This window comes from Leptodactylus fuscus, chromosome 1 (assembly GCF_031893055.1).
Source record: "Leptodactylus fuscus isolate aLepFus1 chromosome 1, aLepFus1.hap2, whole genome shotgun sequence".
Classification (NCBI taxonomy): Eukaryota; Metazoa; Chordata; class Amphibia; order Anura; family Leptodactylidae; genus Leptodactylus; species Leptodactylus fuscus.
Window position 1 is genome coordinate 59,085,596 of NC_134265.1, and position 144,179 is coordinate 59,229,774.

At 40.2% G+C, this 144,179-nt stretch overlaps 1 protein-coding gene across 1 annotated transcript; it reads left to right on the plus strand.

The window, feature by feature from the left end:
• The first annotated feature begins 19,410 nt into the window (after positions 1 to 19,410).
• On the plus strand, positions 19,411 to 95,561 carry LOC142200580 (versican core protein-like). Its single transcript, XM_075271032.1, has 15 exons — positions 19,411 to 19,630; positions 25,415 to 25,490; positions 43,995 to 44,372; positions 44,668 to 44,842; positions 46,197 to 46,324; positions 50,287 to 50,574; positions 56,038 to 58,308; positions 65,649 to 72,560; positions 73,075 to 73,191; positions 73,957 to 74,070; positions 80,402 to 80,560; positions 80,655 to 80,737; positions 90,633 to 90,777; positions 93,412 to 93,594; positions 94,970 to 95,561. Exons 2-15 carry the CDS (start codon positions 25,421 to 25,423, stop codon positions 95,083 to 95,085), a joined length of 11,139 nt encoding a protein of 3,712 aa, XP_075127133.1. The 5' UTR covers positions 19,411 to 19,630; positions 25,415 to 25,420; the 3' UTR covers positions 95,086 to 95,561.
• Positions 95,562 to 144,179: the final 48,618 nt, after the last annotated feature.

A 144,179-nucleotide genomic window follows, 5' to 3' on the forward strand; every position in this document is an offset into this window, starting at 1 on the left:
GATTTTGCTATTGAATTTGCTATTATAGGTGAGGTAACCTATTTATGTGTTTAGTAAGAGCCTAGCCGGGCAGGTATTTATTTTTGTATTGTTTTCCTTTTGTTTCTCCACTACCGTTTTGTTTTGAGTGAAAATAAAACTCTACTTTGGTTTTGGACTAAGGGCTAGTTCACAGGTGGTGACTCTCACCTCCATCTCCACCTTTGCAACTGGTACATATGTTCTAGGACAGCGGTTCTCAACCTGTGGGTCGCGACCCCAGCGGGGGTCGAACGATCAAAACACAGGGGTCGCCTAAAGCCATCGGAAAAGACATATTTCTGATGGCTTTAGCAGCTGAGAAGCCGCGCTACTGTCCGCAGCAGGGTAGATCCTAGTGGGCTGAAGGAACTGTGATGATGTCATGACGGTCAGCACAACCTTCAGATTGTGAAGAACCATAATAGGGAACCCATGGAGAGAGATTTGGGCCTCTCCTGATAGGGAACCTGTCACAGAGTTTAATTGAGGCCATGGACAGCATTAAGATAGAACTACTTGGGACACTCAACCATAAGGATCTCTGGGTAGTTTAGTGTCCCAAAAGTCCATGACAGGTTCCCTATAATCTCTAGATTTTTTTTTCAATTGCATTTAAAGAAATCCCGAGTCTCTTTCGGTTAAATTCCACAATGTCAGGCCTTATATGACGGTGGTATTCTACCCTAGAGGCTTATCCTCGATACAGACCTGTGAACACAGACCTACCATTTAGATATGGATATAGATATAAAACATTATAAACAGGTTATACGGGGCATGGTAACTGATGTTCAGCCATAGCTAGAAACCTAGGGCCCTGTATATCACATCTGTAAAACAAAGTGAGGATCTGCTCATAGTTTCATTTTTCGAAAATTGTTAGCTTTCACTTCCTCTCCTACGCTGGAGATTCAAGCCTATGTTCAGATGGGTTGTATTTAGGGACTGTTTCTGGCAACAAAGAAAAACAACATACATATTCTTGAGTCATGTTGGTCTAAATGTGACATCACAATGTGACATTTCACCATTGTGTGACATCAGCAAGTGGACATTGGATACAATATTGAATTCCTTAGACACGGGGCTTAGTAAATACACACATTTGTGTACAGCACTGCAGGAGGGGTTTGGATATTTCGGCACAACATCACACACGTGTATCTGGATCTACATTTTACGTCTCACTGAGGCCATGTCTTCTGCAGTTACGTTATGTGGACACAATCCATGTACAGTTACTGTCGCTTTCGTATTACAGTATATTGTCTTGTTACTGTTTACTAAGCCTTGCTGTAACTCCTTTGTGTTGCTAAGTGTAAGTGCGGCTTACAATGACCCATCCCTCAATATCCCCTATTAATAACTTTTGCAGCATCAACACTTGTTTGTAACCATAGTTACACAAAAATAATCTGCTATATACTACACTGTCTTCATTCTGTACTACATGACGTAATCTTCTGCTACGCTTCAATCTGAAATTCATTGTCATGGCTGGAAGGATATTTGACACTTCTTATGGTTAAAAGGGAAAGAATTGCAACAGATCAATCAAATGGATGCCAGATAGATATCATTATACAGCCATGCGTCATTGTACAGATTTTTGTTAATGCATATGTTCCTTTTTTTTTTTTTTTTAATGTAGATTGCGAGCCCCATATAGGGAAAACATGCAAACTCCTTGCAGATGTTGTCCTCGGCAGGATTCAAACCCAGGGCTCCACCGCTGCAAAGCTGCAGTGATGTTGCCCCAATGCATATGATATTTTTGTAATACACTTTTCATTCATGCTTTACTTGTGTACTTCAACCGTGTACCATAGATGATACATGTATCCTATAAAGAGGACTTAAAAGAGTTTTAATTAGAGATGAGCGAGTATTATTCGATCGAGTAGGTATTCGATCGAATACTACGGTATTTGAAATACTTGTACTCGATCGAATACTACTCGCTATTCGAATGGAAAAATTTGATGCAGAACCAGTGTTGATTGGCTGAATGCTATACAGTCGGCCAATCAACGCTGGTTCTTCTCCTACCTTTAGAAGCCTTCTCCGTGCAGCGTCCCCGCGGCGTCTTCAGGCTCTGAATTCACTCTGACAGGCATCGGGCCTGGGCAGAGCCGACTGCGCATGCCCGCGCTACAAGAAAATGGCCGCTTTGATTGTAAGCGGCCATTTTCTTGTAGTGCAGGCATGTGCAGTCAGCTCTGCCCAGGTCCGATGCCTGGCATAGTGAATTCAGAGCCGGAAGATGCCGCGGGGACGCTGCACGGAGAAGACTTCTCAGAGGATCCAGCCCGACCCTCACTCGTGGACTTGGTAAGTTCTATTTGATCGAATGTTGCCTACCCCTGAAACGAGCATTTTCCCCCCATAGACTATAATAGGGTTTGATATTCGATTTGAGTAGTTGAATATTGAGGGGCTACTCAAAACAAATATCGAATATCGAACATTTTACTGTTCGCTCATCTCTAGTTTTAATATGTGATCTATGATTAGGATTAGATAGACTTCCATAGGACAACACTGCAGTACCTAAAGCCACCGATACTATTTGTGCTGCAAGAGAATATGGAGCAGCTGATCTGAAGGGATCCTAGTAGATCAAATTTTGATGACTGATCTTAAGAATAGGCCATCATTATTAGAAAGTGCATAAAAGTACAGAGGTAGCGAAGTTTAATTTGACACAACACTTTTATGGGGGAGATGAATAAACTATCTAAATAGAAAAACTGTCTTTGCTGTCCATAGCAGCCAATCACAGGGCAGTTTAGATTTCATATTGTACATTTGAAAAATTAAAGCTGCGATGTGATTGGTTGGTATTGACAACAATGTCAGTTTTCCTTTTAGACAATAGGCATAACTTGATTCTGCTGGGCCCTAGTGCCATATTTGTAATGGGGCTCCTACTTACTATGTGCAGTCTAAAATATGGGTGTCTTGTTGATGCAGAGAGACCTTTGGGCCCCCTGTGGCTCCAGCTTTTGGTAGTATTTGCTTTCTCTGCACCCCTCTAGCTGCCACCTATTTTAGACTCTTTTCATGAATCTGTCCCACTAACTACACTATGGCACAAATATGTCACTTGACACTTTATTGGTTTTGCTACATCATACGTTGGGATATTACAACATTACACCCTGGTGTAAAAAGTGTTTTAAATTCCCTCTAACACAGTATGGCAGAGTGGAACATGGTAGGTGGAGGCTTGTGCATTGGGGCTTTGCCTCTGCTGGTATCCCCATTACAATACTACCTGCTGATTTGGCTGCTTAGGGACACTTATAGGGGCACTTGGCCAAGAGGAATCCAGTAGTTCAACCACCTTGTTCCTTCTTAAAATTTTTGGTGCTTGTACTGAGAATTATAATCCCTATGAGTAGCCAAAGCACAGGGCTCATATAGCCAAAGCATAGGAATATATGCATAAATTTAGGAGTTTTGTGACTTTAATGGCACACTGTCTGGAAACACCGAACTGCCAATATGCTGTTAAGCAAGCAGAGTTTAGGGTTCCAAACCTATGTATCATACCACATTTGTCATCAACATTGTTAGGAATCCTAATTTGAAGATGCCTAGATCCCACTGAGATGAGTCCGCCGCTGGACTTTGGCGCATGCACATTGTGAGTGGTTAGGCTTAGGTCAGTACACCTAGCTTCACTGCATGCAATGAGCATTCAGCAGGGTCCTACAGCAGGATAACATGGGAAAACGCTCAGCATCTTCAAGTTTGGATTACTTAGGATACTGGTATGATCTAGAAGTTTGATATAGAACCCAGGTAGGGTTAAGGCATGCTGGCAGTTTAGTGGTCCCAAATAGCCTGACCGGTTCCCTTAATAATAAATCTTCTGCTATTTCATCTCCATATTAAGTACTATGTGTCTTACCGGACAGCAAGGGTACAATAATAAAGAATATTAGTACTCTTTGTATAGTAATATTTTGGAACATTTCTATCAGTAGTGATCATTGGAGGTCCTGTAGTGATGACTTCATCGTCCTACTGTTCTCAAACATGCTAGAAAATGTTCTAGGGATTAGGTGATTCATTTGTGGTCTTATAAAGTCTCCTGTGATTGTGAGGTCCCGATGAGGTCACAAATAGTGATATGTCTACATGACCATACTGTAAGGCTTAGTAATATATCCCTGAATTATATGGCTGAATTTAGTTTATCTAGTCCTTAAAATGTTAACATGTAGAGTTTTACAACATCTATTCAATATATACTTGTACTAGCCTCTGCCTGCGGGTTGTTGGAGTGGATGATCTGCCTATATTCAGCAAATCGCTGCCATTGATGGTTTGGCCGCTCCGCATTTTGGCAGCTTTTAAGCTGTCCTGCTGCTAAACTTGTTCCTCGCACCATGCCTGTGATTGTTCTGGCATCTCAGCAGCTCGCTGGGATGCCATATAATGAGCGAGTTGTTGGTGTTGATGAACCACCTGCTCTGGCGTTTAAACAGCTTTCCAGCTGGCCTGTCGCTGAACACGTTCCTCGTGCTGTGCCTGTGATTGTTCCAGCTTCTCAGCAGCTCGTGGGGAAACATATAATGAGAGTGTTGTTGGCGTCGATGATCCACATGCCCCGGCGTTTCAGCAACTCTCCAGCTGGCCTGCCACTGAACTCATTCCTCGCGCTGTGCCCGTGATTGTTGTGACATCTCAGCAGCTCGCTGGGAAGCCATATAATGAGAGTTATTTGCACTTGAGAAAGGGCTGTCTATAGCCCAAAACACATTGTGTTGTTTTACTAATAAAAGAGTGAATTTACCCGGTTGTGTTCTCAGTCCATCCTACTATCTTGCCTATCCTATCATGCACATCACAAAACTGTCACAGTAGATGTGAAACAAAAATGACAAGATGCATTGAGGTATCCATCCTCTAATATCAGCATTCTCTTTCCAAGAATATTCCTACAGTCAGGATTATTTCAGGCAAAGGGACAGCCTTAATGACGACACAATGACGTTGGGCAATGACTTATGGCTCGTCCACCACTTTTTTGCGTACATTTAGATCTCATCACTCTTTACGAATACTTAAGTTGCTTTTATTTGTTATGGACATAGTAAGTGCTATTACTTCCATCCTGCAGTGGACAAAATTCTGGTAGAAAGACATTTTTTTTTAGAACTCCCCAATGTTTTCAACTCAATTTGTATCCAAATATTACTTTGCGTAGCTATCGAAACTTTACTAGCGTACAAGATACTTCCATTTTCTCTGATTTATGTACTAGATTTTCCCAGAAATTAAAGGATAGCATGCAGAAGTAGTATAAAATGCATAAATCTATCCTATTACTTGCACCAGGCATGGGACTATGTTACTGTATGTATATGATAATATATAAATACATGCCATAAAAAGAAGCAGGTGTCTTTACTATTACTTTTTTTCAGCCTGGAATTAATAAGTGTAGAATTGTATTGCATATATGTGTTGTTCACTTAAGATGACCACACGCCTTCACCAGCTATTGGCTGAATTCTCATTTATTCTTTAAACCCCAGCACACACATTCATGCTTGGACTGGATGACCAAATATAGGTTCTGAATGGGAAAGGGTAGGATGTCCAGCACCCCAAAGAAATGTTGGCACACCATTTCATGTACTATAGATGCTTGGCTGGTCCAGAGGGTTCATCTGACATCCTCTATTATGTATAATAATGCCTTATAATAGAATACAACACAGCTGCAAGACATACGATGTGTTACTTGGTGACGTGGAAACATTTATAAATTGAAGAAAAAAGGCAAAAGAAAATTCTACAAAGTCCAGCTTCATGAAGAAGGGTCTGTGATTCAGGGCTGCTTATGAAAAGATACTGTATGTTGCCAATATCTCTGGACTTCTCTGTACTGTAAAAAAATGAAAGCTTGACCTTAAACTAGACCGTATCCACGGAAATTATGACATGTCTTAGTCATTTTGGAGGAAAAACCCTTCCTATCATCATGATTCTGGCTTTGTTTTCTGCAGTTTTATAGCAAATAAAATGAGTCAAAGAAGAAGGTCTAACAGACTAAGAATAGAGTCAATTTGCACAATCATAAACCGGTATTATACTCATCTGGAAACGAAAGTTATTGTAAACTACGGCTACCATGGGGAATATCTGCACTAAAATCATTGCGCCACGCTAACAGAACAGCACCCCTGTGCAATCAATAGTATGATGTCTGGCATTGTTCAGTTTAATCTACTTATTTTAAGTTTTTGCTGGAAAATTTCAACATGTGATGCCTATTGGGGCCCCTGATTAGTAATTCTGGGGACAACGTAGACCCATAGACTGAACAAAATGGTCTCTTTTGATATGATGATATTCTTTGTCCACTGCAGAAACCAAAGGTTAGTAAATTTGCCATAGCTCTCTGTGCTGTGGGGAGATTGGTCAAGTCAAATATTAACAGCAGGGCACCCCCTCTCAATGTTACGTAGATAGATGTTCTAGAGCAGGGGTAGGGAACCTTCGGCACTCCAGATGCTGTGAAACTACAACTTCCAACATGCTCCATTCACTTTCATGGGAGTTTCAAGAACAGCAGAGTAAGTATGCATGCTGGGAGTTGTAGTTTAGCAACAGCTTGAGAGCCATACATTCCCTACCTGTGTTCTAGAGGGTCAGTCCCCGCTTAAGACACCCCTTCAATAACCAAAGCCAAGAGACACTAAAAAGCAGAAAGAGGAATTATATACTCATGTAATGAATCTCACCTGTGTCATTGTATTATATTATTGTTGCTATTCCTCCATATGTGATGTATTAAGGCAACATTGGCCTCCCCTTTCTATGTTTGTTCCCTTTACTGCTTGCTATTTTTGTCATGTCATTTTATTGATATTATTAATAAATTTATACCATTTTATAATTGGTGTATCTGTCTTTTGACAACGTGCTTTCATGTGTTTAAAGGGGCAGTGGAGCTTTATAATATATGGCTGGTTTGACTTTGTGATAGATTTTGGTGTAGACATTATTGTCTATGCTATATATATATATATATTTGCTTTCCTTAAAGTGACCCAGTTTGAAACCCAGATTATAAAGGAAGTGCCTGCAATGCAATACAATGTACTGTCATGAGAGGTTCTTGTGTATTGATAGTTCATTCTGAATGTCTGAAAACTGATGTTATTTGCAGAAACACATATGCAGATATATAGGGGAGACTTACTAGGATTCTGGAGTACTGTGCGCCACAAAGCTGTTTAAGGCTGAGGTCCCACATAGTGGCAACTAGAGATGAGCGAACAGTAAAATGTTCGATATTAGATATTCGTTTCGAGTAGCCCCGCAATATTTGACTACTCGAATCGAATATCGAACCCCATTATAGTTTATAGGGGAAAAATGCTCGTTTCAGGGGTAGACAACATTCGATCAAATAGAACTTACCAAGTCCACGAGTGAGGGTCAGGCTGGATTCTCTGAGAAGTCTTCTCCGTGCAGCGTCCCCCCGGCGTCTTCTGGCTCTGAATTCACTTTGCCAGGCACCGGGCTTGGGCAGAGCCGACTGCGCATGTCCGCAATACAAGAAAATGGCTGCATACAGTCAAAGCTGCCATTTTCTTGTAGCGCGGGCATGCGCAGTCGGCTCTGCCCAGGCCTGATGCCTGGCAGAGTGAATTCAGAGCCGGAAAACGCCGCGGGACGCAACAAGGAGAAGACTTCTAAAGGTAGGAGAAGAACCAGCGTTGATTGGCCGACTGTATAGCATTCCTGCAGCACTTTATTTATTTAGACAGATTCATGACTTGCACAGAAAGGGGCATGGTTTATGGGAAAGTTGGCATGATCTAAGTTGAAACAAATTTTGACAAATTTTTAAACATATAAGTCTAAAGATATGCCACATTTATAAATCAGCATTAGACACATATCTCTGGTGCAGTTTAAGACTCTATTCATTCAATCGAGCTGAGACTCAGCCATGTATTTAACAGATTTTTTCAGGAACCCATACACCTCCGTAAGTGAATCAGGTCAGTAAAAACAGTCCCATGCTCTCTTTTTAAGCTTGCCCTATTTTTTCACACATCACGGGCACCACATAGCTGATGAACTCGGTTGTCTAAATGGACTTTTAAATTGTCTAAAACTTAGGGGGTGTTCACACTACCATTGATGACCGTCAGCAGTGTCCTTAGCTATTGTCTGTTACAAGATTTTAGCAACGGACACTAGCTGAACTGTCAGTAGTCCATTCAAATTTCCATTCATTTCAATGGGATTTTATCTTGTGTCCGTTAGTGTCCATTTGTCTCCTTTACACCCAAGATCATTATTTTCCAGTGGACGAAAAAACGTACATACAGGACTTTTCTATCTGTTAGAAACAAAGGATGGCAAGTGTCTGTTTAACATTGAAGTCTATGGGCAATGGACTTATAACAGACAGTAACTGATAGCCATCAGTTACTGTCCATTTGTATCTGTTATGATGTTTTTTTGTTTTTTTAAAAACGTACACGTAGTGTGAACCCTACCTTAGCCAGTAGCATTAGTAAATCTGCTCCATAATGTTTATATATCTGGATAGAAATGCACTGTACATATTATATGGTCATCATCCTCAAAAAAGCGAAATTCATAATTAAAATATGTTGCCTCTGTATAAATCATATATTGCAAGGAACTGTTATTATTAGTCAAGTAAAATGTATCATTCTTATCATATTTAACACTTTGTTTTCGTATATTTTTACAATAGTCACAGGCAATTAAAAGTGTCATTGTATAATATGATAGGACAACCCTGTACAACCCTTACCATTAAGTCATCGTTTACATGTACTGTATATAGCTCATGAATTAGAGAGTGGACAGTAAATCACTCCCACTCGTCTTCTTTAGCTGTCTTGATATAAGGCTTCCCTTCATAATGAAGAGGCACCCGCTTCACCATGATGTTTTTGGTAAGAAAATGACTTCATATGTCAGCATCATCTCTCCTTGAATGGTATTGGTGAGATCAGAGGCATAATTTGAAGCTCCTGTGCCCCAATGCAAAATTTTTCATACCATGTGCTATCTATAATACTTTTGTCTTTTTTTGTAGAAAGGCCTGTGGGCCCCCCTGAGGCTCCAGGGCCCAGTAGGTATTACGACCTCTACACACCATATAGCTACATCCCTGAGAGATCTAGACCAGACCTGAGAAAGCATTAGGGTGTTGGGATGTTAAAATCAATGAATGGATACATAAAATGGGTGTAAAAGGCATGACGGGATGAGTATAATTATGTGAAGCACTGGGGGAAGGAAGGAAGGAAGGAAGGAAGGAAGGAAGGAAGGAAGGAAGGAAGGAAGGAAGGAAGGAAGGAAGGAAGGAAGGAAGGAAGGAAGGAAGGAATTACAGTATAAATGAATGCATGATTAGATATATTAAAGCTTGAGAGAATGAGCATATGAATATATGAATGAATGGCGTATAAGGAGTCTGAGTTAATGGATATATCAGAGTATGAGTGTGAATTGGTGTATAAGAGCTTGAATGGATATATATGAGTTTATAGGTATATAATAGTATGAATGAATGATTATACATTATTGAGTGCATGAATGAATGGATGTACAGTACAAAAGTATGGATGAATGGGCATTAAAGAGTAGAAGTTAATTGGTAAACAAAAGTACAAATAAATTGATTTACAATATGAATGAATGCATATTTAAAAGCATAAATGAATAGATGATGTATAGGAATATGAATGAATAAGAATTTACAAGTGTGAAGGAAAGGTGTAAAAGTATGAATTAATGAGTATATTAAAGCATGAATGAACAGATGTAAGAGTAAATGACTGGTATATAAGAGAATGAATGAATGAATGAATGAATGAATACATGGGTAGATGAGTATATGAATGAATGGGTGTATGAGTATGAATGGATAGGTGCATAAGAGTATTGGTGTGTGATCCCATAGAAACTTCCAAATGTGGCAGTTCCTCTGGTAATAATAATAATAATAATAAAAATAATAATTCTATACATTATATATATTGTACTAATATACAGGAGTATCCTACAAGATAATAACACATTTTATGGTGTAGTCTCTATGTTATCTACTAATCCATGATGAAACATGTGCGCTGTCACCCTCCTCCTCAGACACTGATAGCTGTATACACAGAGCTGCTTCTTGGGTGTCCGGCCATGGTGACTGCCTTGCAGTGGGTGTCTGTAGAGGTCTCTTCTGAGGCAGGATTACACTGTAAAGTGATTTATGTCGCTTTGTAGGAGTGATGTGGTGATACTTTACATTTTATTGTTCCTGACAAATACCACAACTGAGGAAAAATAATGTCTCCTTCTATGATCACAAGGTGGACAGGAATGTTCTTGTAAAAGTACAGTAGAGTTAAAGACCGGAGCCCATTTACCAGTGATAGTGTTACTTACTGTCATTGATCTATGGTCCTATAGTAACGCCTGGGCTGCAAATAGGACTGGGGTCACACATGCAGATTTAGAGTGGATTGATATCTTTGTTCTTTTTTTTCATATGTTCAGAACAAGTAGATGCCACAGAAATAATGTATACATTCATATCACAGAACCAGGATAATATACACAGTGATGTCACAGTGTGGGTGTAATTTGTATAGTGATGTCACGGTACAGGGATAATACACACAGTGATGTCACAGTACAGGGATAATACACACAGTGATGTCACAGTACAGGGATAATACACACAGTGATGTCACAATGCAGGGATAATACACGCAGTGATGTCACAGTACAGGGATAATACACATACCGATGTCACAATGCAGGGATAATACACACATTGATGTCACAGTACAAGGATAATGCACACAGTGATGTCACATTACAGGGATAATACACATACCGATGTCACAGTACAGGGATAATACACATACTGATGTCACAGTACAGGGATAATACACATACTGATGTCACAGTGCAGGGATAATACACACAGTGATGTCACAGTACAGGGATAATACACACAGTGATGTCACAGTACAGGGATAATACACACAGTGATGTCACAGTACAGAGATAATACACATACTGATGTCACAGTACAGGGATAATACACATACTGATGTCACAATGCAGGGATAATACACACAGTGATGTCACAGTACAGGGATAATACACATACTGATGTCACAATGCAGGGATAATACACATTTGGTGGAATCCATTAAGGTGCAAGGAGAACCCCCCCCCCCCCCCCCCCCCCCGACTCCTTTTTCACAGCAGTTGCTAGAGAAGATAAGGATTGGGTAGATAAACTTTAACTGTATGATCTTTTAGTTGTCAGGGAAGTAAGATGAATCCAAAATACCAAAAATACTGTTCACAACATACTAGTCAGACTGAGCGTGCATGTTTATGGAGGAGATGGGCAAGATAGCCAAATGAGAATTTAGTTGGAATCCATGTAGAGCTTTTATCTTGTCTTTTTTTAATGTCTCTTTATGAGGCAGCCCCTTTAAGGTTATTACATTGTGTGGCCAAATGTTTGCTGCATTTCTTTTTTTGAGCCAAAGCCAAGATTGTCTACAAAGGGAATGAGAAGTATAAAGGAAATACTTATACTTCTCCCTTCCTCTAAACTCACTCTTGGCTTTGGCCCAAAAATGTGCAGCAAAATCTGCTACAAAAATGCAGCTTTTCTGCAACATGTGGTCTCAGCCTAAATGGGCTTTCAGGTGGTCTAGCCTTGGGAATTGAGGGCAGAATGAATAGTTTTTTGTTTATTAGGGCACATTGGCTCATCTGTATGTACTGCTGTGTCCAGTATAGCTGTTCAGAGCTATTCACGTAGTACTGTGGTTTGGTGGGAACCATGAAAAATTCCTTTAAGCCTAGATTCACATACAAGACCACCATAGGCTTCAAGAATTTTTTTATAGCATCTTTAAGTGTTTTGTTTAGCTCAAAAATTCTGTACCAGCTGTTACTTTAAAGTTTAAAGTGAAAATTAAAATCCATTACACTCGAGACATTGTTTTATGGTGTTTTTGGTGTTTGTGGTTGTTTTTCCCAACACTAACCAGACTTTGTCTATAATGTTTTTTAGTGTTTTTTTCCATAATATTCTCATCAGACAAAAAATCCTACCAAATGGTACAATATTAAAGATTCAATGGCGTCCTCCTTACCTGTGGGCATTATGGTGCCCATACACATACAAACAAAATTGTCCAAATTCTGGCTAAATTTCTGTGGAAGTATTCTGATTTTCATCATCTGTCAGGATTAGGGTTGAGCCGATCTTGACTTTTCAGGATCGATATTAAAATCCGATTTACAATCATTTTTCATTCGAACCCGATCTCGATCCCAATTCCGATCCCAATGCAAGTCAATGGGATTTTTTTTTATTAATTGGAGATCGGATTTTATGGGGATGGGGGATTATCTGATGCAACAAGTGTCTTACATTATTCTCTTTATTGAGAATACATGCCAGCTAAAATGAACCAAGCATATATATGTATAGCAGGGTCAAGAGGAATATATAGCTGTTAGCCAAATAAGCATTTTATTATAGAGCACCATGAATGTATGAAGCATTTATGATATATACAGTGAATTTGTCGCAGATTGTAATGATGGGACCCTTTATAAGTACTGGGCTTGCCTCGTGTGCTAGTATAAAAAGGTTCATAGATCTGAATGTCCCAGTGATGGATAGAATGGGGGTTCTTGAGTGCCCCAAGTGCATGGAGCTGTGGTTCCCATACTATGCCACTGTTCCATTGACATCTATGGGATTTCTGGAACTGCAATCTGTCAATCCCATACTATAGAACAGTGGCTGAGCACCACTCAAATCAAAATCAAATTAAATATTTAAATTAAATCAAACAGGCTTTATTGGCACGTCCGATTAGATATTTGGCATTTGCCAAAGCTAGTATAGTGTGTGTGTGTGGGGGGGGAGCTGGAGTCGAGGGGGAAAGTATGGGGGGATGGGGTGGGTGATTTGGGGTATAACAGTCCGTGGAGTCTCATCTTCCTCTTAGTTGGTGGCCTCTATATGGGGAGGTGGGGTGGGTGGGTGGTTTGGGGTATAACAGTCCGTGGGGTCTCATCTTCCTCTTGTTTGGTGACAGCTGGACACATATTGGGCAGCGATCGTCACAGTGGCCTCTTCTTCTCCCAGTAGGATGTAGAGTTTCTTCTTCTCGTCTGCAGATGTGAAGTCTGGGATGTGGGCAGAGTCTTGGGAAGTAGACAGCCCTCACAGCTGAGTATTTGGTACAGTGTAGCAGGAAGTGGGTCTCATCTTCAAGGGCCCCTTGGTCACAGTGCTGGCACAGTCTGTTCTCCCGTGGCTTGTACATCTGCCTGTATCGCCCCGTCTCTATCTCTAGGTTGTGGGCGCTCAGTCTGTACCGGCTCAGGGTCTGTCTGTGTTTGGGGTGGCGTATTCTCTCCAGGTAGGTGACCACTCCATTACCATGGGGCACTTGGCACCCTTTATTCTTGTGATCATGGAGGGTCCTAGTCATTAAACCCCCAGCGATTAGATACATATTCCCTGCTGTTGAGAGGGGGGTAAGTGTTATTAGTGGGAACCCCCTTTAATGTACCTAATTCAATAACTATAAACCTCCACCTTTGTCCATTATAATTGACTCAAATTAATTATAATTTATTGCCTATACAAACCCCAGTCTGCTATGGTTAGTGCGCCTCGCAGGTACTATCCCTAATATATTTGTTATACATCAGGATTATTTGGAAAATTCTAATAAATTTACCAAATAAGCTATACAATTTAGATTCATTGTATCAAGTCAATTAAAAACTTTACCATATCAGACTAAATTATAAAAAAAAAAAAAAAATTAAATAAAATAATACGCCTACGTATTAACACAGATCAACTGCTTTCTGCAGAACACGCCATACTAATAGCGCCATCATAATACCTGGCTAAAAAGCTCAAATACTTTTCCCTTTTACTTAATGAATTTCCTACTTGTGATGCTGACAAGTTTTCACAGATCGCGGTGTATGAGGCGCTAACCTTTCCCTTCTGCCTGTGTCATTGTACTTAGCTGCGCCAGTTAATAGGAAGTAATTAGTGCTCACCAGATACAATAGGATTTGATTGATGTGACTGGATGACTTGATGCAAAACGGGAGACAGGGGAGACAAAACCCTGAGCTCAGGGTGTGTTGGGATTTGTGGAGAAGGGAGATTAACAGACAACAAAGGATATGAAGGGAAAGAGAGGGAAATGTTGAGGAGTCTGCATTTCTAGGCATTAACCCTTTAAGGGGTTCATCAGTGACCTTGTCATTAATTAGCCATGTGACATATATGGGAAGGCTTGTGAGACACCAGACAGGGACACTATCTCGCCTCTGTAATACATTACATTGGTCTTTCTTCTCTCCGGCTACTTCTAATTCATGTGGTTCCCTCCGCAGCAGGGAAGTGTACAGTTAATTGCTATGTACAGTGAGAGCCAAGTGGCCTCTCTGGTGTTTTACAATGGAGACAGAGCCTTCTGTTTTAAGATCTCTACTGCTTCCTTGTGTTCAGATGCAGGATACTGCTAATAAAGTACTGCATCCCTGGCTCTATACAGAGGACAAGCTGGAGGGAGCAGAGTCATGGAGAACCACTGTGCAGAGCACTGTCCACACCGACAGGAGACTATATATTAAGACAAAACTTCCAGGTTATAATGTTCTCAATGTATTTTATTGGTTATTGCTATATTTTGGCTTAATATGTCAATGCTTATAAGTTTTAAAGGGGTTCTCTAGTTTATATACCCTATTAGGCAAGTCTAAGTTAATAAGGGGAATCTAATGCTTGGCATCCGCATCTCATGGCCAGAGATAAGAGTGTTTTTAAGGAGTGTCTCTTTCCCTGGAGGAACATTCCTGTCCTTGTCTGCATGGACAGTGTATTAATTTGAATGGACATTGTGTAATACCTACTTTAACCTGCGGTGATGCTGCAGGGAAACTGAACACTTACCGCTAAGTGTCCTCCTCTTACTGTACAAAGTAGAGAACACAATAGAGTCATATTTGGTGGTTGCCATATCGCAAGCAGCACATAATGGAAGTTCTCTAGACCATTTCTCTATAGATAGACAGATTTACTCTTGCCCTTGTTGTCACGAGGGTATATCGGTGATGAGGCAGAACTGGAGCTTAGCTCTTTCTGTTGTATCCTATCAGCACTTGGCACACCGTGTATTGATTTACCTCTTGTATTGCATAGATCAATGCCCATTAAAGCTGCAGTAAGACATCCAATGTCATCCCCTTATCTGAAATTGAAAGATAAGATAGTCTATTGAATACCTGTAAAGGGTCAAGAAGATCTCCAGTTGTAGTATCTGTGTATATAAGACATTAGGATGTTACTACCAGTATATCCCGACCGTATTCCATAGCGCCGTATCTCCATAGACTACAGACAGCTTGTGACGTCACCACTCCTATTTTTAGCTGTCACTTTCAGTTACACGACAGTGCAGACTATTTTGAGATCCAGGGCTGGTATTTTCCATTGTTATAATGGAGTGTGTGAGATTCAGTTGGTGGTCTGCGGTGTGTTCCAAGAAGGGACTGTGGGAAACCAGTTGGTGACAGAAATTCCACATGGGAGGTAACTGCTAGACCAGTATCTGACATCTGTCAGTATCATTAGTTCCTTACATTATACTACATGTCATGTTACTGGAAATAAAGATTTTTTTTTTCCTGTGGCCTGAAAATTTATAAAAACTTAACTGTGCAGAAAAAATGTGACCGTCAAGCAGAAGAACTGTGAATGTCGAGATCTTACTGTTCAGAGATGTTGCAGTGTTTCTAGGAATATGATCAATAATGACAACAACTATTGGTTACTAATGATAATAATAATGATAGTAACTATTAGATACAATGAATTGCAAATCTTTATTTACTGTGAGACCTAGGCTAGGTTCACACAAGTGTTTGGGACTCCATCGTTCGGGATCCAAAAGAATGGAGAACCTGTCTCCTTAGAAAGCAATTACCCATGGAAACCCCATAGACTATATGGACTGTTCTCTCCACCGATTTTAGGTGGAACCTGCAACATAGTCTTCTTTTCTCTCCCCCCCCCCCCCCAATAAGTATGCTCTTGGAGTGTGGGAGGAGGAAACCTACAAAAACATAGGGATAACATACAAACTCCTTGCAGATGTTGCCCTAGGCAGGAACCCAGGACTCCAGTGCTGCAAGGCCACAGTGCTAACCACTGAGCCACCGTGCTGCCTACCTGTGGCATAGTCTTCTACGGAGACTCCAACACAGATGTGAATCCAGCCTTACTGAAGGATATCTTAGTTCATCTAGACAAGAAAGTCTTTTGCATCATGAAGATTATTCCATCAGTTTACAGAAAATTGCTACATCCATAACTGGTAAAAGTGACCATTAAATTTAAATAAGACCTTTCACCATCTTCCCCAACTCTTTGCATCCTTTACTAGGAGTTGCTCCACTGACTCTGGTGCAGTTGGGATTTTTTCTCTAGCCCCCACCTTTCCTGAGCAATAGTTGTTATTTGCAACACCCAGTATATAAATTAGACTCTACTGTCAGGTGGGCAGTTGTGGACTGGATTAGATAGACACCACATACCTGAGAGAGACAATAAAACATAGTGGGTGCTGAAACTAACAGTATCGAAACGGTGGGGGCTACAGAACAAATTCCAACTGCATAAGAATAACTGGAGCAGAACCTATTAAAGTTGTTGGTGGAGGTGATATAAAGTGCAGATCAGTACAATCTTGGTAGGATCTACTATTACTCTAATGTGCTAGCAGGTCTTCACTTGAGATGTGATGTCTGAGCGACAGGGATTAGGAAATGGGATATTGGATTCTTATCTCTCCCATTATAGTCTTTTCATACGTAAGGCTGACCATAAACCTTAGAATATAAAAAACAAAAAAACTTTGCAAGTATCATAAACCTTAGATAATTGTCACCTTTTTTGGCTGCTATCTCTCCCACCCACCACCATAAACATGCACACTTGTCCAAGAGTACATGTGTTCTATAGGGGAGGGGGCTGCTTCCAGATCAAAAGGATCAGGCATGTTGAAATCCCATGTCTCCCTTATCTTCTGATGTGGCAGGGTCGGCAGGCCCCCATACACATTATTAGATAATCCCAACAAAACCATCTAGAGCGAATCTTCTCTAAATACATTCCAGCAGTGGTTTTGACTTTCATATATAGATGGCAGATACTTCAGAAGCAGCCATAAGTCAGAGTAGAGGTATGTAGCACCCAACAATTAAAGGGCAACTACATAATTGTAAAATTGGGCTTTGTTGCAGACCTGTACATTTTCAACTGGAAGATCTTTTGATCAGTAGCCATTGAATATCTATGAATGAAGAGCTGTTGTCCAACATCTGGAGAGCTTTATCCACCTAATGTGTGATGAGCTATGAGTAAATCAGCAGCCTCTGCCTCATTGTGCCCAGTGAATGGAGAATGACCACAAGACATTCCAAGTCTATTGACTTTCAGGTAGATGTGATCAGCTCTGCTTGCTTAACCTTTGTGTTGGATCATCATTGTATAGGGCTGTAAGCACACACTGAATGCTTTACTACCATATTGGCCTCAGTCAGAGGAAGGGTGGCTGTTAACAAGGATCACTAAATTCATTTATTTGTTTACACTATTTTCACTCTAACAGGTGTGAACACAGTTCTAGATCTGCAGATATTTAGAGTGAATGGGTAGGCAGTGTAAAGGGTTTGTCTATAGCAGGCCCCCCAGGGGGTCAATGCAGATAATACACACAATGCAGAGATTTCCATCTAATCATGTTTATTGCAACCACAGTGGTCAGATCACATCTTTAGGCTGAGATGTCTCTCATGAATGAATCCAAAGCGATTACATGACCGACCTGGCTTGATTCCCAGTTTTCCCTCTGCGGTTACACAAACTTCTCTTTCTTCTTTACTAGAAGATCATTGGTTTATCTAGGTGACAGCTGAAAAGACTCATGTTTCATTAAAAACACATTAGGTGCATAGGCAAAATCATCCCATTCATCTATGTTTCTAGCAGGAGGTGCTACCTCAAAGAAATGCCAATGCTATGTTGCCAGTAACCAAAGCCAGCAAAGACAATACTTACATCATGGGAATCTATTCTTTGCTTCCCCATAGAAGCTCCGCTTGTGCTGCGAGTCCATGCAGCCACTATGGAAATGCTGAGAATAGATTCTTGCCAGAAGTTTTAATCACCAGATGTACTAAATGTGTATTACAATCTGAATAATGTAGAGGCCAGAAGGGATGTGGGGGACATGGTTTTGGCTCTGGGCTCGGTGTCTAGGCGTTTTCTTGGACTGTCACAGAGGAGATGATAGAGAGGTTATCCCAAGCAGGGGTAGGGGGCTGCAGACGAAACATGGATGGAACAATTTTTGCTAAAAGCGATAAGCGATTTGGAAATATTTTGATCTGCGCCATATCAGACGAAGATCACAAGAATGATAAAAAATCCACATGTCACTTAATAATTAGATATCTGTCACGATTGCAAAGGCTTAAAAAAAATATATCAAAAAAATCAGAGCCCCTATAGAATTGCTTATGTAGCTTTTTTTTTTTTTTTTTTTTTGGTTTGCAGAATCCCAGTTGTGGTTTTATCATGTGAAATATGGTAAGAAAGAAAAAGGAAGTTTTCATGTAAATGTAATGAGATCATATAACCAAAGCAATAATACAAGCAATATACACACTCTGTGCATATATATATATATATATATATATATATATATATATATATATATATATGTGTATATATATATATATATATATATATATATATATATATATGACATAAACAATATATGGCAGATATTAATATTAGGCAGATAATCTTGACCTAAGAGATAATATGGACCTGTAAAGGAAGCAATAACAAAGTAAGAAATAACAAAGTAAGAAATAAGATTTGATGTTTATTTGCAGGGAATAAACAATTCCAATCCTGTAACCTATGTGCTTGGAGTATATTACTGTAACCTATGTGCTTGGAGTATATTACTGTAACCTATGTGCTTGGGGTATATTACTGTAACCTATGTGCTTGGAGTGTATGACAGATCTCTAGGAGAGGATACTATGTGCAGAGCTAGTATTAAAGTGAGAGGTGCTGGGGAGGGCTGGGGCTGTAGTTGGGATCTCCTTGGGCTCTGGGAGGGCTCATTCACCCTCCTCTTACATTGAGTTGCCCCTCCTTCTGCCTGTGCTGACGATGTAATGATATAATCATGAGGGGTGTCAGATCCCGCATTTGAACTTGCAGCCAAACAGACTCTGGTTCTTCTTTCACTAGGACTCTGTACAGACACAGGCTGGAGAGAGCTCTGCCATCAGCTGCAACCAGGAAACCTAAACTACAGCAGCAGCACAGACAATAGCCCCAAAGCATCCTCTGACCCAGGGACATACCTAGGCATCACCTCTGGACCTAATCCCTGTATAACACTGGACTTGATGAAGCTAAGACAATATTAAGTCACCTTTAAAGGTAAATGAATCTTCTTCATTCTGTGCATGGTCGGCTCCAGTGACACCTAATAGGGAACAAGGTGATTGTGGCTGAAAGGGGTTAAATGTTCCATATGCATTCAATTGTGAGTTGCTTTCAACTTTTTTTTTTACTGTATTGTTCTGTGATACAAAAGACAATAGTGTATCCAGGTGCCATAGAGGTGCAGGTCTATGGAGGATGCATGGAGAGAGGTTTGTATTGCCGGGGATGACAGCTGGCAGGTCATGGACAGATCTGATAGCAAGGACTGGGCTGCTGTTCTTGGAAAGCTCTGTCTTGTGTAAGACCTAGAGACCCCAAAAGTCTAAAGGATCTATCAGAGAAAGCAACAGGAAACACCCAGACAAGAAGATGTAGGTGCTTAGCATTAGGGGTCATTGGACCATGAAGTGACTGCACTACACAAAGCAGACAAAGACTCCCAAATTGAGTAGGGGGAGGTAAAAATCTAGCTATATATATATATATATATATATATATATATATATATATATATATATATATATATATATACACATGCACACAAATACATATATACATGCATAGTGTTTTTACATAAGAAATTACTAAAAAAAAAGTTGTTTGATACTATTGTCTGCAGGTCATCACTGCAGCAATAAGCAGTATATGGTATTATATATAGGATTAAAGGAATTTCTTTAGTTTTGTACTTACCTAGTTAAATATTTCTCCACCAATTCCTCCATGGCAGGGGTCAGCTCCTGTTACAAGTTAATGAATACTTGTCTCCTACATCCCCCAAGTCTGTGTACACTGACCATGCTGTGTGAACAATGTCCATCCTTAGAGGCAATATTGACTGCACAGATGTTGCACTGTGTTGCTGCATTTCAATAAAGCCTTGCAAAGTAATGGGAGTCAATTGAAGTATTGGATTTACACTGTGTGGGACTTTATGGGGTTAAGGATTCACTTGAAGAAAGCAACTAAAAAGGGAGTTCTAACAAAGAAAGTCAAAAGCTGTATGTGTCCTATGGATTTAGTGGAGAAGCTGCTGTGTAGTGATAGCTAGGCTCATCCTTATGAGAGTCCCAGTGCTGAAGGTATTGTTCTGGATCAGACCCTGGCACTAGGATGTCTAGGAATGTAGGATACTGCTGTGCTAATGGAAAGCGCGCCCTCTGCTGGAGGAGAACTGCACTGCTTCCGCAGCATCTTACTGCAACGCCGTCCTAACACGAGGTTTTCACACACCCCCTTTGTGTGGCATCATCTTTTTACTGCTATCTAGTGCTCTGCATGATAGAAGTCAGTGCATGCAAATTATTAGCCAGTTATAGGTGTGCTAAAACACTGTAAAAGGTGATAGACATTTCTTTGTTATGACTGATTTGAACAATTTATATAAGAAGTCATCTAGTGCATATCATTACTGGTATTAGAAAGGGTTAAAGCTAGGCATCTGGTTTGTAGAATTAGAATTTGACACAGAATGACAGTGCATGCTGAGACTTGTAGTGTCACACGTATGTCTTACACTAGGTGGGCTTCTGGTCACCTTCGCTTCTGCATATGGAATCCATTGACTTTGGATGTGATTGGAAGCATATGCATAAGCAGCGTATTGGCCAGATGGGTGCATACACCTTTGATCCCGCTGTGATTGACTTGATGAATGCTAAAGTAAGCAAATGACAGGGAAAGGCGACAGAGCGGAGGTGTCCTATGACTGCAGGGTCTGGGGAGCCCAGGCTGGATATGATTTCACCTCTGAGAAGATGCAGTCCCAAATCAGTCTCACATAACAAAAGCCAGCTGTCTCTATGAGCCACAGATAGGGCGGTGACTGCAAACAGAGGTGGGAGGGAGGCAGCGCTGTTAAAAAATGGCCAAGCTCCAGGGAAGATCCATATTATCAGTCGCCACGTGGACTATGGCCATATCACACATAGTGACGCTTATTGTAAGAGCAACTAGTGACATGTTCTGTGGGAAGCATCTAACAAAAGCAGCTACAATGAGACCTCTCCAAAAGACCACCTCTCATAATAATAATACATTGTATTTATATAGCGCCAACATATTCCACAGCACTGTACAATTTGTAGGGTTCAAGTACAGATAAAGAGATACATTACAAAGAAATAGTTACCTCACACAATGGCACCTCTTTGAGAAGACCACTCCCTTAACAGACTAGATTCCCTGTGATTTTCACTTCTACCTTATACTTATACATAATGACCGTCCACTTTTCAATGCAATTTTGGGTGGTTGCCTGAAAGAGCTTTTACTGTACATTCTACTGGCCAAATGCCTTTACATATACCGTATTGTATTGGGAAGAGAAACACGCCATATAATATGGCAATATTCTAACAAGTAGTCGTATAATACATAACAGTATATAGAGCATTGGTTCATTCTAGAAGCAAATAATACTTTAACTAGATATATCATTATATATCATAAATAAAGTGATACATTGTTGCTCTGTTGTCCATAGGAGAACATCAGACCACCAAGGACATGGGATCATTTGCTTTATAACAGACAAGTCCCTGCTCCCCCAGCTCCATGTGTTTATTTAGTATTAGAAAACTTTCCCTTTTTAATGTTGATGGAGCCAATTACACATAGGGAGTTATTGTATAACCAGGGTGTCAGGCACATGCATTAAGGTCACTACCTTTAGAAAAACACATCCATAAAATGCCCATAGAAGTCCACATTATCACCACCCACTTAGAGGAAACGACAGAGCTTGACAACTGCTTATTGTTAAAGACCACCAGTAACAGCTAAGGAGGGGGGTGTGAGAACGTGCAAACTTCAGGAGGAGGAAAAAAGGATCAGAGCACTCTTCATCCTCTACAAGGAGAGGTAAGGATTAGACTGGGTCAGTGGAGCAGCACCATTGACAGCGCTTCCATAGTCTACAAAGAAATGGCTGTCACTTAAGGATCCTTAATGTGTACAACACTCAGGGACTGACCCTGACATCAAAGGCTTGCATTGCATTTTACAGCTGGATTGAAAAGACACTATTTATACTATAGAGACCAGAGGTAGGCAGCCCATTTTCTTATGTCTTCAAGTAGGAAACATGTTGAAGCTACCGATATAGCAGAGCTGAATTTGTGCTTGGGCCAGCATTGTTTGAGCGTGATGTAGTACACTAGGTTTACCAGCAGTTCTGTGCAGATCCAGTGTACCGGATCATCTCTGCTTCATCTGCAGCTTTAGCACTATATACTAGGAGTTTCTGAATGTCCTTGCCAAGCTCCAGGGTGCTGTAGGATTTTGGCTTCATGGCAAATGGGGAAAATGTTGCAAATGCTTGTTCTGCAGCGATTGTTACCTTTATTAAATGTGGTATTGCAAATATGATCATACACGATGAATGTATTTACTATATAGACTTAAAAGATGGCTTATGTCCTAAAGGGGTTCAGTGGTCTTAAACTTTGCCAGGTGGTTATAACTAGTACATGTAGGAATGAAACTGATATAGTGTTTTATAAGCCAGTATTAGAAGGTGACTTGGGGCATTCTGCCAGGTCCTCGCCACAATCTAGTTGGTTACTGCAGTTTTCCCATGTACTGAGTATATGTATATTAGCAAACGAATCATAGAAGTATAGATAGATAGATAATATATGCCCATAGTTTAACTTAATATATAATCTGATCAAACATATATTGAGTAATATGATGTTTTTTATGCAGAGGGTTATTACTTTAGCTATTGTATATAATAAATGAGAAAGGTATAGTTTGAGCCCTGCCAAGTTTCTTTGCCCCCTCTGTGCCCTCATTTTGGGGTTAGCTCTTCTTTTAGCTGAGTAATCTGGGGCAAACTGGTGCTAGCGCAGTCTGACAACCCCTATGAGAGGATTATGGTTGTTTGGTAGTCTACCCCTAGCAACCGCGCTCTGTCTTGCATGACTCAGCCATTTAGCTGAATCCTCGGTTGAGACTGTGCTGGAAACAGAGAAGGGGGAAAGCTATTTGGCAGCAGTTCAACCATGTCATTCCCTTCACAGTCCATGCTATTAATCATATTGATGTGCACTGTCTGGGCTCTATAGGGCTTCTACTTTGCATAGTTCTCGTCTTCCATGTTTTACCTGCTGTTACAATGTTTAATTAGACAAAAAGTCATACAATCATTTTATAAAAGAATATTTATCTCACGTCTTTTCTGTAACTCCCATAGACTACATAGACAGTCACCTCTCCATAGACTATATGGACAATGCCACCACTGGTAATTCATGATTCAGGGTCACCAGTTCCATACTCTCTTAATAAGTGAGGGTCCAAGAGAAGGAACCCAATCCCATGAGACATTCATGGTGGGAATAGTGGTCTAGTCTCCAGTAATTCAGGCCTTCCTTTGTGGGGGTTTTCTTCAGGAATGTCTAAAATGTAGAACATGATGGAGAAAGGGCACTAAGTACAGTAAAGGCTAACTTGTAAAATTTTCCACCCAAGAGTTGGAATTAATCCTTTGTATGAACAGAGTCCTTGCTGCGACATAACTCTAGTAGATGTGGAGAGTCAGTAAAGAAGCAGAAGAGTGATGTCAGTACATGACCGCCATGCCAATGGCTTTACTATGGATGTGGCCTGCAATGGGACTTGAAGGATCTTTGTCTGTCAATGACAAAATGTAATTTTGCTCTAGTATCAGTGGATTGTGTATCATTGGCTAGTTTCTTGTATTGTCCCAATCATTAACGTATAGGTACCTGTACATTAAAGTAGTGAGTCCCGAGGTCTCTAGGTTAGGCATGATTTTAAGGTTGTAGTATTTTACACTATTAGCTTAACATTGTTTTGCTATGTTGAGGTTATTATTTAATGGTTGCCCACTGTATCATGCTATAGGGCTTGGATTAAATGGGTTTCCAGGCTATGGGGGGTCTGACACCCACATCCCCATTGATCAGCTGTTATCTGTGGCTTATGGATAGAGATCAGTGCTATGTGTAGTGGCTGAACTAAGTCACTGCAAGTTTACTCCAATTCTAATGAATGGGAAGTGATGTGCAGTACCTGATCTGGCCACTACACAGAGTACAGTGCTGTCTGCTCCCTGCTCCATTATCTGTATCTGCTGTTGACAACAGCTGATCAGTGGGGATGCAAGGTGTCAGACACCCACATATATGATATGAGTGACCTATCTATCAATATTTTAGCCCTGCATACCCGTTTAAGAATAACAGTGCAAGCAATTTCTGGCTAATCCAAGGTTACAGTGTTTGCTTTGCTTATCTTCCCTTATGTATCTGATATCATACAGATTCACTATTGAGCAGCTTATATTGTCATGTATTAAGTTACATTCAGAAGGCCAGCCCATAAAAGCATCTCCTGGGCATTAGTATACAATATCTCTATTGCCATTGGTCTTGTGGTTAACAAGCTGTGATACAAGTATATTTCTGGGTCCAGTCACATTAATGGCATTGACATCAATGGCCAGACTTTGATTTGAAACATGGCTTTTTTTCAAGGTGTTTCCTTTCCTCACATCTGTTTATTGTCAGTGAGCAGAACACGAGGTTCTCAGCCGTCCTCTCCCTTAGCTCACGTCTCTGACATCATCATGGGGCGCAGGCCAGAGCAGCTGATTGTCAAGAGGTCTAGGGCTCCCACAGACCAGTTATTGTGAGTGAGAAAATACATGCAAGCTTCAAGACATAATAACAAAATTGTTTGTTTGTTGCTGAAATGTCAAGTCCAGGACTGTGAGTCATAAACTAATGCGCGCTTTTCTTTTTTTTCCAGGTCAATATGTTGTTAGATCTGAAATATATATTTTGGATATGCTCAGCATTCCATATTACTAATGCTTTCCGTGCAGGTAAGGAACTTATTTACTAAGATTATAGTTTATCGAAACATGTTTTGACCAAATAAATGCAATTTATAGATCTGATTTTCCCTTACTAGAGTATGGTGATTGTTATAGCATGGGCGATGGTTACTGTACAATGTCTACATTTAATCGTCCCCTTGTCCTGTGTAGTCAGTGAGTGTAATTGTCTTGCTCTGGAATCTTAGATTAAACAGAGATGATGCCCAGTCTAAACTATGTGGCATGTGGGCATAATAGTTTTATTAACATTGTAGTCCACCTGCCATCGGGGGCAGTACAGGCTTTCTTGGCACTCAAGAAGGCTATTTCAATATACTTCCCACCACCATGGGGGTTCTAAAGTCCATTAAACAATAAAATTCATTTGCTTTTTCCCTAGTTCTAAGTTGTCTTATATATAGCAAATACAGGGAATGGATGTATCATTGATTTTCACCAGTTTTTAAAAAAATTGCTCAGAAATTTGCAACTTTTTGCCATTTTCCACCACTCATGGCGCTTTTCAAAAAGTAGTCAAGGCTTAACAGAAAGCATACATTGGACTAAATTATAGCATTAAACTGTTATTTTATACCAAATATCTCATTTTACATCTGGTTTGAGTGATATATAAAATTCCAGTCTTAATAAATATTCCCTTCATTTCCATTTCCCTCCATCTCCTTCCTGGCCATACACTTTATCTGAGGCTTAGGGTAAGTTCACACAGGGTTTTTTGGTCAGAATTTTGAGGTCGTATCCGCCTCAGAATCCTGACCAAAAAGATGGCTCCCATTGAAATCAATGGAAGCCGCTCACAAGTTTTTTCTGTTTCTTCCGACTCCCAGAAAAAAGAAGCGAGATGTTCATTCTTCTGGCCAAGTCACCTCGCGATTCGACCTGAAGACACTCCCTCCTGCGGACTAGGCCCATTCATTGGGCCTAATCCGGAGCAGAGTGCGTGGTTGGTTGCCAGTGCAGTGCACTGGCTTTCAGTCGCGGCTACCCGGCTCTTAGACCGGAACCTGAGGAGGCCTCCGCCTCAGGTTCCGGTCCAGGAAACTCTGTGTGAACTTACCCTTAGACTAACAGCTATTTATCCCAACCCCGTATGCTGAGATATTCTCAGGTTGGCCAACCATGCATGTGTTCTATGTGGATTGAGGGGAGTACTAGACACTTATGACATTGCCTTATCTTGTCCCAAGCACAAAAGGATGGGACATGTTGAAGTTCAACAATCCGATACTTCTTTTTCCCAATATTTGCCATTGGTGGTTGGCCAGTTTTGTTGGAATGGGCAGATTCAGACAACACTAGTAACAAGTATGGTCACCTTTAGAAATATCGTCTCCTTGATAATTATTGAGATCAGATTGTATGTTGACCAGCCTTGTATACTTAACGCTTTCTATTCCCAGCATTCCTTGTCCCTTCAGTGTGGCATATCCATTAATAATGATCTGGTGTGACACTTGGAAAGAGATTAAGATGTTATTATTCCATGAGAATGTAGAATTAGTAAAGTATTCCATGGCTTCAGCTCTGGCAATTACAAGCAGTTAAGTTCATGCCAGGGAGAAAAATCTTTCCTTGGTATCTGGAAAACTAAGCCGATTGTTAAAGCGAGAGGTTGCAGACACATTATTTCCAATTTTAAGTGTTTCATATTTTTCCATCCTTCATGAAGCCCAGCAGTTCATAAGGATTCAATGTGGCCCTAGTTAGAAAGAAAAATGTGGTTAGCTTTGAGTTGTCTTTTATAGTTTTTGCTTAGAACTTTCTAGGAATAAAAACCAGAACCATCAATTCGCTTCATGCTGTGTGCATGCAATATAGGGGCTGAATATCTAAAAAATCCCATCATAGTAGAAAACTAGACACTAAGATCTCCCATAAAGAGTGGCTGCAAAGTGTGTGTCTAATCTTGGAGGACCCTAAATGTTTATGCATTACACAAATAGTCTATTCATTTGAATGAGAATGGTGTAATGCATTAATTCTCCTGTAGGGGCACAGCAGAGAAATGAAGTTGGTGCTAGATTTCCACAAAGATTACCACTGGGATAGCTGCTTTTATTAACATACCTTTCTAGCAAATATAACCTGTTGTATCTGCTCTAAGGAAGTATTAGGCCTCCTGTACAGTAGTGCGGTCACAAAGTGCAGCAGTGGTCCATGGAAATCTTCATAAGGCTGACAATTTCTGGATGCAGTGTTAAAAGATATGGAAATTATCAAATAGAATAAAGCAATAAAAGGCACTTGGCAGCATAATGCTATTGTAGAAGAGGCACGACGGAATACATTGAATTAACCAAAAATTATTCTAATGGCCTAATTGAGTGAATAATAACAATCGTGCTGATATTTGTCGCTGTGAGTGAATTATACATGAGAGAACCAAGCCTGTAATTTAATGATCGGCAGAGGTCTAGTTAAAAGGACTAAACATACCGAAGTAACCACATCTATTGAGCGAGCTACAATAATTCCTCAAATGCTGGATTGTGAGCACAATTTAATTTGCCAGAAATGAAGAAAAGATCTGCTCAATAATTAAGCAACAGAGGATTGAAGGGGGGGAATGGCGTTCACAGCGGAGCGTAACGGGCCAAAAAAATGTCTATAGCGATGATTAGGAAAAACAAAACACTTTTCTTAAAAAGGCAATTGTGAAATCAAGAAAATGAGAATGTGGCTGGGAGAGATGTATCTTCATTAACTCGCGGGGCGGTCGCAGTAATGGATTCCTATGGTAATATAGACAGTTTGTCAATGGATAGTCTACGCTTCTCATCTCTGCCTTTACTAAAGGTCCTGTAAACGCAACAACCAACGCGACCAATAATCGGTCATCCGATTCGGTCTTGCCAAGGATCTGATGGATATTTCCATCTATAGGGTTCTGAGCAGGCATGGAGGAAATACTTCCTGCTGAGAATGTCATTAATGCTTAAGGCTGAGGTCACAAATTGCAGAAAGGTGACTTTTTGTTGCAGATTTTGAGCAAAAGTCAGAAGTGGATTTTTCAGAAAGTAGAAGTATCAACGCTTCCTTTATATTTCCCATTACCTTTTAAGACGCTTTTGACTTTGGCTCTGAAAAACTTATAAAAATCTGCAACAAAAAGTAGCTTTTTGGCAACACATGGCCTTAGCCTAAAAGGGTTTTCCCAAGACTTCGATACTGATGGTCCATCCTTTGGATAAGCCATACAGCACCCCTGCTGATCAGCTGATTAAAGGGGTCCAGAAGAAGTCATGTGACCTCTTTGTGGTTTACTTGGCACAGTGCCGCACATTTTCTAGTGGCTATGCCTGGTATTGCAGCTCAGTTCCACCTTGGTATAAAGTGTATTATAGTATACCAATGAAGAAGCCATTCATCTAATCGTTTCTCCAGATAGGTTATCAATATTAAAGTTATGAGAATACGCTTTAATGATGGATTTCACAAAAGTCATGCAGGATCACTTTGTGTAAACGTATATGTCCCACTGAGTATGGTATCTATTAATGTATCATGATCAATGAAGGATAAAGGATAATGTTATTATGTATTATTGACCTTATCCCTCATTATAATTGTCCAAGTGTCATTATAATCAATGAAGAGTGAATTGTGATGATAATTATCCAGTCTAAATAGGTGGTTAAGGGCACGGGAGAAAATAATTCACTCCTTGTGAGACTCACAGATGACACATAAGGGTCTCCTAAGTATATTCATGAAAATGCAGCTTAGTAATGACCAACACTCATTGATATTGTGTTGCATTGATCAGGTGAATTCACTGGCTGTATTGTAATGGAGTTTGGTTCTGCCAATGTAGTAGTCTGATTGTGTCTAATTGACAAGTGTTCCTTAAAGGGATTGTCCTCTATTAGACATCTTCTTCTTTCATGGTGCCAATAGTTGTTCCTCTTTCTTGGGCACCCTACTATGATCATCATATTCAATGTATGCTTTGGGAAAACAATTACTACTTATCTTTTTCAAGATCTCTGAATAAGACACATCCATTCTCCTCTACTGTTTTACAGTTATACAAGATCCATTTTTACTGTGGTGACATGATGCTGTCCACAAGTGGCTAAATTGTTTCTTGACAATAGAAACCCAATTATTTTTGTCCCATTGAGTAGTCCAAGTCTATGGAAGTGATGATGATGGCAGAGCGCTGTTCTCAGCTGTATCCATCAGCCTCATAGACTTACAATGGATCGGCCCGGACATGCTTGACCATTGCTTCATCTGAAATACTCAGTGTGGCCATGTAGAGAAGGGGGGAAGAGCGGTTGTAGTGAGGTCCTGTGGTCAGACATTTATTGTCTATCCTATACAGTATATAGGTGATGAATATGGATTGTGGAAATACCCTTTTAGTCTTGGCCATACATTTGCATTAAAGAGTTTGGAGACTGAACGAAGATAATAAATGCTTGCAAAATGAGTTTTCAATGAACTGCTCATGAACACATGACCGCTCATTATTTTTGCATTGCTTCTTATTTTAGTGATTTATATTCTTTATTATATATGCATATATTAATTGGAACCAAGACCCCCATTGCTGCTATGTGACTTGTGCACATCATTGAATGAACATTGAGACCATTATGATGGTAATAAACATCAAGCCACATAAACTTTATGGCCACATTAACCATTTTCTTATCGCTCCACTACAGTACTTTTTATTTTGTTCTTTGGTATCCAACGATCTTATTTTAATAAGGTAGATGCTCAATATCCCTGATTTTCTAAAAATGGACATTCTACAAATATACTGAACGCAGTAGGTGCTAAGCTGTCCTAATAAAGAAGATAAACCTAATCTTATCATTGGAATTAAGGCTACCCATAAATGGGAGCTAGTCACATGCAGCAATTGACCATTTTAATCCCAAGTGCCATGTAATGTATATTCATGATTCCAGAACATCCAGCAATTGTCAAAAACATCCTGGTCAGCTCAACATGATCTATCTAATCTTCCTGATAGCCACCAATCACTCCAATCACTTGGTAATCCACATGTGTCAAGAAAGCTTGTCTACAAGGAGACTTGGACGGCTGAAGAGATTTTTCACTGAGGCCATAGGTTAAGACAGACAATAGGCTTAATGTGTGGTGATTTCCATATAATTGACATAAGACATCAGAACAGAATTATTGCCAATTATGAAATTGTTGGATCTGAAGTGTACTCTACCAGTTCTTATTTCATATTCATCTTATACAGATATTAAAGGGATTCTACCATTAAAATCGAATATTTTCTTGCTAACACGTAGGAATAACCTTAAGAAAGGCTATTCGTCTACTACCTGTAGATGTCTTATCCATGCCACCTTTCCGTAGAAATCACAGTTTTTGCCAATATGCAAATGAGTTCTCTCACAGCACTGGGGGTGGACCCCAGCGCTTAAACAGCACTGGGGGTGTCCCCAATGCTGCGAAAGAACTCTCCAGCGTCACCTCCATCTTCTTCAGGAACAGGCTCTTCACGCATCTTCTTCCGGTTGTTGGCTTCAAACTTCTAGGCCTCGGGCAAAGCCGACTGCGCATGCCCTCCGGCTACAAGAAAATGGCTGCATACACAGTATTGTAAGCGGCCATTTTCTTGTGGCCAGCGGGCATGTGCAGTCGGCTTTGCCATAGGCCTGAAGTTTGCAGCCAATCCCCGGAAGAAGACGTGTGAAGAGCCCGTTCCTGAAGAAGATGGAGGTGGCGCTCGAGAGTTCTCTCGCAGCATTGGGGACGCCCCCAGTGCTGTGAGAGAACTCATTTGCATAATAGCGAAAACTGGGATTTCAACGGAAAGGCAGTGCAGAGAAGACATCTAAATATAGGAGACGAATAGCCTTTCTTAAGGCTATTCCTAAGTGTTAGGGAGGAAATATTCGATTTTAATGGTAGAATCCCTTTAAGTATTATATGGTGTTAGAAGACTTTCAGTATAATGTATATTCTATGAATTAGTTAAATCTCAGAATGTAAATAGAATATTTAGAACTGTCCTATGAACATTTCGTGCAAATATGGTTTGCCCACCAGACTACCAGAATATCCCATTGTAGGTCCAGTAATGTGCCCCAATGGTCCAGCAGAAGACAAATAGCCATGTGGGTCAATTTCTTATGGGCAGATTCACAAAAACCAGTTAGACCTTATAGATGATATGTTCTTTTTGTACAATGATAACAAAGTTAACGCGCAGATTCTGTATTAGTAGAGGTCCAGTCTTCGAACTGCAGTGGGCCCAAAGAACCTCAATATTGTCCACAAACGATTAGTCCCATCATTTTAAGAAAAAAATGTTCTCAACTTTCACTTTTTGTCTCCAAACACAATTTCCAACCTGTATATAAAACCGTTGTCTCACATCGAACTCTATTGCTCGGCATACTTTAAGGTTAGTGTTCACTTGGAGTGTTTCCCTAACATTGAGTTGACATTATTGCTCATTCAGAGAAGTGAAGAGGATGAATGCTTGTGATGGATAAAAGGCAGTGCTCTCATTGATAAAGACTTTTTGTGTTTGTTAAATGTAGTCTGTTCACAGTCAAGAGTCTTATCTCCCTTTCACCTTAATTGCTATCTCTTATTGTTAGACAATGTTCTCGCCTTATAGCCATGGATTTCCTCCTCCACTTAAGTTGTGGCAGGTGTCATTATCCCAACAGACAGCCCTTAGAGAAAACGTATTTTCATCCTTTTTTGTGGTTAAGAATACTTTTCTTTGTTCACTGAGCTTTAAGAGGAAAATATGGGGTTTGAAAAAAGTATATAGGAAAGATCTTAGAAGATCTTGAAGGATGTGTATATCTTTCCATCATCTTATGACCTCCTTGTTTAAATGTAGGAGCAGAGAGTTCACCTACTGCCTGGTTCTTCATTTTTGGTGGAAATTTGTCAACTAGGTATGATGTAGTCACTCCCTGTCTTGATAGCCAGGGCCATACTTATAGAAATAGTATCATGGAAAAATTTCAGATTGGGTCAATGATACTTTGTTCTTGATGAACAGAGGTGTAGCTATAGGGGGTGCAGAGGCCACATGGAGCCTAAAGGTCTTTCTACAACATAAGAATACACCAGTATTATAGATAGCACATGGTACGTTACAAATTTGGAATTGGGGACCAGGACCTTCAAGTTATACCTCTAGCGATAAAGAATGCATCATTACAGTTAATAATAATAGTAGGCAATTAGGGTTGAGCCGATCTTGAGATTTCAGGATTGTTTTAAAAATCCTATTTTCCAGTCGATCCTGATCGCGATCGTGAAATTTGCTCGATCGCCGATCGCTATCTGATCTTTCCCGATCCCAATTTCTCAACCCTAGTCAATGCTTCTCTATGGAAAAAGTCACTTTTAGGGTTTGGCCGATCTTGAGATTTAATTTTTAAAATCCGATTTTCGATCATTTTCCAGCCGATCCCGATCGTGAAATTTGCTCGATCACTGATCAGGATCCGATCTTTCCCGATCGCTCAACCCTATAGGCAATATGATTTAGTAATAAATTACAAAAGTTTTAAGACAACTTGTCCAGTGGTAAAATATGTAAGTATGGTTGCAGAATTTATGGTAAAATTCTATCAATCTTCCCTAACAAATATCGATTTTTAATACGTAGCTACTCCTAGAATGTCCTACTGTTGACCCCAGCTGTAACTTTGTGAAGAACCAAAGAACCTTCTGAGCTTTTCTAATTCATTCAATACAGCTCTCCTAAAATGTTTTTCTATACAGATTTAGTGCACGAACAGTCAGTGCCAACTTTCCTTTTCCATACATTAGAAACAGAGTTCAAAGTTTAAAGCCCCGTCTGAGTTCCAGTCTTGGAGGTTTAAGCTGGGATACATAGCCGTGTATAGAAGTACATTGCTCTGTAGTTAATCCTCACAGTAGCAGTTCAGCCTGTGTCTTTCTAGTACTAGTTAATGGTCATAAAGTTAAGATGAAGTGCGCAGATGGAATTTCAATTAGCTTGGTTTTCAATGATTTATAGAGAGTCTACATCAAGTAATTGATCCCTCAGCACCTAATGCCTGTTTAACATCCTCCTCCTTACAGTATAGTAGCCTTTGCCACAATCCATCTGGTGAAAACACTGAGGCCTTTGTTCACTTACTATTTATTACCTACAAGGCCAAACCCCAGTCATGTTCCCATTGGATGTGCTCTCTCTCCCAAACTGCAAATGACAAATTGTTACATTCTGAAGTGTGAAAATTCAATTCCCAATTATTTGAGAATAGTGAAGTGTTGTGTGTTTAGCTGGGGCTGAGACGTTTCCATCCCGAGCACATTACTGGCATCACTTCTGATTTTCACACTGCAATAAATATATACGTGAAAAGGATTTTTGATGAAACAGGGTAGAGATTAGCGAAACATGTTAATGGAGACAACAAGTACCCGCAGGAGGATAATAGAGAATTTTATAAGGAAAATTTAGATAGGTATGTTCAAAATATATTATTGCATAGGGCATATTATTGATCCCAGGATTTGGGAAATTTAGGAATTGAGAATTTATTTTTAACATTCTCCATTGTAAATCTATGGCAGCTCATAGTGGCATAGCTATAACCTTATATCCTTCTGCTATACGTGAGGCCACCACAATGAATTGAGTAAGTCTGGTCAAGGACTAGAAAAATGTTTCTTGTTTTCACCTTGAAACAACACCACTTATGTCCATGGCTATGTCTGGTATTACGGCGTAACTGAGTCCATACTTGGTGGATGTATATTGCTCTGTAGATTGTGATTTTATAGTTAAATTGGCCATATACATAACATTAATATCAGCTTAACATCTACTACACATGGGGGTCTCCTGACTTTCCCCGATGGCATGTGTTAGGGTAAAGGAGAATTTCCAAATTTTTTGTTCTCAGAAGAAATAAGCCAATTGTCTGCCAATGTCTTTATTGGGCCATATCACTGAGATTCCGTCTTCCTAATTACATCAGGGAAGACTGGCTTGCACATTCCAGTGAGCGCCCTCTATTGGTTTGCAACACTGAGGCACCTGACTTCCTAATTACATCATGGAAGACAGATTTGCATATTCTTCCCATGGTTACTTCTTTCCATTGACCCTTTGATTGATTCTTTAACATATAATGCCTGTTTTCAGATTTTTTTTTCCCTTTGTCTGTGTTTGGAATTGCAAAATAGCCTTATTATCTTGAATGGGAAGAGCTGCAATACCAGACACAGCCATAATTGCGGGTGGTGCTGTGACTGGAAAATATATTCTGCAATACCAGACACAACCCATGATCTTGAGTGGTGCTGTGACTGGAAAATGTATAGACCCAAGTTTTTCATGAGATTAACATTAGAATTGTTACAGCTTCCTGCCACATTCATTACTAGTGCCACCTTCATCATGTCCCAAATGGTGTAATTGATGTGAAAATCCATACATTGGCCTAAAGACACTAGAAGGATATACCAAGCTCACGACAAAGTGCATTAAGCATGGTGGCGTACATGAAATAAAGACTGACATATAAAATTTTGGTCTTTATCGATCGATCTAGACTTTGTTGTATCATCTCAGTATAGATGACTGCTCTTGGTTTAATGTTGCTTTGTTTTTAGAGATACCATATGGTAACCCAATTTTAGTGGATTGCTGTATGTTGGTGCTCTTGGCCCTGATCTGGTTAGTAATGGAAGAATGTAAAAATGGCAAACTATGTGATAGCAATGGCATAGCAATGAATCTTTAGACCTTCAAAGGACCATTGGTCTGGATACAAAAGTATATAGAGCTGTAATGAATCAACATGTACATGGCGGTGTTAGTTGTGCAGTGGTCAAATATTTGAGTGAGTGGTCAGATATTGACAAGTGGCTTTTTACTATAGATCTAGAGAGAAAATATATAGTACTTATGCTACTGTTAACTGAAATAAGTGGAAAAATCCAGAAATCCTATCCTACGAGTATAAAACAGGTGGAGTAACTTATGCTCAGTAACAAAAAAATGTAGAACGTTTAAGGAAATGCGCTATCGTCGGTGGTGTTCCAAGAAATATTAGCAGTGTGTACTTTTCATCAGAAACTAAGTGGTTTCTTAGGTCATTTTATAAATAAGTTGTTTATATGACGTAAACCACATATACAGGTTGGATGAATTCACTTTGGCCCAGTCTGCCCCAGTCTGTTATTCGAGCGGGTGGGACTCTCTCTGTCTCGCTCTGGTAAGTGTGAAGGATGAGTAACTATGAGCTAATGAGTGAAAACAATGTGTTACAACCAGTCATTTATCAAATATGAATACTTTTGTTTATTTCTATCATTTTGCTAGTTTGTCGACAACAAGCCGAACGCATGTTTGGTCAACAGCTATTCGTTTGCACTCCCCTAAACACATACACCCCTTGCCAAGCATCTTTGTCTTTTTAGTGGGGAAAGTTGAGTAAGCCATCTTAAAAATGACTTAAACTAAGTCTTTTCCCAGAACCGAGCATATCAACACAGCCAAGCCAATGGATAGGTCAGGGTCACCTGGATCAAGCAGTGTTTTCTTCTTGTGAAATGGTGCCTCCATTGCCAAGATATTAGTGTTTTTGACAATCTGCAAATTCATTTTTTTTTTTTTTGGCACCAATTCAGTAGGGGAAAACATTTATTAGGGTCACATGGAGGAAAATGGTGAGGAATTTGGTGTGGAATGTCAGTGCTGAAAAAAAAGCCTCCCATTGCTAGCAGAAAAGGGAACCCATTGAAGTCAATGGGAGGCTTTTTTTCTGCGCTGAATTTCCACACCAAGTTCCTCACCATTTTCCTCCATGTGAATACACCCTTAAGGTGACCCTAATTTATATGGTGGGTTTTGGGGACAGACTCTCTTTACCTTGGATGCTGAAATTTACGATGTCCTACGCAGCTAACCTGTCAAGAAATGACATGCCATTATTTCATGGCCAAGACGTAATGCCTCATTGCCCCTGTGAGGGCACTGTAAGGAATATAAACACTTGCTGCCAAGTTTCACAGCAGATATTGTTGTGGGTCCTTGTGATCAACTTTTCTTCGGATCCATTTAATGAAAAGTCTTCAAGACCACAAAGTTTCAAAAAACAAATACAGGCGCTGTTTCATAATTCAATGATTTTCTAAGTACAGGATTATCAAGCCTCCAACACACAAACTCTGGCCAAACATGATAATTTTTTCTAGATCAGCTTGTTATCTTGTGTGTATGGGGGTCTCCAAACTTCACAAGTACATTGCTCTATAGTTAGTCATCACAGTAGTAGTACAAACAGCGTCTTTCTACTTCTGGTTAATGGCTATGTATACACCTTAGATTGATGTTGGCAGGACCACCTGGCCATCTAATGTGTATGGGGGAGTCCCATCTTACTAACTCCAGATCAGAAGGATCAGGCACATTATACGGTATTTTTGATGTCTGATTCTCTGGACAGGTCTGGCGGTGGATAACTCGCTTCTCTACAGTGAGAACACATCCTGAACCCAGTGTGAATGTATATGGTGAGATTGGAAGGAATAGCTTTTAGCTGAATGAGCATTCAGATGATAGATGCCTTGCAGTGCTGGAGTCCTGGGTTTGAATCCTGCCAGGGCAACATCTGCAAGGAGTTTGTATGTTCTCCCCGTGTTTGCGTGGGTTTCCTCCCGGTACTCCAGTTTCCTCCCACACACCAAAGACATACTGATAGGGATTGTGGATTGTGAGTCGTATATGGGATAGTGACTGTCAATGTCTGTAAAGCGATGCAGAATATGATGGCGCTATATAAGTAAGCATAATAAATAAATAAATAAAGGCATGTGACTAGTTTAAGCCTATATTCACACAACAGTAAATGTCGGCCATGTGACAGACATTTTTATAACAGTCTTTACATAGGTGCCTTAAATTCAATGCATGTGAATAGGGTCACATGACCAATTTTTTTGAAAGCCTATTTTCATAGACCATCAAAACCAAGTCCTATTTTGTCATTTTCGCGTATCCCTCCATATACCTAAATGTATAAGGAATCCATGAAATCGGGCACCCCTTGGGTGCAATATGGCCATCATTCATGTGAATGCAGCCTTAGACTTGTCCTCTGACCTTGTAGTGATATTTCCTATTGTAATACAGTTTGCAAAAATGTGTCTTCTAGTAACTCTTAGGATCAGGTCTCATAATGTAAGTATATGTGCTAAACAATGGCCATGTGGATTATGACATGTAATGCTATATACATTAGAGAACACTTTGGCACTGCAGTTGCTCTCTCAACAGGCCTTGGCTGTCACGTGCTGTGGTCAGGATTGTAGATGTAAATTACCTTTTATTGTTTTTATTGGCGTCGTGTTATTCTACAGGGTACGGATTTGACAGCTATTTCCTTACTGTCAATGTGTGATATTGCGATTACAGAAGGACACCATTAGCTCCTAATGAAGTCTTTTATATTGTTCTGCGCCACTTAGCATACATAATATAGATAGCCCCAACCTATACCTTACTTTTTATGGAAGTAACTTCAGCTATTGCAACAATCTCTAGCAATGTTTATTAGGCGTCTCTAAGGAAGTCCTATTAAGGCTTCTACATGGCCATTAATGCTTGGGAACTTCTATCAGGCTCTCCGACAGACTGAAAAGTGATTTATAAACTGGTTTGAGTCGGAAAAAAAATCCGACCCTCTCATTTAAAAAGAATTTAGTATTTCATCAGCTTTATCTAACAATAGCTTTCCATTGAAACGAGACTTGTTTCTTTCGTTCTATGTAAATGTATGGACAATTCATCGGGGCTTTACAAAGCAAATCCCTAATGGTGATAATAGGAAACAAATGTTTTGTGGATTTTTCTGCAGCGAAGCTTAAAAATTCTTTCATTTCCAAGTTTGGTTACGAACTGTTTAGTAAAACGCTACAAGTTCCATTCTGACGTTTTCCTCCAGTGATTGAATATGACGGAAGGCAGAAAAGTTTCCTTTGACTTCTTAAGTGTGATGGTGACAGACACCATTATCACAGGGATCTTATGTGGTGATGTGAGTGATAGGCGGAAAGTAATTGTGTCATTGGATCTGCCCCCGGGCGGTAACGTCCATACCTTACATTTCTCCCTGCTTGGATTAATTACTAGCCAAATGGAAAGCTTGAAGAAACCAATCCCCTTTGGAAACGTCTGGTCACCTAATAATCTTCCATAGTAATGTGGAAAGAAATTATATTAAACAATTTGCAAGTGTTATAAACACAGAAGTTCTGCTTCCTCCAAAATGTTTCATTTACCATTACTTTTCCGACTAGAAGTAAGTCACATACTATAGTTATGATATTCATAATAACTTACTAAGGACCATAGCACAGTCATACAGTATAGCAATGATCACTTATACTCGTCACAGTCCTTTTATTGTCAGTCCCATATATTGGCCATTCTTGTACATTTGCTGGGTGTAAAGCCCATATCTTGTATGAATTTTTTTGTATATTCTTTCATCATCACTGCATATAGCTCTGTATTGACTTCAATGAGAGCTGCAGTATCAGTACTCGGCCACTATGCAGGGCACGGAGACAACTGCCTCAGCTCCGTGCTGTGTATAACACAGGCATTGGTGGTTAGCCATGGTTAGCCATGTGGGGCTGTCAGCCCCCCACCAATCCTGGCCATCTCCTTTAAGACTCTCTGAAATTAATTGAGTTTCTTAGCGGAGAGTTTCCTGGTGCTTATACAAAGAATGGTGGTTTGCTGGTTAGCAATGTTGCTTGTGGCGCTGGGGTCCTGGGTTCAAATCTGATCAAGGGCAACATCTGCACAAAGTTTGTATGTTCTTCCTTATGTCTGTGTGCATTTCCACCAAGTACATTTACTTCCTTCCATACTGTGAAAATGTACTAGTAGGTTAGTAGCCTTCTATGAAATTTGTCCCTATCATTGTACTATATGTAAAGCACATTATTTCACAGTTTATATCAAGATTTCTAATTCAAGGATCAGCAACCTACAGCCCTTGTGTTGTTGCAAAACCACTACCCCCAGAATGCTCCAGTCAATTCTGTGGGAGTTTTGAGAACATCCAAGCAAGTGTGCATGCTGGCAAGTGTAGTTTCACAAAAGCTGGGCAGATTGGTGATCCCTGATCTAAATACAAAGTTGCAACCTATATTCTGAATTTTAGCCGGTTGCTATAAGAATCAGTCAGCAGACTTGTCGTCAGACACACCCCTGCTTATTTCATTTCGTCTTTTACGCTGCCTGATTCTGAACGTTAGGGTGAGTTCACACGGAGTAACGTGCCGCGTATTGAAATTGAAATCAATGGGAGCGTGAACGGCCCGCAAAAGCTCACGTGGCACGTTACTCCATGTGAACTCTCCCTTAAAACATGGTCAGAATCAGCGCGTATAAAGCAGATCCCATTCATTTCTATGGGAGCCGGCATATGAGCGCTCCCCATTGAAATGAATGGGCTGCTTTTTACTCTACGAGCACTCCCATTGAAGTGAATGGGAAGCGCTCACGTGTACGGCTCGCTGTGTGAAGGGGCCCGGCGCTCGGCTCAGTCCGAGCCGTACACGCGAGCGCTTCCCATTCACTTCAATGGGAGTGCTCGTAGAGTAAAAAGCAGCCCATTCATTTCAATCGGGAGCACTCGTATGCCGGCTCCCATAGAAATGAATGGGATCTGCTTTATACGCGCTGATTCTGAACGTGTTTTTAACATTCAGAATCAGTCACCGTATCCGTAGTGTGAAGGGGCCCTTATTACAATGCCTATACTGAACTATGCTCCAGAACATATGTTTCTCTAACAATTTACTGCACAGTTCCTGTTCTGAAGACTTTACTTTTCAGAATACGATTTGCCAATACAATTTGAGAAGCCTGACCAATAGTGACTGTATTGTAGCTATAAATAAGAATGCATAAAATTACGGTAGTATTCAGTAATGTATTGACAAAATTATTTAAAGCAATATAAATCATGTCAATATTTGAGCAGTGATACTATTTCCAGAGATGGATAAATAGCATTTGGGCCCCCAGCGCTCTTGAGAACAGGGACCTGCAAATTCCCATGAGTGCTCCATGAGATTGGGGAAGTGGTGCACATGTACGACCACCGTGCTATTCATTCTGTGGGACTGCAGGGATGGCAATCAACAACTACCCTATAGAATACATACCGCCTCTCAATTCCCATGGAGCACTTATGGGAAATTTCAGGTCCTTCTTCCCCTGACCCTCAGTGATTGACACTTATTCCCTAAACTGTTAATAAAGGATAATGTGTATTTGTGGGAAAACCAATTTAAGAGAGACACTCCGTCGCTACAGCTATCCGAAACCCAGAAGTTAAGAACAAGAAAAAGCATGAGAAAAAGTAAAGATATAATTATTTAACATTTTGTTTGAATATCTGCTAATGTTGTGTTTCAAAGATATGTTATTGTATGAAACTCCTTTTTCTCAGGGCCTTGCGGACTAGTCCTATTATTTGCAGATTACATTGTGGGTTTTGTCAGTGATACTACATTATTAAGTGTGTTACTGAATGAGAAACATATGTAGGTTTTGGAATATTTTCCTTAATACAGACATGAGTGTGGCATAAGTACTAAACTTCTGGTTCTATGTAAATGGGCCTATTAAATACCCTGGATAGGATTGCTCCAGCAAAAAGAGTCAGGGATGAACCATGACATGAATAGTACATGTATCTCATCAATAATCCACTAATGCTATGGAGGAACGTCATGTAATGTTGGATATGTGCATATAATCCCACTGTGGATGCCATGGCAGATGACGACTACCATGGATCCTGGGCTGTTTGAAAAATGTGGGCCCCCCAACAGGCTAAAGTTTTCAGGGCCATTTTGTTATTTGTATAACAAGCACCCTGGATGCTGCCAAACCCAGGGATCAGATCAGTGTAACTGAAGGCAATTTCAGGGTACAGGAAGGGGGACTTCACAGTGAAAGACCAGCAAGTTCTCTCACTTTACCGGGAGTAGGCAAACATGGCCCATTCTTCTATGGGAAGGCTAGTTGCAGCCATGCATGTATTCACAGAAACATGTAAAATTCTACTGCCATTGGCATACACTTGCTAAAGTTGATGACAGACTTAGGTGACCATGGGACTTCTAGGAGCACCAGGCCGTGGGTGACCACCCAAAAAGGCCATATTATAATCCATTACTGTGTGTATGGTAAAGCGTATCGACGTGGGCTAGACCAAACTCCTCACTGTGGTAACTCAGGATAGGTCTGAGGAAAGAAGTATATCCCACTGACTATGGTTGTGATCAGAACTTATCCTATTTTGGTATTTTATGGTGGACAAGGTTGTTGACACTGTCCTAAGTAAATCAAGATTTGATGGTCTATCCTTCCACCATCCCAGCTGATCAATTGTTTTAAGGGCCATGGCACTTCGGCCTACATTGTGGCCTCTTCATTGTTTACAGTACTGTGTGGATGGGATAAATCTGCAATACCCTGGAGAGCCGCTACTAAGTTGATGGTGCGCAGAGGTTCACAGGCAACAAATAAGACAAATCTGCAATACGCCGTAGAACAATTACTAAGTATACGGTGCGCAGAGGTTCATGAATGGCAGTGAAGTAGATAAATCTGCAATACCTTACAGACCCACTACTAAGTTGATGGTGCGCAGAGGTTCAAGGGCGGCAATGAATAAGACAAATCTGCGATACCCTACAAAGCCACTAATAAGTAGACATCATACAGACGTACAGGGAAGTGTAAACAATGAAGACGTAAGTTCAGTGTTACCTTCAAACAACTGATAGACAGGGGTGTCATGACCTGGACCCCACTAACATGAAGGACAGACCTGTAATATTTTGAACCCAAGAATAGGGAAGACTTTGTAATGTCTGTCTTTAGAAAATTAGGATTAGACTATTAATATTTTTTCGGGAAACAAAACCGCTCTTGTTCCTGATTATGTTCAGTGTCTGGGATTGTAGCTCATCCCATTTCAGTCAATCAGAGCTGAACAAAAATGACAAAAATAGTGTTGTTTCTAGGAAATAAAGCAGACCCATCCTTTGATCCAGGACAACGCCTTTTCATAGTATTTTTATATAACAAAAATCCATATGATTTTTCTACAAAGTTCACTTAAGGATAACACACTGGCTGCTGGATATAGTTGATAAAAAGCCTTGCAGCCACAAATTTCAGCTGGAAGATGATACAAATTGCTCTTGAAATATTTGTAGTATCATTGTTCTCCTTGAGGACTATTCAGGGTCCTGAGGCTACAAGGGAAATAATATTCACAAAGGTTTTGGTAGACAACAATAGAGATTATTGTTTTATACACTTACACTGAGCAGAGTAGTTAAACCATTATCCAAATCACTTGGCAGCCCGCGCTTACTTCCTATACATTCCAGACAAATATGATGTAATTTGTTGAAGCAAAGTAGGAAAATAATGAAACCACATTCTTTTGATTTGTGGAACATAAAGGACTTTATATGTAGACAATCTGGGTTGTCATTACAGATGGTTAATGCGCATGCAGCACAATTATGTTGTTGAGAATGTCCCGGCCGCTTTTCAGTGTTTACGGCTGTTTTATTTGACCATTTGGGCTATTATAGGCGATCACATCTCAAGTACACAGGCACGGTGCTGCTGAAAACTGTTGGGTCAGAATGTAATTTTTGCAGTTAAATTTTTTTGGAAATTGAAACAAATTAGAGTGTAAAATGTTTATAAAACAATATCCTCTAAATGAATAGTACATGTGAATATAACAACCTTTGTAACATATTTTATTAAAAAAAACAAAACAAAAATGCTTGGTACTCCATTCACTGACATAGAAGGCTATGGAGAGGGGAAGGGGAGGATGCTGCTGAAAACATACACTTTCTGGAGCTAATCTCTGCTACATATTGTAACTTTGATAATTCTTTTGACTCTATTATATCTACAAAGATAATGTTCTACCACTGCACAGAATAAGGCGTAATATCACTCTTCTCCTCCCCCTCTCCCTCTCCATAGACTTGGGTGTGTTAGGCTGCATATAGATTCAGATGCTATTAGAAATAAGAGCAGTAAAGCAGTCATGTATATGGAAAAGGAAACATATTTCACTAATAAGATAAGATAAATTCCAAAGTTTCTTACATTCACCTATACTTTTCAGGTTTTTTTTTACGATTGGAGGTATGCTTTAGGGATTTGGGAAAATTTTAAACCAAAAGTTTAAGCAGATCACACCACATAATATAGCATCCAATACACTGTTCACAAAACAGTTCAGCATGGAAAGTATCTAGTATGCTATTCACTTACTTAAAAAACCAAAAGGATGTAACTTTTTTGATCTCGTTCCTAAATTGCATTTCAGAATCCTCTAAATATAAATTAGAACCTACTAGAAAATAAAATAAATTATTAAATTGCATATTTTTATAACATATCTTTTCTTATCTTTTCAGTTACCGTACAAAAAAGTCCTCCCGTCAAAGGAACATTGTCTGGCAGAGTGACATTACCATGCTTCTTCTCAACAATACCTACGCTACCGCCAAGTTATAACATTACAAATGAATTTTTGAGGATAAAATGGACAAAAATTGAAAAAAGTCGAGATGGAAAAGATCCAAAGGAAACCACAGTTTTAGTCGCTCAAAGTGGTGGAATAAAAATTGGCCAAAATTATAGGGGTAGAGTGTCTGTACCGAGTCATCCGGAAGACATTGGTGATGCGTCATTAACAATGGTCAAACTTCGTGCTAGTGATGGTGGTACTTACCGATGCGAGGTGCTTTTTGGAATTGAAGATACTCAAGATACCATCTCTTTGGATGTTTCAGGTGAGACTTGCACTTGTGACCATAATATATACATATATGTATATTCCATTTATAATCATTATGCTCTGTTCGGGTCTGACGTTACAAAATTCCTATCACTATAGTATGTCCATTTCCAACTCAATAGTATCATACCTTAGTATAAAGTTGTAAAGCACAGTGGATTGGTAATATTTCCAGCTAATCTTATGTTTGTGACCATCTAGTTCTTTAAGTTTTGATCTTGTATCCTGAATTCATAGACACAGCTGATGTTGCAGCACGTTGATCTTATATTCTTATGTTCCATTTGTAGGAGTTGTGTTTCACTACCGGGCATCAGTAGACAAATACATCTTAGATTTTGGTGGTGCCCAAAAGGCTTGTCTTGAAAATGGTGCCCAAATTGCAACCCCTGCACAACTGAGAGCAGCGTATGAAGATGGATTTGAGCAGTGTGATGCTGGATGGCTGTCTGATCAAAGTGTTAGGTAAGAATGGTTACAACTTTTTACTGTCCCATATATACTACATATTGTCTATTCAAATAAATTAATATTTAGCTAGTGAAGTACAAAGTAATTAAACTATGTATTCTGTGGACTGTCTAGATGCCAGAACCTTATTTGTGAAAATAGAATAGAATAGATACTTGAGTAAGATCTGATCATGGGTCATTCTGCTGCTGACTCCCAACAATCACACGGAGTCCAGTTTTCCTACAGTGCCACCAAAGGGGAAATGAAACATTACATAGCGCCCATTGATATCCATTCTATGATGTGCTTGGTCCTCCAAATGCAGCTTGCTGCTCTTAGCCCCAGCTAATAGATTACATTTCCAAAACAGGGGCTCCCTTCTGTTAAATCAAAATGTCTATGAGTTTAGAGGAAATCTGCCACCAGGTTTCTGCTGCTTCCAGTGATGGGTTGTTCACGTTTCTCTTGTTACATAGTTACATAGTAGATGAGTTGGATGGAGACATCAGTCCATCAAGTCCAACCTATAACCCTACAATCCACTACAGTTGTCTTTTCATCACTGGTTTACCTGATTATTACACTTCTAAATGGGAGATGAGATGCAGTAACCTTTCAAGACCACTACACAGTTGATGCCGCTGTCTGTTTTCAGCTTCATATAGTGGGACAAATTTATTAAGACTGGTGTTTTGTATGTCAGCCTTAATAAAGAGGCTGACAGACTCAAGATGCGTCAGATTTACGAAGAAGCACTAGACTCTAAATTGATCGGGTGCACGTGTGTGGGCCAGGATAGAAGTCTAAACCAGTCAGGAACTGGCATAGATTTCCTATATAACTCAAGAGTGAGTTCTAATAAATAGGTCCTACCCCTCTCTTTGCCCCCGATGTGCCCACATTCGCAGAAAATGGTAAGTAAAGTGCAGAACTGGGGATGTGTCGCATCTTGGTTGCAAGAGTGGAACCCTTAAAGATGCGCCGAATCATCACACATCTATGTCTGATAACTGGCGGAGATGTGATGGATTCTACCCATTGTGTATTCCCAAAGCCACAGCTACTTATATCAACCAATTGGGAAGAGTCCAATCTGATATTGATCATCTAAAACCTGGTGCTGGAGAACAATATACTATTTGGAATAGTTAATATAGTTAGTCTCTGTTTATTTCTGTTCTTACACAGCGGTTGACTGTCTAGATATTTTCTGTAGTGTTTGTAAGTATTGGCCACTGATAGACATATTGTCACCTTATGGTTGGAGGTATTGTGAGTTGTGTATAAAGTATAATGTACGTAATACTGATGACAGCCAGTAACTAAGAAGTAAAAATAATATTTTACTGTTGCTGTTTTCTTTGAGGTATCCAATCCGTAATCCAAGAGCTGGCTGTTATGGTGACAAAAAAGGGAAAGAGGGAATACGAACCTACGGAAGGCGTCCAGCTGAGGAGAAATATGATGTATACTGCTTTGTGGATGAACTAAATGGTGAGATTCTAAAATTGTTTGCTTTATTTTAGAGCCTACAGAGATATGAAGGTCAGGAAGCCTCGCTGTTCGCTGCATTACATTTATGTGGAGTGAAAAACAACATTTGACCCAACCCTATAGTTATGTGGTCACTTAAGTTTCAATTTAAGCAGACTGTGGGGGTAGCGGATTTAGAAGACACTATTAAGGTTTGATGCTTTATATAATGTATTGTCAATGGGGACTACTGACATAGATATAGATTTCCTAAATAATTGATATCTAATAGGATCTATGTAGAGGGGATGTCTGATTCAGCTCTGCTGACCTTTGGCATTGGTACAATAAAGAAACATGGTTGTACTGAAGCCATGTGGTCCATGCCAGCGGCCACTTGTGTCTTTTTATAAGATATTACTTAGAAGAACATGGCTAGTTTAATATATAAATAGCGCCTCCCTTGTCCATGGGCTGTGTCTGGTATTGCAGTTCAGATTCACTAGTGCAATTGTCATCAGGGATGGAGAATGAAAAAATGTTAAAGTAGGGCTTGGTGTTTTAGCTACATTATAGAAATTGATTGATAAAAAGACTTATTGTAGCTATGAATGACCCAACGGTTTGAGAATCTGGTTGAGAAACGGACATTGTAGTACCAGTAATGAGGACACATCAGCTCACCTGGCTTTTCTGTCTTAGTAAATACCTGTCCATGAGATAACAGTTTCAGAACTTATTTTCTTTTAATTCTGCTTTGTGTTCGAATAATGTATTATTAAATTTACAGTTCGGTATTACCATTGTCAAAGGGATGTATACCTACACAGCCTGGCATTGTCACCAGTATCAAAGTGTAGCTGAGATAGTCTCAGACACCCTCAACCTGGTGACACCTGTTGTCTTTAAGGCTAAGGCCCCACGTTGAGGAAACGCAGTTTTTTTTGTTACGTTTTTTTGAGCCAAAGATGTGAATGACTACAAAAGTAATAGGAGTTATATAGTAAGTTCTTCTACTTTTTCCTTCTGCGTAATCCACTCCTGGCTTTGGCTCCAAAAACCCCAATAAAATCTTCAACAAAAAAAGCTGCGTTTCCACAACGTGGGTCCTAATGGAGGAATGGCACAAAACAGCAATTTAAGAAATGACGATCCAGAATTGTTATATAATTGGGAACATAGTTCTTTACTGCTCATGTTAGAAAGTCCCCTTGTAATCGTCCTAAAGATTGTCCAGATATCTCACCGACTGTGAGGAACCAACCCTTATATAAGTACCTTTAGATCTACATCAAGTAGATTTACCAGTAGTTTCCCCTTAAAATCCATGGCTAGAAATGAACACATTACTTTAGATAACACTTACTGGTGTCACGGGATTCATCTTGACAATAAACTGGCAGTTAATGAACATTGGATAAAAATAGATTCTTCTGCACTAATGTATGAGGTCAAGTGAGGTGGTAGAGCTAAAATCCCCAATAAAACTAAAAAGGACCTTGGGAAGCTGGCAGAACAAAGCGAGAGCTTATATCATATTTGACAGCTGAGAGCTAAAAGCTTGTGCTAAAAAATACGTACAGTATATAAATCTATTGTTGTAGATGTAACACAACATCATTTTATATTGCATACGGGATCAAAAAAAATAGGGATCAGTACTAGATCAATAATTTTGATCGATAAGGGTTTGGGAGTTGAGACCCCCAACAATTACCGAAAAGAAGGGGCAGAATTCCCCAACTGGGTGACTGCTTTGATCAGCTCTTCCTTGGAGTACAGGTATGGATTCCTAGAAAGTTTATGGATCCATACACTGGATGCTCAAAGGAAAGCTGAAGGTGAATCTACATAATGGTCAACGGAGCGATTCTGCCTCTTCATTGTTGGGGTCTCAATGTCTGGGCAACAATCCAAAAATTCTCAAAACTACCCCAAATCCCTTTTAATATGTCACTATGATGTGCCAAGATATAATAAAATGTACCCTTTAATAATTATGTGCATATTCCCAACCATATTATATGTCACTGCCTATAGTTACTTTATTGGTCTATGGTAACAGACAACAAACAAACCCTGTGTAGTCTGATCCTGCAGTCATACTGCTGTACTTTACCTCTTCCTAACCAACCAATTTCATGTAGTTAAGGCTTGGGTCACACCAGCGCTTAAACTCCGTTCGGGGTTTCCGTCCCTGAACCCGTTAAAAAAATGCGGAGAGAAAGCATTTCCTGCAGCGCTTTTCTCTCCGCATTTTTCACCCTTTTTGGATAGAAATCGGGTAGAAACCCAGCGGACCCCATTATAGTCTTTTTTAAGTGGATTGGGTTTCCGTTTGGGAGGTCCCCAAGCGGACCCCTGAACGGAAACCCGAACGCAGGTGTGAACCTAACGTAAGATAACATTTAAGACGAAGTGAGCCCCTTTTCGAATCAACAAAAAACAAAAGCATCAGGGTGCCATTGACTGCTTGCGTTGCTACCCTTGTGACTAAAGCCCAGTAAACCTGTAGACAAATACTGGTCACAAGATTAAATAAAGCAAAATAAAAGTTGCTTGGAAACTTGCACTAAAACTATAAACTGCAAGGCATGTAAGATTTTGCAAGCCGTCTACCTAATATTCTCCTGGCATCATAAAACACATGCATATATGCTTGGGGATAAATAAAGTGGCAAACTAAACAGGTGGGATAATATTAATAAGGAAACATGAAAGTAAAATCTAACTCCGAGAGCTTAAGGTTTGACAGACTTTTGAAGAACAGGCTAATAAGACAGCGTCTAGCGCTTTCCAGTGAGATGATTCTGAATCAGCCTTTGTCTGCAGCAGAACGCCTGCCTCATAAGTCTAGTCTGTGGTATTTAACAGCCATAAAATAGGAACCGTATATAGTCAGGTGTTTTTCTTTCAATCCTAAAGTGCATATACACAGAACAGGAAAATCCCGTCAATTCTTCGAGCGCTGACTTCAACCTGGATGGAAAAGGCTGCCAAGGTTAACACACACTGCATTATTGTCTACAACATAAACGCTGTCATGGTTTCCATTTTCTGCTCCGTAATGACAGAGTTACAACGTGAGCCCCTATTCCATATGGGCCGCTAGCCTTATTGTATCATCATGATTATAGGAGTTCCACATAGATCCAGCTATAAAAACAATGTTTCCTAACTTTCTCCATTTTCCGTCCACTGATAGGCAGGAAGCCATAACTCATCAATATCAAAGGCTTCTCTGAACGCGACTTTTTCACCTTTTAGTTATCGTACGTTGTAAAATCCGCAGCCGTCTTTGGGTACACAATTACATCATAGCAAAAGCATTTAAGATATACAAAGAAAAAAAAAAGACATGGGGTATTTATAAGTAACTGTAACCAAGGGTGTAGTATCATAGACGACATGTGCGGAGACTGGCCAGTTCAGCCATATCGTGCCTATAAACTAATGGCCAGTTTTAAAGGGGTTGTCCAGGATTTAAAAAATACACCAGATTTTTAATGATCACATTTATTTCTACTGGTTCTTTGTGTCTGAATCTTCATTTCACGAGATGAAGGTGTAACCTGGTATTTACACTTGAGCGCACAACTCACAGCGACCAATGGTTCCTGGAGAAAATCCTTCACAAGTAAAATACCTCATTGTTAATGTTTGTTCGCTGCTTGCTTTTAGCGCTGGTTTATTGAAAGATTAAAGCTGAGACTTAGAACTGGAAGAGAAAGGAGAAAATGACTTTTGTTATTTGCTTTAACTTTCTAAGATTGTTTAGATTACTCTGGGACACGGCCATTGTTGATCTGTCCTGGTCTAAAACTTTGTGTATCTGAATAATAGCAAAGATAAAGGATCAGATGATCTTCCATTCCTCTTCCATTTCATGGTTGGGTTTAATGAGCTACATACATTGACTATAATTTGTGGTTGTTGTCCATTGGGCTAGTAATAATTACTAATGACCTTTATATGTGTTTTAGGTGACCTATACCACTTGCCCCAAAAGCTGACATTTGAAGAGGCTAAGAAAGCTTGCGAGGAGAAGAACTCAGTCTTAGCAACAGTGGGAGACATTTATGCTGCCTGGCGAAAAGGCTTTGACCAATGTGATTATGGCTGGCTTTCAGATGGCAGTGTCCGTTACCCAGTGTCTTTGGCAAGGCCACAATGTGGAGGTGGACTCCTCGGGGTGAGGACTAAATATCGCTTTGCCAACCAAACTTACTTCCCTCAACCACATGAAAAATATGATGCATATTGTGTCCAAGGTAAGTGCACCTATATACTAGAAATGCTATGCTGTTTTATGGTTTTGATGTAAGTGATTTATGCAACACTAAAGGTGGCCATAGACATTAGATTAATGTTGTGTGAAGGTTGTCCAAACTTGGCAACAGTTGACATTGGGGCAAGAAAGGATGTTTTAAAAGCCTTACTCCAGTAATATTTATGATGCGTTAGCCCTATAGTACAGGGCACACTAATGTAAAGTGAACAGTGGACTTACTCACTAGGCACATTATTCACTTCTGTCTGCTTGCCTAGCCTGGTCATCTGATCGGTAGAAGGTACTAGTTGGTAATCCATGATCGATACCTAAGGCTATATGAGCATAACATCCAGGCTTATAAACTTACATAGTAAAAGTGACTTCTGGATGGTATGAAAGGTCATTCTGTTGACCACATAACCAAACAGCAGACCATTCGGAGGTTGAACAAATTGAACAATGCTCCAATTGAGTGAGTGCATCCTTTACTTTAGTATATTGGGCTAAGGCATAATAAACATTACTGGAGTGGGGTCTTATGTCTGGCTATGGCTTACTCCCCTCACTATTGAGGACACATGTACATTCAGTCATGTGCAAAGAGGTCATGGAAGCCACCATCTTCAATGAAATAAGCAGGACACCAACACAAAGAGTCAAAAATTATTTAAGGTTCACACCTGTACTGGGCACTCCATTGTTCAAGTCTTTTGGGGGACCCAAACAAATAAAAGCCCATCTGTTAAAATAGTGATTACCCGCAGACCCCATAGACATGCAAGACTTTTCTCTACATCAATTTTTGGAGATTTTTGTGGCGGAGTCTCGAAAGGAGACTCTAATGCAGATGTGGACCTAGCCTAAGTTTATATTAACCATAGTCCTTAAAGATCTTAACACTTTATTACTAAGGCTCGGATCACACCTGAATACTCATAAGAGCTTATATTTTTCTATAATGGGTTGGTATGGAGCTGCAACAATTGTTCAAACACACACTTTCATCCCATAATGTACACTAGCATATACTTATGGCTTGTGATCCAGATGTTACAAGAGAGATGATGTCACCTTCTGCAGCTGTTAACAGTAAAAACCTTCTACTCCTCCCATGGTAATAAATGACTCCCTATGACCTTTATTACCAGTGTTGGAAATTCTCTTAGTAACAGAAACTAATACAAACCATTGTCAAGGAATTCTCATATTTAGGTCACCTGCTAGGATATCTTAAGCCTTCTATGATATCACTTGTATCCTATCTCTAACCTATCTGTATATACAGTAACACACTAATTGGCTTGAAGTACTTTAACCACTTAAATCCCGCAGACTGCTGCGTCCATGTACATACAACATCTAGTGATCTTGTAGGAATAAGAAAAGTGTAAAGTAATTTAACAATAGGCATTATAGTAATATACATTAGACAGGAAAAAATAATCGGAATTCACTAACAATACCCATGTGTCCTGACATATTGATTAAAGACGATGCCTGGGATCTATAGAAGTATGACCGAGCTCATGAGATAATAAAACCCCCTATACTTATCTCTTAATCTCTCCCAGCGTTCCCCCAGTTATATGATGTATATGAGCATAAATGAAAAAATAGACTCCATAGCAAATATCATAATGGGCCACCATAATGTTGCATTTGGCCACTGAGAATAGAAGAGCAGGGCAAAAAGAATATCAAGATCTATGGTCTATCAGGCAACTAAGTCAATAGCATGGCATGTGATACCTGAATGGAAAATATGGATGCATTGCTTATCTTACAATATGATGAGTGTGCCATGTTTGCTTAACACCGTAGATGTATTAGGTGCGAGCAGGTTAACATGAAATACATTTACAATGACAGATTTCCTGTCCCAGCAGCTAATATCATAACAAGGCAATTTGCACTCATTTAAAGGGTCTTTTACATGGGCCAATGCAAACAGTATACATACAGCTTGCTTATTGTTCTCTGCACATGGGAAGATGTGGTGCCAACAACAATGATTTTTTTTGACCTGGAAAGTTGCAACAAGTGAGCGTTTTCTTGTTTGTCAGCGCAGTGCGGCCTCAGGAACTAAGAAATTGTCCTTTACCCAATTATCCGCTTAAAAGAGTATTATAGGAGTTCCCCGAGAATTTCTTCGTATGGCCTATATTTAGGAGACAACTTGCAAGTAAAAAAGTTCCAGCACCAAAAAAATTCTTGTCAGAAGAAATATAAACATAACTTTTAAATAGAAAACACATAAGTTATGAAAAACATCAAAAAATACCAAACAGGGAAAGAATGTAAAAAAAAACAAAACACAAAAATTTACAAAAAATATGCACATAAACAGGCTACATACTGGATCTGGATAGGCTTACACATTTCGGGACCTGTAGTCCCTTAGTCATAGTCCTGAAAGGTAGTCCCTTAGTAAATTTAGGAGAGGCCATAAATATCTGATCTGTGGGGGGACTGACAGCTGGCCCCTACACAGATAAGCTGCATCTGATCCCTGTACTATACAGTACACAGCTCTGTAAGCTGTAAGATAGCTCAGTACACTGTATAGTGGCCAGGTGGTGTTACTGCAGCTCAGCTCCCATTGTGTACGATACAGTACACTTTATAGAGCCTGCAGCTCAACTCCCATTGTATACCATGCATGGAAAACTATCTATTTGTGGCTCCATACACTGTATAGTATGGGGATCCAATGTAGCCTTGATCCACGCAGTGGGTAGCTGTCAACTTTCCACCAATTTATGGCCTATCCTAAGGATAAGATATGAAAAAACACCCCTTTAAGTCTTTAGACATTATATTTTTCTTAAAGACTTTTTTCATACAAGGGAAATATCTTAGAAAGGTTACATACTGTGAGAGCATATAGTATATATGGGAAAACTGTGATTCATTAATACCTTTCCCTTGAGCAGAGAGTTACTCAGATTTAGGGTATGAGTGTTGCTCGCCTAAATCACTTCCTGTCTGATCCATAGATGTGAGATCTGTCTCGGAGGCTTTACTTCAGATTATATATGTATCCTTATCTGGGAACCAGCATCTGCAAATGATTTAGACATACTTCCTTGATTCCTTGCATCATACAGAATATTCTCCCACTAAACTCATAGACTTGGAATCCAGAACTGTCCTGCCACTACATAAACATTCAGTATTTATTAGGATTATTCGTGACTTATTGTTATTGTTGAGGATCTCGAAGAAGATACAAAGTTGCCAGCAGACTATTTTTCTATAGCTATAAGGGATTTTTTTTTTTACATCTCTTTCTTGAGTGACTGTAACACACCCGCATATTTCACAGTCTTGTAACTACTCCATGACATCACTCACATCTGGATTTCAGCAGGGAAACACTGACTAAAAAGGTGTATGGTGATAAGCAGTGTAGATTTATCCAGGCATTCTAAGAAATGATCACATTTATAGATCTAAAAGGCTGTCCGACAAATTGGAAAAATGAAAAAAGTTCACAATGGAATAAGTTCTTTTATTTCCTATACAGTTTATTAAGTGGGGAATCAAGAACCTAAAGACTTTATTATAATATCAGTTTGTAGGGTCCAAGTGCCAGGCAACGAAGCTAAATATTTAGCAGAATAAACCTCCATCTATTCTATAGTCGCACCTAATAAGAAATCAATTCACACATAGCAATATATAACGCTAATTGTATATATAATGGAAATGTGCCACGAGAAAATAACCTATTTTTAAAGCCACATTTTTATGTTAAATATTTTTTTAAGACTTTCTGATTTTATTTAGAATTTCTCATGTCTAATTTAAAAAAATGTACTAAATCCTGCACTTTTCACTCTGACCATTAAGCCTAATAATAGACTGCTGCTTGCCAATAGTGCAAAGCCTGGTTCACATCTGAGTTTGGTATTCCATTCGGGGAGTCTGCATGGGGACCTACCCGAACGGAATACTGAACACATTCACAAGTGATGAGCTTATGAAAGCACACATACCCCATAGACTACTATAATGAGCTGTGTGTGTTTTTCGCATGGTCTCCACACAAGTTACGCGGAGAGAAAAGTACTTCATGAACTACATTTATCTTCGTATATTCCATGCGGTGTCTGCACAGATAAGACACGGACGTCATTATAGTCTATGGGGGCCGTGTGCTTTCATAAGCTCACCACTTGTCAATGCATTTGGTATTCCGTTTGGGGAATCCCCATGCAGACTCCCCGAACGGTTTGCCGAACACAGATGTGAACCAGGCCTAAGGGTTTTCTTTGCAGCTGTTACCTTATTTATATCAAAGACAGGATCACAATAGAAGATAACGCCTCTATATAAATAGCACCCATTATTATATCTGCTGACAAAAGAGGATGCCACATCTTACCTACTCCTCTCCAGCACAGAACAGGCAAGATGACAGTCCCCATAACCAAGTACAGAAAACAGAATAAAAAAATTACAACCACCGGAAAATAAAAACAGGTTAGAAAAAGTGATATACTGCATCTGGTTTTAATAAAGAATAAAACAATAATGGCAATACATACACTTTAAGTGCGCTAGTGTCCCACAAATGGTAAATTGTAAGAATGAACACATTCCATATATGTATTTTTCCATCTTGCCACTTTATATCGAGAATTTTTTTTTATCAAGTTTTCTCAAACCTCATCTATTATCTTTACAACGACCGGCACTTGTTATTTCAATGGCACTTGTAAGTGCTCGGCGGATCGGGACTGCTTCGTACGGTATAGCGGAAGGACAATTTATTTTAGAATTTCGTACAAGGAGTACTAAAGAAATCTAGTGAGCAGTTCAGCGGTTCATCCAATTGAGTTGGTTGGCATACAAATTGATATATAAAAAGAGAACAGAAAGTGGAAGAGAGAACAAGAGCGCACACTTGTGCGGCATGTAGTTTTAAGAGACTGCTTTCTAAGACATAATTGCATATTTGCTCAGCGAATATCAAACTGGTATTTTCTTACTAAGTATACTGCATTGGAATTGTACGTTTCGCTGAAACCTGAAATAACATCCACAACATTTATGGTACAACTAATTTATAGTACCTTGCAAAAATAACCCAACAGAGATAGAAGTTGAAACAAAATAAGTCTATCTGTAAGCGGCGCAGGTATTTACCACATGATTTGAGACAATTTACAAGAACAGGAAATTGCAGTTTAAAACTATGAAATGCAGTATAAAAGTATAATTGTTTGGCAATAACTCCTGAGAATAAGGAAGCCATTGAATATTGTATATATTTGGAGTAATATTTTGGCAAGAAGCCTTAACAGGCTACTGAAACAACATAATAAAATCCAACTTTATTTCACATTTATTGTAAGACTTTCCACGTTTTTATAGGAATACATAGCTGGAAAGTCATATACAATAAACAGTATGATTTTGATTTGTGTTTAATGAAGTTTTTGTTTTGGCTTCGCAGATAAAAAAAATATCACAGAATCGGTTTCTGTCCAACTAATATTACCCACAGAAGCTATAACGCAAACTCACGTAAAGAAATTGGAAGTAGAACCAGTTAAGGTGACGCCAAAGCCCAGCATACCTACAACGCAACCAGCTGTAAAAGAAACTGTTGTACGATCTACTATACCAGTAAGTTCTGTGCAGGAGGCTAGCAGTCCATCAAGCGAACCATCAACGGATTCCGATAGAGATCCTCTATTGTTTATACAAGAACAAACTACATCAAGTCCTGAGGAGGTCAAGCCAGAAGATGCTGCAGTTAAAGAGAAGGAGGACACAAGTGATGTGGTAACCTCTCTCCCTCCATCACTTATACAAACATCAGTACCACAGGACACAGTGGAACCATCAAAGAGCACCATCTTAGAGAAAACCGAAGAAGCTGAAAGTGTCCAATCAACATCTGAAGTGAGCCCTGATTCCACTCCAGAGGACACTACATTAGAGCCAGAAGGCACGGCTGAAACAGTCAGACCCATTACATTGACTAAAGAAGTCTTACACTTAAGCTCTCACTCTCCTAAGGAAACTTTGGAAGCTAAAAGTGCAGAAACAATTCCAACAGTTATTATTCCACATGAAATTACTCAAGACGTAGATGAAATACCCGCATCATCAACTAATGTCGAGTCAGAGCAGATTGGCGTGACTACAAGAGATTCATTGACGCCACAGGAACCTGAGGTTTCCAGTTCCCAGCCTGAGGTGGATGTATTCACAGTGTTCAAACTTTCTCCTGACCCAACCAGGCCATCCTCAGAAGATGGTATCACACCATCTCCCGGACAAGCTACAGAAAGCCCAGATATAGACACAGCCACATTGCCAAAGCAGACTGTCGAAGAGTCAGTGTTGACTTCTGAACCAGAAACTTCAGGTAAGCCAGACTACACAACTATTGTACCCAAAGAGGCCGACACTGAAAAGACATCACCAGTGGAAACAGCTACTGAGAAAACAATCTCCTCATTCCAGCCAGAAGATATCGTAACTGAAAAAGCCGTAACTTCTCTTTTCCCACTCGATAAAACCGAAGGGTCTGGAATAACCGAAGAAGAAATTAAAGAGTCTGTAACAGAACAACCAGTTTCCGTAAGTCCAAAACACTTTACTACAGAAGCAACCTTAGAAAAAGTTACAGGAGATGTCACTGTGGCTCCTGAAGAAAAAGCAGAAGATACAACTGCATCAGTTGATACAAAACCTGCTCAAGAAATTCAGACATCCAAGATATCAGTTCAATATGAGCCAGTATCAGAGAGTACAGAAACTGCGCCCACCACGTCTGAAGTTTTAACAGAATCATTAGTTACAAAAGACAGTTTAGCATCAGTTCAACCTCTGGATTTAACATCTGAAGGAAGTGGCTTAGACCAAGAAGGAGAACCAGTAGTGACTGTAACAGATGGAATTCATGCAGTTACAGAAGAGAAAGAAATTATCACTGTTATCCCTACAGGAATACCTGCCGAAGATAAGACATCACAAATTGTGATTGTAAGAGATAGAACAGAGTTGCCATCTGTAGATGAGGACCACAGGCAAGAGACAACTATTGCTCCTCATAGTTCATCAGATCTTGTCCAGCTGGTCACGGATAAAGATGAAACGATAGAACCCTCCATCACTATTAGTTCTGTTCTGGCTGACAGGGTCACTACCCAAAAGACTGTTACTGATTTGCAAGCTGAAGATGAAGGGTCAGCAGAGGAAGGAGACAAAATTGTCAGTATAGTTACCGAGCTTCCATCCAGTCAGTATGTTACTGAATCTGCACTGTCTGCATCTGAAAGCCCCACTGTCACAAAAGATTCTGTAAGCTATGAACCAGTATTACCAGATGTTCCTTTACCTGCAGTGACTGACAAAATACCAATTGCAGAGGATGCAACTACCGTCCCTAAAGAGTCTGCAGAGCTTCATACAACATTATTACCTCCATCGGTTAGTACTCAAAAACCAGTCCTGTTTGATGTGGAACCAGGCGAAGACACCAGTAAAGGGACAATAGTGATTGATGAATCAGTTTCTCCTGTGAAAACCACAACTGAATATGATATGACAAGTAAAAAAGCAGAAGGAGAAATTGGTTCAGAATTTATTACAAGCGCTGAAGAACCTTGTGAGGACACCACCGGCGTCTCACCAACAGGGTCTACTGAAGAAGGAATTCAGAAACCTCCACTTATCAATGTCATCATTGTGGATATTCCTGAAAACACTACAGGTACAGTTTTCCCACTCATATTATTCTTGAAGCTCAGGTAGCTTATCTTTATGGACGTTTCATTTATAGGTCATAGGTATGTAATGTTTGTAAAGGAACGTGTCACAGTCAAAATGGTCTGCAGCATGGTACTTGAAGATATTACTTTTTCAGTTTTGTAAGTTTCCTTTAAGACATGAACATGATATAAATGCCGTATTATTGCTTGGTTGGCTATATTAAAATGGTCGCTATGATTTATTAACATAATGAAAAGGTTAACATGGATAGAACATGTGGTGAGTTCTTGTTGACTCTTGATATACATTGAAGTACATTTACAGCTTCGGCTCTAGACAGTATATGCAGGTGCATGTATTTATACACAAAATAAATGGTCCAAATCCCTGGATTAGCAGGTATAGGTTTAATGCAGGTGTAAAAACTAAGGAAACTTGATGGCTTGGATGACTTTGTTAAATATTGCATTGACCGGGCAAGTAGTCGAGGTATCTTGTAATGTACTGTGTAAGCTTGTAGTGGTATAAGCATGTTATGGGGAATATGTTTGAAGAGTTAATGTCCAAGTTGCAAAGAGGACAATGGAGGATTTTTTTCTTGTAGGAGAGAATAGCTTAGTCTTATATTACCCAACAGACATTGCATGGCAGCACAAAGACCCCGACGGATCTCTACTATGGCGTTCCAGGAGACTTGTTATGATGCCATACAGTCTTTTTGTATTTGGTTCTGCCATATGCATGAGATCTTAATGTGTGGTTGTGCTCTCCAAGGACTGTGCTGGTTTAGAATATTTGAACTGGACTTTCTATTAAACTGGCCATAGACAATAAGTTAATATTGGCTGTCAATTTCAGCAAGATTGGAAAACCATCTAATGTATAATGCGTCCTGTTTTCTGACAGTGGCTTATGTTGATGGGGAAGGTTCAGCTCTTTGATTTCAACATAAACAAGTATGAAGAACCTGACAAAGACATTCACAACTACCCGTATCGAAAAACTGTACAATGTGCCGAGTGTCAATTAGTTTTATGGGGTTTGGAGGGACAGCTGTGGGTCGAGCGATCGGCGGACAGCAACCTGACTGACAGTCAACCTTATTGCTTTAAAGGGATTGTCCCAATTTTATTTAGGCATATTCTTAGAATAGATAATATAAATCATAAATATCTGATTGGTAGGGTCAATAGTCACAATGAGAGAAAGTCACATGCTTCAGGCTACATGCAATGTATAGGATGGGGACTGGATGCAGCCCTGGACAATTGATGCATATAGGGGTTGGCTATCGCCTCATCATTTCCCACCCTTGCCAATCAGATATTTTTGACTATCCTAAGAATAGGCCATAAAAAAAATCCTGGACAACACCTTTAAGCAAACATGTACAGATAGATAAAATATATTATTATTACATTTAAGGCCTACCTACCAGTATAAACTAAAACCATCCCCATAGCTAAAATATATAGCAGAGGATCTGGCATACCCTTCATTTGGTATGAATGGAACACCAGCCAATCCCAAGAAACATGGCGCATGGTCCAGTGTTGCTGGTGGTCTATGGGGGATGTAGAAACAGCTTAAGTGTGTATACATTTGGTGGTGGGCCCTTAGTTCCCAGACAGTAATGTCATATAAAATCAATATACCATCAATGTTCTTCATGGGAAAAACTCTTCTAAATCCTCCAATTAGGAATATCATAGAGGATGAGCACGTTTAGTCGCTGTTAAGGGTTTACAATGCTGGGAGTTATGTTACTGGCATGCCTCTTATAGTCCTGGCGTCTGAGGGGTATTTAGAAACTTGTCGCTACTGGATTTTACTGACTCTCACACAACAGAATAGATTTCACTGGGACACTGGATTGGATTTACAGCTTAGACAAAAACGTTCATAAAACGGTCTGAATAGGCCAATTCTTTTGTTTTCACCGCGGTATTGAAATTGCTTAACAAGCCGAAATGTCTTTTATGAGATCACCCGTCTTCTTTCACAAGTTAGGGGGCTTTATTTCGATAGTTTCACCATATTTTAACATCTTTTGTAGGCTTCTTTAGAGACAAGGATGTGTTGCCATTATACAACATACAGTTCTTAGAATACATACACAATCCTTCCAATCTTTTGTGTTTTGCTAAGAAAACCCTTAAGGTTTTACACAGTGATTACACACTTGAAGTATTCTTTACTGCTTTTTACACCGCCAGTGTATAGAAACCACCATCGCTTTGCAATTGTTTTAAGTAACTGGTGGCTTTCTAGGACTGTATTGACCAGCATGGCTTCTCTATGACAAAGTGTGCCGTATAGGCCATGCAGAGAGATCTGTAAAACACCATTAATATTAGCACTTGCATCTACAATCTGCATCTTAAAGACATTCTGATTTTCGACCTTTTTTGCTGTACTTTGTTGTAGTTTTTTTTAGGAATGGACAATGTTTAACTTTCTTAGGGGAAATCACAGTTAAGCTGCATATAGGCTGAGCTAATATAGGGTCTATCTGGGAGTAAACGTGTCGCCTTTCATCTTACTTTCCCACACAAGTGTTGGTACTTTTCATGCTTGAGATGTTTCGTTTAATATTCATGTCCAGGTGAGGTGAACTTCTCAAAAGGAATTGTACCGCGTCCTAACCATTAGCCTGGGGGATGGGAAATACAGATGTGCGCCTGCCTTTGAAATCAGAGATCAATTGTTTGACAGCTTTGACTGCTGTCTGCATTGAGTAACAGTTTACAGAAAGACATTATCATTGTTTACAAGCTGACATAGTTCAATGACTCTTTATATTTCACACTTGTCATGTCAAAGTGCACTGAATTACATGAGAAAAGTAGTAATGGATGGAGTATACAGTGCCAATAACTGTATATAAGTTTTAAGCAAAATGGGGAATACGCAAAAAAGTTTTTGTTGATGAAAAAAGAAAAGAGCTCTAGCGCCACCTCTTGAGAGGTAGCTACCTATACAATAGATCAATGTCTGGTATTCTAAGAAACCTAATAACATTTTCTGGCATTAAAGCCAAACTAGAACATCTCCAACCAAGAGGAAGAAGGACCCATCTGTAGACCACTGTTTCAGTGGGTTACTGCCCCTAATAAGTCCAAGTCTAGGAGCACTATTAAGTCTATTAAAAATGTTTCAGAACTACCCTTTAAGCCAATAAATTGCAACTTATTAATCTCAGGGGAATACCAGTAAAATGTTCTCTTCTTAGGAGCCCGTATACCTGCCTTCCACTAGTATAAAAGCGATAATGCATACCATTGACATCTTGAAGTTAACCTCTAAACAGCACCAGTAAAGCCTGATAGGGAATCCCAGTTATTATACTAAGGCCTTGTTCACATCTGCGTTCAGTATTCTGTTCGGGGAGTCCGCTTAAGGACCCCCCCGAACGGAAACCTATATGTATTAAAAAGCTAAGAAACCACAGGGACCCCATAGACTATATTGGGGTCCATGTGGATTCCGCTCTGTGTCCGCACGAATCATGCGGAGAGAAAAGTACTGCAGCAGTCCCCAAGCGGACTCCCCGAACGGAATACCTAACGTAGATGTGAACTGAGCCCAACTTATTATATTACTATTATGTGTCACCAACATTGAGACTCTGCAAAGAACTGCCACTCGGTCAAATAACCTAAACTAAGTCTGAAATATAGAAAAACGCTATGAAATTGGGAACACATTTCCTTCATAATCTCTCAGACTACAGAGAATTGCTGCAAGGTGTCTCTGTCTTATAAAGGTCTATGTGCCATGAAACTTTGGCCCGATTTCTGACCTAAGGGTTTTTCTCCCCAGAGGTCTTGGCTATCGCTTACCTGATAATTAGACCTTCTGAAGGGGCACATGAGAATACACCAAACTATTTGTAATGTGATCCTCTGAATGCAAAATCCCACTTCATAAGATGGTGCAAGTCTGTCCTAGTTATATACACATCTATTAAATAAAGTGCTTCCCAGGTTATAAAGCCCCTATGGAAAACAGATGTCTGGATGTGTTATATCTACTGACACAGGTGTCTGTTTTCCCTTCCAAGCCAATAATCTCTTTAAACCAGTTCTTGTGGGAAGGGCGTCATTTAAAAACACTCGGCAAGAAGAGACTGAGGGTTACTGTGTTTTATGGAGACACTCTCGTGTACTCTGGGAAATAATAAGGTGACTGCCCACCCACTTTGTGTGTTATTTTGTGAAATTTTCAGGCATGTGTATTATATGATGATTGTATTCAGAGAAAATTTCAAGACTAAAAACCATATTCAGATGTGTGTTTTCACTCTTGTAAACAGTTTACAATAATTCTCTATTCTCTAAGGGTATAGACACATTTTGGGAAAATGCTCTGACATTGCTGTCTCACCAAGGCTTAAATGGGGTTGGCCAACTGCAGAAAGAGTCACTTATTGCTTTTGAAATGTGGAATAATAATCTTCCATTTTTGTGGCCACGATATGCTTGAAAAGATCCGGCTGTCAGCTGATGAGATAAAACAGCTTTCTAGCCTATCGTAGCTTAGATAGAGAAGTTGGATGCAGTGGCGTAACTAGGAATGGCGGGGCCCCGTGGCGAACTTTTGACATGGGGCCCCCCCGACACCGAAGATCTCGACCGAGTCCCTCCTACGCATTCCTGCGCGCTCTATTATGTCCCATAGTGGCCCCTGCACACAGTATTATACCCAATAGTGGCCCCTGCACACAGTATTATACCCAATAGTGGCCCCTGCACACAGTATTATACCCAATAGTGGCCCCTGCACACAGTATTATACCCAATAGTGGCCCCTGCACACAGTATTATGTCCCTTAGTGGCCCCTGCACACAGTATTATACCCAATAGTGGCCCCTGCACACAGTATTATACCCAATAGTGGCCCCTGCACACAGTATTATACCCAATAGTGGCCCCTGCACACAGTATTATGTCCCTTAGTGGCCCCTGCACACAGTATTATACCCAATAGTGGCCCCTGCACACAGTATTATGTCCCTTAGTGGCCCCTGCACACAGTATTATGTCCCTTAGTGGCCCCTACAGGACTAAATACTGTCACCGCTGACCGCTATACCAGGACAAATTGTGGATAAAAAAAAAATCTGGTCATGTGCATTACAATTTAGTAACTCCATGTGCCTCATATTAATAGCAGTTAACCCTATCATGTCCCTCACATTAAGCCTTGTGTACCTCACATAAGAGTTACTGATATGTGAGAGACATGGAGGTAATAATAAAGTATCTTCATTACTATTACCCCCAAATGTCTCACATATCAGTAACTCTTATGGTGAGGCAAACAGGGGTTAATGTGAGGGAGATGATGGGGTTAACTGCTATTACTATGAGGCACATGGAGTTACTAAAACACAAGTAATCCCCCAAATGCCTGATAGTAATAAGTAACCCCAGTACGTACCTGTGTAGCTTCAGTTTCATTTTCCTGGAGCAGCTTCTTCCTCTTCTCTTCTGTGCAGGACGGCAGGGATAAGCCCCGCCTCCTCCTCTCATTGGTGGGCGGAGGACAGCAGAGAAAGGGAGGGGGGAGAGAGGGAGAGCGTCCTGAAGCGCTGACAGGAGCCAGAGCTGCAGCTCCTGTCTCAGCCGTTGCTGCAGCTTCGGGGCCCCCTGTTGGTGGAAAGTATTCCACCAACAGGGGGCCCCGATCATTATACTCGGGGGTCCGAAAAGACCTCCGAGCATAATGATAGCAGCTGTCACCGGGCCCCTAATGTCCCGGGCCCTGTGGCAGCTGCTACCGCTGCGATGGTGGTAGTTACGCCACTGGTTGGATGGATTATCTAGTAACTGAGCCAGACAGCTAGCCCCTTCACTTAAGTCACCGACATGGGGCGCACTCTAAGCATGCCCACAGCACAGAACGTCAAGGACAATGAGATAGGTGTTAGAATATTTTACATTTCAAGAACAATTAATTAACTTTTGTGCCATCAGACAACCCCTTTAAGCTGTGGCGTAACTACCATAAGTCTAGTGGGCCCCGATGCAATCTTTTGTCTGGGACCTCTTAAGTCACCCATACAGCGAATTCTTAATAGTAATGGTTACGGGTGATAAGGAGTTTAATCACCCTTAGAGTGGTTAGGGTAGTCTGTGGGTCTCCTTGGCGTATTGGCCAGATGGAAGCTGCAATCTCAATACTGATGCCAGTGCTTACAAGCCCCCTAAGGTTCCTGGGCCCTGGTGCCACTGCACCCTCTGCACCCCCTCAATGTACCACTGATGCTAGGTTCACACCTGCACTTGGGTTTCTGTTCTTCAGGTCCATTTGGGGACCTGAAAAACAGAAACCCATGTAAACCCGTGGTCTATAATGGTGTCTGCAGGGTTTCCGCCCGGAAAATGCGGAAACAAATTTGCTGGACTTTTCTCTCTGCAATTTTCAAACTGAAAGAGGGGCCACAAGGTGGCTCAGTGGTTAGTGCTGGAGTGCCAAGGGCAAAAAACCATCTGCAAGGAGTTTGTATGTTCTCCCTGTGTTTGCGTGGATTTCCATTGCATACTTCAAAGACATACTGATAGGATAAAAATATACATTGGGAGTCCTATCCACATAGGGCTCACAATGTACGTTTAAAATATATAAAAAAAAAACTAGCTGAATGGGGGACGGAATCCTTAAACAGGACGTAAGCGCAGGTGTGAATCCAGCCTGAGTGTTTTATGCCTTACACAAATATGGCTATGTTTTATGTGCATTGTGTATGACTTTACCTATAGGGAGAAGACATCTGTAACATAACTTGTGATAGAATATGCCACTATTGTATTTTTCATGGATTTGGCAAAAATCCTTGAGAAAAAACTGTGCACAGATAAATAATCTAGATATGTACATGAGCCTTATGATTTATAATGTGTTGTGTTTGATTCTGTGGTTTCTCAGTACTGATATGATACCAAATGACAACTCAAGCTTTGCTGTGTAATGTGAAATTTACTGTATACTAGAAGAAAGCAGATAAATATATCAAGAAAAGTGAGATACTTAGTTATTAGAAAATTTTAATATACATAATATATTTTTTAAGACAGAACATACAATTATGAAGTAAAAAAAGGAAGAAAAGCAAAACTGCATTAGGAACAAATCATGTTGTGGCAGGCGCCTCACCTCATTGTTTGACAATGTTGTCTGCTTTGCTACGTTGTCCGCGTCTATCATGTTCATTCATAGTAAATATCATTTTTATTAACTTCATTAACTATATTTACAGATCATTGGCGATAATACAGCCATATATGCGTGTACATTAACACATTACCAAGCTAAAATCATTATTTGTTTTTCAACAGGAACAGAAGCATTTGACCATCTCTTTCGTGAATTGGGTATTTCAACATCTAATACCACTGACAGTTTCGAGCAACTTCCTTTCATAGAATGGTTACCGCCTATTTCTTCTTCTGAGGAGGAGACTGACTGTGACAATTCAACCGCTGCTGCTACATCTCCATCCTTAAAGTTTATCAATGGAAAACAAGAAATTACACCAGAGCCAAAACATTCCAAAACAGAGGAGGCTAAAGGAGACCAGATTGAAAGTGTTACACCATCCTTAAATGTCTCCGTTACTCAGTTGAGTGAGGTTACTGAGCAAAGTGTCCTTCAGACAGATATCCCAGAATATACTTCTGTTGAAAGCCATGAACCTGAGGCAAGTGGTGATGCAGAAATTAAAACAAAAGATGAGCCTACTAGTCAACCAATTCTAGAAGGTGAGGATTTAACATCAAAGGAACCTGAAAAACCCAGTTCGGCACAAGACTTACCGATATTCATAATAGAATCATCCGGTGATACAGAATCTGAAGTTCCTCTACCTATCACTGCTAAACCAACCATTGTAATTCCTGCAAGTTCGAAACCGGAATCGCCAGAGGTGTCTTTTAAGCCATCTCCAACCCATGGACTCCCTGAAACTGGAACTCAAAAGTCAATCTCAGTAACAATCCTGCCTACAACAAAAATTATCCTAAAAGAAGATGCAGGAACTGTTACTGATTCACAAGTAGAATTAGGAGGGGCAACCACTGGTCCACTGAAACTTATACAAGCTTCAACGGCTTTGCTTTTTCCTGAAGGTTCTGGTGAGACGGATGAGACAGAGTCCGTCATTAATGTAACAACACCGGTGCAGGTATTTAAAGAAGAATACATAACACAAGACATACAGGAAGCAAAGATTATATTGTCTACAAAATCTCCTGAAGTGCAAGAATCTCCATCTGAGGCTACCACATCTCCTTCAGAAGGTGCAGAAATCAGTACTGCAGCTACTGAAATAAGTGAAGAAGACAGCACTTTAACTAAAACACCAGAAAAACTGTTTGAGGAAACAGAGGGGTCAACCACAGACCTGTCTACTGTAGAGGAACATACTACTGAAACAAGTCAAACAGTAATACAATCCACTTCTACAGAGACTAGTCTTCTTGATCCCACCTCAACAGAGGAGAGTTCAGCTGCAAGTGAATCTGTTTTAAGTACAACATCCCAAGTTGAAACGAAAAAGGTTGATGCTGATTCCACTGAGTCATCTGCAACAGAAGACACGTATTCTCCAGAAGTAGTAAAAACTACAGTTATACCTGATATCTCAACCAAAAAGGAATATATCAAAGAGCAAACAAGAGCACTATTGTTATCTACTGAGAGTATTTATACAGCAAAACCAGAAATAACTGAGGTTGATGCCACTACAGAGTCTTCTATCACTGTAACAGATCAGACGGTAGAGTCACAACCTCTAAAACTTACAAGTGCTCAGTCACTTTTTGATACAGAAGCCTCAGGAGACTTCAAAGAAACAGATCGGGATATATTTGCTACAACGGCACCAACAGACATCACATATGAATTGCTTGGCACAGAAACTACAACGAAACCTGAAAAAGAGACTGAAACAGTAGATAGATATGACACAGTCTCCACTCCAGTTATTTCGTCCAAGTATATTTCACCCAGCCCAACTGTAAAAGATGATGTATTTGGATCAGGTGATGCTGAACTAACTTCAACTGGTGTGGTTGATGCCATAGTGTTTAGTACACCAAGAGCAAAATTCACTACAGGTGACCACATTACATCATCTGTAGAAGAGACACTCACTGCTGAGGTCACAGAAGATTTGGTCTCAGAAAAAATCAGCACCATATCCCCTCTTGCAACTGAGGGCTCTGGAGATGAGGTCATTTTTGTTACTAAGCCTTTTGAGGATGTAAAAAGTGAGATAGATACTTCCCAACTGTATACAACAGCATCTTCCATTACTGTTGAAGAACCTAAAAAATTGTTATCACCGGACACAAAAGAAGACTTTTTTGGTTCTGGTATTTTTGAGTCCACCATTGATACCAGTTCAACAAGCCCTCCAAAAGAGCTTCAGTTTGAAACAGAAACAGAGAAGTTGTCTGAAACCGTGTCTACTTTATCACCTTCCGCTCTAGTATCTGAATCTTCTGAAAGTGATAAAACAGAAGCCACATCATTGCCTAGTGTTACAGAGACCAAAATTGTTGGTACCAAATCACCATTTATAGAAGAAGGTTCTGGTGATGAAGAGAAACTGTCGACAGTTTCATTTGTAACAAGTTCTGAATCTGAAACAAAATCAGAACTAGATGTTTTTACCACAGTTTTGCCAACATTAGGATTGCCAAAGGTTGAAGAAGAAACAAAAACTGAAATTGTACCAGAAGAATCTGCATCTGAGACACCACAACCTATTATTCAGTTTAGCACAGAAGAACCTAAGGTACCTGAAGACAGAATCTTGGAGTTTACACCTGCGTCCTCCATCAGTCCTCCAGAGGTGATCACAGAAGTTGCTTCTCAGCTGATAGCTACTAAGGACATGACCACTTCTGAACTTGGTTCAGGAGATGTGGACATACTATCTACAACTTCCTCAATGAGAACAAGTACTGAACAAGTATCAGACAAATATACTGATGGTGCCAGTGCTGTACCAACTGAGGAATCAATACCAAGCTTGAAAACAGAAACCAGCCATGCCACTCTGAAAGACATAGTGACTGATGGTTTACCATTCACTGATATGGGCTCAGGAGACATTGTTGCTACTTCTTCATCAGACAAACCTGAAATAGTCTTCTCAACTACAGAAGAAGATGTACAAACTTATACCAAATCCCTCCAGTTAAAGGAACAGATGAGCACATTACCATCATTAATTGAGTCTGGTTCTGGACTAGAAGAAGATTTGTTCAGTACATCTTCTCCTAGTGATGAAATAATCCAAACTCAACAGCCACAACTTTCTGATTCCTTTAGTACAATTCGTGTAGCAGTATTACAAACTGAAGCAGAGATAAGAGCAGGTAGTGTCATAACTGACCGACCTGATGTCATCATAGAGCACAGCACCATCACAGCACCCCACAGACTCACCAGTAGCAAATTTGATGACTTAGGCTCTGGTGAACCTGAAGAGATTTCAAGTCTTGTTCCAACATCAGCTGTTGTTTCTGAAGAACTATCTACAGTAAGCTATGTTGCTAGCCCTCAAACTGTAGAATTAGTTCATCAAACTTCTGAAAAAACTGAAACTTTAAAACCCGACCACACCGTGGGACCTCACATAACCGTAAAATCTGAAGTGGACGTTACTGAAGCTCCCACAGTTTACACAGAGGAAAGCACGGGAACTCCAGATTATACACCAAAGAAATTGGAATCAACAGACTCACCATTAACACCTGAAGGTTCAGGTGCCGAATTGGAAACACACACAGATTCTTCTATTTCAATCCCTGTTTCAGACGAGCATATTAGTACAGAAGCTTTACCTACAACAGAGACTGATATTGTTAGTGGTATGCAAGTTCTAACCCAAAAACCAGATGTACCAGTATCACTAATCAGTATTGGCCCCAGCGCATCTCAGTTATTAACTGATGAAACTAAGTCATCTACAGAGGAAGCTTTGCAAACCAAGGTGGTGACGATATCCCCAATAAGTGTTGAAGATGAAAAAGAGTTCCTAGTTGGTAAAGGGAAAACACCTGGCTTAGAAGTAATAGAAGAAAGTACCATTAGTAGCATATGGGGTCTCTCGCAACCTAATGACACCATAAGTGACGTCATTAGCTCTACACCCATTCCATCTGAATTTATTCTGGATGAGACATCTAGTACAAAACTTACAGAAGAAATTCAGCAGCCAACTTTGAAGTCAGACGATAGCTTAAAGTCAACTGTTACTTTAGCCCAAGAGATAACTGTTCCCACAGAACAATCTGAGGTTGAAGGCTCTGGAGAACTGTTTTCTGGTATCCATACTACACAAGCAACAAAGATCTACACTTCAGCACAAGTAGATCTTAGTGATCTGAAATCAACTTCACCCAGCAAAGAAGATGAACAGGAAAGTATTGCACCTAGTTCTCAACTCTTGACTGATGAACAGTCTCCAGAAAGTGCTCAAGAAACAACCTTGGATTCACCCACTACATCATTACCACTCGAAGAACATACTGATAAAATTGATACAGTGAGTCCTGATCAAACAGTTGATCATGATATTTTAGTGAAAGAAGGTATAGAGTTAGGTACACACTCATGTGTACTATCCACAACTATGTCTGAGACAACTGGACCAACAGAACTATTTACAGAGCAGAGTTCTGGGGAAGGTGTAGAAACTGATGAACCTATTGCTGCTAAACTTACCACTCCTAGTTCAGTTATAACAGATGTTGATTCTGCTACAATATCTCCAGAAGCACTAACTGAGCTTTCAACTTCAAAACCTACTGAGGTTCATACACAGGTAGAACTAAGTTCTGGGGATAATGGACTTATTGAGGAACCTATTGTTGTTAAAATTACTACTCCTAGCTCAGTTGAAACAGATATTGATTCTACTTCAGTGTTTCCAGAGACACCACGGCCACACCTTCTGGTTGAGCTTTCAACACCACAACAAATTGTGGTTTTTACACAAGAAGAGGAAAGTTCTGGAGATATTACCCTTACTGGGGAACCTAGTGTTGTTGAAGTTACCACTCTAAGTTCAATTAAAACTGATAGTGATGTCACCACAAAATCTCCAGAAACACCTCACCCCTATCGTTTTATTGAAAGCTCAACTTCACAACAAACTGAGATTCTCACAGAAGCAGAGGAAGGTTCTGGAGATGCCACCATTACTGAGGAACCTAGCATTGTTAAAGTTACCACTCTAAGTTCAATTAAAACTGAAGGTGATGTCACCACAAAATCGCCAGAAACATCTCGCACCGATCATGTTATTGAAATTTCAACTTCACAACAAACTGATATTCTCACAGAAGCAGAGGAAGGTTCTGGAGATGCCACCGTTACTGAGGAACCTAACATTGTTAAAGTTACCACTCTAAGTTCAATTAAAACTGAAGGTGATGTCACCACAAAATCGCCAGAAACATCTCGCGCCGATTATGTTATTGAAATTTCAACTTCACAACAAACTGAGATACTTTCACAAACAGAGGAAGGTTCTGGAGATGTTACAGAGACTGAGGAACCTAGCATTGTTAAAGTTACCACTTTAAGTTCAATTAAAACAGAGGCTGATTCTATTACAAAATCTCCAGGAACATCTCAACCATCTCATTTTATTGAGCTTTCAACACCACAACAAGCTGAGGTTCAAACACACATATCTTCTGAAAGTACTGAAGATTCTACGTCAAAGGAGGTGACAGAAAGTGGTATCTCTGTCTTAGAGGCCAGAACAGTCACAAGTGAAGATTTCCAGGAACAATCAACACAATTGCCAGTGAAGGAAAGTAGTGCCATCCAGTTCACAACAGTTGCCTCAGTTAGTGCTGAAATTGAGAAAATCACTTTGCCCTTTACTGGTATATTTGAGGGTTCAGCAGAGGGATCTGGTTCAGAAGTTCCTTCTAGAGCTACAGATGCAACCTACCGGCCAGTTCAAACAAGTGAATTTACTTCTACGTTCCCTGTCCCCATTCAGAAAGATGTTGAGTCAATTAGCTTACCAAGTGCAGAAGTCACTGAAACCGTTTCTGATGAAACTTCTACTACATCCACCATACTAGTAATTGTTAGCAAGGACTTTGATGTGGCCACAACTGACACAACACTGACTGAATTGCCTAAAAATGAAACCGTACCAGAATCAGAACCAGAGCAATATGTTGCCTCAACAATTAGTGAGGAAGTTAAGGAGGGCAAGGTTCAGCCTACCCCAAGTGCTCTTTCGGTTCAGGACTTTAGCAAAAAAATTGAAGGCTCAACAGATGAGTTATATTCTACATCTACCATTAGTGTAGATACTGAAGAAGACAAAGTTCGTTCTACTTCAGTAGTACCATCCTTTACAACATTACATGAAAAAGTTGTCACGGATCATCCAGACTTGCAATTTGTAACTTCTGCCAGTCCTAAAGTTGACACTGGGGAATTATTTAGTCCTGAGTATTCCACAGAAGGTACTGGCATTGAGGTTGAAACCTCCAAACAGCCACAGCAATATGTAACAGATAGTATAAAGGAAATTGTCCATTCAGTTGCACATTATGACGATACAACATCAAGTAGTGAAGTAATAGAGCAGGATAGTGTAGTAACAGTCACTGAAGAACCTAAAGATCCTGTTACTGTTATTCTTGTGAATGGAGCATCAGATTACACTGGAAAAATTGTTCCAAGTACATTACCTTCTTCTGGTTCTGGAACTGGCCATGTTGTCTCAGTACAAGAAGCTAGTGCAGATATTACTGCTACTTACAAACCAACAGGAGTTGAGTCAATTGATGCAACAGAAAGCCCGCCAGAGCCTTCTGATGTTACAGAGCAAATCCAAACAGAATCCTCTAGGCCATTGTATGTCTTAGGAGGGGAAGTAGTTTCCATTAAGTCAGACATCTCTGAGCCTACCACTGAACCGGACATTGAAACAGAAGGTGAAGAGGAGGCTACACGCGATCCTTCACTGCTGTTTTTCTCTACAGAAAGTATTGAGATAGTACCAGCTGATCCAGATTCCCCTCATATTCTTCAGCCTGATAGGCAAACACCACCACCATTCCAACTTGCTGGTCAAACTGAAGAGACTATAATAGAAGAAACAGGAACTGAAGACACTCCTTATGATGGAGTAACATCTCTACCAGATCTTCGTTTCCAGATTTCCACTAGTAATAGTGTTGATGAAACTGAACTTCACATAACAAGTAAGACACAAGCATATTATTTTCTACTTTTTGTTATTTTTTTAAATACAGATTTAGAGCACAATGTTTCAGCATTTAGATCTGTCCCTGTGTGGGTGATGTCTCTAACTCTATGTATGTATACGTCTGTGTGTAAACAGTATCCATCATTAACCATAACCTCGTGTATGAGGACAGTCCTATAATGTCAGTGTAGTCATTATCATTGCTTGCACAGCTTTACTGGCAATGTTTCTCACTGGTCTTCATCCATATGTGCTCGGTCATGTAGATTTGTGTCGAATATACCAAACTATTATATTTGAAGATATTCCTACAAAGTTAGCTTTGCTAAATGCTAAAATCTGCAAGTAAGTGATGTTTCTATATATACTGAAGGAGCAAAACTACCATTTATGATCACCATTGGTTCATGAGAAATAAATGTCCTTGGATGGTCTACTACATATTCCATGTTTGTTAGATTTACATTATACATTATTACACTAACAAGTTTGCTATTGCCTCATTACAGCCCAAGACCCTTGCAAGGAAAATCCTTGTCAGCAGGGAGGAACATGCTATGCTCGAGGAGCTTCCTCATATGTCTGCACATGTATGCCTGGATTCACCGGAGAGTTATGTGAAATCGGTATGTAAAGAAAGTATACCATATACTCAACTATAAAGTAGCTGCAAAGTCTCAAAATGGTAGATTCTTAAACCTACTGACTCATGAAGCAGCCACATATGCAGCATGGTGGGTAAAAGGTTAGCATTGCCTTCAGTGCTAGTGTTATGGGTAAATTTACAAGTATTATATTTGGCCTTATTGAACATATACAATGATAACAACAAAGTTTAGATGAATGAAGGGTCTTCAGAATGATTACCTCTGGTGGACCCAATGACCCCAGCCCAAAACTACTCACACAAAACATCCTCTTCCACCAAAATATATTTGGGTACAGACACAAAACAGCAGTCCTGCACATCCGGTGATATAAAAAAATGCTGTGCTTGGCCTACACAGTGATCTGGTTTCCAATGCCAGTCTTAATAAGTTCCTCCGCTGACCTCTTACTGGTTTTGGTACACTCAAACTGAAGTCTATTCGAGGCAGGTACTGACGCAGATTTCAATGTCAAGTTATAGCAAATCTGTTGGTCCAAGAAATCCTCATTTTAGACCATTTGTCCTGTCCTGCTTCGGCCGCTAGTGGCACGTTTTAGTACACAATGGTCATGTGGCATATTGCCCAGCACTTTTACATCAGTGGTGTGTACAGACTTGCATATTCCTAGAAAGAGACAGCTGGGATGTCACTATACCTGTTCCTCCCATGATGGATATATGATACAGTCCTTTATGGTTTTATACTGTATTCAGAACTTGTTTTTTTCTCTCTTCTTGGCAGACATTGATGAATGCCAGTCAAATCCCTGCAGGAATGGAGCTGGATGCATTGATGGTGTTAATTCATTCATGTGCATGTGTCTACCCAGCTACACTGGAGCACTTTGTGAACAAGGTAAGATAATAAAATTGTTATTATTTCATATCAGAGATCTTGAAATATTAATAGAATGACTGGGAATAGCAACAATCTGAAAACAGCGGCAGGCATCGGAGGCACACTTCCCAGGATGAAGCTATAGGCAGCCATTTATGATAGACTATAATGTGCAGATGGCGTGCAGAGCTGACAGACAAGTTGCAGGAAATTAGCATTTTCCCTCTATTAGAATATTCTTGCTATTTTCGCAGATCTCGCCGAGTGCATAGTGTTACAATAATATATTGTGGAATTGCTGTTATTTCTAGTAACTATAAACAATGGAGGAGGTTATCAAACCATCTATTCCAGTTTTCTGTGGTAGATGGGTGATAATTCAAAACGTGTGTATAGCATGTCCCTTTCTTGCACCAAAGATCCACCACATCCTCCGTTCTGGGCCCCGCTTGCCACTTTCTGCAAATGTCAGGTCAGAGTGGTGACGGCTCGGTCCGAAAAAGTTGTTATAAGTCATGGCAGAAAACTAGTGTGAGTTATATAGGAAATAAAGGAAATCTATTCCAGTTTCTGACTCTGTTTTCACCTGATTTATTAAGAGGCCAGAGCCTTTTGACAGTTCAGAAGCCAGGCTAAATAAATTCCCCCCAAATGTCTAGATATCTATATAGATCTAGAGCTCGACTTTCCAGATGGATCCTTGCTGGGTTCGTCATTTGGCACAACTCACTGTGATATCATGATGTCTTAGGGTGCATTCAGACTACGTAACGCCGGGCGTGTATGAGAGCCGTACACGCCGGCATTACGGCAGACTGCCGAACACTTCCCATTCACTTCAATGGGAGCGCTCGTAAACGCCGCTGTTACGAGCGCTCCCATTGAAGTGAATGGGAAGTGTTCGGCAGTCTGCCGTAATGCCGGCGTGTACGGCTCTCATACACGCCCGGCGTTACGTAGTCTGAATGCACCCTTAGGCCAATTTCAGATGGACAAAGCGCTTGGTGTATTAGTGCTATAAGACCAAGACACTTATGGTTTTATGGTGATATAAGGTCAGCTCAGTAGACGTGTGTAGATCATTATCCTGTGGCTGTAATACATGGTTTTTCACTGGACTGCAGGTTAATGATTTTTCACAAAAAAACATATCCCAAAAAACTTAACTTACAACAAACTCATATTGAGAGAAACAACAATATCTCTGCAACTGAGGCTCTGATTCACAAGGTGAAAGGTGATCCTAACCTATCTATCTGTAGGGCTGGATAGAGATGCTGGGTTCTGATGACACTAACCTATCTATCTGATGTTAGGTTCTGATGACCCTAACCTATCTATCTGTAGGTCTGGGTTGAGATTCTGGTTCTGATGACACTAACCTATCTATCTGCAGGACTGGGTTGATATGCTGGTTCTGATGATAGTAACCTATCTATCTGCAGGTCTGGGTTGAGATGCTGGGTTCTGATGACACTAACCTATCTATCTGCATGTCTGGGTTGAGATGCTAGGTTCCGATGATAATAACCTATCTATCTGCATGGCTGGGTTGATATGCTGGTTCTGATGACACTAACCTATCTATCTGCAGGGATGGATAGAGATGCTGGATTCTGGTGACACACTCCCTTTTAAGAAGTGTTTAGTTGGCAAAGTAGGGTCATGAACATTTCAGACTGTATAAAGTTTATCACCATATGAGATCTTTGGTTACAACATGCACAGTTATATTAGAAACACTTGTTTTCCCTGGTTAGTTTCCAACATCTGCTTCATCAGTGACATTTGGACGACTATTAATCCCCTGAGGACACTTAACCCTGTATTTACCATGTCCACTATTTCCTCATACATTGTAAAGTAACGCTACACGCCAATTTGTGACATGTCAGTTTCCCAATACACTGTGTATTCCAATAGTACAGTGTCACCATATGGGCTGAGGATGACAGCTCCAGAGAGCATATAACCTGCATCCCTTCTGGAAAGACAACATCTTTATTTCATTGAGCTTTCACTTAATGGATAATTATACTGGATGAAGGAAGTCCAGCAGACTCGTGCTATCGCTTGTTTGATGTTTCAGTGCCGTGAATCGGTCACATAAGAGGAGCAGATGTTAAAATGTGCTAATAGCAATGAATAGAATTGAAAGCACATCCAATGCTGTAACATCGCCATCATATCCAGCAACCTCATTACATAAATTGCCTCAGGGTGCAAATCTACAAGAAAACCATAGCAACAAATTCAATATTTCTGTCTCACTGGAGCGTGAGCTAAGCATCAAGAAGCTGATTGGTCGCCATTACGGTTGTAGTTTTCAGTCATACAAGGAGGGGTCATGTGACCTTCATCCATCCACCCCTTTATGTTATTGCATTGACAGGTGGCGTGGCAGTAGTGGTCATGATGGTCACCTGAACGTGGTTATGACTCCAATATGTCATGAAACCAATGCAATACAATATCACAACATGCTAAAAATGCCTTGAAAGTCTACAATTTCTCCTCCCCCAAATAGGATAGTTAGCATATCACCTTGTGACAACTTGTCCCAGAACCATATAGAAAATCAGATTAACTTGTGAACATATCTGGACATGTGTAGCCAAGAGGACACATCTGTCTATACAGTCCTATTAAAAAGTTTGGGCACCCCTATTAATCTTAATCATTTTTAGTTCTAAATATTTTGGTGTTTGCAACAGCCATTTCAGTTTGATATATCTAATAACTGATGGACACAGTAATATTTCAGGATTGAAATGAGGTTTATTGTACTAACAGAAAATGTGCAATATGCATTAAACCAAAATTTGACTGGTGCAAAAGTATGGGCACCTCAACAGAAAAGTGACATTAATATTTAGTAGATCCTCCTTTTGCAAAGATAACAGCCTCTAGTCGCTTCCTGTAGCTTTAAATCAGTTCCTGGATCCTGGATGAAGGTATTTTGGACCATTCCTCTTTACAAAACAATCCAAGTTCAGTTAAGTTTGATGGTCGCCGAGCATGGACAGCCCGCTTCAAATCATCCCACAGATGTTCAATGATATTCAGGTCTGGGGACTGAGATGGCCATTTCAGAACATTGTAATTGTTCCTCTGCATGAATGCCTGAGTCGATTTGGAGCGGTGTTTTGGATCATTGCCTTGCTGAAATATCCATCCCCGGCGTAACTTCAACTTCGTCACTGATTCTTGAACATTATTCTCAAGAATCTGCTGATACTGAGTGGAATCCATGCGACCCTCAACTTTAACAAGATTCCCGATGCCGGCATTGGCCACACAGCCCCAAAGCATGATGGAACCTCCACCAAATTTTACAGTGGGTAGCAGGTGTTTTTCTTGGAATGCTTTTTTTTGGACACCATGCATAACACATTTTTGTATGACCAAACAACTCAATCTTTGTTTCATCAGTCCACAGGACCTTCTTCCAAAATGAAGCTGGCTTATCCAAATGTGCTTTTGCATACCTCAGGCGACTCTGTTTGTGGCGTGCTTGCAGAAACGGCTTCTTTCTCATCACTCTCCCATACAGCTTCTCCTTGTGCAAAGTGCGCTGTATTGTTGACCGATGCACAGTGACACCATCTGCAGCAAGATGATGCTGCAGCTCTTTGGAGGTGGTCTGTGGATTGTCCTTGACTGTTCTCACCATTCTTCTTCTCTGCCTTTCTGATATTTTTCTTGGCCTGCCACTTCTGGGCTTAACAAGAACTGTCCCTGTGGTCTTCCATTTCCTTACTATGTTCCACACAGTGGAAACTGACAGGTTAAATCTCTGAGACAACTTTTTGTATCCTTCCCCTGAACAACTATGTTGAACAATCTTTGTTTTCAGATCATTTGAGAGCGGGTTGTCCATGCTCGGCGACCATCAAACTTAACTGAACTTGAATTGTTTTGTAAAGAGGAATGGTCCAAAATACCTTCATCCAGGATCCAGGAACTGATTAAAAGCTACAGGAAGCGACTAGAGGCTGTTATCTTTGCAAAAGGAGGATCTACTAAATATTAATGTCACTTTTCTGTTGAGGTGCCCATACTTTGCACTGGTCAAATTTTGGTTTAATGCATATTGCACATTTTCTGTTAGTACAATAAACCTCATTTCAATCCTGAAATATTACTGTGTCCATCAGTTATTAGATATATCAAACTGAAATGGCTGTTGCAAACACCAAAATATTTAGAACTAAAAATGATTAAGATTAATAGGGGTGCCCAAACTTTTTCATAGGACTGTATAATGTGGCCATGCTACCACCGTCTGAATAGGTCCTTATGCTGAACCATATGCTAAATAGGTCCTTATGGCATGTTACCACCATCTAAATAGGCCCTTAAGCACTGTGGATAATGGAGATGTCCCTATATACATAATATAGACCAGAGCGATCACTTCCGTAGATGGTCAGAAGTTTCCCATTTTATCATTCCGTAACAGAATTTTGGGTTTCTCGTCTCTGGATTTAATTTTTCCTTTACTTGATGGCTCTACAGTGGTTTGGGAACAGAGCAAGGTATCCCCAGCCAAATTTCCATTCTGCCAGACAAAATAAAGCTGTATTAGTGATGTAGACACTGTTGTCTGGCAGGAGACTGCATTTTGCCGCGTCAGTCCTGAATTCATTGGAATGAAAGAACTGCCAAGTAGATTGATCATGTACCACGTTGTACCACAGGATGGGTGTGGGTTAATGCTTAGATTAACTTTTACTACTTGCAGTTATGGTCAAGTTCTGTATTTCGCATAGAACAATAAGTGTTTTACGTCTGTAGACTGCGCTCACACCTAGCAGTGTCCTCTATGATCTCATGCTGAAAGCTGACCAGCTCTTTATACCGCACTGACTTAAATGGGACATTGCTATTTTTCTTTCTATGATCATATATGTAGGCAGCTATTTTGCAGAAATTCACATTGCCGGACATCGTTTTATTTCATCTAATTTTTTTTGCTACTTTGCATTTTTCATTTACGTAGTCTGCGTTCTGTAAGATTTGCCAAGCTTGCAGAAATTACTACCAAGTATCAGCTCAGTGTCCTCCAGTAACAGATGGGAGCTGCGCTGGCGGGTTTAAGTGCTATGGTTGCACAATTGTACTGCTTAAGCTATCACTTAACTTCACCTAGGAAGGAACACAGGTGCGAGGAATATAATGGATTTCATATTTGTGGCGGTGACACCAATAGACTAGCACCACATAGCACTGTCACCCCTTTTGACAAGCCGGCTGATATCAAGTTCCAAAATTAGAAGCTACTTGTAATGCAATGCTTACTATGTTATATAGGATTGGATGGGCACAGTGTCTGCACTATAAGTGGAATTCAGACCTAATGGAAAACCTATAAGGGCCCCTTTACACGGAGTATATGCTTACTGATTCTGAGCGTGTAAACGTTCCGAATCAGCGGCGTTTAAAACAGATCCCATTGCTTTCTATGGGAGCCGGCATACGTGCGCTCCCCATAGAAATGAATGGGCTGCTTTTGGAAAAAGGCGCGAGGCGTCTCAGCCTGAAGAATGAGCACCTCGCTTCTTTTTTCCGGGAGCTGGAAGAAACAGCTCCAGGAAAAAGCTCTTGAGTGGCTCCCATTGATTTCAATGGGAGCCATCTTTTTGGTCAGGGTTTTGAGGCGATTACGGCCTCAAAACCCTGACCAAAAAACCCTGCATGAACGTACCCTAAGGGACGTCTGGAGCAAGATGACCCGATTACAAAATGATATCATTTTGCAACACTATCACAAGATGCCTTTTTTATATTTGTCTATGTGTTGCCACCCAGTGGTTTTGTTGTGAGTTGCAGCCTGTAAAGGGATTTGCTAAGATGTCACTCTATTTCATCGTATTTGTTTTGTACAAAATTGGAATTTTTAACCAAATTGGAGCTATGTTAAGGGTGGGCACAACTGTAAGGGGTGAAGAGTTTGCAATGGCACCTGTGCTAGATCTAAATATCCATTTGTCCTATATATGGAGCAAGTGAAATAAATGACCTATAATATGTATACTGTTTATCTCATAGAATTGCTCCAAACCAGGACAGATGGTATTTTACATTTTATAGAAAGGAGAAGGAGGAAAGTCTGGTTACAGTATTCTTAAATGGTATTACAGAAAAGGATTTTTGCAATGCACTGGAAAATCTCCCTTCGCACTAGTATCACCTCATAAGCCCCTGAAATATGTGGAAATGTATGCAGAGAAGCAGCAGAACTGAACGTAGTACAGAGTATCATATATTATACGGTTTTATCTGTGGTGTTATATCCAGCTCTGCTACAAGATATTAGTTTCATGTAATTCTTCTCTATCCACCTTAGACTCAGAAGTCTGTGACTATGGCTGGCACAAATTCCAAGGCCATTGCTACAAATACTTTGCTCACCGACGCACTTGGGATGCCGCTGAGAGAGAATGTCGTGTACAGGGAGGTCACCTGACCAGCATCTTATCACAGGATGAACAGAACTTTGTGAACCGTAAGTACCGATGTGAAATGTGAATAGTTATTGTTTTTTTGTCACGTACAATCTTTTTCCAATGATTTCTTCATTCTGTTGTCTTCTCACTAAGGTTTGGGTCATGACTACCAGTGGATTGGTCTAAATGATAAAATGTTTGAGCACGATTTCCGCTGGACTGATGGCAGCACGCTGGTAAGTGTTCATATACATGTTATTGCATGCATGGGACTTTTAAAGGACTATCCCCAACTTATACATTTATTAGTTATCCATGTAATACAATAGTTCTGGGTTCCACCTCTGGAACAAACACTTATTTTGAGAATTTGGGTTCCCTTACCCCTATCTTGTGCTCATTGTGAGCAAAGAGATGGCTGTGCATTCCTGACTCTCTCCATTCACTTGTATGCATATCCTAAAAATGGCTGAACACAGACTGGAGACCTGGTATCTAGAAAAAGGGACCTAAAGTCCCTTAGTCCACTAAAGATGTAGTGGAATTTGGTATAAAGCAGAAACTATGCGCCAGGAATTTTCTGCATTTGATAGTAATTAAGTCATTAGTCTAAAATCGCAGCATGGTGGCTCAGTGGTTAGCATTGTAGTCCTGCAGTCAGGGTTGTAACTTGAGAGGGTGCAGTCACATCGGGGCCCAGGAGCCTTAGGAGGCCCATAATCATTGGCATCCGTATTGAAATTGCAGCTTCCATCTGGCCCATAGGCCAAGGAGACCCACAGATTACCCTAACCACACTAAGGAATGAATAAACTCCTTAGTACCCATAACCATCACTATCAAGAATTCACTGTAGGGATGAGGTAGCGCCCCGTACAAAAGATTGCATCGGGGCCCACAAGATTTTAGTTGCACCACTGCCTGCAGTACTGGAGCCCTAGGTTTACTCTGGGTACTCCGGATTCCTCCCACACTCCAAAAACTTAGGGAGATTGTGAACCCTATATGGGACAGTGACCATTAATGTCTGTAAAGCACCGCAGTAAATGTTGGAGCTTTACAAATAAGGAAAGTAAATAAATAATGGCTCGGACAGCCTGTTGGAAACCTGATAGATCCCATTTATGCTACAGTGAGAGCCTTGTTCTGTCGATATGTCGTTCTATACAATATGAACGTGATGTCACATGACTGTCTCGCATCATGTCATGATAGCACAACCACATCAAACAGCTGATCAGCAGATGAGCCAGGTGGTTGACCCCGTTGATATCTCTTAAAGAGGACCTTTCATCAGATCGGGCACAGGCAGTTCTATATACTGCTGGAAAGCTGACAGTGTGCTGAGTTCAGCGCACTATCGGTTTCCCGATCTGTGCCCGGTGTAAAGCGCTATCGGTCCCGGTACCGTAGGGCTTTACAGTCAGAAGGGCGTTTCTGACACTTAGCCAGGGACACCCTTCTGCCCAGCAGCGCCTATTGCGCTGTACAGTGTGAGCACATTGATCTGGTCTACATTCTCAAGGACATTTGTATAGCTAGACAGAACCTTACAAACCACTACTATGGCTATAGAAAGCTTGGAATGACTCTGCTTTGTGTGTGATGGATACACTGGACTATCCTACAAGACATAATGACTTTCTAAGTATTAATACCAGCAGGAAATCAACAAAGGAAGCAAACAATGTAGTATTTGTTTCATGTCACTTACATGGTGTATTACATAGATTAGACTTTCCGTGAACATTTAAAGGGGGCTCATATATCAAGTATTATCGCTATTTAATGGGCACAAACACGTTGCCAATAAATAATGGAGCTAGCCACAAAAACAGACAGTGTCCCAGCTGTGAAACCACATAAGACGTGCCATAAGACTGTGCTGTCAGCTCACTTCATCTGCGCTGAGAATGGAGACTCATAGAGCCAAGTGCCACTTTTCCATAAACATCATATCTTGCTATTTAATGATTCTAACATTATACAGATCGCAGGGTTTGTTATGCCAGAGAACAGTACCTGGCAGCGGCCGCACATTGCACAATTGTAGCCGCTCTTCACAGCTCAGCATTTTGTCTCTGTACTACATATCAGGCACGTTGCCACTCTGTCAGACTCGCTTAGAAACCAAACTCTAGATACTTGGAAATGATTTCGGCTTGAGGTTTGGACATTATTCAGTTTCATTACTTGCCTAGCTACAGCAAAACTTACTCAACATCTCCACACAACAGATGCTTGTCTCCAGCAAGACAGACAGATACCCGACAGGCAGACAATGATGGCATTATTAAGAAAACTTTGTATTTTTAGATTTTTTTCCCCATTATTTCAAGTTTCATATCAATAAGAAAGGCTCAATGTATATTAGGACGGCATTGGCAGAACTAACCAAATGCACATCATCAAGGTGGCCGTCATTGGGTCAGAAGAAATGACCACCCACTCCTGCCCGCTGACTCCTGCTTGCTTGGCAGTAAAAAGAATGTTTCATCAAAAAGTCAGGGTTTATGTTACCCATGGTTCATATCTGCATTTGGTAATCCATTCGGGGAGTCCGCATGGGGACCCCCCGAATGGACTACTGAATGCATTTGCAAGCAGTGTGCAAGATCTCTGCACGAATCAAGCGGACAGGAAAGTAGATTGTGAACTACTTTCCTGTCTGCATGTTCCCTCGCAGCAAGCACACAGACCCCATTATAGTCTATGGGGTCCGTGTGCTTTCACTGCACACCGCTTGCAAATGCGTTCGGCAGGTCCCCGAACGGAATACCAAATGCAGATGTGAACCAAGGGTCAATAAATTAAACTATCTATAGTAAAAAGAAAACCTTTCTGAGCCACAGAATAGACTGACACCTCCTGCTCTGTAGATATCACTTTTCAGCCATCTTCTCATTATTATAGGCAGGATCACAGTGAAAGGTATCGTGCATATATAGATAACAAAGTAACCACCACTGACCATAAATGATAGTCACAGCTCACCTCATCCCCCTCCCCGCACAATGACCTATGAGAACACTCTCCCATAGGAGCCTATGAGGCATATGCAGACTACAGATTCCTATGGCCCATGTGGTTGCTGTAAAGCATATCTCTGTGCTGCTAACAGCAGCTGTAGCACAATGACTGCCCTGATAACCATATACAGAAGAAGGATCATAAAAATTTGTAGAAGAAATACATTAGAGAAAACAATGTGTGGTTTTTATTATTTTTCATAGGAGATATGCTCCCTTTAAGATTGCGGGTCTATATGTCATGTGACCTTTCTCAGATCAGATCAATGATTGAAGGCTCACAAAGGGGAGGAGTAGAAATGGCAGACTTTATCCTCCAACCATAGTTGTCACATTATAAGATAAGATAAGATAATCCTTTAATAGTCCCACCATGGGGAAACAGATCTGCAATATAACGTTACCTGCAAGATTTCGACATCTCCAAATGTAAAAAGATCTTTGACTGATATAAAGCTATCAAGAGTAAGAAACATTGTGCAAGCCATGATTTGTCTCCCAGTCCAAGAGAAAATGCGATGTGTGAATTGCTCCATTCACTATAATGGTGTCCAATTTTTAATGGATAGCACATGGACAAAAAAGTAGTTAATGTGAAAAAAAACCCTTGAGGGGAATCTGTCATGGTCATTTGGGACACTAAACAACCCACAGGTCTTCATGGACAGGGGGTTTAGTGTCCAACATCGCCCTATTATAAAGCCATCAAGTAATATACTGTATTCAGGGGACTTGCATATATATAGTTCACATAAAGTGCAGTCCTCAGCAGGGGGCGACAATGAGCACAAGTATGAGTACATTATATGATCATTTAGTATTGTGCTTGCTCAATCTAACATGTCATTGTCACTTTTTATAGCCCTTTGTGGAGCAGCTTCATAGGCACAATATATTGTTGTACCAGCGAGTCCATGTCATCCACCAGCAGAGGTCATACAAAGAGCTATTCAGAATCCTTGGAAACACGCGGGTGATAATTGGCACTTAGTACAGCGGTGAGGTCACTGCTATAATGTCAGATTAGCGTCCTATCAGGAGGCTGTTTCTTGTCCTATATCACATTGTCTATAGCTCAGCTTATAGGAAGGAAGTGTGCAGGCTGAAGATTAGCTGGAGATGGCAAAATCACCAAGAGCCGCACAAATACATCAGCAAGTCACAACTAGAGAGTCCTTCTTATTATTCCATTACACGGATCCAGCATCGAGGCTCTCTCATCTCTCCGGTCTGAGATATTTCCTTGTATTAAAGCTCGCCTTGCCTTTACAGAGTTAATTACAGTAAAGCGATGGGACTTTATGCAGGAATTAACATGTTACAATCCAGAGCGACGACGATTTAACACTAAGATTGGGCTTATTCGGGTTTAGAAATAATACAATTATTTTCCCATCATGCAGTAGTCTGTAATCCGTAGCACTGACACTTCCGCTCTTCTGAGTGTCTTGGCTGATTTGCCTTTTGCATTTCATATAACTAATTTTTTCACTTTCATGAGCTGCCTTAAAGGGGAATGCGCTCATTGACGAGCCTTTTGCATGTTTTACATATGGGTTTTGTCAGACCCCAGAGTTATAAGTGGTGTAGGCCCAGGGGAGGCGTAAAAACGAAAAAAACACTGATATTCACCTCCCCCCCACCTTTTTTGGACCTTCTTCCGCCTGGTGCTCACTCTCTGTCTCCTCAGTGATGTCATATAATGAGCGTTATGATGTCATGACTCTTGGTGTGCCCATGTTACCTCTGTGGCCCAATCACAGGCCTCAGCAGTGACCTCAGGTGCATGACGTCACCATGAGAGCCCCGCCCACCGTGAAGAGGCCAAAAAGAGGCGACCCTAAGACCCTCATGTGTGTGCACAACTAATGACTATGGCAGTAATGCTATATATATATATATATATATATATATATATATATATACTTTTATACTTAGTATATACAGTAGTCTTAGCGCCCTCTAGAGGGCTGCTGCATTTTTTGTGTTTTTTTGTTGTTGTTCCTATCTATAAATCTTAATTATCACCATAAAACTATTATCTCTTGTTAAATAAAAGAGGATATTAAATATATACGCCCTAGTAATTTGTTTTCCCCATAGTTCTCATACTCTGAAACAAAAACAATTCATATCTTTAAAATTAGGTTGTGGAATAAATGGCTCACGTAGTAATATTTCACTTTGCTATTCTTAGGGCCTATATTTCCAAAACTAAACAACATAAAAATAACCTGAAATTCCTAAATGCACGTCTAATAATAATGAGACTGAGAATGAACTGCTCTACCTTACAAGCCAATCAGTCTTTGGGATATGGCACCACCTAGTGGTAGCTGTCTGTAATTACACTGCAATCAGGATCTTTATATTCTAATTGTTCTAGTGCACAGTGCCATAGAATTGTGAATAACATGTACAGTATTTAGAAAATGTCCACTAGTTATATAACATCAAAAGGAAATTAGTTCCTAATTAAAATGACAAAGTGTTGCTGTAGTTACAGACGAGTAAAGCTTACTTTGTTAGTTAGTTGTTTATATTGTTTACAGGGTTATTATGGATCACAATATATTATATTATTCACTACTGTTTCATCCGTAAGGGAATTGAATAAGAAACTCATATTGATATATATTATCAAATATTGTGGCCATTGTGTTTTGATTTTGAGTTTCTGCTAAATCTTTTGTTATACCTTTATATTGTAGTTTTCCTCTATTATTCCTCCTATAAAATTAAAAATAAATTGATAAATGGGTGTTGCCATTTCGGGGTATATCCTTACATGACCTGACATTGTCCAATCTGTACTGATAGTGCCAGATTGTATAGAACACACCACTTTAACAAGAAATATGGTAACATGCATTTGTTGATCTTTTATAAATTTCCAGGAGGAATAACAGAGGAATGTTCTAAAAAACATTGACCCTAGTACTCATATTTCATGGGGAATACAAGTAGTTACTAAAATAGAAATGTCTGGAGAGGTGACCGATGGATGCCAGGAGTGGAAATTGTCTTAAGACAAACAGGATAGGCTTTTTAGACATCTCTTAAAGGGATTGTTTGGTTATAAAGTCTATATATAAATACCATGCTAGGAAATTATTGGTTAAAGAAGGGGATAACTAGTTTGGGACCCTTATCTATTAGGGAGAGTAAAGAGTGGCAAAAACAGCTCACTCTGTTTGACCCAGCATGTCCATGCCTGATATGACCAGCTCATTGATTTAAGTTGCTACCATGTAATACTTCACTTCCCCTGTAGAGGAGCTGCAGGGAAACAGAACACTTGCTGCTGTATTGCCCAACAGTTCAGGACTCCAGTTGCAGGACAGTCTATGTCAAGCATCTAGGCAGGGAATCTTCTAACACATAGGGATTGTCCAATGTGGATGATCCCTTTAAGCAATTCTCTCATCTATCCTGCATAATTCCAGCACAGTATTGGTGCCAGTGTCTTGTAGCATATTTCTTTTAAGCAGTAACACAGACGTTTATAGACTAATTTCTTCTGCTGAATCCAGCAGTTACCTTATATGGCATTAGAAATATAACCAAGTCCGACGTACTATTTATATAACCCCGTAAAAGATCTCAATGCCCATGAGACATCTGTGTACACAAAAGAAATCCTTATAAACCGTGTCTCTTCTCTACACATTTATTTATGACCAGCACAGTGCCCAAGACGTCGTCTACCTAAGAACACCAACCCAGATGACATGTATGTTCAGCTTGTGCACCCTTGTCAATATGTGAAAGGGAAGATCCTTATACCTAAATGTGTTTCCATCTGGTATAGCGTAGACCATAAAGTATGATAATGGGACATATTCAGTGTTCCTGCTTCGTTAAGTAGTTATCAAATTGGCATAAAATGTCATGGAGAGTCTAAGTTTTGTTCACCATGTAGAAAATTGACAATTTAGAACTTGGGTGTATTGTGCCACTTTCTCCACAAGGTGGCACTGTTCTTCACAGAAAGTACAGCGTTTAGTCTGTGAGTTTGCTGCATGACGGATATACATTCTGGTTAGGGGTATAACAAATATTTATAGTGGACATAGGGTATAGGTGGGGAGGTAAAATATAATATATAGTTAAATAGAAATATATTTTAGCGTTGAAATGAAATATGAATATATCAACTTGAATTAAGGGTTGACTAAACGGTATTAAACATATTGAAGAATATTGATATATGATATAGTTCGCTTGGGGACCTTGAGCGGAATACTGAACGCATTGACAAGCAGTGTGCAGTGAAAGCACACGGACCCCATAGACTATAATGGTATCCGTGTGTTTTCCGCACGGTGTCCGCACAAATCACACGGAGAGGTAAGTAGTTCATGAAGCACTTTTCTCTGTGCATGATTCGTGCGGACACTGCACGGAAAATACACAGATCTCATTATAGTCTATGGGGTCCGTGTGCTTGTCAATGCGTTTGGTACTCCCCGAACGGAATACCGATCGCAGACATGAACCGGGCCTTGTGCTGCAGCAGTTTAGCTAATGTGAGGTCTGACACTTGTGCCCTGCATAAATCATGTGTTCCGGGACTCTCTGGGCACATGGCGTTACAGGAGTCAGTGCAGGCGCAATAAACTTTTTTATTTTTAATCCGTCTGTGGGGCTTGAATCTATGATCATTAGATCCCTTTGTCACATAGACTGTAATGCAACTATATTGTAGTGTATGGGAAATATACTAGTTAGCTTAGTTAGCTATTAAGGCCTGCAACAAGCAAACCTCAAAAGCTATTTCCATGTGACAACCTTAGGAGCCTTCATAAAGTTCCCTGTTGTCATAATAACAAGTAACAATCTGGGTCTGAGTGAGCGCCATTTTTCAAGGGAATGTATCAGGGCGATTTGGGACACTAAACTACCTGGAGGTCCTTATGGATTAGGGGTTTAGTGTCCTATTACAATGCCTACAGTGCTCACACTTCAGTGCTCACAGTCCCTATTCAGGGAGCACAGACGGTGATTTGGGATGCTAAAGCCTAAATCTATAAGGGCCTGACCTGACACGTTCCCTTTAAAGACTCAATATTCACCATAATAGCACGACAAATGTTAGGAAGGGGTTAAACCTTTCCTATTGAGCCGTCAAATGTCCATTTATCTCTAGAGAGTGGACGGCTGCCAGAGATACAAATCAGTAACCATTCACCATCATGTCCAGTTTACTGGGCCGCTGTATTTGTGGACGATACTGAGCAAGTCCTAACGTGACTTACAATTCAGATATCAGAAAACCTAGACGAGAATTTTTTCACATTTGCTTTCCTTTGAACTTTTCTTCCAAGTTTACACCTAGTAACGAACAATATTGTGAAGTAATTTCAAGGGCAAACATGATGAAATGAAGCAGTTCCTGGAGCTCGCCCAGAATCCCGATCAATGCCTTCGGCCGCCTGACATCTAATCTCTAACAATAAATGCAAAGGGTGCCATTTAATCTCCCACACGCTGGATATAAAGAATAACGCTGCATGCCTCAATATTACACTTTCTGCCATTATACCTCAAAAAATAAGTGACTGCATTGACATTTAAGAAACTCAAACAACTTTACGCCTGGAACCAAGAATGCTGAGTCAAGAATTTCTTACGATAAAAAAATTGCTGTTTTAGAGAATATTTATGGCTGAATCCATAAAACTGCCATATTCAATAATTATGTAAAACTCAGGTGAAAACAACAAAAACTGCACAGCCTACAAATACTGCAAAAACTGCATTCAATAAAGACCTAAAATAAAGGATGGCTAATGTCAGTATTGGATGTAGTCACAGCATAGATTATGGCTTCACATTGGCAGGTTGGGGGTTTGATTTATCCAAATCTGTTCTGCCGTTCCACAGATTTAAGCTCTTTTACGATGAGCCACGTTACGGAAATGCAGTTTTTTTTTTTGTTGCAGATTTTGTTGTGGTTTTTTGAGCCAAAGCCAAGAATGGCTACAAAAGGAATGGGAAATATATAGGAAGATTTTATATTTCTACCTTCTGCTCAATCCACTTATGACTTTGGCTCAAAAAAACAAAATTTGCTATAAGAAAAAATGTTGCGTTTCCACAACGTGGGGATTTAGCCTTAATGTTGATGCAAATATTAGCCAATTGGGCGGTAACACAGTGATTTCTCTGGAGGCGGGAATTCTGTGTTACCATCCACTTGGCCAGTATATCCTAACATGCATCAAGACTAGAAGGGCTTATATCTTTGGAATAGCTGAACTGAATGACTAAAACTCCAAAATGAAGCTTTTTAGGCAAATCCTATTTAAACATCTCACTCATTTACCATAAGTACAGGTAGTTGGATAGTGGTGTTTTATTTCCATACCCTATATTTTTCTACACCCTTTATAAGTTTTGTGTGCATTTATTATCCTACTACTATTGGTAGGTTTTGGTATTTTAACCCCAAATGTGTAATAACTAACAAGCCTACATTTTACAGAATAGTTTTAACCCCCCCATAACATATTTGTGGCAGACATGCAAATTACCGTAAAAATAACCCTATTGAGTCCCAGTATGAGTCACAAAGCCAACATTAATGTAATGATCAAATCTTGGTGATAGACTGTACAGTACCTGTATTATTATCTCATGGCAGAGTATTGTGTTATCGGGCAATGGGCCAAGGTGCTAAGAGAAGATTAAAAAAAAATCAGAATAGAAAGTGAACTTGTTCTTGTAAAGATTTTTGGCATTGACCTTGAGAAACGCTAAAGTAGTTAAGCCAAGATAAAGGTGTTTGATGATGTAATCAGCTGTGAGGTCATAAAATGTCACTCATGGGCATGTTGAGAAAACACACAAACGTTGCAGCGCGCTCATTTTTAACCATATAAGTAAAGTCGGGGAGAGAAAAATAAATAATCTGTGTTTTGTTTTGGAGCCTCGGCAGTGACGGTCATTACCCTGGCATATACTTGAACTCACCATGTTAACCCCGACTATCACAAACATGATGTTGATCTTAATAAAAACAACTTCCATGTAAATTCAAAATGTTAACAAAAATAGTATAAAAAACCCATAAAATAATTGTAACTTTTTTACCTTTTAGCAATACGAAAACTGGAGGCCAAACCAACCAGACAGCTTCTTCTCTGCGGGTGAAGATTGTGTTGTCATTATTTGGCATGAGAATGGACAGTGGAATGACGTGCCCTGCAACTACCATCTCACATACACCTGCAAGAAGGGAACAGGTATATTTCATTACACTGTCACTAGTTATGTTTTCAGAGGTTTTGTCTATAGTATTAGGTTTGTATTTGCTATGATATATATTATACCACCAGACTTCTTTACTTCCCATAGATAAGAGGCTCATTGGTGGGTCCTTGGATATGCCAGAAGTGCTTAAAGGGATTGTCCAAGACCCAAAATGAATGACTTATTTTCACGATACATGATTGATTTGGGATCTTGGAGAACCCCTTTAAGACTGAGGCCCCACATTGAGGAAAAGTAGCTTTTTTGTTGCAGATTTTGTTGTGGTTCTTTGAGCCAAAGCCAGGAGTGGATTTAGCTGAAGGTAGAAGTATAAATAAGGCTTAGTTCACACGTAAATTACGTGTGGCTTATTTTGGCACTGTAAAAAAACGCTTCCTAATTAGGATAAACACATAAAATTTCACTTTTATTGATATCCTTTAAAACCAATCCAAAAAGTAAAACAAAATGATTGTGTTCCACCTGTTCAGTCGATACAAAAGTGAAGAAATAACTAGGGAGGGGCAATTGTATATACACCTATATATGCCCTATAGGATATTGAAACCCTCACTCCCTAATAAACCACAGTGGCTTTTTTCCCAAACAGCAACTTGTGAACAGGACCCAAAGCGTGAACTGCCAGCAAATCACTCCCCCCCTCTGAGGTTACTGGCCTATTGCCACGCCAACAGAGAGGAGAGAGGCACTGACAGTCAGGTCACCGTACAAATGCTGAACTGGATGATAAGTCCACTGACTAACTGGGAATCTATGAAAGGCCCCATATTGCGGAAATGCAGCTTCTTGGGTTTTTAATGCAGTTTCTTGAGCCAAAGCTAGGAGTGGGTTTAGCAGAAGGTAGAAGTTCAAGAGCTTCCTATATATTTCCCACTCCTTTTGTAAAACAAAAACAGAGACACCGAGCGCTCTAAGTGTGTTAGCCCTTATGGAGGGAGAGTAAAATTTGTGTTACAGAAACAAATGACCAATATAGCCTCTCACCTGTGGGGGTTGTGAAACTGTCACAACACCTGGAATCTGTATATACAGAATGGATGGACCGAGTGAGAGTGGCAGCAGTTCCGTAGGAGACACCGGAAAACCGGGAGAAGCACGAGAGGTAGATGTAGTCAGGGATCTGCGCTCAAAGGTCATATGAAGAAATGATAGGTTCAAAAACAAGGCATCTCGCCCGACGTAATTCTGTGATTTCTCGCACTTGAAAAAGGATTTCTGTAATCCGAAACGTGTTGTGCCTACTGTTTTTATCTACATTAAAAAAAAACTTCAGTTTTAACCAAATGGTTTTTGAACCTATCATTCCTTTTGTAGTCATTCTTGACTTTGGCTCAAAAAAACGCAGCAAAATCTTCAACAAAAAAAGCTGCGTTTCCGCAATGTGTGACCTTACCCTAAGGCTGTGGCCCAAAAGCCGCAGGAAAAATTGCAGCGTTTTACAGTACTTGCAAAGTGGATGGGATTCATGCGAATCCCATGCCCACTTTGAGGAAAAAATTGCAGCGCATACACACTGTGATTTCCAAAACTGTTGCGGTTTTGAAATCGCAGCATGTCAATTCTATCTACGGAAATGCTGGCGGCTTCCCTGTAGATATAATTGTAACAGAAAGTTCGCGGGGGAAAATTCTGTGAACTTTCTGTTCAGAGCGCTGCGGGAAGAACCGTAATGCATTCACGCCACGTTTGTTCCCGCTTTAGCGCTGCGTTTCCAGCCCGTGGGGCCTTAGCCTAAGAGCTCTTAAACAATTTATAATAGAAAAATAAAACATAATATACTAAACTAGAGATTTACCCAATCAATGGCTTCATATTTCCTTAATGTTGTGTATTTGTGAAGTTTTAGCTTTGTGCAGATCAACCACTCATAAATTTAGAAATTTGATGGATATTTATATTTTTAGGCTAAGTATTAAAGCTTTAGAATTGCAGATTAGCTAGAAGGATATTGACTACCAAGACTAAAGGTTAAAGCACAGAAGTGGAAATTTAGAGTGTTTCAGATTTCGAAATTGAGCATTCATTGCTTGGAAGGGAAAATTACAATGGAAACAAAAACCTTTAGCTGGTCTTATCTTAGCCACTCCATACCCCATTTTTTTTTAAATGCTCCCCAAAATATCCACAATCCAGCTCTCCTTCCTGACAGCCATCTTCCCCTTCTCTGCCACAAAAAATTACATTACATTAATTTTTACCAAATTTTCTTCCGAAGTTGCAGAAAACAACCAAAAACCTCACACTCTTAAATAATTTTTTAGATGTATAATATAACTATCCACGTAAAATATTGTAAGAGACATCCTATGTGTGAAATAATGAGCTGGATATTCATTTTTCTTTTCCCGTGGTATAAAGCCAACATTTAAACTTCTGAACTTGTCGGTAGCGCGGAGAGATAATTGGTTTGCTGAGACGTTTAACATTATTTTAGCAAACAATTAAGTTGTGGCTGGCTGACAAGTGCAGCATTGAATAAGGAAGGAGGTGGTGAGTTCAGGCTGTGATTTTTAAGGTCTCTTAATGCATGCCAGATTTACTTAAATTCAGCAAAATTTTAGTACAAAAAGTTCTCGTTAACCCATACCTGGTCATTTATTTTTCAGTTGCCTGTGGACAACCTCCTCTTGTCGAAAATGCTAAAACATTTGGAAAAACTAAACCAAGATATGAAATCAATTCCATGATCCGATACCACTGTAAAGATGGGTTTATTCAAAGGCATATGCCAACTATACGTTGCAGAGGGGATGGAAGGTGGGATCTACCTAAAGTCACATGTATGAAACGTAAGTATATACATTTTACTTTATAATATAGTATATGTATTTTACTACTTAACTATTTGTTATCTTTAGTGTTAGTATTAGAGATGAGCGAGTACTGTTCGGATCAGCCGATCCGAACAGCACGCGCCATAGAAATGAATGGATGCACCTGGTACTTCCGCTTTGATGGCGGCCGGCCGCTTAACCCCCCGCGTGCTGGCTACGTCCATTCATTTCTATGCGAGCGTGCTGTTCGGATCGGCTGATCCGAACAGTACTCGCTCATCTCTAGTTATTATATGTATTACAGCTGAAAGAATAAATATAGTCACAGTCTGAAACACAACGCTACCGATTTATGTGCAACCAACTTATTGGCTATATGTAAAAATAAATAATTATTAAAAAGTCATTTGGTCCATTCAATTTTTATATTATTTCATTATTGGGATACTGATTTTGTCAAACATTTTATTACTTTATCAATTTCATGATGTCATGAATAAAGGTGTCAAAGATCCTGTTGGTTCGTTTCCAGGCCAAACTGCTCCTAGCTATAAATATGTGTGTGTGAGCTACAGGCCAGAGGCAAGTCAAAGCTAAAGGGGTCCTTAATGGCTGTACCCTGCAATGAGGGCTGAGGGTTAGTGTCAGGCATTGGGTCCATATGAGCACAACTTCCATAACTTGCTTTTCTGACATTTTGATTGCAAGTGATTTTCCTATCAGGGTGATCACATTCTATAAGATAAGAGAGACTAATATAAAGATCTATACCATATATTGTCCTACAGGTAAAAATGATAATAAGCATGAACTGTGATGAACTGTTATTGCAGATGGAAGCCATAATCTGTGGCTTTGTGATAAATATCCCCACCGTAGTTACTGTTTAGCCCTAGCTATGAGCTTATACTATCCCCTATAGTGGCAGGTCCACAAGCTGGGGCTTAACTTGAGGGGGTAGAGGGTGCGGTCGCACCAGGGCCCAGGCGTCTTAGGTAGCCCAAAAGCACTGGCATCATTTTTCTATCCATCCAGTTTCCATCTGGCCCATAAGCCAAGGAGACCCACAGATTACCCCTAACCACACTAAGGTTGGTTAAACTCCTTAGTACCTGTAACCATCACTATCAAGAATTCACTGTAGGGATGAGGTAGGGGGCCCAGACAAAAGATTGCATCGGGGCCTGCAATACTTTAGTAATGCCACTGTCCACAAGAGTATACATCCATTCAAATATAGAACGTAGGGGTCTCAAACAGGTGACACCTTCTATGAAGCCCATGTGCCCAATACAGTTTTCCTTATAGTACATTTGTATAATGTTATTTATCAATTCTTTCCAATTTGTTAATTTAACATGATTGATTCATATCTCTCTTTTATCCTCAGCTTCCGTCTACCAAAGGACTTACTCCAAGAAATATTACTACAAATTTAGCTCACCACTATACACTCCTAAACATTCTCACCGTTGGAGCAGGACTTGGCAGGACTCCCCACGTTGAATGCAGCGGACTTCTCTTGAATGGACATCATATCTGCCAAAGTCCTAAATTTCAGTGCCTTTCTATTGAATTTCAAGCAGCATTATCTCGCTGATCCGACCATGGATATTTTGGACAATGGCATCACTCAGACAACAGAAGAGAACAAGAACATTTTTTAATCAAGTGTTAAAATTTATAGGGAACTAAACCAGATGTAAGCGTAATATCCGGCCTACTAGAACTTGTACTTCTAGTATGAAATGTAGTTTCTGTCACCAAGGCAAGCAAACATATTGTATTAATGCAAGCTTATGTTAATATTTAAGCAGCTTGACCCTAGCTCTGATGACCTTTGTAAATAAGATGATTTTAATATGTTTTCTAATCATGTATATAAAATTGAAGTAGTCATACTAAAGTCAGGCGTATTTAATAACTGCAATACAGCTTAACTCGTAAATCACTAATAAAAGCCAATTGTCGATCAAGGCTGGAAAAAAAACTAAAACCTTGGCATAAAAAAAAACAACTTAGTGCCACGTGAGATTTTTTTTTTATAGGTGCATTATTACAACTCTTGTGCCATATAGCGTTATTTTATTTTTGTGTGTTGTGGAAAAAAAAGAAAAAATATTTGTGGGGAACATCATTTCCACACCACAATTTTTTTTTTATTTTTGTTAATTTTTTTTTTTTTCAATTCATCCAAGAACACTCTACAAAAAATTTATTTGTTGGATGAATAATTTTGATTTTTTTTTTTTTTTGGGGGGGGAGGGGCTTTTATAAGGCTAATCCATAAAGATAGCTATTTGTAAGAGTCATTGATGCAAACTCAGACCTGACATCTACACACCCTATTTGCATCAGATTATATGTAAAGATTGCATCATTTTATTGGATGCAAGTTTTATAAGTGATGTCTAGACTGCTGCAAAAATAGATGCAACACAGGTATAAGACAAGCTATGTCAGCTTTGAGTTTGTACCATATAACAGCTTTGAGTTTGTACCATATAACTCGCACCTAGTCGGAGACTTTTGTTGTTTTTCACTAAAAAATAAAGTGGGGGGGGGGATTTCTCGAAGTGTCTTCAAAAACACTAGCAAAAATTCAAGGTGCGTTCTACAATTTTTTGTAAAAAAAAAATAAAAATAAAAAAGTAAATAATTTTGTACATATAATCATTTTCTAGGTCTTTTTTAATGAAATTCTGAATGTTTATTGATGAATGCGGCAGCTGTGAAGCGTACAGACATAAATGTAGGAAGCCATACTGATTTAGCTTATAGGGTGCTTCTGTGCCATGCATGCTGACCATGAGTTCTAAGCATCAGTATGTCATCTCTTGTTTTTTAGGAGCAAGTTAAATATATTTTAAGTTACTGTAAGTTTACAAATTAAGATCAGGATACCTGCTCACTTGAAATACATATAGGCTATTCCTATAACTAATGGGCAGTCCTGAATGGACATATCACCTTTAGGTATGATCACTCGCAACTGTGGTATTATTACCTAAAATGTATAAAAAAAATTATATTGAACAAACTTTAAATGATCTGAATTTAAAGATCCCTTAATAGTTATTTATCGTTGTATAAAAGTGTACATTTTACCTATACAAATGTTTAAGAAGCCATTTTGTGGGCTGCAACAATATTTAATATAGCGTAAGAATTCTCCGGGTACCAATGACATAACATAATATCCCCGTTCACTATACATTCCTATTCACGGCCTACAAAATGGCTGCCTCTGCTTTGTGTATGTGACAAGTGCACTTTAAATAAGGGAAAAATGATCAACATCCAGCAAAAAGTCTGTAATGTCATCGTGACGAAATGTATGGAATCGAATAAATCTTGTAAAATATCAATGCATTGTGTGCATGCTTTAACCTAGGCATGCTTCAGAGATAACATTGAAATGTATGTTATATAGACAATGTTTAACCATTATTCTAAATTTCACTGCTAGGGGGTGCTATGACTTACTGGAAGTTCCTCTGGCCACACAATTCTATTATTTATTGCAATAAGCCAAGTCATTTAAAGATTTGGCCATTGCTCTGATGCTGGAAGCTAGCCACTCCATAAAGTAACATATCCCTAGTATGGCTTCTCGGCATCCAGTCCTTGTTACTTGTCGTGTGATTGATGCATTCCTCTGACTGCTGCACCTTGTGTTATCATACTTTGTACTTGACAGCAATGCACCACAGTGTTGACCTGTATGTTTTTCTACTATTACAATGCACATAATACTTTTTTCTGTATTTATATTATAACTTGTATAGTATATAATGTGAACCTTTGGGTATTTGTGAAAGTCTAAACCTTTGTAACTTTTTATATCTGCTTCTGTTTCACCAAAGAAATTTTGTTTGTTTGCTAGTCTATGGTTTATAGTGTTTTTATTTATTCATTTTTTAATTATTTTCTAAATAGAACGATGTGTAATTATAGATAACAAAGACCAATAAACACTCAAATGTCCAAGTGTCTCATGCAGGGATCATGGTGAGCCTGTACACTTGTCATATATTCCATTCTGGAAGGAAAGAATATTAATAAACCTTATGGGATTGCCAAATGCACCGATCCTTAAAGGGGACCCGTTAGCTCCTATAATAGGCCTGTTATAGTATATACATTAAAACAACAATTCTGGGTCATGTATTGTTAGAGCTCTGTGTTGTCAGGGACAGGGTCTTGGTGGTCCCCTGTCCGGTAACTGTGAGTGACTATGGCTGGCCAAATGCAAAGACTAAGTGCTAGCGTTGAAGAACTCACACCACACAACAAGCGTTGGTACAAGCTCCTCTCTTAGCCACAGTAGTGCACACAATGAGACCTTTATTGAACATGTGCATGTTTTTATATCCAATTACAAGGAGTAAAAAACAGTAAGCTCTATCATGAGTCTGATTGGTTGGTCGGGGTATCCGCCTCCTGTGACATCAGCTCCAGGGATAGCAGTGACTTCCTGTGATGCCCCTTCATGTAATGTCACTTCCTGTGAAAGTGCCAGGCCCTCCAATGCTCTCATGGGAAACCCGCCAGAGTCTCCTTGTTCCACATGGTCACGCCTAAACCTGAGCACAGCAACCAAGCATAGGGGCCATTTTGTTATGTAATATCATATTCAGTTTCAAACATAAGTACTTATACTGCATTTAGTTTTAAGGATAACAATGTTTTTGTGATTCATATATTTACAACCTTCACATTGTGTCATTCATATGTAATTCCTTCTAGAAAATTATCAATAAATTGTCATATAGGAGTATCACCCTTCTTAAGGGTGGGGCCCTGCATGGCTTAAAGGCCACAGTTTGATGGTGTTTTAAAGTTCATGCAAAGTATGGGATTCTAACAAATCCCATCCATACATTGCAGAAAAATATGTGCAGCGTAAATGCTGTGATTTCCGAAACTGTTTGGAAATTGCAGCATGTCAGTTATACTTACGGAAATGGCCGTGGTTTCCCTATAGGTGTAATTGAAGTAGAAAGTCTGCAGGGGAAACCTACAGACTTTGTGAAAAGCACTGCAGGAAGAAACGCAATGCTTTGCCTTAGCCTAGAGGCATGTGCCCCTATACAGTCTGACACTGTCAGCACAGATTGGAGAGTATCACAATATGCAGGGACACAACCTCCAACTGTTAACATCAAGTTCTATGATGAATAACACAGGAATGACATAATACACAGTTCTAAGAAAAAAATGCTTCAAAATTGGTATCAAGAATACATTTATTTTTAGAAACAGACATGTCAAGAGGGGACAGGCCCTTTTAACAAACTCAACAAGGAAAACACATACACATAAAATCCCACAATATCTGCGCAATATCTGCAATAACAGAAGCTGCCTTTCCGCAAAGTGGGGCCTCAGCCTTAGGGTAAGGACACACATTCAGGTTTTTGATGCTGTCTTTGAAGCCCAAACCAGGCGCGCATCAAAAAGGGGAAAGCCCATAAAGGACAAATGTGCCACTTTGTCTTTTTTCCCCAATGAACTCTTCAGCCTAAAAACTGAATTACCTAAATCTCCACCCTTACTTTCATTCTGCCCTGCCTGAAATAGCAAATAGGAGCCTCATAATGTTGCTTTTTGACAAGCAAATGAAAGTTAGAGGCTTTGGGCACCTTTGCACTGATTTTTTTTATTGTTCATTTACTCCCTATATGCAAAGTTAAGCAACTTTTTTATAGTGCTCCTTAAAAATTGATACCAATTTGCTGCTGCAAAACATGTGTAACTCTTTCACCTAGCTGGTTGGCCTGTTAAATAAAACTTCAATCTGAGAGAGGACTGTTCCTGACTGTGTCAGCTCTCTCTGCCATCCATGTACCTTCTATCAGTGTTATATAGGGCAGTTTGAAGTTTGGAAATGGGGGAAAGCATCAGTCAAAATAAATGAAAGAATGAAGACTACAGTCTAAAAGTTAGTGAAACATATTTATAACTCAAAGTAACCACTAACATATGCACAAATCATTTTTCCATGTGAAAGGCATCTTTTCCCTGTAAGCTTTACTCCTTGGTTATAGAGGTATTCCTATCTCAAGGGTCTCACACTGAGACTTGTAGCTTAAGTTATCTGAAGGGTTTTACCCTATACATTGCTTTATACAGCTAAACATGTCTGCTCAGTGTTTACAACAGGTTGTCTAGGCTACAGACCTGCTCTCAAGTCAGGATGGTGACTCAGTCCCTGCTCTTGGCCATCTATATTTACTTATTTCTCTGTCTCTGCATATTGCTTTCAGTTTTTGTGCCATGAGAGAGGCTAGTACATTTTCAGCAGTGCCTCTGTTATATGTGTATGTAAATCCAGAGATAACTGTGCCTTTACAACAAGCCAAAGCACCGTGCTGACTTTAACTGAAGTGAAGGATAGTGGAAGCATGTGGTCAAATCCTGAGATGGGAAAACACCTTTTAGTCTCACCTTCGATCATCTGACAACCAAAAGCCTATTTTCTTGCAAGATTTATACAAGATTATTTGTGATAGGTTTACGAAGATAATGAGGCAAATTCGAGATTCGATATTCGTTTTGAGTAGCCCCTCAATATTCGACTACTCGAATCGAATATCGAACCCTATTATAGTCTATGGGGGGAAAATGCTCATTTCAGGGGTAGGCAACGTTCGATCAAATTATACTTACCAAGTCCACGAGTGAGGGTCGGGCTGGATCCTCCGAGAAGTCTTCTCCGTGCAGCGTCCCCGTGGCGTCTTCCGGCTCTGAATTCACTCTGCCAGGCATCGGGCCTGGGCAGAGCCGACTGCGCATGTCTGCACTACAAGCAGGGAAGCTGCACGGAGAAGACTTCTAAAGGTAGGAGAAGAACCAGCGTTGATTTCCATTCGAACAGCGGGTGGTATTCGATCGAGTATTTTGAATACCGTAGTATTCGATCAAATACCTACTCGATCGAATACTACTCGCTCATCTCTAGACAGGACCTCATTAGAAAAATAAATGTACACACTGCTATTGCTGCAATACAAACACAAAAAATGCATCAGGACCTACAGAGGGCACTAAGCTATAATATAAGATAAGGTGGTCCTTTCATAGTCCCACCATGGGGGCAGACATATACAGACATTAAGAATTTACATGTTTAACTGGATTGTTGCTATAGCTATTATCTGTGTATATAAATGTGATGTCCAAAAGGGTCTGGTGTCCTGGGTTTAGGATGCATCCAGGGTGGAAACGGAATATACCTTTTTGTACCACTTTTAATGGTGGTTAAGTATAGGTTTAGATACTACTGGTATATTAAAGAATACCTATTTTTCAGCTGGCTTTTCAGGATAAGTTTCCATATTTGTGTACCTGAGGAAGAACACTAATTCACAATTATATGACTTGTACTTGTAATTATATGACTAGATACTATACACTGCACCAGTGTAAGGCACATGTACAGAAATGCTGACCTCCACTGTAGTGAATATAGAACTAAAGACCTACATGTGTAATCTGATATGTATGACCTGCAGTGAGTCTTGAAATATAGCAGAGATTTCAGAGTGAAAGTCAGTTTAGCCTGTTGATGGGGGATTGTTGCAAAAGAGTCCGATGAAGGAAGACTTAAGCATTTTCTAAGATAAGACGATGTTCCCAGATATTTTTCTCTCCTATATACACACACGTATGAACATTTTACTGACAGTTAATGCGTTAAAAACACCTTAGCACGGAGTGTTCAGCCTGCTGGAGGTCCATATTTTCTTGCAATAACAAGATCTGATTTGATTCTATCCTACAAGATCAGAAACTTTATTTCGGTAAATGTTTTTCCTGTGTCAGAAGACATCATTCCAATTTATTCACTCGTACTTAAGATATGGTTTCAGCACAGAGCAGTAATATAGTTCTCAGATATACTAGTATATAAACTACACAAGGGTTCTTGGTGCTTTTTGAGGTGTACTCATGGGATTCTGGAGCCATTAACATCACAGAGGTAAATTGAGATAAATGCATTTTGAATGAATTATCAGATCCTTCAAAACCTTCACATTGCACAGTTCAACAGAATTTCTTCTTTACCCTCTACTTTCCTCTGTTACTTTAAAGGGGACTTTTCACCATTTGCACCAACTACAACTTTTTTTGATAGTAGTTGCATCACCCAATATGCTAATTAATAGAGATAGAGATAGAGACAGAAAAGTTTGATGCAGAACCAGCATTGATTGGCCGAATGCTATACAGTTGGCCAATCAGTGCTGGTTCTTCTCCTACCTTTAGAAGTCTTCTCCGTGCAGCTTCCCCGCAGCGTCTTCCGGCTCTGAATTCACTCTGCCAGGCATCGGGCCTGGGCAGAGCCGACTGTGCATGTCCGCTTGTAGTGCGGGCATGCGCAGTCGGCTCCGCCCAGGCCCAATGCCTGGCAGAGTGAATTCAGAGCCGGAAGATGCCGCGGGGACGCTGCATGGAGAAGACTTCTCGGAGGATCCTGCCCGACCCTCACTTGTGGACTTGGTAAGTATAATTTTATCGAATGTTCCCTACCCCTGAAATGAGCATTTCCCCCCCATAGGCTATAATAGGGTTCGATATTCGATTCGAGTAGTCGAATATTGATGGCCTACTCGAAACGAATATCGAACATTTTACTGTTCGCTCATCTCTACTAATTAAGCTCTATTTTGTTAGGTGGGCAGTCCTAGACTAGAGCAGAATATCAGGGAAATTAATAGAAATAGGTGTTCAGGAATGGTGGGGGCTGAAGATAAAGATTCCAACTGCGTGGAATCAGTGGAATGAGTGGAGTGGCACCTACTAAACCTTTCAAGAGTTGAAGTTGATTGAGGAGGTACAGTAAAAGGGCCTTTTTAAAGGGGCGTGCCTTTTTTAGTCCCGTATACTCACCTCTCACTTCAGCCAGGGGTCCAGCAGGTAACTTATGTTCAGGTTCACAGTCTTTGTGTACTTTTTGCCTGCATGAAAGTGCATTAGATAATCAGCATCACCAAAGGTCAGGAAGAACGGGAACCCTCTCCAAAATTCTCTTTTGGATATGGTGTTTAATATTTTTAAACAGGGGTTAAATAAAGGACCTAGAACACCCCATTAACTACAACTGGAAGCTGATCAGGCTCATCAGAAGACATCACACTATAATATTACATTAGTGAATGCTGATAAAAAAAACTTTATGGGAGCTGGAGTTGTATCAAAGATTCAAGTGGCAACAATGTGCATGTATATATGTTTCTATGGAACAAGCTGTATTGTAATCCCCTTAGGTTAGCCAACACAAATATGTCAGCACCTAACCAACACCAACCACATTTTTATATTACATTTACGTTTTAAATCCCATCCACGTATCTGCAGATTTCAACCTTTTGCAATGCAGAAGTGAAAACCGTGTGGGACTGCAGAGATGTATGTTGGTGCATCAAAAACCATCCGATACAAGACATTTAGCTGCATTTCCATAGCCTTAGCCTTTGGTTGTATAAAATGAAAAGTATACATAGGGAACCCATAGAGGATAATGGATAGATCTCAACTACTGAGTGGTGTTTGCTGGACTCTTCAAATCTAAAAAACTTTGAAATGTCTTGCACAGAGGAGATAAATTTCCTTCAGATTGAATCCTCTTTTCCTTTTGCTATTTCTTACATAATATAGAGTAAGACTGTCTTTCTTAAGATCATAAACTTGTGTGGTCATGTGGCGCATACTACCGTGAACCACTTGTCTCCAGATGACACCATTTCATTCCAATGCCATAATGAAACGTGATCGGTCCTTAGTCATGCCACATATAGTTTAAGAGCCAAACCATTAAACTCTCCTGTTATTTTCCTAAATTTAGAGTGTACACCATGCGCACTACAGCTTATACCACATTTATTCACACTTTACCTTGGCTTTAACTTGTCTTACAGATTGTACACCATATATCGCTGCATAGTCTGATATTACAAGAATCCATGGCTCAAGAAGCTATGCTAAAAATTATGCCGAGACATCAGACCCTTGGAGATAAAAAGTGTTACATCTTCAGTAAATGTGTGTATTTTCAGAAAAACTGCAATTATAAGCTACAAATAATTCCACAGTTACAGAGTTAGAGATGATATCTTGCTGCATTGGTAATATGAAGATGTTTTCATGGAGGTTTCAAGCAGGTCTGGAACCAATGGGGCATATTTATCAATAAATGTCTGACACTTATTTGTCTTCTTTTGCACCAATACTTATGGTGCATGGCATTTCCATGGCATTTCCAACATATTTATGACTGGTGTTCACAGAAAGAACAGAAAAATATGACAGACTCGACCCTTCTGAAAAATGTGCACCAGAAAGGCCGTGATTTAGTAGCGTCTAACTTTACAACACATTTATGAAACAACAAAGAGCGAATATGGCGCAGATTTCTTGTGCAAAGCCATAAATTCCCATCATGCGGTGGCTTTCAACATCCTATGCAACTGATGTATATTATGTATTCTCTATATATAGTTGCTGGAATGACCTTCCCACTATTGGGTGGTTTATGTTTTTGGTTTTTGTACCATTGTAATGCCGAATATTTTTCTATATTCTAACTTAGACTGCATTCTGTTGAATGCTTTACTCTTGGTCTGTACATTTGACCACTGTATCCACTGTAACGTGGTGTTTCTTGTCATATTTTGTCAATAAATTCATATCTTTGAGAATAAATTCCCATTGCGTGCCTCCTATTTTTCTCCTCAATAATTGAGAGATGATTTATGTCTACCTTGTGTGTGCCTAGTTTTTGTGTCTACGTGTTTTGCGCCAAATATTTGTCTCATGGTGAAATGGTGAAGCTCGACACTTTAAGACAGATGGTATTTGAGTCTGACATCTGACACTTCTAGAAAAGCTCCATATTTATAAAGGTCCATACCACAGATTCATAAATATGTCTAAAACTATGACTAGGATTTGTAGTTTAAGACAGTATTGATAAATGAGCCCCAATGGGTACAATATAATTTGCAGCTCCCCACTAGTATATTTGTGAGCCACTCCCGGTTGTGATTCAAAATAAAAACTATATAATACAACTGTTACTTCTACTTCTATTTAGCTCACTGTCATTGCCAAGCTCTGGTGACATGGATTTCTTCCTCTTGAAAGCTATGATAACATTACATAAACCAAATATATTTTCCAAAGGGAGGACAGAAACTCTTATCACCGTCACTGCTGATGATAAGACAGGTTCCTATCTCACAGTTATAATGAAGGAGATCACAGTTCAGCCTCTATTACTGTATACTTTTGGATTCTCAATGTATTTAGGAGAAAATAGAGGAAATGTTAATTACAGTATAGTCCAAGCAGGCAGATATGGTACTGGCTCTAGCTGCCCATGTGATGCTGTTGTAACATCTTTGCCCGTCCAGGGTTTGGCATCATCGTCTGGCCGCATGCTGCGGCACAAGAGGCATGTTCGGCTGTGATTTCTTTCCTTGGGTTCTTCTTGCATTGTCTGAACACTGTCCTATTCTTTAACCTTGGTAATTGATTTTCCACCACACCCATCTCCTTCAACTCCATTTCCCTCTGATCTTCTAATAGTTAATTTCAGTCTTGCCCTGTGATTGACGGCCTATCCGCCTATCATCTCCGGGGCAGGTTTTTCCTCCCTATTTAGTCTTGGCTCACATTCGCACTGGTGCTTGCTATTGCCTTGTTCGTACTTGCTTTTTTCTGTCGCTGTTATTACTTGTATTCTAATCCTTGACCTCTGGCTTTCCCTATTGACTATTCTTTTGGACTTTGATTTGGCACTGCAGTGCTCGACTGTTTCCTGACCCTTGGTAAGCTGACCTCCCTTTTTTGTTGTTCGTCTTGTCTGCGTTTTGTGTATCACATATATAGGAAGGGATCGTCTTCGAGTTGCCGCCTATTACGTAGGATAGGGCCTGGCAATAGGAAGGGACAGTGGGGGGCTTCAGCTTAGGGCTCACTGTCTCTTGTGCCCCACCGCAGGGTTGCCAGCAGCTACTGGGGAATTGCTGTCCTAGCAATTCCATAACAGCTGTGCTAAAGTATCATGGAAATGATTGCAAAACAGAGAATTCAGTAAAATCTAAATACCAAGATGGAGTGTAAAGTGTGATATACAGTCAGGTAGCGGTACAGTGATAAAAACTTTGCATTTCTAGATCTTATGTAAAGGTTTTTGACAATTTTTAAAGCTAGTTTTTACAAAAGCTGTTATTAGAGATGAGCGAGTAGTATTCGATACTCATAGGAATGCATTGACCAGCGTTGATTGGCCGAATGCTATACAGTGTACAGCGGGCAGTGCGCGGCAAGCACACGGAGCCCATTATATGGTATGGGGTCCATGTGCTTAACTGTCCAGCACTTTCTGCGCTGATATTCCATTCGGGGATCCTCCTGCGGACTCCTTCCGGACTGGAGGCAAGCGCTAATGTGAACCAGCCCTAAAAGCAAAGTGGAAGGAGTAGGATATGACGCGGGGAGAATGATAGTGTCACGGTACTAGTGGAACAGGATCAGGAGTCCAGTCGTCAGGTAATGCACAGGAGGCTGGAGACAGCACGTGGGTAGCCCCAGGGGCTGAGGTAACAGTCCAAGAGCAGATAAGCCAATACCAGGTAGAAGTCTGTAGTAATTCGGAAGCTGTATTCAAGCTATGGTGAGCTTGCAGGCAACAGTTGAAGTTCCAGGGAACTGAAGAAGCGCTCCAGCAAGGAGGTCTCCTAGGTGTCCAGGCAGTATTCAAAATAGACAGAACACAATACCAACACAAACAGGAAGTGTCAGAGTCACCTATATATAGGCAACCCAATCAGGGCAATACAGGGCGGGTTCCAATCATGAGAATCAGCTGATGAGCCTCTGCAGTAGGCTCCACACTGAAGTCCAGCAGGCTGTTAGTCAACAAGCTGAGTAGCTCAGGAAGCAAAGAGACACCGGGCAAGACAGCAGGTCACAGGTTCAAATCCTGACATCACTCCCCTCCTAACGGCGACCTCTGGTCGCCACAAGACCTGGTTTTGTTGAGTACTGCTGATGGAAACGTCTAATCAAACGAGGCGCATTGATGTTAGATACTGGTTCCCATGAGTTTTCTTCTACACCATACCCTTGCCATTTGATTAGGTACTGTAGTCGGTTTCTGTGTATACGGGAGTCCAGGATCTTTTCCACGACAAATTCTTCCTGTCCATCCACTTCAACTGAATCTGGAGGTTGAGAGGAACGTTCAGGAAATGGATTGGACATAGCAAGTTTCAGTAGAGACACATGGAAAACAGGATGAATCTTCATTGTTTCCGGGAGTTGTAAACGTACTGCCAGAGGACTAATTATTTTAGAGATCTTATAGGGGCCAATAAATTTCTGTCCTAGTTTGGGTGCAGGGACCTTCAGCTTAATATTCCGCGTAGACAGCCATACTCTATCCCCTACTTTGAATTCAGGCGCCGGTCTCCGATGTTTATCTGCTGCTTTCTTATATCGCTCCTGAGCAGCTCCCAATGTTTCTTTTAACATTTTCAGATTTTGTTGCAGTGATGCGATTCTTTCTGTAACTGCTGGAATTAGTGGAGCCACTGGATTTTTAGGGAGAATACTTGGATGGTATCCCAGATTTGCAAAAAATGGTGTTTGCTTTGTTGAAGAATTTTGAGAGTTGTTGTATGAGAATTCCGCAAAAGGTAATAAGTCCACCCAGTCATCCTGTAAATGGCAGATGTAACAGCGCAGGTATTGTTCTAGCGTCTGGTTTGTACGTTCTGTCTGACCGTTAGTCTGGGGATGATAGGCCGTTGACAAATGAAGCTTGATATCGAGTGATGTACAGAAACTTCTCCAGAATTTGGACGTGAACTGTACCCCCCGATCTGAGACCACCTCATCCGGCACACCATGAAGGCGAAAGATATTTTGGACTATCAAATCAGCAGTTTCTTTGGCCGAAGGCAGACCGGTACAAGGGATGAAATGAGCTGCTGTTGTAAGTCGATCTACCACTACCAATATTGATGTTTTTCCTTTTGCGTTAGGTAGATCCACTATAAAGTCCATTGAGATCGAACTCCAAGGTCGTACTGGAATGGACAATGGTTGCAGCAACCCCATTGGTGAGGAACGTGAAGGTTTATACCTGGTACAGGTATCGCAAGAAAGGACGTATTTCTTTGCATCTTCTAGACAGCCGGGCCACCAGAAGAAACGAGATAACAGCTCATATGTCTTCTGTACTCCCTTATGTCCTGCCAATCTGGAATCATGTACGAACTGTAGAATCCTCAGACGCATTGCTTCTGGTATGTATAGACGCTGTCCATCAGTCCATACTTGATTTCTAAAGAATAGATGTACATCCCCTGATGTGTGTGATAAGAATGGATCAGTGTCATAGGCCGCTTTAATGTCCTCCAGCAGATCCCCTTCATGGATAATACCTACAATTCTTGTCTCGGAGACAATAGGAGTAGGTGGAGCTGAAGGATTAATATCACTAGAAAACATCCGTGACAGAGCGTCTGCCTTTCCATTACGAGATCCTGGTCGGAATGATATTGTAAAATTGAAGTGATTCAAAAATAGACTCCATCGGGTCTGACGAGGGGAGAGGCACTTAGCTGATCTAATGAACTCTAGGTTTCGGTGATCAGTTAGAACTAGTATCTGTTGTGAAGCTCCTTGTAGATGGTGTCTCCACTCTTTAAATGCTGAGACGATGGCAAGCAATTCTTTATTTCCCACATCATAGTTTCTCTCTGCAGAAGACATCCGTTGAGAGAAGAATGCACATGGATGCAATAGCTTCTTTTCACCTGACCTCTGAGAGAGGATGGCCCCAACCGCACAATCTGATGCATCTACTTTGACCACAAACGCAAGTTCTGGATCTGGATGACGTAGTACTGGAGCCGTGGTGAATTTAACTTTCAAACGAGAGAAAGCTTCCTCTGCTTGTGTGGTCCAGGAAAAGTGGGTTTTCTTCTTTGTCAGCTCTGTGATGGGGCCTACAATCTCTGAAAAGTTTTTAATAAAGCGTCTGTAAAAGTTAGAAAAGCCTATGAATCTTTGCACTTCTTTTACAGTCTTGGGAGTCGGCCAATCGATAACTGCTTGGATCTTTCTGGGATCCATACGCAATCCCTGAGAAGAGATGATGTACCCTAGGAACTGAATCTCTTCCCGATGGAACTCACATTTTTCCAATTTGATGTAAAGTCGGTTTTCCCGCAATCGTTCCAATACACATCTTACATGCTCCTGATGTTCTTCTAGAGAGCCAGAGAAAATTAGTATATCATCTAGATAAACCACCATGGATTGATCTAGTAAATCTCTGAAGATATCATTTGCTAGATGTTGGAAGGTAGCCGGAGCATTGCAGAGCCCGAATGGCATTACCAGACTTTCAAAGTGTCCATATCGAGTACGAAAAGCAGTTTTCCATTCGTCATCTGGCCTTATCCGGATTAAATTGTAAGCACCCCGTAGGTCTAATTTGGTAAAGACCTTTGCTCGTTGAACTTTCTCCAACAGTTCGGGGATCAGAGGCAATGGGTAGCGGTTTTTTACTGTAATTTTATTAAGCTCTCTGTAATCCACCACTGGCCGTAATGAACCGTCCGATTTCTTAACAAAGAATATAGGAGCCCCTGCAGGAGAAGAGGATGGCCGAATAAACCCTTTTTTCAAGTTCTCGTCAATGAAGTCCTTAAGGGCATTTAATTCAGGTCCTGATAATGGGTATATAGTCCCAAAAGGTATGGGTGCTCCAGGAAGCAATTCTATCGGGCAGTCGTAAGGACGGTGAGGTGGTAGTTTGTCAGCTTCCTGTTTATCACAAACATCCTTCAAATCCTCATATATTGTTGGTAACTGATGCGGTTCTTGGTTTTGAGTAGAGACTGTAATGGTTGGTTCGGGTTGATCCTTCACCTCATTGACCTTTGGGGGGAAACTCAGCATCTTAGTTCCCCAATTGATGGAAGGATTCTGTTTCTGTAACCAAGGTAGGCCTAAGATGACTGGAAAGTGTGGAGAAGAAATTAGTAAAAATGAGAGAGTTTCCTGATGCTGAGGTTCTATGTGAATCTCCAAAGGTACAGTTTCCTGGTCTACAGGTCCCGAACTCAGGGGAGACCCATCCACAGTCTCCATCACAATAGGTGAATGTCTCTTAGATGAGCGTATTCCATGTTTCTGAGCGAAACTAAAGTCCATGAAATTTCCGCTAGCCCTGGAATCCACCATAGCTGATGTAGAGATCCACATAGAATTGACCAATAATTTAAGAGGGACAAAGTAATGTGAATCCTTGTTCTCCTTTTTAACCTGAGAGGTCACTGATGATATATAGTGGACACTTTCTCCAGCTGACTGTTCCCCCTCTGAAGCTGAAGATTCTTCATTGGATGCATCAGGATCCATTACAGCGGCCACTGTTCTCCGGGAGCGATTCGCAGAGCGGTTTGGGCAATTTATAAGGAAATGTCCTGACTTTCCGCAATATAAGCACAGATTTTCTTTAAACCTATGTTCTCTTCGCTCGGCACTCTCCCGTTTCTGAATTGCATCAATCTGCATCGATTCTGGTTGGGATTCTCGGGACTGCTGATCAGATGATTTTTTATAACCCAGTGGTGATGTGGTAGTGTATTGACTGGTCGTGCGGTTTGCATAGCCCCATTTCTCTTGTCGACGTTCTGTCAGACGAGTATCAATCTGAATGCAGTGATCAATAAATTCAGAAAAGACTGAAGGAGCTTTTGCTCGTGCTAATTCATCTTTAATACTACTGGAAAGTCCACTCTTGAAAAGAGCTAGCCTTGCGGAGTCATTCCAGCTAGTGTCCACGATCCATCTCCGGAATTCCATGGCATAATCCGCAACAGAACGTCTGCCTTGCCGTAATGTTAGTATGGTGGTCTCTGCTGTAACCATTCGGTTGGGGTCATCAAACATCCCTTTCATGGCTTCCATGAAGTCTTTGTAGTTATTCAGGCAGACGTCATCGGTTTCGATTAGCGGATTTGCCCAGGCAATAGCTTTGTGTGTTAACAGCATAATGACGCACAGCACCTTTGATCTTTCAGTTGGATATTGGTTTGGATGCGCATCAAAATACAAATTGCACTGGTTTACGAATCCTCTGAATTTATCCCGGTCACCATTGAATCTAAATGGCGGCAATCTTGGGGATGGAGCAGAGGTGGGAATCAGGCCTTGTACATCCAGCTGTGCAATACGTGCTGTGACCGCATTCATGGATGTCTGCAATTCCTGCAGAGCTTGGCCTTGCATAGCGATTTTACCAGTGGTCATTTTATCAAAAGATTCCCATTGGTGCTTCATATCTTGGACCTCCGCATACATTGCGCCCAAGGCGGCTTCTACCTTTTTGAAGCGGACCTCCCAAGCTTCTTTCCCAACGGACTCCATTGTAGGTGTTGGTATCCTGTCACGGTACTAGTGGAACAGGATCAGGAGTCCAGTCGTCAGGTAATGCACAGGAGGCTGGAGACAGCACGTGAGTAGCCCCAGGGGCTGAGGTAACAGTCCAAGAGCAGATAAGCCAATACCAGGTAGAAGTCTGTAGTAATTCGGAAGCTGTATTCAAGCTATGGTGAGCTTGCAGGCAACAGTTGAAGTTCCAGGGAACTGAAGAAGCGCTCCAGCAAGGAGGTCTCCTAGGTGTCCAGGCAGTATTCAAAATAGACAGAACACAATACCAACACAAACAGGAAGTGTCAGAGTCACCTATATATAGGCAACCCAATCAGGGCAATACAGGGCGGGTTCCAATCATGAGAATCAGCTGATGAGCCTCTGCAGTAGGCTCCACACTGAAGTCCAGCAGGCTGTTAGTCAACAAGCTGAGTAGCTCAGGAAGCAAAGAGACACCGGGCAAGACAGCAGGTCACAGGTTCAAATCCTGACAGATAGACCCGCAGGATAGTATTGCAGCATCCCTCCTGCAGAACCAGTGTTGACTGACTGAATCCTATACAGTATACCAAACTTTTTTTCATTTTTGACAACATGACACCAAACATTTTACAATTTTGACAACCATGGAAGACCAACCGTGTGACCAGCTTTTGAGATTCTACACTGAAAAACAACAAAAGTACCCCCAGTGGATCTAGATCTACCTCCAGAGAAACATGTAAATGCCAAATCCCAGTTTGGACAAACAGCTAAACCATACCGAGCAGATGGAGGGATTCTTTACCATGGAGAAAAGGAGGTTCTCTCTAAAAGCCTACTGCCATATATTCTGAAGGCCTGTAATTACAACCCAATGATTGGTGGATATTTTGATAGAGATAAAAAGCCAAAATGATGTGGGGGACCCATGCCGTTTCAGATGATGCCAACCCTGATGTGCTAAATACACTGACACCCATTCTTAAAAAGCTCTGTTCAACTGTGAGTACCAAAATCCACTCTGCCCAGGAACACTAAAATCCGCTCTACCCAGTAATGTGCCTTTGACCACTGACACAACAGCTACAAAGAAATCATTGTTGGTACCATTGTTTATATCAAGAATCAGCGTCCTATTCATCACTTGGGTTCAAAGATGGAACCATGCTGGATTGAACCCTACTTAGTTGTGGAATTCTTGACCAAGGAACTAGTAAAACCTAAAAACAATAAGACTGGATACTGGATAACAAGATACTGATCAAAACCTACCATGCCAGCAACCTTAAGATTACCATGATGAAGAGACTTCTCCACTACTCGAATCCCATGATTGGAGCACACAGAACAAAAGCAGACTAAGAATTTGAACTCACTACAAAGTTTAGGAAGGAAGTATCTTAGCACCACTCTTGGCCTTATGTTTAGTAGGGCTGCACATTATGGATGCCCATCAGCTACATCCTGACAAGAACAGTGGACAACCACTCACTTAAGAGATAAAGTCATATACCACATAAAAACTGACTTGACAAAAAACAATTACAGAACTGCGACATCAGTTGCGACATCATCATCTACCCAAATGTTGGTTGCTCTATGGATTGGTTGACATATCCTGCAAGCTTCAGTCCGCAGTCAACAACAGAACATGCACTTTATCTGGAAAACAAGAATGATCCTTGTAATGCTGTTATCAGTGTTTACCTTTAAACATTTATGTTTTAGCACGGGCTTGCTAGTCTAAAGGTCCCAATACATTGAATGAAAATTGGATGATTTGTTGTCCCAGATAGTTGTCCCTTGCATTGACTGATAAGTGACTTATCACTACTGAGAAATCACTGAGGGAAAAAAAATTGCATACTTGCCACCCAGCATACCTTGGCCCTCCTCCGTTCCTCCTCCATGTCTCTGCCAGCCGCCATTTCTCACTTCTCTCACTGCAGCTTTTGAATTTTGCACTGTCACCTATTCTGCAGGCTTCTGGGTCACCTGAATGTATGACACATCATGTGCTGATCAGGGGACCCATACACATTTGATCAATAATCACCTCATGTACAGCCACCTTTATAAGTTGAGGTTCCAAGATGTTATGGCTTTTATTAGATTATGAACAGTCACATTTTTCGGGTTGATGTAATAAAAGTCTATGTGTTTAGAGTTTTAAGATTTAAGTCAGTTAGCTTTCTCACTTAACCACTTTTGTAACAGGCCAATTTATGGTTCAGGACCAGACACATTTTCTGTTTTTTTTTCATGCAGCTGCTGAAAACTGCATAGACATACCAGTACGTCCTTGAAGAACAAGACAACCACTCTCTGGACGTAAAAACTCAATGGGCAGTCCGGAAGTTGTTAAAATATGTTTTCTGGGCAAATTTTTATTTATTTTTTTAAAAAGGTCTGTTAGTGCTAGTAATGGGTTAATAAGTGCACCGAAAATACCTTTAGCAATGTTTTGAATGATTTCTGAGTTTCTCTGGGAGCTCCTGACATCCTCTGCATTTGTTTACATGGTGTAGCTTCCTGTTCTTTTACAGTCCTATGAAAAAGTTTGGGCACCCCTATTAATTTTAATCATTTTTAGTTCTAAATATTTTGGTGTTTGCAGCAGCCATTTCAGTTTCATATATCTAATAACTGATGGACACAGTAATATTTCAGGATTGAAATGAGGTTTATTGTACTAACAGAAAATGTGCAATATGCATTAAACCAAAATTTGACCGGTGCAAAAGTATGGGCACCTCAACAGAAAAGTGACATTAATATTTAGTAGATCCTCCTTTTGCAGAGATAACAGCCTCTAGTCGCTTCCTGTAGCTTTTAATCAGTTCCTGGATCCTGGATGAAGGTATTTTGGACCATTCCTCTTTACAAAACAATTCAAGTTCAGTTCAGTTTGATGGTCGCCGAGCATGGACAGCCCGCTCTCAAATGATCTGAAAACAAAGATTGTTCAACATAGTTGTTCATGGGCAGAATACAAAAAGTTGTCTCAGAGATTTAACCTGTCAGTTTCAACTGTGAGGAACATAGTAAGGAAATGGAAGACCACAGGGACAGTTCTTGTTAAGCCCAGAAGTGGCAGGCCAAGAAAAATATCAGAAAGGCAGAGAAGAAGAATAGTGAGAACAGTCAAGGACAATCCACAGACCACCTCCAAAGAGCTGCAGCATCATCTTGCTGCAGATGGTGTCACTGTGCATCTGTCAACTATACAGCACACTTTGCACAAGGAGAAGCTGTATGGGAGAGTGATGAGAAAGAAGCTGTTTCTGCAACCACGCCACAAACAGAGCCCCCTTAGGTATGTAAAAGCACATTTGGACAAGCCTGTGGACTGTTGAAACAAAGATTGAGTTGTTTGGTCATACAAAAAGGCGTTATGCATGGTGTCCAAAAAAAACCAGCATTCCAAGAAAAACACTTGCTACCCACTGTAAAATTTGGTGGAAGTTCCATCATGCTTTGGGGCTGTGTGGCCAATGCCGGCACCGGGAATCTTGTTAAAGTTGAGGGCCGCATGGATTCCACTCAGTATCAGCAGATTCTTGAGAATAATGTTCAAGAATCAGTGACGAAGTTGAAGTTACGCCGGGGATAGATATTTCAGCAAGACAATGATCCAAAACACCGCTCCAAATCGACTCAGGCATTCATGCAGAGGAACAAGTACAATGTTCTGGAATGGCCATCCCAGTCCCCAGACCTGAATATCATTGAACATCTGTGGGATGATTTGAAGCGGGCTGTCCATGCTCGGCGACCATCAAACTTAACTGAACTTGAATTGTTTTGTAAAGAGGAATGGTCCAAAATCCCTTCATCCAGGATCCAGGAACTGATTAAAAGCTACAGGAAGCGACTAGAGGCTGTTATCTTTGCAAAAGGAGGATCTACTAAATATTAATGTCACTTTTCTGTTGAGGTGCCCATACTTTTGCACTGGTCAAATTTTGGTTTAATGCATATTGCACATTTTCTGTTAGTACAATAAACCTCATTTCAATCCTGAAATATTACTGTGTCCATCAGTTATTAGATATATGAAACTGAAATGGCTGCTGCAAACACCAAAATATTTAGAAATAAAAATGATTAAGATTAATAGGGGTGCCCAAACTTTTTCATAGGACTGTATCCTACAATTACCATGATGCATTGCTCTTCACTCAGGGCTGACTCATTGTACTTCCCCCTCTCACTCCCTCACACCCAATCCCTGTTTCCCTAGCTAGCCCACCCACTACTAGCTCTTACTAACTAACTCAACTTCCTGCACCCCATCATACCCTGTCTTCCTGTCCGGACCTTCTGGACACAGGAGATCTCCTCCTTCTGTGGGGCTGGCTTTTCCCTTTCTTGACGTCTGTCAGTGTCCCATAACTCCGAAATAGAGGTGAAGTCAAGAAGAGAAGGAACCGGCCACCCAGAAGGAAGTGATGTTTCATTCCCAGAAGATCTGGACAAGAAGACAGGTAATCATGAAGGGGTTAGTATTGGTGATGTTCCATTTGCAAAACGTCACATGACTGTCCCCACGTTCTAGGTAAATTACATTAGGTAGGTGAAACATGAAGTAATTCTTATGTAAATCATTTAGTGCTAGTAATGTTAGTATAATATGGCCAATTTATACCTCGGAGTATAATCTAGCCACTTTAACCCCAGGTATAGTCTGACCTGTTACACAAGAACAGGGCCATAAAAAGAGTTACCGTATATACTTGAGTATAAGCCGAATTTTTTATACTCGAGTCAGCAAAAAAAAAATATTTTTTTTTTTTTTTTTTTTTTTAGGAGGGGGGGGGGGGGAGGTCTATGACTAGCCACAATATCAATGTATAGAATCTCCCATAAAATATTGCAAAAAAAGGAAGATTTAAAAAAATAAAAAAAAATAAAAGTTCTAAATCACTCCCTTCCCTAGAATACATGCAAAAGTAGAAAATTACTGCAAAACATATACACATTAGGTATCCCTGTGTCTGAAAGTGCCCAGTCTACTGAATATAGGGTATCTGCAGATCCCCTATATTCAGCCAGGCTGAATTCCAAGTGGGGGAAGAAACCCAGTCCTCAAGCTCAAGGAAGGGGCAGACAGACAACCAAAACACCCCCTCCCCTTTCCCAGCATCCCCTTTCCCAGCATCTACTGCACCCAAAAACTCCAACCATTTTAATTTTTGAAAATTTCCAGTAGCTGCTGCATTTCCCCCCCCCCCCCCCCCAGGCTTATACTCGAGTCAATAAGTTTTCCCAGTTTTTTGTGGTAAAATTAGGGGGGTCGGCTTATATTCGGTTCAGCTTATACTTGAGTATATACGGCATGTATTTCAGAGGAGTAAGTGATATATCTTTGTATATAACATGAGTGCACATATTTCACAACCATCATGTTATTTTGACTGGGACAAAAATATTCTTTATTTCACAGATTCTGCCTTTCCTACTTTCGCTCCTGTCAACAACACTTGTTGATGAAAAAAGTTTGGAACGTAAAAACTGTCCAGCAAATAACACAGCGCCATATACAGAATAAAGATGAATTATTAGGCTCTGAAATGTCCATGTTTTTTCATCAGACTGCCCAACAGCAATGAAATGTTCCTATAGTAACAAATCTAATTATAGAGCTGAGAGATTGAACTTCAGATTTTTTCTTTATCTTCATGAATAAAAACATGTTTTCATTTGCAAAACATTTCACTTGAAAAGTCAAGTTGATCCAGTGTGAATATGTCACATTAAAAGGGGGAGTTCTGCCCTCAACAATACTTGAATGTTTAACTTAAACTTTAAGTTTTTCTTGCAAGAAACTTAACTTGTCTCTATTGTCCATTCAATACCACTTAATGCCCACGCAACACATATGTAAGTAGCGGAGGTTAAATCTTTAGAGGTAACCAACAATATACAATCTTTATTCTTCTAAATGCATAAAAAAAATGCAATTTTTTGAACCATTGAATGAAACATTAATTTTTGTACTATTGGAAGAAGAAGTTGCTGCCATCATCTTTATTCTTGCATTGATATTAAGTATTGGAGCAATCCCCATTGGGCATATACGAATCACCACATGAGCTCTGGATTTTAGTGTTGTCTCCCCCACCTTCCTTTCCCCACCTCTTTAGGGACTCCAGAATTACAAAATTTGTGCACTCTGTGGCAAGAAAAAAAATGATTGTGTCTTTAAAATTCAAGAAAAAAAAGAAAGAGAAAAGCAACATCTAAAGAAAAAATGCACATAAGATAATCCTTTACTAGTCCCACCATTGAGGAAATAGAACACTTTTTTATGTTGATTGTGAGCCCCATATAGGGCTCACAATGTATAATTTTTTCCTATTAGTATGTCTTTGGAGTATGGGAGAAAATCCACGCAAACACGAGGAGAACATACAAACTCCTTGCAGATGTTGTCCTTTGTAAGATTTGAACCCAGGACTCCAGTGCTGCAAGGCTGTAGTGCTAGCCACTGTGCTGCCCCTAAGGAAAAACAGTAAGTAAAAACAGGCAGTCAGCACTGTCGCACTTTGCGCTCTCTAAAACTACGAATCCTCTTTGTCATTTTTGACATATTGATATATCCGTCATATGGACCTGCATAAATCAATCTCACTTTCCGCTATGCCAGAATTCTGGCTCACTTTTCTATTAACTAAAATTATGGCTTATTTTTCTGATGTGCCATCAAATCTGTCTACATTGCCCATGCACCAAAATTCTGTCCCAAATGGATCTTCAAGTTTACATCATTTTAAATTTGGTATACTTTGTACAAGACAGCCTGCATCATATTCATAGGGCTCGTTCACACCTGCGCCCGTGGTCTCCATTGTATAGGTTTCCGTTTCCTGGCCGAAACTGGGCAGGTAATGGAAACCGGCAGGCATTTTTTAAACCCATTCAAATGAATGGATTTGAAAAGTGTCCGGCCATGAGCGCCAGTGAGCGTTTTGTGCTCTCCGCGGCGAATTTTTTTTTTTTTAACCGGACACAAAGTCGGACATGCAGGATTTTGTATTCAGTTTAAAAAAAACGTTTCGCCATGGAGAGCATAAAACGCTCACGCGCTCACAGCTGGACACAGACTGTCAGGTTTCCGTCTTCTGCAGACCTGAGAACGGAGACTGGAGGCTGGTGTGTTTGAGCCCATACTGATTATATTGTAAAGTTAGACACTTCTAATCCATAAACTTTCAACAAATAATTGTAAGAGGTAGCTCACCCTTTTGTCGTTTTAAATCACATCCCGTGGTGCACGACCCTACACTCCTCGACTCCACGGACTTCCAATATCAGCAGAAAAGTCCAAAATTGTTGTTGAAGGATCCGCAACTCAAGGGTGTATAAAAATTAACTTTTAATCCATCTCCTTTAAAAACTCGCCACTACAGACAAACAGAGCAAGAGTGCTAACAAAATTACATAATGCAGAAAAAATAGAGAAAGTGAATTAAAACCGCCAAGCTGACGCGTTTCGGGATCGTTACCATCCCTTATTCATAGCTAACCCAGCCTGGGCTAACCCAGACTTCTAATCCACGTCCATTCTGATGCACATTTTTTCACAAGTGTCGAGCCTGTCGTATTTTTCATGCACTGTATAGTGGCTGGATAATATTATCAGCTTTGCCCTCCCTCAAATGGTACACTTTGAGATTTGGATTATTTAAAGCTGTTTTGTTAGTTTTTTGATTGGTTTATACATTTTTTTTTGCCTGTTTTTTTTTTCTCATTTTTTCTATGTTGTAGCTGTCTGTTGCATGTATTGATTTAGTGTAATTCCTCTTTTGGTTCTGTTATGATTGTTTCCGATCTTAGTAGATCAGATGCACGACATGAATTAGCTAATGTGATATTAATCCTACTAATAAGAGTGTGTTATATTATAGATTTCCATTGAGAAAGGTCACATTACTGAACGAAACATCCGGTTTTATTGGAATTGCCATCTAGATTGCTAACATAACTCATATATTGATGCCACTACTAATGTGTTCCTACTTTGTACATTGATCAATAAACTCAATACCTTTCCCGAGTTCTGTGAACTATCTATACTACTGACTTTTCTCCCATGATGTAAGGGCCCCTTCACACGGCGTAAGCGCTCGGCTCATTCCGAGCCGTACGCGCGAGCGCTTCTAAACACTTCCCATTCACTTCAATGGGAGCGCGCATAAAGCCGGCTTTACGAGCGCTCCCATTGAAGTGAACGGGAAGTGTTTAGAAGCGCTCGCGTGTACGGCTCGGAATGAGCCGAGCGCTTACGCCGTGTGAATGGGCCCTAAGTAGGGTTTTTAGCCAGATGGGCAGTATCATGGTGGTTTTTATCTGGACAGTGTCTCTGTGTGCGGGTCTACCCTCGAACTACCCATTTAAAGATGATCTGTCCGTCCCCAGATTTTAAAAGACAAATGAGATACCTCATCTGATAGGGGCTGCTTCCCTGAGCATTTCGGTGTCTTATTTATCCACACAGCTATGCTTGACTCGTGTTGTGTCTTTGAGCCCAGTTGGGCTTCTACTGTGGTATTATGGGCCCCAGGACAAAACTCAGGCCTGTGATTAGGCACATACTTGGGGCACGCCAACAGCCCGGTTATAGGGCTTAATGGTCCTTAGGTCCTGTGACATCACAGAAGAGCCCTGAAAAGGACTGAGGACACTTTGAGGGAGCCCGGGAGAGTTGAGGGAAAGTATCACCATTTTTTCTTATCTTACTTTACCTTTCCCGAGTCACAGCTTATTATATTGTAGGCTGTGATAAAACCCAAGAGTATAATATTGGTTTATAGGTGGGAAACCCCAAAAATCTTGGGTTCGGCCAAACAGCATTGGGGGCTACCTACTGATAACTGAAAACTAGAGATGAGCGAACACTAAAATGTCCGAGGTTTGAAATCCGATTTGAACAGCCGCACACAGTTCGGCTGTTCGAACGGATTTGGAACCCCATTATAGTCTATGGGGGGAAATGCTCGCTTCAGGGGTATGCAAAATTCGATACAATTATACTTACCAAGTCCACGAGTGACGGTCCGGCTGGATTCCCCTTGAAGTCTTCTCCCGGCGCAGCGTCCCCGTGGCATCTTCCGGCTGGAATTCACTCTGTCTAGGCATCGGGGCCTAGGCAGAGCCAACTGCGCATGCGAGGGCATGCCGGCGCATGCGCAGTCGGCTCTGCCTAGGCCGGATGCCTAGGCAGAGTGAATTCCAGCCGGAAGATGCTGCGGGGACGCTGCACGGAGAAGACTTCTAAAGGTAAAAGAAGAACCAGCGTTGATTGGCAATGTATAGCATTCTGCCAATCAACTCTGGTTCTGCATCGAACCTTAAACTTCGAACAGCTAGTAGTGTTCGATCGAGTACGAGTATTTCGAATACCGTAGTTTTTGATCGAACACCTACTCGATCGAACACTACTCGCTCATCTCTACTGAAAACCTCTAAATGTGTAGACAGAATAGGACCAAAACCACGTCATTCTTTCCTTAAAAAACAGAGAACTTTTATGTTATATTTAGAACTTGCTGTTTTGTAAAAGTTTGAAAGTATTTTGAGTATTTGTATGAATTATTATAAAAGCATAAAACTGTCAGATGAGAGCCTCATTTATTGTAACTGCCTGCAAAGGCAAAGATTCTGACATAGTGCCATGGAACAAATTCCGGCACCTACTTATCTCTAATGTGCAGTGAGAGTTTTGCTAAAATTCTTTGCATGAAATAAAGCGTCTGGTCTGAAGCCCTGTCACAACTTGTGACAATCAATTAAATCCTCTAAAACAAAGAGTTCCCTTCCTGGGCCGTAATACAGCATAAAAGGTGTTCACTTTTCTCTCTTTAAAACTATTTTGTGCCTTTTTTATACAGAGTGTAAATGTATGCCGGGCCGGTGTTCTAGCTTGATCAAAGGCATCAGACAGGCAGAATTCAGAGCAGAGAGACATGCTGTTTAACAATGTTGTATCCCTGTACAAACTTATGGTTGATGCCTAGATGCATTTATATTTCATAACCTACACTGTCTCGAAAAGGCCAGCACAATGCAGTTGTGTTATGTAAGAAAAGATGTTTCTGATGTATCGCACAATGATGGTTCTAGGAATAAAGTCATAGGAAAGATTCCAAAATAGTAAAAAAAGAATATGGTCTAAAAAGTAATCCTATCCTAAACTTTACCTTAAATTTATAGTTGGTGTCTCCAGGTAAGTGTCAGAAAGATTCGCTCAATCTCTCTACATAGCCATGCAAAGATTTGGTGGATCAGAAATGATAGTAAATGGGGCTAGAAGTTGACCATCGTTGTTAGTCCTGGTTCATGTCTGCGTTCGGTATTCCACATGGGAAGCGGAAACCTACACTGTCTACCAATAAGTATTTGGACACCCATGCAAATGAAGATATCTGCGGTTGTGATGTACGTCACGCCTTCCGCCGTTAAATAAGAAACAGCATTGGCATTAGTACATTGGCTTTAGTCGCATGCAAGATGCCACAAAGTGCAGAGTTGTCCGATTTTGAGAATTTTGGGGTACCACAGAAATTGTCGATCCTTAGGGGACATAGCAAGTGAACTGAATTACCCAAAATCGACAGTGGCCTATGTGATTACAAAGTGGAAGGTGAACGGTGATTGTCGGAATGTGCCCCAAGTTGGCAGACAACCAAAACTGGGAGATAGAGACCGACGAGTGCTGGCCAGAGAGACCGCACCCTACCAATGGCTCACATACACGAGGAGATTCACCAGGCATCCAGGAGTATTGTGACAATCAATACCATCCATAAGGAAACATCTGCTGGGTTCTACCAACTACTGAATATGAATAAATGTTGTTTTTTTATTCTACCAAAGGTGTCCAAATACTTATTGGTAGACAGTGTACATGCATTAAAAACTGGTTAGCTAAGAAACCACATGGATCCCATAGACTATAATAGGGTCCGTGTGGTTTCTGCTCAGTGTCCGCACGAATCATGCGGAGAGAAAAGTACAGCAAGCAGCACTTTTCTCTCTGCATGTTTTGTGCGGAAACCAAGCGGACCCCATTTTAGTCTAAGGGGTCCATGTAAAATGGGGGACTATAAATTTGATAGTAATTCTGTGAATAAGGTCTAGATTATTTCAGCAAGTTATATGAAATATAGTGCATGAAGGTGCAGAAACTGCATCTGGTCTCCATCGTGCACATAAACTCATTCCAGAATATTAATCATTTCATTGTAAATATCAAGGCTGACGACCACAACCTAGCCGCATAAAAAGCCTCAAATCTATTCTAATAAATGAGATGGCAATGAAATCCTGAATTCAATAATTTGTGGCGTGTTCTATTTATTAGCTTGTGATCTTCCAGTCTTATAAATATGTGTAAATGTCAGTGGACTTTAGCTCAACAGCCTTGAAAGCGCTCAACTTTTATAACACTCCGTGAAAGAGATGCTACTGAAATGGAATAAAATATTGTTTTGTTCTCCATTACTAAACACTTGGATGCTCTGAGCCTGAGGACAAAATGTGCTTAATATGTCATACAGTTATGGTGTTTTATCTGCTAGTGTGAGGAAGACATTTTTATGATGTAGTAAAATAAAGCAGTAAAATTTTATGAAAATCAAATATTTCGAATTTATTATCGGCGCAAATTAAGAGTCAGGATGACATAATAATAATCGGTATTGATCAAATGATCAGAGAGTAAAACCTCGGCAATGTTAATGGAGATTGACAGGTGATAACACAGTGAATGCAAACAGTTACATGAACCTTTCAATGTTCCGCAGTCACTTTTTTTTTTTTTGCATAAAAATTGAAAAAAATTGAAAAAAATGAAATAAAATATATCAAAAGCTAAAAGCAGGAACTGTGGCTGTTTTCCAAGGGCTAATGCATACACATATCAGCTCATACATTGTACTCACCAGCAGGCACATCAGAAGCCACTTAGTTGCTTATTAGTGCGCACTTTGCTATTTCTAAGATTTTTCATGTGACACAATCAATAATGAAAACTCAGAAAGATAATCAATATAAGCCCAAATGGAACTAATGTTAGAAACAAAAAAAAAAACTGGAGAATTTTACATTTAATATGATATATGCTTGGGAAGTGGAGAATTCACTGGGACTTATTATGAAATTTTCACTTAAAGGGAAAAAATAAGTATTCCCCATTGTTTTCCCCATTGTTTTCCTACTCATTGAGTCATACATGTATTTAGAATAGCTATTCATGGTCTGACATACTTTTGTATCTAAAAATGTCATGTTTTGTTGCATGACTTGGAGCTGTGTATCAGAAAAATGCAGATCTGAATGCTATAAATTAATCAGCCCTGAACGTTGGACCTAAAAAAATACCGTATTTGGTGTTAAAAAGATGAGATCCGCTTTACGCTGGTTAGAAGAGCTAAACTCAGAGCAGGTCCACACAAGACCGATCAGTTATATGATTATAATTCTGGCCAAAAGCATTACAAATATCTAAAACCATGCAGAGATAAAAATACAGTTGGGAGGAAAGAGTAAGCTACGGTATGATTATGTAATGGTGCCAGACACGGACATTGAGACAGTCTACACAAAGAGATGAACATGTCAGCACCAGTGCTTCTAGAAGTTAGGCCAAATAGCACACTAAACTTGCAGGTCATGGTTTCACTGGGCACTTGGATGGAATGTCCCATCCATTTGAGAGCAGTGACAAATCTCCGTAGTACTAAGTCCTATAAATAAATAAATTTATAAAAAATCCAGTGTGTATTTGTAGAGGAACCTATGACAGAAATTCATGGCGATTGGATACATTTACTTGTTACTGTCTGCTGCAATTTCCATGCTGTCTGTGCTCAAAATTTGAAATATTAGGGTGAATTCACACAGAGTAACGTGCCGTGTAAGATTTTGAGCGCCGTATATGCTCCCATTGATTTCAATGGGAGCCGGGATTGTATACGTTGCACTATTTTGCAGCCGTGATTTTGCGGCCGCGTCTCGCAGCGGTCCGCTCTGCCAAAGGTGATTATTCTGGAATTGGACAGGTGGCCACATTAATGTGACTGGACTGTGTATATGGAGCAGTGAAAATAATGAAATGATGCTTACCTGCCCTGTTTTACTACAGAAGGGTACCCAGAGTTGAACTTCTATTATGTGATATTGATGACCTGCAAGGCCCTGCACTGCCTAAGGAAAGGGCTATGGACTGAAGGGCGTGGGAGATGCAGTTTTGATTTCAAATTGGTGACGTTTTATAAATAAAAAATGGGGAGGGGGAGCTGGAGTATAAAATACTGTGAGGGGCCGTAGGCCTGTGTCTTACAGTCAGCATTTGTTTTTTTTTGTTTTTTTTTTAAAATGTAGATTGTGAGCCCCACATAGAGCTCACAATGTACATTTTTCCCTATCAGTATGTCTTTTTTTGGAATATGGGATGGAAATCCATGCAAACACGGGGAGAACATACAAACTCCTTGCAGATGGTTTTTTGCCCATGGTGGGATTTGAACACCAGGACTCCAGCGCTGCAAGGCTGCAGTGCTAACCACTGAGCCACCGTGTGGCCCCTTACAGTCAGCATTTGTGTGAGGAACACCCGCTCACCCTGCCCTGTTATAGGTCTTATCTCCCCTGGTATTTTTCATTTTTCTCATTTTTTCCTTTGTTTTTTCAGGTTCCTTCCTTGTTGGTGGGAGTCCATGCCCAAAAACGGAGGAAATCGAGGTCCTTCATGCCCACTGATCCACAGCAGGGCATTCTGGCAGGAGGAAGAACATCTACAGGAAAGAGATTTGGGCATGGCCTTATGTGTGTTTTTTGGTTTTTTATGTTTTGGTGATTCATGTTCTTTGGTTAATTGTTAAATTATGTTGGTCAATAAACTGTGGCCAACCCCACGTTTACCCACATTTAGGTCTCTGTCGTTATTATTAATAAAATAGTAATATAAGGGGTTTCATCATAACTAAGTCACCAAGAGCTTTAAGGGGTGTGGAAGTCCATTCAGTCTATCTTAAAGGTGTTGACCATGATTTTTTTTTATGACCTATCCCTATATATCTAAGAGGTAGGGGCCTGAAAGTCACAACTGTTTGGGGCCACTTCCTAGGCACATCATAAAGTCAGAGGCGTCTGGTTTTGGTCCCTGTGTAGTTGTCAGGCATCAGTAATGCAGCACAGGTACCATTGACTTCAATGGGAGCTGATCTGCAGTGATGGCGCCTTGCCATTACACAGGGCATGACGCCAGCTGTCTCTAGATCCTATGTAGAGATGAGCGAGTACTATTCGAAACTCCCGTTTCGAATAGCATGCACCCATAGGAATGAATGGATGCACGTAGGGGGGCTAAGCGGCCGGCCACCGGCAAAGTCTGCGTGCCGGCCGCTTCCATTCATTCCTATGGGTGCGTGCTATTTGAAACGGCGGTTTCGAATAGTACTCGCTCAACTCTAATCCTATGCTGTGTATAGCACGGGTGCCAAAAGTGGCTTCTAAGAGCTAATCCATGTGGGGGGGGATCCGCTGTCAGCCCTCTACCATCAGATATTTATGACCTATCCTCAAAATAGGCCATAAATAAAAATTCCTGCCAAACCCCTTTAAGGATAAACCATAGATTTTCAAGAATTGAAAAGCTCCTTTAATGTAGGTATCGTAGCTAATAAGTAGAAGCAGTTACAAAGCTATGATGATGACGATAATGAGGATGATGATAATGAAGCATATACTGTATATGTTTTTGGCAAAGCACATTTACAGCCATTTACACTTTGTAAACCTGTCTTTTTCTAAGTACCTTGTAAAGTATTATGCAGGAAAGAGCAGCAGCTGGAACGTCCCAGAGGTCCCGGCACTAGCTGCCTCTTCACCGAGAAATCAAACATCTCGGAGACAAGCTCTATGGATGCAGCGCTGTGAAGAAAAGGCCAGCTCACGGTGATGTGTGATTGATGACACAGCCTTTATCACATACGGACAGCTTGTTTCAATGGAACACAGCATAAAGTCACAACCGGGAATAACACATGATAGACCAAAATTATAGCAAGTATCAGATGAGACCTATTGTACTGCGGATAACACAATATTGGATTCTGATAATGAAATATAGTGGACAATGTCCCAAAAGCAGAATGTTGAAGAGGAGGGGTTATTCCATTTTTTTTCAGGGGGTCATTTTGCTAATTTTCGTTTGATATCTGCGCAGCATTAGTAACTATACATAAGATCTCATAATACATAAATAGGGTGAAGTATAATAAACCAGCAGAACAGGTAGGTAGGTCAGGATCACCTGTATGTAAAGCCTTTCTTACCATGAAAAATTGTGCCTCCGTCATCAAGATACTGACTTATCTCACAATATGAGCAGTCTCACGTCTCTGTTGCTCCAAACTACTACACTAATAGGCTCTGCTTCACCCCTCCCTTCTTTCTTCCATTGAAATCTCACCTGGCCCTGTGTTCTCAAACTTGCACCAGTTTATTACAGCAGCATGGGACAAAGCAATGGAGCAACAGATCCATCTTCGGTGATCCAAATTGTTCACTTGCATATTGTTAAACTTTGTCCAACTTTGCTCAATTTTCTTATATCTCTGCATTGTGTTTTTCCTCTGTTATTCCTCCTAGAAATTTATAAATAAACTGACAACTATGCGTCCATTCCACATGTCAAAGGGGAATGATCCGACACAGTCTGATACTACCAGCACTGATCGGACAGATTGGAAAGACACAACCCAACTGGAATCTACTAGTTGTCAAATTTGTCGTTAATTTCTAGCAGGAAGCACAGAATATGGGTAATGCCATTCTTTATTATACCAGACATGCCAGGAGAGGTGACAGCTCCTCTTTAAAAACTATAAAAAGAGGTGTTTGTAGTATTTCTAATTTCTGAGTCTTCCCTCTGTATACTAAATGGAACTCCTCATATTCTTGGTGACCCAAAAGACAACCAGGGACTTGTAGGATCTGATATGTTGTTTCTGAAAGACCTGTTGGAAAGATCTAATGGCAAACTAAGGGTAAATGATTGCTAAAAGTTCATCTAAAAATTCAGTTTGGTTAGAGTTGCCACCAAATTGTTGCAAATGTGCCCTTAGGCCTCATGTATATGACCATGTTCATTGTCAGTGTCCTACCATGTTTCTCACAGCTAGCTCACTGACCCATTCATTTCTATAGTCCTATATACAGAATCGTGTATTTTCACAGGTCCATGTATAGGGCTGTGAGCCTGGGGCAGAACGCCAGACAGATCCTATTCCTGTCTGTTTTGTGGCCAGTGCTCACTGAGCTCAGTGAATCGGGATGTGGAGGCACAGGCGACATGTGGATACAATCCATGTGCCATCTCTAGTAGAGATGAGCGAGTACTGTTGGGATCAGCCGATCCGAACAGCACGCACCATAGAAATGAATGGATGCACCTGGTACTTCCACTTTGATGGCAGCCGGCCGCTTAACCCCCCGCGTGCCGGCTACGTCTATTCATTTCTATGCGAGTGTGCTGTTCGGATCGGCTGATCCCAACATTACTCGCTCATCTCTAATCTCTAGCATTTAATCACAGCCTGGCAACACGTAAACATTGCGTGCATGTCGCCTTACACAATGGTTTACCCTGGGATTCTATGTCAAATCCAACCAACAGGATCTACTTGTAGTTTTGCATGTTCTCCCTGTGTCTGGATTTTCTCCAGGTTGTCAAGTTTCCTATATCATACTTAAAACATACAGGTAGGTCAATTTCTTTTGCATAATCTCCCCAGTCTATGTTTCTGAGCTAGACTGTGACCCCCATAGCATTTGGGTCAGGGAGTGATGTGAATAGAGACAATCTTTATACAGCTCTGTGAAACATGTTGCTCATTTTCAAAATTTAATTTTTTAATAATTGTTTTAATTTTTTTAATAATTTTTTTTCATAATTAAAAAATTCCTGTCAGCATTCCAGTATAATTTCTTAGTTTATACCATATAATTTACATAGTATAAACTAAGAAATTGTTTGACCCAAAATGCGGAACATAATAAACGCTGTTACTTACCTCTCCCGACTCCCGAAGAGTTCAGGCCTACTTGTGTCCTTATGCATAGTGACGCATACTGTATTCAAGGGGCACTTGGGGCATATAATACTGTGCGCAGGAGCCACTATGGGGCATAATTTATGCCAATATTGGGCATAATAGTGTGTGCAGGAATGTGTTGTCTGCAGGGGGCGGGGTTGCGGGGTGGGTGGGGTTTTGCCGGGGGGGGGGGGGGGGGGTCGGGGCATTATTCCAGATTTATTCCTAATTTTTTTTTCCAATTTAAGAAAATTAAAAAGATTCCTTCCAAAACCAAAAAACTTGAGAAGTGTCCTGTATGTTGCTTCAGTTCTATCAGTGTGATTTCTTTCCTCTCTTTATGCTTTGTGCTATGTTCTTGCTGTAACTTCTGGTAGGGCGGACATTCTATACATCCAATGTTATTTACATAGTTGATCAGAGACGTATAGCAGGCTCAGAGCTGATTGATATGTAATTGCTGTAGCTGTCTGTCTCTATGCTCCATCCTAACAGCAGAGCAGCTGAATACATAAACCAGTCTATGGAGCTGTGACTTATGATAGATTACAGTGTCTGTCTGACGTGCATTACTGCTGCATGATAATGATAACAGAATGCCTACCGTACACCTGGACACGTGTCTCTCTCATCTCGCCGCTCTTCATTTGTCTTCATTTTAGAAATTAAGAAATGACGACAGTGCCAAAATGAAAAGGTAGAAAACAATAAATATATCATTATGGAGAAAATATGCAACATTTATTAAAATCCATTATTTATAATCTCTGTATAAACAATGATATATAACCATTGCTGTAGAATCAATTATTTACAGTCCAATAAAATTGTCATATTAAACAATACTATCTAAGCAAGCAAATATTCCCACCAGACCTAAGATATATATATATATATATATATATATATATATATATATATATACACTCACCGGCCACTTTATTAGGTACACCTTTCCAACTGCTCGTTAACACTTCATTTCTAATCAGCCAATCACATGGCAGCAACTCAGTGCATTTAGGCATGTAGACATGGTCAAGACAATCTCCTGCAGTTCAAACCGAGATCAGTATGGGGAAGAAAGGTGATTTGAGTGCCTTTGAACGTGGCATGGTTGTTGGTGCCAGAAGGGCTGGTCTGAGTATTTCAGAAACTGCTGATCTACTGGGATTTTCACGCACAACCATCTCTAGGGTTTACAGAGAATGGTCCGAAAAAGAAAAAACATCCAGTGAGCGGCAGTTCTGTGGGCGGAAATGCGTTGTTGATGCCAGAGGTCAGAGGAGAATGGCCAGACTGGTTCGAGCTGATAGAAAGGCAACAGTGACTCAAATAGCCACCCGTTACAACCAAGGTAGCCAGAAGAGCATCTCTGAACGCACAGTACGTCGAACTTTGAGGCAGATGGGCTACAGCAGCAGAAGACCACACCGGGTGCCACTCCTTTCAGCTAAGAACAGGAAACTGAGGCTACAATTTGCACAAGCTCATCGAAATTGGACAATTGAAGATTGGAAAAACGTTGCCTGGTCTGATGAGTCTCGATTTCTGCTGCGACATTCAGATGGTAGGGTCAGAATTTGGCGTCAACAACATGAAAGCATGGATCCATCCTGCCTTGTATCAACGGTTCAGGCTGGTGGTGGTGGTGTCATGGTGTGGGGAATATTTTCTTGGCACTCTTTGGGCCCCTTGGTACCAATTGAGCATCGTTGCAACGCCAAAGCCTACCTGAGTATTGTTGCTGACCATGTCCATCCCTTTATGACCACAATGTACCCAACATCTGATGGCTACTTTCAGCAGGATAATGCGCCATGTCATAAAGCTGGAATCATCTCAGACTGGTTTCTTGAACATGACAATGAGTTCACTGTACTCCAATGGCCTCCACAGTCACCAGATCTCAATCCAATACAGCATCTTTGGGATGTGGTGGAACGGGAGATTCGCATCATGGATGTGCAGCCGACAAATCTGCAGCAACTGTGTGATGCCATCATGTCAATATGGACCAAAATCTCTGAGGAATGCTTCCAGCACCTTGTTGAATCTATGCCACGAAGAATTGAGGCAGTTCTGAAGGCAAAAGGGGGTCCAACCCGTTACTAGCATGGTGTACCTAATAAAGTGGCCGGTGAGTGTATATATATATATATATATATATATATATATATATATATATATATATATATATATAAAATATCAAGTTGTATGGTCGATCTAAGGCATGATGATAAAACTTTTTAAGGGGGAAAGGTAAGGATTTGTTCACGTCTGTGTCAGAGTCCCTGTTGGAGACTCCATTACAGTGTCTGCTAAAAATCGGCCCCATTATAGTCAATCCATATATAAACGCTGTGTGTTATTGCTGTTTATTACAACAGAGGCGACCCTAGTGTTATCCTAGTGTAAGAACCAATGGGAAAATACTACATATTTTGTGCTTTTAGGGTGCGTTCACACTACCATTGTTAATATCTAGAGATGAGTGAACAGTAAAATGTTCGAGGTTTGATATTCGTTTCGAGTATCCCCTCAATATTCGACTACTCGAATCGAATATCGAACCCTATTATAGTCTATGGGGGGAAAATGCTCGTTTCAGGGGTAGGCAATGTTCGATCAAATTACACTTACCAAGTCCACGAGTGAGGGTCGGGCTGGATCCTCCGAGCAGTCTTCTCCGTGCAGCGTCCCCGCGGCATCTTCCGGCTCTGAATTCACTCTGCCAGGCACTACAAGAAGACATGCGCAGTCGGCTCTGTCCAGGCCCGATGCCTGGCAGAGTGAATGAAGAGCCGAAGACGCCGCGGGGAAGCTGCATGGAGAAGACTTCTAAAGGTAGGAGAAGAACCAGCGTTGATTGGCCGACTGTATAGCATTCGGCCAATCAATGCTGGTTCTGTATCAAACTTTTACAATCGAACAGCGAGTGGTACTTGATCGAGTACGAGTATTTTGAATACCGTAGTATTCGATCGAATACCTACTCGATCGAGTACTACTCGCTCATCTCTCTCATCGCTCATCGTCATAGGATGACAGCAATGGACATTAACTGTGGCAGAGTAAAGGACACAGATAAAGCCTCCTCATTAAGGGACACCACATGACAGACACCATCTTCTATCATATGTGTTTACTTTTCTGCATGTACAATTTTTTCATTTGTCATAAAAGTCTACAAACACAGAGGAAGCCAGCGTCCATCATGTTGGTTACATTAGTGTCTATGGAAAAGGACACAGACAGATGACAGCAAAGGAGATTAACAATGATAAACCAAACCTTAGACAGCAGACAGGGCTGGGAAGAAAGGTGAGTAGACAATGGGGACATCATTGAGGTTGTGGTGTAATATATGGCTTAAAAAAAAAAAATAAGAATCTGCCTCGATATTTCCTTGTATACATAATTTGACATTGTGTCCAAGTACATAATAAAGCTGCAGGTGTAGAGTTATCCTGAATGCAAAGAATGGATTGGTGAGGGAACAGCGTTTGTCACATAGGAATTGCCTTTATCTGAGTGACAGGCGCCCAGTTATTGAATCCTTGGAGGGGATAATGGAATACTGTGTATAGACACTGTGTTCACCCCTACCTTTAATTCTTGCCTTAACACATACGAGGTGATTCTGTGATACTCTGTCCCAAGATGTTGAATATGGTGTCTATGTGTTGGTGCCCTGTGATGTGATAGAATTGCAACCTATCAATAGTTTTGTAAGCATGTTGCAATAATGTATTGAATTTGTATAGTGAGAAATAGTAGTCCTTAAAGGTTTCATGCCACAGATATTATTTAATTGATCACTGGCGTCTGATTGCTTGGACCCCCACCAATTCTGAAAATTTCTATAGTGGCCAAAGCCCAGCAGTTGGCTATGGTGTGAGTGTGTGAATTCTGCATCCACCATTACTTTCTATACAGTAAAACACCAATCCATTCTCAGGACTGACGGGAATCTCAGCGGTCAGACCCTCATCAACCAGCAATCTGTTATTTTCTATCCTAAATAATTTGTGTAGCATAGCCCCTTAGATCCCCTATGGTTAGAGGATACATCTGTATATAGATGGTGTTGGGTCTGGTGATTAGCTGAACCCAAAGGAACCCAAAACAGGGAGTAGATATTATTAATAAGAACCTAAGACATTGATGATTATTGAAACTTCCTTCTGCCTCTCTCTTAGCCCTTCCTACATCAAGATGTTTGGAAATTGTAACACATAGCATTGCAATATATAATATTCAGAGAGGAACGTCTTCTCTCCTGACATCTCTGCTTCACAAAATACTTGTATTCTCCACAGTATAACAATTCTCGAGCATCTTTTCTTAAGGCTCTGCCTTGTGTTATTTCTCTGTTATTCCTGCATAGGTTAGTGGGTAAGGTAAGGAGGCTAAACGTGATGTCTCCCAATATATGTCATTTTGGTGGCAGTTTCAATCACTGGGCCAAAATGGGGGGGAGGTGCAGATGACTATGAACGGTACTATGTAAGGGGGCACTCTCCTGAGCTGTCTAGATGATTTCTACCATACTGCTGAACATTTCCTATTCTATATACACATTATAATAATCATGTCTTAGAAAAGAATCAATGAATATTTTAAGATCCTTTAATGTCAAGATAAAAATTTTCTGAACATGCAAAATTAGTATTTGTATTTATCCCTTGCAAGGAAACAGTTTCAAAGTAGTTTTTATGAGAAACTGTGCAAAGTCATAAAAATGGAATAGATTTTCAGAAATATACAAAATCACATTTTTATCACTTTAGCTCATGAAACTATTCTTGCTGCAAATGGCTTTTCAGGTCTAATAGCTACCATTCCATATCTACGCCAACGGACCGGCAAAATTATGCCTACATAAAAACTTAGCTTGTAAATTAAGAGCAAAGATGACTGTCGAGAAGTGATGTAATTCTCCTGATCCGCCACTAGATGTCAAGGGAGCACAAGCTTGAGGACTGAAGATATTATTAGTCCATTGCCTGGATAGTCTATATGTGACCATGAAGCAAAGCTCTGTCTGCTAATGTGAATGTAGACTTATGAATATGCTATTTTTCAAAATATTATGTTAAATCAAGTAAAATCAGATGTTGGTTAAAGAAAGCGTCCGCAGACTGAACCGCAGTCCCAAAAGTGTCAAAGAAGCAGTTTTTTACCATTACTAATATCTAGGATAGGGACAGAACTGTCACTGACCACCAGGGAGAAGATGCTATTTATTCTATTGAATGACAGAGATCAGATGTTAAATGTAGAGTTGACCTTATGGACTGAATACAGGTTCTTCCACTGACCACTATCGGCTGAACATACTGTATTTGCTTAAAGGGAGTCTGTCAAGTCCAAAATGCTCTCCCAAACCATGTCCAATGCAAGAGTTTATTCAACTCTAGGACATGGACAGAACTGTCACCGACCACCAGGGAGAAGTTGCGATTTATTATAATGAACAACAGGGGTCATAATATTACTTTAATAACGGCAGTAACATTGTGGACACAAACCAAAGCACTTCATGAGATCATCATTTTATGGATTCGCAAATCAGCAAGTACATCAGGATGGTTGTGATATACCAAATTTGTCTATAGACAGCCGCAAGTGTTCCTTACAGCCCAATCCTGTCTATATTATCTATTATATTATCTAATAATGTGTACAGCCAGCTTTACTTACATAAGACAAAACCTCAACATAAAATTCCTTATTCCTTCATGAGTTTAAGGGCTGACCCTTACCATATTTACAATCTGTTCAATAGCACAGGGGCCCAATAGATAGGGGGGTCTACTGCCACTATAAAAGCAACCTCCTACTGTCTATCAGATTGTATGGTGGGGGCCGAGCTAATGAATTTCAAGCTCAGTTATTGATGGTTTATCTGAAAGAAACAACAGGGGGCGCTCTATGATCTATAGAAAACTAGAGCTTTAGTTCTTACAAAATAATATAAGCGCTGATATAAACTCCATCTCCTCTATTCAATCTGCTCTAAATCTCCCATTGATTAGAGCTCCATTACCCAGCGGTCACTGCAATGGCTTTCTTTGTATGTAGTTAAAATCTAAATCTTCCCTGTGCTTTTGACACAGTCCACAGCTGACTTGTCTCTAACTTGAGACTGTTCCCTGGTTCCTGCATTCTGCGTTCTCATCTAGCAGACTCCCCAAGCGCTTCATGTGGCCCCAGCCACACATACTGACTCCCTGTATAAAGCTCCTTGTAATAGCTTGTGGAACTGCAGTGGCATCTTGTAACAGTGAGTAATATTACAAGTGTCCCTTAAATATCTAGGTAAATACAGTGTAGATTACAATGCAGTATACCAAAACATACAAGTATCCTTCATTATTTTTCCTTTTGTATCAGCATATGACAACCAACTTTTTTAAAAAACTTTTTGAGATACTCTGTTATTAGATCCCTCTCATATATGTGTTTATAGTGTCTATAGTACATAGAGTCTCCCCTCTTAGGGCGGTTTCACACCAGCGCCCGATCTCCGTTATGCAGGTTTCAGTTTCCTGCACGAGAAACTGGACAGGAGAAGGAAACCGGCAGCCAGTTTTCAACCCATAATTTGAATGGTTTGAAATCCGGCAGCAGTTTACAAACCATTACCATTATGAGTGGGTTTGAAAGTGGTTCTTGGCGTGTGGTTATTGTTGTTTTTTGAACGTCTTCTGCTCTCCGCGGCGAAACCGTTTTTTTTTAACTGGAAACAAAGTCGGACATGCAGGACTTTGTGTCTGGTTAAAAAAAAAAATGGTTTCGCTGCGGAGAGCAGAAGATGCTCACAGGTGCTCACCGGCGCATACTGAATGCTGAGTTTCCGTCTTCTGTCGGCAGAAGACGGAAACCTCAAAATGGAGATTGGCCACTGGTGTGAACCTGCTCTTATTCAGCTCTCCAGGTACACTGAGGAGCAAAAGGGTAACATTGCTTTGCATATCTCACCATCCACTATAGCTTCTGATTTGAGACTCTCAGCATTTTATAGACAATCATCTTGGCTATCTCATACATAAATTTGACTTGTAACTACTTAGCACATTTTTTTTAGTTATGCAGATTTTTGTCATATAAGTGTATTGTTACTGTTTTGCTCCTGGTGGTGGAAAAACCTTTTTCTTCTTCTATACTACAAATTACAACCTGTTCTCACATTTCCTAATAGCTCAGGGTGTTAGGTTTATTCCCAAGTAAAATGTCCCTGGTTCAAATTGAGGATCAGGCATGAAGAAGATTTCCCAAGAAAAGAGAAACAGCATCATCCAGCTCATTGATAGCGGCGCCTCAGCCAAGAAAATTGCCAAACTGCACCATGTGAGTGCCATGACAGTTGGAAGAATACAAAATTAAGTCTGTCCATCATTCATCATCATCATTCATCCATCATCCAGCATTCAAAAGCCAAGAGGTGGATGTCCAGGTAAAATATCGAAGTCAGCAAGTCGGCTCTTCACAAGGTCTATCAGTTCTGGTGCAACAAACATGGCAGTGGTGGCTCATATACATGATAATAGTAAGATCACAGAAGTCCATGCAAGCACCGTGTGACGTGTGTTACACAAGTCTAGAATGGTGACCTGAAAAAAGGTAAATAAGCTTCGACTTCAATATCATCATAAAAATTGTTGGCTTGAGGTTGCAAAAAAAGTATGAAGAGTGGAGAGTAGAAGTTAGGAGACGGGTGATTTGGAACGATGAGACAAAAGTCGTTAGACTGGGCTGTGATAGGTGCAAATAGGTCTGGAACAAATAAGGGAAAAGGGGGCCAATGGATCAAGAAGTTGAAGGAACTGTCAAGTTTGGTGGAGGAAACCTAATGACAAGGGCTGTTTCACAGCCAAAAACATTGGTTACTTGGCCAGGATCAATGATGGTCTCAATCCAGAGGTATATGTGAGGATCCTACAAGATGAGTTATTTTGTACGCTCAAGTACTACAGTTATTAAAAGCACAACATTGTGTTCCAGCAGGACAACAACCCGAAGCATACATCAAGATTAGCAAAGAAATAATTCAATGAAGTAGAGGTGTTGGATTGGCCCTCACAGTCCACAGACCTTAACCCAATTGACCACTAGAGTTGAAGAAAAAGCTCATCCTTGCAGGGACATTGATGCATTTTGGGGAGACACTGCCCTTAGTCATGTATATGGTATCTATGTATACATAACACATATGTGTCTATAGGTGACTATCCAGTGGTTTCATTGTAGATTGCTGCCCTTCATACATTTTACTAACATGTTGGATTAAAATGATTTGATGAGTAGAAGATATGTACATAAACAATTTTGGCAAGAAGGCTGGTTTGTACCTTACTATGTTCCCCCTTCCCCAGACAACTCCATAACCATCCACCATAAAAAAGAAGGTGTTTGCTCCTGGCAATGTTCTAAGAGCTTCTGAACTTAAAACCTGTATCTTATAGGCAGCATAAATGTAGTTATAAACCTGTTAAGAAATCCCACATAGAAGTCATCGTAGCACAGCTATTACTTTTATTCTAAGACGGTTAATAATATGCACTTATACTTTTGACTTCATTTTTTCCCTTAATCTCTTCCCCTCCCAGGGAGCTAAAGATATTAATTTTACTTGCCGGAGGGTATTGTGCCACTCCTTATATGTCAAATAGAGTGGTAAGCAACATTTTAATCAAATGGATAAATAATTCATACTCTACGTGTTATGTTACAAGACGTTAGGAATCAGACACTTTCTCCGCCCGATTAAAGCTATCAATGCTAAAGGACAAGTTCAGTATCAAGGATAAGGTTTCAGGATTACCATTTAACTTTCCTTCCTGTATAAAATGTGTGGGAAGTCACAATGATTTAATATATTTCAGGCAACGTGAAACAACGTGAAAATGTGAAATATTGTACAGACGGCTTCAATGTATCATAAAAGAAGAGAAAATATCAGAAAGTAGTAGTTACAATTCTAACTAATATTAATTCTATTAATTGTAAGAATTCCTTCACATCCACTTTTTTCTTACCAATGCATCTAAAATAAAAACTGAAGGAATTCTACAATTTTTTTTTTCCATTTTGTGTCTTTGGCTGCTATGCAGATCTATGTGTCTCCATGGTAACAGACAACAAATCTTCATGTAGTCTACTCCTGTGGTCTCCAAGTTCTTACTCATCTATCAAATTTCTTTGTGTTAAAGGGGTTTCTGGGCAAAAAAATAATTTTTTGGAAAAGATCTGTTAATGCTATTAATAGATTAATAAGTTCAGCCAAATTCCTTTAGTAGTGTGATCTGAGTGATTTTGGGGTTTCTCTGGAAGCTTTTGGCATCTTCTGCATTTGTTTACATGGGTGGCTTCCTGTTCTGTTTTCCTACAACAACCATGATGTCTTGCGCTTCACTCAGCACTTACTCCCTCCCTTTCTCACTCACATCCTCTCCCTGTTTCCCTAACTAGCCCACTCAGTACTAGTCCACCTAACTAACTCACCCCTGCCCCACCCCATCATATGTACCTGTCTTCGGGGCAGGACTCTCTTGGACACAGGACTTCACTTGTTTTATGTGGCAATGTCTGCCAGCTGGCAACATCTGTGCAATAGCAGTAGCATGCGCTTAGGTTAGAGAATTCATATTATTCCAGACAACTCCTTTAATTATTCATCATAACTTCACCAAGATACCAGGTCACAGAAAGCTGATACACAAATGTGTCTCATAGGATGATTAGCTTTTCAAAGGTAAATGTATCTATCCTATATGTACTGTATGTGTGGCCATCCTGTGGGTGTGCTGTGATCTGCAGCCTGTGAAGGGTTTTGCTCCTATGTCATGATACTATATTAAATTGGTTTCATGAACCCTTTAAAGAGGACCTTTCACCGATGTGGGCACAGGCAGTTCTATATACTGTTGCAAAGCTGACAGTGCACTGAATTCAGCGCACTGTTGGCTTTCCCGATCTGTGCCCCGTGTAAAGAGCTATTGGTGCCGATACTGTAGCTCTTTACAGTCAGAAGGGTGTTCCTGACAGTCAGTCAGGTACGTCCTTCTCCACAGCAGTGCCTATCGCATTGCACAGTGTGAGTGGGGAGCAACGCCCCCTCCCTCTGCTCTCAGTGCTCGTCCATAGATGAGTATTATCAGGGGGGGAGGGGGCGTTCCTCCCCACTCACACTGTACTGCATGATAGGCGCTACTGTGAAGAAAGACGTACCTGACTGACTGTCAAGAACGCCCTTGTGACTGTAAAGAACTACGGTACTGGGACCGATAGCGCTTTACCCAGGGCACAGATCGGGAAAGCCGACAGTGCGCTGAATTCAGCGCACTGTCGGCTTTCCAGCAGTATATAGAACTGCCTGTGCCCAAATCAGTGAAAGGTCCTCTTTAAAGGAGTTTAAACTCACCAAAAAGTAATTATATCTTATGTACTTGTGTGTATACTGCACATCAAATACTTGATTCCTTTGCCCTTTTTGTGTATAAATATGTTTGCCTTCAGAAATTGTGTCATACCATGCCTGATGAAGAGACCTAGTAGTCTCGAAAGCTTGCAATCTGTCATCATTTTTGTTAGCCATTAAAAAGGTATCAACTACCGAGGACTCTCAATCTTTATATTTCAAAAAGTAATTGTAAAAGATCTTCGGAGTTTGACATTTTTAGGAGTCTATGTCACATATTGGTTTTGTTATCTTTTTTGTTTTCCCTACCATGTGACAGAAACAAGGTTCACAGCATGAAGTCCCATCTGTCCATCACATGGGTTATAATATGCTGTCAAAAAAAGCAGTATAAAAAAAAATAATTATGAATTTAAAAAAAACTTCTGTCATACCTATACGATTCCTTTTATGGTGACCCCCTTAGCTAACATAAGGTTGGGCACATCTGTAAACCTCAGTATGGTGGAACCCTGTCCATTCCGATATTCAAGTTGTTCGGTTTTATACAAATATATCTACAATGAGGACACAGATGCCAGGTTTAGATCAGTGATTGGAGCCTACAGTACATGGCATAGAAATGTTGCCAATGCAATGATTATGACCGATCACCTTCACTCTTCATATTGTTTGGCAAACATATTGTACAATTCAAATATAAAAGAATAGCCCTGAGATATAGTAAAGTGACACTGACACACTCTGTAAATATCTTTAAAAGCAATTGTGGTTGACTAATTACTTTGGTCCCTGCACATAATGTCACTAATGTTCTATTTTCTAGAGAATTGCAGAATTTTTTATAATAAAATGAAACCTAATCATAAGAGAACAGACCGCATTAGCTGGCATGTAAGCTGAATAATTATTGTAAAGTTTGTAGGAAGCATAAAGTTCACAAACACTATGAAGCAGCCACTATTATTCTCTCTAATTACAGTATACTGTATGTAACAGTGTATAAATATGTATATATATATATATATATATATATATATATATATATATATATATATGTAAAATAAAGGCGCTCACCAAGACCGAAAGGCTATAGGAATGGCTATTGATTCAGATTGGTGGATTGGTGGGGGTCTGACACCTGGTACCTACCAATCAGCTGTTTGGAGCACAGTGCACAGAGCCAGAAGCAGATAGTGCCACATACTGAGTGATGGCCATGATGTTCCATTATACCTCATATCCCATTCACTTGAACAACTGATCTCAAACTAACACCAATTTCAAATCTATGACCTATCCAATGGCCCAGTCTTGGAAAATCCCTTTTTAAATATCAAAATATATCTTCATAATTCATTCCTGCTTACTATATTTTGAAAGGGAAGGGGGTGAACTATTGCTTAAATCAAGTTTTTATTTTAAATATATTTTTTCAGATTTTTTGGTATTTTTTTCAATTTCATGTCACTATCAATATTACAAAGACAATGAAAATGTGCAGCTATTACTTTGACCACTGAATAATATACTAACACTTCCTGTTCTGTAGAGATCACTTAATCATCATAAGATCGATGACAATGAAAAATGTATATACATAACACAATTTACAATATATTACATCACAGCTAAAAGCAATGTACAGTGATCTCAGCACAGGTCACAAAGCATGTCTGCAATACTTTCCCTTAGAAGTCAATAAACATCTTATAGGTTCATATGTATAAAATGTTATAAAATCTATCACAGAATGTTATAAAAATATACCATCATAAAATAAAAACATTAAAAAAATATTATATATTATATCTCTTATATAGATTGTAAGCCCTCGCGGGCAGGGTCCTCTACCTCACTGTGCTAGTCAGTCATTGTTAGTATTATATCTACCTGTATATTTTGTGTATTGTATGTAACCCCCAAATGTAAAGCACCATGGAATTAATGGCGCTATATAAATAAACAATAATAATAATAATGATAATAATAATAATAATAATAATAATAATAATAATATATGTATGAAATCTGGCATTCTATAAAATGCCCAGGCGTTATATAGAATGCCAAAAACTAGCCAGCAATGTATGAAACGATTCATCATTTCACACATTGCCTAGGTATTCTATAGAATGCCAAATGAGAAAGCGGCAAAATATGAAATAGGTGACATCTCCGATTGCTTTACTCATTCTGGCAAGGCACTAGCACTTCTCTGAGTATTGCTTCGTTTGTTCCGGAAAGGCAATAGCACATCTCCGATTGATTTGTTCGCTCTGGCAAGGCACTAACAAATCTCTGATCACTCTTTGTTCGTTCCAGCAAGGCACTAGCACATCTCTGATCGCGCTTCGTTCCAACAAGCAAGACACGTAACTTTGAACCCGCCAGCCCGTGCGCACTAGCGCGTGATACAGGACAGTCGCTGCTTCCTCAGGCTTAGAGAAAGGCTTAGATTTTGTACCCATGCGCGCTGCCTCAGGCTTAGAATTAGTTGGTTGTCTGTTACTGTCCATGAAAATGGAGGGAGAGGAGGAGCAAGCTGTAGTGTTGGAGAAGGACATGAAACAAACTTTCAACCAAATACAAAAACATTACACGTCATGATATTGGCTATTGGACATGGAGAAGGACCTGATGATAGAACGTTGGAAGAACTTTCAACCAAATACAAAACACACCGTTACACGTCATCATATTGAACTGTACATCCACCTTTGGGAACCTTCTTGCCAGAAAAAAAAACAGGAGAAAGGTACTCTCATTCTAATTTTTGTTTTTCATACTTTGTCTAAATAGCATTTGTCATTCTATAGAATGCCTAGGTATTCTATAAAATGCCTAGGGAAAGTATGTAATGATTCTCACATTTCATACATTGCCCATTGCCTAAAAATGCCAGGCATTCTATGCAATGCCTGTTTTTCGTGTATTGACTGTAACATATATATATATATATATATATATATATATATATATAAATATATATATATGCTAGCTGGTACCCGCGACTTCGTCTGCGGTGATTGTAGCAGTGGGTATATACAGGCGCGGGTAAGGTTTTCGTACTGTGTATAAGGTATGGGATATAAAATGTAACTTTGTATCTTGTTGTTGCTGTAATTCTGAGAGCACATGAGACTTTTGTGTTGAATGTAATTTGTATTTCAGCCGCTATACGGTGTTGGTATAAACTGTACATAGTGACTTTGGGACAGAGGTATTTCAGGTTAATATACTTCGATATACGACATTGTATGATTTGTTATTTTCCGCCAGTATATGTAAGTTTTGGGCACAGGAGACTCTGGAGCAGCCACATAAAGTCTGGCCCTGTGCATGACAGTTTAGTAACTCCATGTGCCTCTTATTAATAGCAATTAACCCCATCATGTCCCTCACATTAACCCCAGTGTAAGAGTTACTGATAGAGATGAGCGAGTACTGTGGGGATCAGCCGATCCGAACAGCACGCTCGCATAGAAATGAATGGACGTAGCCGGCACGCGGGGGGTTAAGCGCGCTGGCTACGTCCAAGCGGAAGTACCAGGTGCATCCATTCATTTCTATGGAGCGTGCTGTTCGGATCGGCTGATCCCAACAGTACTCGCTCATCTCTAGTTACTGATATGGGAGAGACTTGGAGGTAATAATTAAGTATCTTCATTACTGAGGTCTTTTATTAGTCCCTCCATGTCTCACATATTAGTAACCTTTATATGGGGCACACAGGGGTTAATATGAGGGACATGATGGGGTTTATTCCTATTAATGTGAGGCACATGGAGTTACTAACACTAAACTAATAACCCCAAATGCCTGACATTAATGAGAATAGGAACTCAAGGAAGGGACCTGTGTGTTTCTTACTTTCAGTTTGCTAGCAGCTTCAGCAGGAGCTATCACTATAGCAGGCAGAGACTTGAGCGACTAAGCTCCACCCCCTGGGTTTCCTGCACATCTCCAGAGGGGAGTGTCCTTATGCCTCAGCTCTAGCAGAGACTTCATTTAACTCTTGCAGGTCCTGTGCTGCTGGCATGCCAGTGAAATATGGCAGGAGTGCCACTCTTGGCATGTGTGCCAGGGGTTGCTGACCTCTGCTGTAGAGGGTAATATGAATTTTGTGGCTTGCTATGGTCCAAAGTGTGTGAGATTGCAGAGATAGTGATGTGAGTTTGGGTTTTGTGGGGGTCCTGGGAAAAACGTATGTGCGCTATTGTGATGAAAAGTAGCCTATTGCGCAATCGAGTGTAGGGACTATGTTTGTGGAAAATTTCAGCCAAATCGGTGGAGCGGTTTTTGCGTGATTGACCACCAAACATCCGAACATCCAAAGGGTCCTGGGAAAAACGTATGTGCACTATTGTGAGGGAAAGTAGCCTATTGCGCAATCGAGTGTAGGGGCTATGTTTGTGGAAAATTTCAGCCAAATCGGTGGAGCGGTTTTTGCGTGATTGACCGCCAAACATCCGAACATCCAAAGGGTCCTGGGAAAAACGTATGTGCGCTATTGTGACGAAAAGTAGCCTATTGCACAATCGAGTGTAGTGACTATGTTTGTGGAAAATTTCAGCCAAATCGGGGTCCAAAGTGTGTGAGATTGCAGAGATAGTGATGTGAGTTTGGGGTTTGTGGGGGTCCTGGGAAAAACGTATGTGCGCTATTGTGACGAAAAGTAGCCTATTGCGCAATGGGGTGTATTAACTATGTTTGTGGAAAATTTCAGCCAAATCGGTCAAGCGGGTTTTGCGTGATTGACTAACAAACATCCGAACACACAAACCCACAAACATCCAAACTCACAAACTTTCACATTTATAATATTAATAGGATATATATATATATATATATATATATATATATATATATATATATATATATATATATGAGCTTCTATCCATTTGTTCTTTATGCGTAACCAAACGACTGGACTGATCTTCACCAAATTTGGCTCACAGATGCATCAAGTGTCGGGGAAGGTTTTATACCAGGCCTCAGCTCTCTAGGATGTACAGTTCCTGAGATACAGTATTCCCAAATAATGACCTGCATTAGCCAGTAGAAGCCTGCAAGTCTTTCACTCATATTCCATCTGCATACACATGGTCACATGTCACTTATCAGCCAATAAAAGCTCGCAGACGCTTAGTCTCCACATGCACACAGCTTTACTCCAAGTTTACCGTAATCCAAATTCACAAATCATGGTCCTTAGTGATTAGGTTTAACTTTTGCCACTTGGGCATCTTTACATAGGCATCCTGGTTCTGTTAGTTCTTTCCATGTTGCTGTGGTTTCAAATTCAAAAGGCCAAGTAAAATCCAATCCAATCTTTTATTCTCTAGTAATCTATTTTTACCTTGGTATATCAACCAATACATCAGAAAAAAGCATAATAGGGGATTGATTAACCATATTCCAAAAAGTATTAAAGGGGGTCTGTCACCAAGTACAAAATACTATGCCATGCATCATTTGTTCAGTGTGCTCCTGATAAATTTGGCATTTTTATTCTTAAAATCCATTCACCCATTCAAAAGACATGGGCCCTGGAAGAATATATGTAAATTAGCTCTTATTCAGGATATAGAACGAGTGATTATGAAGATAATCTTGTTTCCCTTAGTCCT

Coding starts and splice junctions, on each gene's coding strand:
- LOC142200580 (XM_075271032.1), top strand. CDS start 25,421: ATGTTGTTAGATCTGAAATATATATTTTGGATATGCTCAGCATTCCAT. Junction 25,491..43,994: donor TACTAATGCTTTCCGTGCAG/GTAAGGAACTTA, acceptor TTATCTTTTCAG/TTACCGTACAAAAAAGTCCT. Junction 74,071..80,401: donor TGGAGCACTTTGTGAACAAG/GTAAGATAATAA, acceptor TATCCACCTTAG/ACTCAGAAGTCTGTGACTAT.